General features: G+C 48.3%; 1 protein-coding gene across 1 annotated transcript; it reads left to right on the top strand.

Annotated features, from left to right (window-relative positions):
• Window positions 1–67,603: 67,603 nt before the first annotated feature.
• On the top strand, window positions 67,604–138,638 carry RXRA (retinoid X receptor alpha). Its single transcript, XM_065418718.1, has 9 exons — window positions 67,604–67,828; window positions 79,236–79,386; window positions 81,601–81,780; window positions 110,561–110,730; window positions 120,720–120,849; window positions 128,092–128,224; window positions 129,299–129,390; window positions 132,405–132,510; window positions 138,491–138,638. The coding sequence occupies exons 1-9, from the start codon at window positions 67,619–67,621 to the stop codon at window positions 138,636–138,638; spliced, it is 1,320 nt and encodes a 439-aa protein (XP_065274790.1). The 5' UTR covers window positions 67,604–67,618.
• Window positions 138,639–144,179: the final 5,541 nt, after the last annotated feature.

The following is a 144,179-nucleotide window of genomic DNA, read 5'->3' as shown; positions in this document are numbered from 1 at the left end:
ATTCTGCAATTCTGATGGAAATAATGTTCTACCATAACAGTGGAGGGGCACCAAGTTTGCACAGAGCACAGGTAACTTTTGGAATAAAATGAGTGACATCTCTCAGACCAAAGGACATTTGGAAAGGAATGTCCCTGTGCCTCAGTTTCCCTATTTGTAAAACTGGGGTAACGGTCTTGATTGATCTGACAGGGAGGGTGTACAGCTTAATTATTGAATGGGTGTAAAGTACGTCCAGGTTCTCAAATGAACCTATAAAAGCTGGGCTAACTGACCCTTCCAACCCTACATTTTTATGGTTCTATGATTCTACACATTATTAAATGTGCCCAGATTTAACATCATTAACATCTGGTCGGATATCAGAGTGTATAAGCATCCAGAAATTTTGGTTTTGTTATTAAACTGGCGCAGCCCTTCATTATGGGATTTTAAAATTGAATAAAACAAAACAAAGCCACAAAAACAGGCAGAGGTTTTATAAACCCTACGCACGCCAAATGGATCCCTGACTCCACTGTCAATAGCGTTGCACCAGCGATCCATCCGACCCATTGTTTTATGTGGACCATAAAGCGTCAGGTAATTAAAGCTAATGTTCCCAGAGCAGTACTGACATCAGATGATAACATCGGCGCACACAGACATTGTGGCTCGATGGGGCACTCTGGGGCCTGATCCTACATTCGAGAGACTCAGGCAAAGCTCTTTATTGACTTCAGAGCTCAGGTTACAGATCAATGGAAGCTGTTGTTAAATAAACATTGCCATATTAATGTCAACTCCACGGGGAGAGATCGATGATTGCTATTTTGAAAAGGGGACCAAAAAAAAAAAAAAAAACGGTGGAAACTAACTCCAAATTTTTCAGTCAAGCTGCACAGAGAGGGCAAGATAAGAAACTCAGATTTTAACTACCAAAGGCCTTTAGCATGCTCCTAATGAAGGCAGTGTCAAAATGCCCACTCTATTTATGACATTTATCTGGCCTCCAGGACTGCAGTATGTGAGCGCCTCACAGTCATCCATGTATTTCTCCTCACAATGCCCCTGTGGGGCAGGGCAGGCTGTTAGCTCCATTTTACAGATGGGAAACCGAGGCACGGAGAGAGGCACACGGGGTCCGTCTACACTTGAGCTGGGCGGTGTGATTCCCAGCTTGCGTAGTTATCCTTCGCTCGAGCTAGCGCCTAAAAATAGCAGTGGGTCCATGGCGGCGAAGGCTAGCTGCCTGAGCCAGGGGGTCACGCGGGATCGTATTCGGGGCACGGGCCCGAGCAGCTGCTGACACACTGTTATTTTTAGGCACTAGCAGGGTACAACTGTACGAGCTGGGAACCACACCTCCCGGCTCAACCATAGATGTACCCTAAGTGACACACCCAGGGTCACATAGGGGGTCTGTGTCAGAGTGTGCACTTGAAGGCATTTGTTCCAGCCCATTTCATCATCCTCATTGTCTAATATTTATAATATTATTGTATTGTTATGTTTGGGGTGGGGGAGGGAGGACGTATGCTTTTCCTTCAAGTTCAGGTAAAAATATGCACTCCCACCAGGAATCATTCCCCGGATGGGAGGAGGGAAATATCTCACCTGAACCAAGCAGGGAGGAGCGGGGAATGCCTCTCCTGCCCTGTGGACTTGGTTCTGGCCTCTTGCCGTTGGCACTGTCCAGCCAAATTCAGGAGGGTGACAAGCCAGGACGTGGCTATTGATGGCTGAGAGCTCCACGGGCTCGGAGGGGGTCAGCACCAGGCATGGCTGAGCTCTGGACTGGGAATCAGGAGATGGGGGTTTCTAATTCTGACTCTGCCACTGACTTGCTCCATGGGCTTGGGTTAGTCACTGCACCTTTCTGTCTCGGTCTTCCCATCTGTAATATGGGGATAATAGGACTCCCCTCTATGGGCTGTACAGTGCTTGGGACGGGGAAGGGCTAAGGGTTTCTTTCCAAGTGACAGTGCTCCCCCTCTCTCTGCAGAGGGCAGGGGTTCTCCCCAACCTTGGGAGTTCACAACACACTTCTTATCCTGAGGTGCTTTGGAAAGAACTCCAGTGCAGCTACCATGAAATGAATGGAGGTGGGGGGAACCCCAGGCCCTTTTCAGTGGGACGTGACAGACGGCGACAGGCTGGGGGAGAAGTTAGCACCCCCCAAGCCTTGTGCGGTTCATGTCCCTGGCGACGCATCTGGCCCGTTGCAGCAGAGCTTTAAATCTCCTTTTTGCTTTTCCTTTTCTTGTGTCCCTCCGCCGATGCTCCAGGCCTCCAGGCCTCCCAAGGCTGCGGTTTGGAAAACTTTCCATTCCCACAGTCCAACCTCCCAGGGTTGATTTTAGTTTTTTGGACTCTGTTTTCCGCCCACCTCCCTGTACATTTAACCAGTTAGGCCAGACAGTGTGGTGAGCTGCAGCGGAACCAGCCAGCGGGTCAGGGAACTCATGTAGTCGAGTCCCTTAATCACACGGAGCAGGGAGCCCTCCATTGCTGGGTGGGATTCAGCCAGGACTGTGAATGCCACTGGTTGGCTCACATGGAGGGCAGTTACCAGTATGGGGCCATGTGCAGGCGGCTGGGATGAGGAGGGGGGCAGTGCTTTTACATGTAGCTTTTGCATATTCTTTCATTGTTGCTCCAGGGTCAAATTTCCCAGCAGGCTGATTTTTTGCACCTGCAAAATTTGGTGGTAGCTTGTGTGTTACTCACCCCCCCATTTTGCCTGCAAACCAGGTAAGTGACTCAGGCTGCCCCTTGCTGGCATGGACACAGGGCCCACACATTTGTTCAGCCCCATCAGTGGCTCTTCGCATGTCTCCAGCGGCCTCTGTCTGAGGATCTCAGAGAAACAGAGGCATAGCGAGGTTAAGTGACTTGACCAAAATTGTACAGGAAACCTGTGGCAGAGCTGGGAATAGAACCCAGGAGTCCTGACTCTTAATCACAAGGGCATCCTTGGTCCTGGCACCTGCATGGCAGCCTAACGGGCATGCTCCAGACGGCTCTATTAGGCAGCGATCTATGATCCCATGAAGGAGGCCCATTGAAGAATTGGCCCTTATATGTGTTTTCCTCATCCGGTGTACTTGTGTCCCTTGGTGAATGGGGCTCTGGTGGGGCAGCCCCTAAACTGGCCAGTAGGGGAATGGGAAGAGTGTTCATCCCACGCTCACTGGCCTCTGGAGAGGGTGTGTGTCCATCACAATCTCACTGTTAGATGCTGCAACGACCGGGGCTTTATTCTTGAAGCCACCCTGGGGTGAGTTCTCTGAGTTGGCAGCTCGGCCAGCTACTGCTAGAGCTGGGAATTCTCGGCCCTTGCAACGTTTGTGGAGCTGCATTAAGGGATCAGGTATTTATCTACTGAATCTGTGCATCTCATCTGCGTCGCTAAGGGGCGATGTCTGAGTGCCAGAGGCCAGAGAGTGAAGCCAGCGAATCTTGTACTTCACGTCTCTAGGAACCTCAGAAGAACATTATGCAGCAGTTTAACAAGCCCGTGGAGCTTTGGTAGGTGGTCCACCGTTGGTAGATGGTGGAGAGGTAGTGTCCTTCCTCCTGCTAGGAGAGCAGTGTCCAGCCACCCCTGTGTGCAGCAATCAGCTGAGGCAATGTAAATTCATGCTCCATTGGCCCCTGGGCCACCGCGAGCCCCACACTGTAGTACAACTTTCCTCTGCCTGCCCAGAGAGCTGTGGCAACTGCGCCGCTTCCTCTTGCCACTCGCTCTGCAGTGTTACTGTCTCTCCCTTGTTATCTGTGGCACCTCCTTCTCACAAGCCAGTCTCCGCTGTCCCTTCCCAGTTGCGTGCACTGGTTCTCGGAAGGACTCAGCCAGAACTGCTGCCCCTCAGCCAGCCCCAGCCCACGGCTGAATCACCAGCAAGCAAAGTCCAGCAGGGTCACTGAGAAGGAAGAGGGAAATGGAGATCCGGCCATTCACGGCACATCTCTCCACCCTGCCAGTACAGCAAGTTGATAATTAAACGCTGCAGCTTTTATATAAATTCCAGTGCATTGCTCTTGGGCTGGTTCCATCCCTGGAACACACCCACTCGCTCTCACCTCTCCCTTTCGCTAGGCACAGCTCTGTTTTCTCTTGTTTAAATGTTGGGTGAACTCCATGCTCCTGGGAGCGAAGGACTCTCAGGCTCATTTCAAAAGACGCACGGGCTATGGCCAGGTCTGCACGCCAAAGTTCAGTCAACCCAGCTACCTTGCCAGGGGTGTGGAATATCCACACACCCGATAGATGGAGCTAAGCCGAATTAGCCCCCAATGTAGAGAGCATTAGGTCAAAGAAGAATTATTCTGTCAACCTAGCTACTGGCTCTCAGGGAGGTGGGTTACCTACAGCAAAGGGAAAACCCCTCCCATCGTTGAAATGAGTGTCTATACTGGAAACTCTACAGCGACACCGCTGTAGCGCTTCAGTGTAGACACTTATTACAGAGACGAGAGGGTTTCTCCCCTCGCTGTAGGTAACCCACCTCCCCCAGAGGCAGTAGCTAGGTCAGTGGAAGAATTCTTCTATCATCCTAGCACCGTCTAGTGTGTATTTACTATCTCCCTCAGGGGAGACACAGCTATGCCGATGTAACTTTCCAGTGCCGACCAAGCCACACAGCACAAGCTTCCAGCCTGATGCGGGCTGCAAGCTTCCCTATTCTCTTGGCCCTCACACAGCTCTGAAATCCTGCCCAGCAGCACCCAGCCTTCAAAGGGCTCTGCTCCTGCACCTGAATTCTGCATACCTCAGTCTGGAACTCAAGCACCTCCTCCTACTGGGCCAGTCTGGGCCTGCCCTAAGCAAACAGTGCCAGCCTTGCTGCTCTGTGCATCTTTCTCTGAGGCTAATCTCCTTTTACAAGGGCATGGAATGAGCCCATCAAACCCACTTCCCTCATGGCCTTAACCAGGACTTGAACCCAGGCCTCTGGAGGGAAAGGCTAGTGCACGTAGGTCAGCTCATCATGCGCTGCAGCTATTTTTGACCTTCCTTTGCTGATGACTGCATCGCTCCAGCAGCAGAGCCAGCCCCTGCGCTGAGCAATACATCCCCGTATTTAAAGCACAGAAACCACAGGACGCTTGTCGGTCAGTAGTTCTGATTCTAAGACTGTCTCATCTGCATCATCCTTGGTGTCCTGTCTCCCCAGTTGCGGTTTGTGTGGTGCCTGGGGGTGGTTTTATTCCCCCGGCATGTCTCACACGTAGCTAAGCTTCTTTTGCATTTCAAATCTTTGGTGTTTGCTCCCGAATCGCCTGAAATGCATTTGCTTCTTATCGCTGGCTGCAAGAGTCTCTGCTTTGGGAGAGGGGGCTTGGTCAGAGAAGCATGGAGCGCGGCTTTGGGAAGCTACGTTGAATGTAGTGGAGAGGCAGGGCGGGGAATACAGAGGGGAAGGATGGTCTTGTGGTGAAGGGCTGGAGACAAGGACTTGCAGATGTGCCACCAATCTCACTTGGGTGTCCTTGGGCAAGTCACCAGCTGGAAGGCCAAAAGTGGTTCCTCAGGTTTTGGGCACTCAAGTCAGGCACCCCAAAAATGGCAGAACTGAACATTTTGATCCCAAGCTCTTTGTCCCTCAATCTCACCATCCGTAAAATGGGAGTAAGACTGCTTTCAAGCCCAGGTGTCCGGTCCCATGGAGCTCATTGCAGGTTCAGGGCCTTGTGCGGAACCCATTCCGTGCACTGCCATTAAAGCTCAGAGCCAGGCCAGTGTTTCCTTGTACACGTGGTCTTCCCCCTGCTTTAAATGGTGCATCCGCAGTGCAAGGGGAAGGGTGGGAGAGAATACCCTGCAGAAACGGCATGGGGCCAATATCAAAACACAGCAAGTGGATCCCCTGGTAAAATTACAATTAAATCTGACACCGCCACCAGACTGGCTACTTTGCTTAACCAAGCGTTTAGTTCAGATCCTCCTTGAGGCAGGAAAGCAGTTGACCTGCTAAGCCCTTTACCATTGAAGTCGCTGGATCATTATTTGGTTAGCTCTAAGCAAAAGTGCTGGACTCTTTGACCTGAGACTTTTAAAAAATGAACAGAGCATGTGTTTTGCAGATTACCAGTGGCAAAGAAGCAAATCAAAACTTCCATTGAATTAAAGGCAAGAGAGACATGCTGTAGCTCAGAGTTTCCAGGATTCTCTTTGACGCTTTCCCAGGACAAAGAATTGATTAAAAGCATCAGGCCATAGCAAAGAAAGAGAGACCACATTTCTCAATGGGCAAACGGCATGCGCTCCGAGCAAACAAAGTCCTGGATTCCTAGAGAATGATGGATGGAATGGAGCAGGCTGGAGGCTCTTGTGTCGACAGATCTAGGGCCTGATCCCTATCTGCTGAGATTAGTTGAAAACTCCCATTGACTTCAGTTGGAGTTGGACTGGATTTTTAATGAGCAGCTAGTGGGATGAGGGGCTGGGTTTCTGTGCTCTAGCAAGCGGGTGATGTTTAAGGAAGACAAGCAAGACGCTGCCCTGGTGCATTTTGCAGAATGTGATAGGCTAGAGATGGGATCAAACCCAAGCGTAGCTCCTAGGGTTTGGGGGAAGTTTGGAGCCGAGAATAGAACCCAGGAGTCCTGTCTCCCACTCTCCTGCTCTAGCCAGTCGAAATACGTCCTCTTCTCTATCCAGATGCTATCGTCGGTGGTTGAGTCATGAGCTGCGACTCCCGTTTGCCTGGTTCATTAGGTGGAAGCAGCACGCTGATTTCTAGGCTACCCTCTTGAACTGACACAGTTCCAGACAATGCAGAGGCATAAGCGACTCAGCATCTTCGGGGCTGCACTGCCAAGTCTTCCATTGTGCTTGGAGGAGGACTGGGAACAATGGGAAGCATACAAAGCGGGTGTGTGTGCAGGAGAGTGCAGTGTTACTTGATCCGCAGAATCAATAGGGGGATAATGGTCTCCGAAAAATAAAACCCACCGAGTGACAGAAGATGGGGTTAGTAGACCCAGCAGGAGACAGAGCTTGTTTGGCCAGCAGCACTGGGGGATATCTCTGCTCTCGGGGCATGTTCAGTTTCATTCTCTATGCTGTCAAGGCAGCGTGATAGTGTTGCTCACAGCCTGGCAGGAGTCACTGGCTGTGGCAGGAGGCTCAGAGCCATTTCTTAGGCCGGTGCTGGCATTCCAGAGCCTAGAGTTTGACGGCAGGGGTTGAAATGTTGCCGGTCTTTCCCGTGGAGGAATTTCTCCTAAAGGTGTCCGAGGATTCCAGAGGATTCTAACTTGAAAGGAGAAGCTGATGTTCCTGGTCACTAGCAAGGGACTGAAACGCCCTGGGGAGGCAGTCGGGCAGGAGGAGGGCATGCTTGGGCTTACAGTTCTTAACTGCAAAGGTAGGATATAGTAGACCTTGGTTACTGGAGTGAGCTCCGCTCCGTAAGTGGTAGAGGAATCAGTTCACGGATAAGGACAGTAGCCAGGGCCCTCGTAGTTACCGTCTATGGTACTTATATGGTCCCTATGACGGCAGAATCTGAGCAACTCACAACCTTTCATGCGTTTATACTCACAACACCCCTGTTGGGTAGGGCAGTGGTATCGTCCCCATTGTACGGATGAGAAACTGGGGAGCAAAATGACTTGTCCAGGGTCACACAGGAAGCCCGGGGCACAGCAGCGACTTGAATCTAGGTCTCCCCAGTCCTAGGTTAGTGCCCTAAGCACTGGACCCTTCTTTCTCTCCAAGGGATGTACAGAAGTTCTACGTTCCATGCGGGTGGCTGGCTTTTATTAATAGCTACAAAGCACATAGAATCATAGAACTGGAAGGAACCTCGAGAGGTCGTCTAGTCCAGTCCCCTGCACTCAAGGCAGGACTAAGTATTATCTAGACCATCCTGACAGGTATTTGTCCAACCTGCTCTTAAAAATCCCCAATGATGGAGATTCCACCACCTCCCTAGGCAATTTATTCCAGTGATTAACCACCCTGACAGTTAGGAAGTTTTTCCTAATGTCCAACCTAAACCGCCCTTGCTGCAATTTAAACCCATTGCTTCTTGTCCTATCCTAAGAGGTTAAGAACAACAATTTTTCTCCCTCCTCCTTGTAACAACCTTTTATGTACTTGAAAACTGTTATCGTGTCCCCTCTGTCTTCTCTTCTCCAGACTAAACAAACCCAATTTTTTCCATCTTCCCTCATAGGTCATGTTTTCTAGACCTTTAATCATTTTTGTTGCTCTTCTCTGGACTTTCTCCAGTTTGTCCACATCTTTCCTGAAATGTGGCGCCCAGAACTGGACACAGTACTCCAGTTGAGGCCTAATCAGCGCGGAGTAGAGCGGAAGAATTTCTTCTCGTGTCTTGCTTACAACACTCCTGCTAATACATCCCAGAATGATGTTCACTTTTTTTGCAACAGCGTTACATTGTTGACTCACATTTAGCTTGTGATCCACTATGACCCCCAGATCCCTTTCCGCAGTACTCCTTCCTAGGCCGTCATTTCCCATTTTGTATGTGGGCAACCAATTGTTCCTTCCTAAGTGGAGTACTTTGCATTTGTCCTTATTGAATTTCATCCTGTTTACTTCAGGTAATACATGGGTGATACAGCACAAGGCTGGCCAGATTCTATCCACTGGAGCTATCAAGTTGGCTTGGTGCCTTGGAGTCTCATCTATTGGCCCAGGTCCTTACGACAGGGAAGGAGTTGGGGGAGGTTTACCTCCAGTTTCAGGTCTTTTGTCCCTGGCAACTGCCCTCTCTTTGCTGACTCTTATATAGCCAAATGCAGTAAGAAGCCCCGGGCTGTGAGTTCGGGGGGGGGGGGGCTGTTCGACCCCAAAACTCACAGAAACCGAAGAGATCAGAATCTTTGCCAGTCGAAGTCCCTGAGCTCTGCAGAAGACTAGAGTCAGGGCAGCTGAGACATACATGTGGCTGCAAGAGATCAGGAGGCAGGGAGCAGAGACACCTATAGTCCCGTTAATAAATATTTATTTAGAGGTGACAACTACAGCTTTTCGACTGGCCCATGCTTAGCGAGGGAGTGACAAGTTATGCGAATGTTGAAATGAACAGCTGACAAGTGAAAGTGTGTCGAAATACACATTTATTTCCCAGCTTGGAGTGTCAACAGCTCTCTCTCTTTCAGGGTATGCAGTGTGATGCAGCGCAGCAGAACTTCCCACCTACTCTAGTAGCCAGGGGCGAAGAGTCCTCTGGGACTATTTTAGATAATCATGTGGCATAAAACTAATGGGTGAGAGGAATTTTTGCATCTCGAGGACAAGATCTCTCGTCCTAAGGGGGACTAGCTAATCGCTGTCTAGCCCCTGGGTCTTAGCTGTCTCATGGGCAGGGTGCTGGCTGTGAATTTGGGGGCTGTGATCCACCAAAGGATGGATTACCACTGTGATCAAAGCTAGTCTCAAGTTTAATATTCCCCTTAGGAAAGAAGCAGAGTCTTGTGGCTAAAGCCGTGGCACTCAGGAGACCTGAGTTCATTCCTGGCTCTGCCACATACTCCATGCGTGACCTTAGAGGAGTCACTTAATTTCTCTGCGTTTCAGTTCCCAGTTGGGGATAATACTTCAGTTTCTCCCATGGCTTGTCTATTTAGGGTGTAAAATCTTTGGTGCGGGGGCTGTCCCTTACTCTTTGTGTGTACAGCCCCTAGCACAACGGGACCCGATCTGGGTTGGGACCTGTCTGCTGCCTTGGTACAAATAATAATAATGACTAATATTGGTTGGGTTGGGTTCAAGAACCGGGGAAGTTTTCTGTGCATTCCCTAGCACCACCAGCCGGATCTGGCTCATTAACTCCAGGGGTATAAGAGGTGATTCCTGTTTCCTTTTCAGTCAAGTCAGGGAGGGGTGAGGGGAAGAAAACAAAATGACAAATCAAGCCCCAGCGACGACTCAAGTGGTTTTGTGTCAGTGACTCACTGTCCCCTGGGCTCTGAGGAAGCGGTTGTTGGATGTGCTGAAATACAGAAGGAAGCGCTGGGCAGTTACTTCTCAGCTCTGTTCACCAAGCCTTGCTGCACCTCACTGGCAACCCCAGCAAGTCTCCATGGCCAGGAATAGGAACCAGAGATAAAGAGGCAGAATTAACGACTAAAGGAGGCGCCGTCTGAATCGGAGACAGGCTGCGCTGGAGGCTTCTGCCCGTTCTTATTCGGCCAAGCACAAGGTGCCAATTCAGAGCAGCCAAGCCTGTGTGTGGACAGCTGGTGCAGCGTGCACCGTAAGATTGACAGCATATGCAATGTGGCAGCGTTAACCTTGCTGCAGAAAACTTAACCTGATTCCTCCACCGGAGGGGAGGGGGGGAGTTGTTGGTGTTTCTACCAGACTGTGGCTGCTCCCTGAGCAGGGGTGCCGGGCGGTGTGTAGGTGACACGTTCACAGTCCGTGGGTCTTGCACCGCCGCTGGAGCAGGGCCACGGTACAGCAGAGCACAGGGAGAGTATTAGGCCTGGCTGACACTGGGATTGTAGTCATTGCAGGAGCGGCAGCAGGGCCAAACCCTAAGCCACAATGATCTAGTCCCTTTGGATGCCTCACATTTTGGGTGCTCAGGACACTCTGAGGAGGGGCCTGATAGTCAGAGGGTAACTGCTCAGCAGGCTCTGAAAATCAGGCCCTTTTGCAGCGTCACAGATCCCTCCCCCCCATGGAGGCATCTAGACTCACACGTGCCTTTTGAAGATCTCACTAGTGTGGACACAATTTGCACTAGGGCTTTTTTATCTGGCTTTCACGCTGACATGGAGGTTTCAAACCGGGGTCTGCAGCCCCTGGTGTAAATCACACTGCCCAGGTGTGACTCTTGGGGATTTGCAACACCGCAGCTACACGAGTGGCTGAAATCCCCATGCAGACAAGGCCCAAGCAGGAGGGGGGTTCGTATGATGAATTGCCCAGTGTGATGCATTGAAACCGTTTGGGGCTTTCACTCGCTACAGAGGTTCACTCCGTCTGAGTCCTGTGCTGTACCATCTAGCTAACTACTATTCCACGCGTAAGCCTCCTGCCATCCCAGCTAACAGCTGGCCTTCTTCACTCCTGTTTGACAGCTTGGAAAGGGGCGGTGCCCGGCCCCCCCATGACCATGTCTACCAGGATCTCATTCAGAAATGGGCTCAGCGGAGGAACAAAAACTCTGAAAACTCTTGGACTCTGGTGACCCGCTGTGCAGCGGTTAGGGGAGTTTGATGCGGATTTACAGTTGCAGGACCGCTTCTGAGCTTGCAAACAGCCCAGTCTGGGTGGCTGGGGGCATCTCCTACTGGACAGAGAAGGCCAGCCAGAGATGGAGGCACATGGTCTCCTCCTCCTCACGCACGTGCTCTCAGCCATGTTATTGCAGCTCATCAGGAGGGAGAGGGAGAGCATGTGAGGGAGACAGACCTGGGAGATTAATCATAGAAACCCCGGCATCCGTTTTAGATCAGCGAGAGAAATCTCAGTACCCATCTTACCCAGCACCTAACGAGTGCTGAGATAATGAGCAGTGATATTTATTTGTACAAGATCTCATGATATCGCGGCTCAGAAAGTAGCTGTCAGAGACTCCAGGGCTTTTCCCTATGCCTGCGGCTGGGAGCTGCAAGGGAAGAACTCTCCTCTGCGGCTGGCTCCCTTTTCCTGCTGCAGGACAGGCCAAATACGTGGCCGGAATTTGCAGGAATGAGAGTGATTTGGGGTGCTCTAAAAGAGGCCCTTGGTTTGCCAAAGGTGCTGAGTACCTGCTGTCTGAAAATGGAGCCCCTGTAAGGTCAGGCGTCCAAAGTCATTCTTAAAACTTCTGGCCTCAGCTCAGGCAAAAGCTCCCATTGATGTCACCAGGACAAGGTGAGGAAGGGCCCCTGGCGCTGATGTCTGTAAAGCTCAAGAGGCAATTGATGCATTCTCAGTCTCTCCACCTTTTAATGCAGCGAGGTAGCATCCCGTCGGGCAGATGCGGTCTCTGGATCTGGGTTCACAATTACGGTGACCCATCCCTTTCTCAGAGGCTGGAGTTTGGCTGCAAAACTCCACCAGTGAAGCGCTGTCAGGTGGGCCACGGCTGTGAAGAAGGGACAACGGGAGATGACAATGTAGAGGGATTTGTACAGCTTTTCTCTGGCGCATGGTAGAAAGCAGGTTGAGCATCTCGTTCAGCCTGGGCCTTCCCCTTCCCCACCTGTCATGTTTATTCAAGAAAGGCCATGACAGGAAGGATGTGGCAAAGGGAAGCCGCTGAGATGGGGAGAAGGTGGAAGGAAGGTGCTAGAGAAGGCCTGCAGAATGGCTCCGAGTCACTTCTGTAAGCAAACAGACCGATAAACCAGCTGAGATTTGGGGGGCTGTGTAGGAGGATTAGATGGTAAACAGCCTTTTCCGTCTGCTGCGGACACCTTTGCCTGAGACCTTTTCTGGGCTTGCCCGTATCCAACCTGGGTCTATGCCATGTAAAACTAGACCGGGACACAACACTGGAGTATTTGCGGCAGGGAATGGTTCCCCTGCTTTGGCTGCGGATGGGATGGACGGACAAAGTGACTGGTGCCAGTGGGTCTTACCCATCTCTCATATCCCTGAATCTATGAAGTCCTAAAAATCAGGAGGCATGAAGATTTTGAATTTGCTTTACTGACTCCTTCTCTGAGTTAAAGGGCAAGGAGGTAAAACTTCCATAATTGTTTCTTCACTGGGTAGCATTTTTTCACACCCTACCTCCTCAAGTAGCACGGTAAAGCCCCCCCCCCCCGGTTGTGTTGTATAACTGATGAGGAGCCAGCCTTGAGTTTTATTTGGCAGGTGAATGTCTCTTCCTTATTAAGCTCACCCCTGGGGAAATTACTGGGTTTAAGGCCCTGATGAGATAACGCTTCATTATTTTTGTGCTCTTGGAGGATTAGCAGCATTGGGATCTATCAAAGGCTTACGAAGAGGCTTTATCCACACTGAATTCATTGGAGTGAGAGGGATTCACTGATCAGAGAGATTCACTTTGCCAGTGCTTCTCCACTTCCCTTCTGGTGTTGGGCTCAGCTGTGGGACCTTCCTTCTATCTCACCAGGGGCCGAGCTAAGATCAGAACCATAGTCCTGGAGTTGGTCAGAGAAGCCCAGATCTCCAGCAGAAAGCCGCTGGAGATACAGCAGGCATAGCTGATGATGGTATAAATTGCTGTCACCTTAGGACCAAGTTCTCAGCCACTATGTGTGTGCACGCCGAAATATATTCCCAAACTGTCCTCTGCTGTAAGGGCAAAACCATTGCCATTGACCTCAGTGGAGTTTTGCCCATTGATACCAGCCGCCGATTATGGCAACAGCTTCTGCTACGGTATAAAATGCAGCTGTTGTATTTCCAGCCGCTTCCTGATTGAGAATTAGGCATCTGTGAAGGGCTAATTCAAGACTTTGTATATAGGATTAGCATGGTGCTCGGGGGTGTGTGGGGGCAGGAGGTGTGTGTAGGGGGTGAAAACAATTAGGCATTATGGGTCCTGGTTGATAAGCCAATCACGGTAATACATAGGGAGCAAGAGCGCAGACTTCATCCGACCATGTTTGGAGAAACTGCAGTTGGATGGCAAATAAAGATCCTAGCACGTTTGCCCGTCGGTGCATTGGCACAGCTTCGCAGTAAGGGATCCTTTTTACTGCTGTTATACTGCTATTAATCAATGGGTTTTCGTTTGGGCTGGGAGCCAAAGGGAGTAGAAGAGGAGACATTTACAAATAAACACAGAACTGGGTGGTGTGAGTGGAAGCAGGGAGGCTGAATGACGTTCCAGGTGGTGGTCCTGTGATTTATATCTGAGATGGTATCAACCTATTAGCACTGTCTATTGAAACGTTTACTAACAATGTCAGCGCCTGGCTATTGTGCCAAGACCATGGACTAGTATCTAACAGGGGTAGAGAAGAACATCCCCTGTGAGCAGGTTATATCCTGACTGCTCATTACAAGGTTTTGTGCACCTTTTTCTGAAAGGATCTTGGTTAGAGACAAGATACTAGCGCTAGATGGACCACTGGTCTGCTCTGGTCCGTTAGTCCTTATGTTATGTTATGTTAGACCACCTGAAGTGCTTAAGAGGGGAGTTAAGTCACTTCTGGTACACCTCTACCCCGATATAACACGACCCGATATAACACGAATTCGGATATAACGTGGTAAAGCAGCTCTCCGGGGGGGGCGGGGCTGCGCACTCCGGCGGATCAAAGCAAGTTCGATATAACGCGGTTTCACCTATAACGCGGTAAGATTTTTTGGCTCCCGAGGACAGCGTTATATCGGGGTATTAGAGGAATAGGCATGAATTTATCACACGTCTCCCCCTGCACCTCGCCACCCCTTCAGATCCAGCTAGTGGCTGGTGACTCTGAACCAAAGTGATGTAGCTGGCATTAGACCCAGGAAACAGGGTGTCTGGATGCCGGCCAGGCTGTGCACTTGATCCAAACACAGCTGGAGCTGATCGGATGAAGTGAGAGGTTAAGAAGAGAGCATCTGTTATCTAAAGGGGACACACAGCAGGAAACTGTAAGCTCTTTATTTTTTTTCTCTTTTCAGTGCATCATCTTTACTTTTTTCTTTGATGTATTAAGGGAGCATGTGCCTCCAGGGCAGTAATTAAGTGCCACCGTGTCAGCATGTGATCATGACGTTCACATGGCCCCTCTAGATCCCAAAGCACTTTGCAGACTGGATGGGCAGGACTTGCTTCACCCACCACTGAAGAGCAGCCACCTCTGGGGTGAAACGTGGTAGCTGTTTTAACAGTGAGCGGCAACATTCTACCATAGGTCATTATAGACAATGAAGAATTATGCTGATCAAATTAAAACCGCAGGGGAAGTGTAGGTCAGCCAGATGTAAATACCCAAATTCAAGTTGGGCTAATATCTAGGAAGTTAACATCCTTCCTCTTGCAAACGGTACCCTGGGGTCTTTATTGACCAGCAGATGCCAGGATGTTGAATTTAAAACTCATCTGAAAGATTCATTCTCTACTAACACCATGCCAGGACATTCGCTTGTTATTGCAGGGCAGTGCAGCTCCTGCCACCTCTGTACTAAGGATCCTCCCAGTCCAAAACCACAACAATAGTCCCCTGTTGCGTTAATCTGCCACCAGTGTATCGACTCGTCCCCCTGGGGGCGTTCATTCTGAAAGGAAGGGGGCCACCTCTTGGGAGCACTCACAAGGACTCCTGCCGAAGTCGCTGGGAGTTACAGGGGCCGTAAGGATTTAGCCTGAGATATTTCTCCTCCCCCCCGCCCCTCCCTGAATTACTATCCGCTGATCTGCCTAAGCTCCATCAGATAAGGCGCTCGCCTGCAAACCCCACGCATGGGCGAGGCGTTGATTAAGTCAGCGCACTGTTCCCAGGAGACAGCTTTACAAGGTGAGGGTCCTTTGGAACCCCGAACAGTGCTGTCCCTGCAGGTGGGGCATTGTACACTGCACAGTCCTGGGGGCAGATTCTTTTCCTCTCCACTCCGTTGACTTCGGTGGATTTACACCAACCATTGCATTTGGCCTATGACTCCCGGTGCACCTGCTGTGCCGCTTTCAGTGACCCTGACCACCCAACCTGGCGTATATAGCTATAGGGCATATATAGAATTGTGCTTATTAACAGGATTATTTTAATGGCATGGCCAGTGGTCTCATAAATAGACAGCCTGGGATTCTCAATGGCGATTCCCTCCATTTGTGCGCTCTTTCTCGCTCTCAATCAGAGCTGTGCCATTAAGCCTCCGGTTCAGCAATCGCCTGTGCATTGTTGTTCGTGTGCAAACAAGCCTGCAGCTCACCACGGTGTGGGTGGGGGGATGAGGAGGGGGAGGAAAAGCTACATGTAAATAAACTTAAAAATAAAAAGTGACAGAGATTATTTGCTGCTTAATGAACTAAAATGTCCAACCTCCCACCGAGCAGCAAGGTTGTTTATAAACTACAGAAAGGGCTTTATTTTAATGGGCAGTAAATCTCATTCATCCCAAGCTCTGGCAGTCACGAGCACGCAGGATTAATGGGCTCACACTCAACTGCGGGGTCCCTGCGTCTATGCTCTTGGATTCTCTGCCTCTGAAACATCTCATGGCTGATTCTTTCTTTTCCTCCCCTTGCTTGCATTTATTTTTCCCCTCCTTTTTTTAATCCCCTTCATGACACTGATAAACCAGAGAGGTTATCTGGTCAGGAGGAAATTAGGGTTCTGTGCCTGTGATTCAGTCTGTCATATCCGTTCTGTGCTAGGTTTTGTTTATTTGCTTGAAAGATGTTTTTCCCCCTCTGTTTTCTGTCTCTAGGTTGCAGCTGCAGACTAGCCTCAGATAATCACAGACAGTATTTTATAAGTAATCATCCTCTCTCCCCTGCCGTCAGATTTTTCTCTCTCTCTCTACCCCCAAGCTCCCGTACATTCAGAGATCTGAAAACTGACCCTGGCATGCAGTACGGCAGGACTCGCATCCAGGGGGCCAAGATGCCACAATCAGATGTTTCTGATGGATTCCTCTCGTGTTGAAAAACGCAGCATCTCAGCCCCTGAGGGAATCAGCGGAGAGAGTGTCACATTAACACATCGAAAGGGGGAAAAATTACATGGCTGATAATATCCCAATAGTTTAGTGACGGCATTGAAAAGCCAGAACAAAATATCTACCGAAACAGATAGCTAGGTAATATATATCAGACACAATAACACAAATGTATCTTCTGTATAAATGAAAATGTTTGAGCCAAATGGTGAGTGACTAAGAAAGTTTTCCTGCTTTCAATGTAAAGGGGTCATTGATGAGTAGTTTCAAGGATGCGAGCTGTTATTTCAGAGCTAACTAGGCCTGGTGTGACGTATTTGTTGTCAGGGGCTGTGACTTTAAGAGATGGAAAATGATATATTTCAAGCCTCTTAAAAGCTTTTGAAATGTGCTCATCACTACCTAACGCTGGAAGTAATTCTGACATGCAAGATGTGTGCATTAAAGATGGGTCAGAAAGGTTGGGGGGAGGGAGATTTAAGCTTGTAAAACATCATCGGTCAAGATCTCTCTCTCGCTGTCTCTTGCTATCTGTACTGCTGTCTGTCTGTCTACGGCCCACTCACTTATACTCTGCAAAACAGGGGAGTGGCTTGAATGGAGGTTGGATGTCTTTTTAAAAAAACACGCTATGCTTGAACCATAAGTTTGTGGGCTCGATGCCGGGCTCTCTGGCCAACGTTCTCTGGCTTGTGTCATGCAGGAGGTCAGACTAGATGATCCAAATGATCCCTTCTGGCTTTAAAATCTATGAATCAAGGTTCCACTTTAACCAGACGGCCAAAGTGGGAGGGCAGGGAGGGCGGTTCAGATAAAACCCACTTCCAATTTGAGCCTAATTGTAGGGTTTGCTATACAGTATATTATTCTTCTGTTGGGGCAGCACTGGTCCCAGTTTACTGTTTCAATGAGGAGACGGTGTTTCACTTTGCTCCACCCTTGTTTTCTAGCTGGTAGATAGTGTATCCTTAGTGGGCCACCGATAGGATAGCTGGACTTCCCTTTCGGCCGTTGGGGGATGGTGCGGTGATGTAGACACTCTAGTGAAAATATACTTGCAGGCCCAGATGATCAGGTAGAACTGGTAGGTGAGTCCCATGGGAAGAAAATGTAAGCGAAAAGAGCTCACAAGACCTGGCAGTTTGTCAAAGAGGCAATATTAAAGGCAACAACAGCAAACTATCCCAGTGAGAAGGAAAGGCGGAAAGAATAGTAAGAGGCCAATATGTTCCATCGGCCGCCGACAGGGGGCGCAAAAGCGGCAGTGATGTTAAAGCGCTGCGGCAGCAGCACTTTAAACAGGGTACTTTAAGCGCAGCCCCGGCAGTGCTTTAAAGTAAGGCGGCAACAGGAGCGCCGCCAGCTTTTTTGCCGCCCTAGGCGGCGGAAGGTCCCGCCCCTGAAATGCTGCCCCCGACAGAGGCGGCGGAAGGTCCCGCCCCTGAAATGCCGACGACGACCGGGGCGGCTGAAGATCTGGCCGCCGCGGTCGCCGCCCTCCAAATGTTAGCGCCCTAGGCAACCGCCTTGGTCGCCTAATGGGTTGCGCTGGCCCTGGGCGGCAGGGGCCGGTACCGGCGGCCACTTTTTACCGATACACCGTACCGGCCCGTACCGCCTTACTTTCACCCCTGCTGGGATGGACTACGTTGACTTGGTACTGCCTCAATGCAGAGAGCTGCACTTGCAGGATGACCTTGCAAGGTCCCTTCCAGCCCTACATTTCTCTGAGTTTATGATCACGCCAGAATCTCCAGAATGCACCTCTGCATGCAGAGATTCGGAGGCGTGCCACTTGGCTGGGGTTTATTTTTAGTGATCTAAACGGAGAGCCACTGAGTTACTATCGCTGGGGCACCGGCAGCAGAAGCAAATGAAAATGGACGAGCTGCTGAAGTAAGAGAGGGAATTGGGAAGGCAGGGCCAGACAGTGGAGGGAAATGAAATACTTCCAAGCTTTCCCCATTAGCCACCGTCTTGACACTGGGTCTGCCTCCTAGATCGGCATTTAATGCAAATGGTCGCGGGCTGAGCGCTGCAGAGGGTGAAGGCTGGAAGAACCAGAGACATAAGATGATCCAGGGTTTCTGAGTATCTCCCCAGTAGATCCCAACCCTGCAGGGGGAGGGCACTTTGATACCATACAGACTCCAGCCCTCCCATATGCCAGCAAATTACTGCAGAGGAGACGGAGGAGAATCCATTTGATTGAGTGCGCATCAGGCCACAGCATGGGGGTTTGGCTTCTTCTTCCACTGCAGCACTGCCAGCAGCGCCAGTACTCCACATCCCATTAGCCGTGAGCTCAACTCCTCGCTGCCTAATGTGGTCGCCCTCAGCTGCAGCACAACTGTTGCACAACAGCACCCCTTTGACAGACAGCCAGGGCTCCGAAGCCGAGAACACGCCTGGAGATTATTGTCTGAAAGACAAGCCCGTTCCTGCCGGGCTGTTGGAATCTGTGGTGGAACACGCATACCTGCTGCGTTCTACACTCTGTGCAGCTGTTAAAGCTTGCAGTGGTGTGTGCCGTGTTAATCAAAAAATCCCAGACCCAACCGGGCAGGCGGAGCAGCCGCTTTGTACAAGTATGTTTTTGTCTGCTCTGAATCCTAATATTCATTCTGGGCATTGGAAGTGTTTCCGTGTCCCTCGTCACATGAAAACATCCCTGGCAGCGCCGGGAGCAGGACCGTGTTTGACAACTCTGCTCCCCGGCACGGGTAAAGCTCATCTGTGCAGGAAACAGAGCTATCCCTGGGTACCGGGCCCAGCCTTGCAGGGACTAAGGAGCATTGCAACTCTCCCCTCCTTCCACTCCCAATGCCAAGCTCGCGTCTCCGACCGGCCCTTGCTAACAAACACAGAGCAGCGTGGACATTTAAAAAAACAAATCCAAACTCCAAACCCTACCAAAACATAGCACTCCGTTGCACACACTCAGTTCTCCCTTTGGGGTGAGGAAGAGAGAAAGAACAAACCACATGTGACAGACGTTAGTCCCATCGCTTAATGCCCGGCTGGAAGGCACTCGGGTATGATGGTGATGAGCATAGTACAAGAACATATGGAAACGGAGTAGATTCCTGGTGCAATCATTAGCCAGCTTCCTTTGCACTTCAGAATCAAAGCTACTTTTGAATTATGCTTTCCTCAGTCATACAGTGCTGGGGAAGGGAGAGTTGTACTCATAATTGATATTTATTTTATATCATACTTGTTTGAATAACATGCAATTAACCTGTGGAACTCATGGCCACAAGGTATCACTGAGGCCGAGAGCTTTCAGAGTTTTAAAAAAGGATTGGGCATTTTTATAGGTGATGAGCAGATCCACATAGTGACATAGGGTCTAAAACCAAACAAACCCGTGGTTTAGAAGCTATAAACCCTCATGTCAGAGGCTAGTTAAGGCAGAAATTACTATTACTGTTCCATAATTGCCCAATCAGGCTTTCTTGCACCTTTTTCTGCATGTGCCAACTTCTCAATCCACGGCAGCAGTTCTCCAGCCAGCCTATATAAACCCTTGATTGATGGCGTTTTCCAGTGCAACTGCCACCCAGCGCCTATGGCTTCAGCGTGGGCACTGCCAGGAGAGAAGCAAGGAGAATGTCTGAACTGCCAGGGGGTGGGGAGGAAGAGCCAGGTTGGGGATTTTTGTTTCGTTAAAATCACCTCCTTTGCGAGGCTCTTTGAGCAAAGCCGAGGCTGAGCAAACAGTGCGAGGGCTGAGATGCGGCATTTGGAACCAACGGAAGATTTAAACCAGAGCCTCTTCTGGGGTCTCGTGAAACCCGAGTGATTGTCCCTTTAAGAAGCTGGCTGTTTTCCTGAACCATCACAGTGTCAGCCCCTGAGGGACACTGCAAAGGGCATTCTGCTGGTAACTGTGACACGCTGACGCAGGAGCCTAACCTACAGAGAAGACCTCGTTCCCCCAGAGAGGTGACCCCTGAACTCACCCAGGCGAGGGCGCGGGGGCTTCTCTCTCCGCTCGTGTTCCTCCAGGAGAGGAAGTCTGTTTCCCGTCAGCTAGTCAGGCCGATTTTTCTTGCTGATGTCTCTTAACACTTCACCCTCCCTGTGGCTGGGTTAGCAGCAAAGGCAGGATTCCTCGTCGCGGGAGAAATGATTGCTGCCATCTATTATTTCTTTGAGTGGCCGCAAACGTGCCCGGAGCCTCATGCAAATGGAGCGCCTTCCGTGGGGAGCGTGTCACCTAGTGTGAGATCACTGCTAATTAAGGGTGAGGAGATTCAAATAAGGACGGGCCTTGCTGTCTCCCACAATGCAATGCAAGCCAACGCTTTTTCTTTGGATGATCAAATTAGCCTTATTTTCCTCATTCTTTTTCATTCCCATGCGTTTCCTGTATCCAGATAGGACTCAGACTACTAGCGGTCTCCTCACAGAGTTGGTTCCCAAGATGTCCCAACCCACTTTGTAAGCCCGGATGTTTAAATGGTTGCCCTTTCCACTGGGCCCGATTTCTACAGGAGTGTGTGCAGCAGTGTGGCTTGGACTTGAATACATGAATTTTATTCCCAGCTCTGCCACTGGCCTGCTGGGAGGACCTTGGATAAGTCATGTCATCGCTCAGTGCCTCAGTTTCCCCATCTGTAATAATACTTCCCTCCTTTGGAAAACACCTTGAGTCCTATAGAGGATAAGAGCAAGAGGCCATTTAAGAGAGAACTTCTAGCTGAGACACAAATTATTAGTCTGGATGCAGGAATCACGGAGTGACATTCTACGGTCTGAGTTATCCTGGATATCAGATGGGTCCTTCTGGCCTTACGACCTGTTATGAATCTTCTCCATGATGACAAGTGTGAAAATATTTCTTTCCAAAGTTTCAAAACTTTAATTGTTTTTCAAAACCTAACAGATAAAATCACACCCAAGTACAGACAGTTCGTCGGCAGGAATTCGCAATCTGAGGGAAAAGAGGCTCATTTGTTTACAAAAACAAGTATAACAAAAATCAACGGATCAAAATATTGGCTTTTTTTAAAATCCCTGCCAAAGGATCAAAATGAGGGTAAATGTACATTTAATTAAAACGGAAATGGTCAAAAATACTAAATAGCCCCAAAATATAAGCAATTTTTTAAAGGAAAAATAAAAAGAATCTAAGAAGAAAAGGAGGAGGATGAAAAAAAAGAAGGGAAAAGAAAAGCTTCAGGATGTGTTAATATTTTGGTGGCTTCATTACAGAGGTGTAGGAAGGCAAATGATGTGTATGCCTCTCTCATGACCCTGTATGGGGGAGACGCTTGGGGGGGGGGGTGTCCCAGAGCTTAGGCTCCGGCCTAAACCCAAATGTCTACACCACAGTTTTATAGCCCTGCAGCCCAAGCCTGACGAGCTTGAGTCAGCTGACCCGGACCAGCCGCAGATGTTTAATGGCTGTGGAGACATACCCTTTGAGGACATGGAGAAAGGTCCTGAGATACTATGGAGAAGTGTGATTGATAGATAGGATGGACAGACGGACGACATTGCCATGAAGGCCATGAGAAGTCCACACATAGAGGGTCCCTGCCCCTTCCACGTAGATCTGTAAAATGGGATTTGGCCCAGGTAGAGGGACTCTAAGTGTGAGACCATAGTAAGATTCTCCACCACTGTGGGTTTTTTTTTTTTGCCTGGATGAAAATGTCTTGTGTCATTTCAAAAAGTTGGCAGTTTTAACCCTGAGATGAAAGGTGCTGGAGAAGTACAAATGATTATTTGATAGCAGACTTCATGACACTCCTGATCCAAGACACTTTCCTTGCTTAATCTTCAGGGAAGCTCAGATAGGGATCTGACTTTTGGGTTTGGTTGCATCTGTAATTACGATAATAATAAACATCCCCAATTTCATCAGTGTTTATCCTATTGGGATCCAGGAAGTGGGCGGGCGAAGCCCGCCCACTGCTAAAGGATCCCTCTCCAGCCTAAGGGGGGGGTCCACAGGACCTGGAGACCAAAAAATTACGGGGGACAACTAATAAAAGAACAGGGACATGAGTGCGGTCAAAGGGTCAAACGAAGTGAACCAGACGGGGACACCGAGCAGAGAACCCCGGACAGCGCCCACTGCTCCTCGAAGGCGTCAAGGGAGTCAGTGGACGCCGCCCAGAGGAACTCTGCCCGGATACGTGAACGGACGGAGGATCGAAAATAAGCCCCACAGTCACAGGAGACTCTGTCAGCCAACCTCCTCACCCTGGTTTTATAGATGGCCACTTTCGCCAGGGCCAGGGGAAGGTTGACCAGGAGGTCCCATGACTTTGTGGGGCGACGGATAGGGAGTGCATAAATAAAAAGGTGAGGGGAAAAGTGCAACCAAAATCTTAACAAAATATTCGTGAGGAGCCGGAATAGGGGCTGCAGCCTGGCGCACGCCAGGTAAACATGCGCCAGGGTCTCCCTCACGCCGCAGAAGGGGTAGGTGTCTGGGATAGGGGTAAACCGCGCCAAGTACACACCCGTGCTCATGGCTCCGTGAAGGAGCTGCCAACTGCTGTCCCCGGTGGGCCTCGGGATCAGGGTAGAATAAAGGCTGGCCCACCGGGGCTCCTCACCCTCTAGAGGTGGCAGGAGGTCCCGCCACTTTGTGTCGGGGCGGGACGCGAGGGTGAGGACATGAAGGGCATGGAGCACGAGTGTGTATAGATGTTTCCTCGGCGCGGTCTGGAACAATAGACATCAGTGTTTATTCCAGGCAGGAATTTGTGTCTGCTGTCTCTTTAAGCAGAACCAAAGTTCCTCTCTGTCTAAGAATTCCTGCAGTTGATCTACAGCTTGTTCCAGCCCTGTTAATTTAGGCAGGTGTCTCTCTCTTTCTCCATTTTGGCAGCAGTGTGAGGAGAATGCGAGGTGAAAGGTACTAGACACGCTCCAGCAATACCGTGCTAGTGATACCAAACCCGTACGGAGATCAGCTTTCCCCTCACATGGCCTTGGAGCTGCAGCCGGACCCAGTTTCAGAAGGGAACCCAACTCTTTGAGTCTCAGGTTCTGTTATTAACTTGACACTTTGCCCCAAACTTGCCCCAAGACTTTCTGCGAACCAAACTTGGGACTGGTTTTGTGGATGGCAACGATGCATCATATAGTGATTTCATATGGGGTGCAAACACAATGCAAACCCAACTAGGGTGCACCAAGTCCTGTGCACCTTGCCTAGCTGCCCTGGCAGGGAAGTAAGAACTGCAAGGGTCCCCTTTGAAGTCCAGGGTTTGGTAATGTGCAGGCAGCAGATAGGCACCCAGCTAGGTAGATAAGTCTGCTGCCGATCTGTCAACCTAGCAGCTGCTACAATTAATGACACACACATGGGTTGTTGCTACAGAAGACTGAGGGCCTGGTCCAAATCCCATTGAATTCAATGCAAGTCTTCTCACTGATGTCAGGGATCTTCGGATCAGGCCCCCCAGGCGGTTTCTTCCCTTTGGTTAACTTCTGTGGTTTTGGCGTGGTGTGAGAGAAGAAGTGCTGAGCAAAAGCAGAACAAGAGGAGAAGGAACAGCCTCTCCCAGGCGCAGTGAGTTTCCACCACACAGCAGCGGACACCCAGATGTTCAGAACACAATTCTCCTTGTCTCTCTTCTGTATTGCCCTGTCTCAACTCCCCAGACAGGCCACCCCACCGTCCCAACTGCCTTTGGGGAGAATGGCTCCGAATTGCATCAGAATTCAGACCCGCCTCTCTACCCAGGACAGATCAGAGGGCAGGAAAAGCTTTTCAAAGAGCAGCTCACTGGGTGGGATTTGAAGAAAGCAAACAGTAATGTTATCTGCCCCAGTTTGAATTTAATATCTATAAGCTGTCATTAATCAAACTAAGGCTTGGTCTACACTTACCCCCCAATTCGAACTAAGGTACGCAACTTCAGCTACGTGAATAACGTAGCTGAAGTTCGAAGTACCTTAGTTCGAACTTATCTCGGTCCACACGCGGCAGGCAGGCTCCCCCGTCGACTCCGCGGTACTCCTCTCGTCTAGCTGGAGTACCGCAGTCGACGGCGATCACTTCCTGGTTCGACTTATCGCGTCCAGACAAGACGCGATAAGTCGAACCCAGAACTTCGATTCCCAGCCGCTGAACTAGCGGCTGGGTGTAGACATACCCTAAGACTATTAGATCCTTACCCATACCCAATCAGTGCATAATGGATTATCTGCAGGAACTAATAAAGGGTAATTATCTATGCTTTGCAAGTTCCAATTACTGCATTTATACGATCAATTATTTCTTGTAGAGTTTCACAGGTGTAATTTGTGTGACGTTATGCTGACTCCAGGCGAAGGATTAAGCAAGCTAAGGAGTTGCTTGGCTATTTAGTTACAGCACGCAGCTCCGTTGGGTTAGTGTGTGTGATCGCGTCTAGAGATCTCAGGGAATGCCCACTCACAGGGTTACTGAGATTCAGGACTGCCCCAAGGAGAGGACAGGGAGAGAGGATCCGTGGGAGATGAATGCTTGTCCAAACCTCATCTGAATGATCTGGGGATCTTGGGCCTGCAAAAATGGATTATATCTTGTGAGATGCTTTGATTCTGGGCAGGCTGGGTATATAGTGAGAACTTCCTCTTCCGTGGTGTTTAGACTCCAGAGAAACTAACGCATCAACTTTCCTGCTTCAGCATGGGGGGATGGACTAGAGGGCCTCTTGAGGTCCCTTCCAGCCCTGAATTTCTATGACCCTAACTGTTTGCATTTCCTTCCCTCCAATGTCTTCTCCATCCTCGGTCCCTCCTTGTCCTTTTTCTGCTTGAAACATCAGGCAGCAGAGCCTTCCTGGCCCGCCAGCTCCTCTCTGCCCTCGTCCATCGCCTCCTACCTTCAGGAGAGTTACCGTCCCCTGCAGCTCACCTCTGGGTATCCTGCTGCTTTCTCCTTATAGTTTACACAGCCAGCAAAGAAAATACCCCTCCCCCCCCCGCAAACCAGCTGGCTTCGGTCATCTTGCTCCCAACCCCTCACCCTTCCCTGTCTTTTACTCTTTTCTGTCTGGGTAGCAAAGTCGTCACATTGTCTTAAAGGAGGCGGAAATATTCCAGCAATGTCTGTGGAGTTTTAGGAATGGCTTAAAATTACAATAAATTTGAGACACTCGACATGTCCGCTTGGGGCCCAGCATTGTTTTGGTAATTTGAAGCAGATTCAGTCAGCGCTTGTGGCAAATGGCAGATTTCACCGCTGTAATCGAAACCAGGGCAGAGTGTGAGCGACAGGAGGAGGTGGGGGAAGGAAAAGGAAGCTGAGTTCTGGGATGCTAGTTGGAGCTGTGCAGCCAAATTTTCCAAAGCGGCCATTGATTCTGGGTGCTTTGGTTCCTGGTTCACCAACGTCAGACCCCTTGGGCCTGACTTCCAGAGGTGCTGCTCCCATTTGAGCTGGAGTTGCAGGTGCTCAGCGCATGGGAAATTAGGCCCAGTGGCCAAAAACTGAGGCACCCTACACCAGGGGCTGATTTTTTCTGTCCCAAATTTGCTACAGAAATTGTTGCCTCGCTTTGTTCTAGCGTAGGGCAGCTCCTCTTGGCACGTGTGTAGCATCAGGGTACCTTTGAAACATGAACTAATTAAGCCTCCCAGTGGCGCTGGGAGGCATGGTAAAACAGGTGAGTATTATTAGATCTGTTTAACGATAAGGAAACTGAGGCAGACGGAGAGGTTACGTGATTTGCTCAATAGCTCAGAGTTGAGTCAGGGGACAGAACCAAGCTGTGCTGATTCAGTCTCCTCTATCCACGAGGCCATGCTGCCACCCAGCAAAAGCCCCATTCCTATAGCATTCCTCAGTCCCAGTAGTTTAGCCCTTCCCATCTGGGAGCCTTTGTACTTTGTGTGTAGTCCCAGGTAGTGGCTGCTGCCAGTTGCCCAGCAGCCACCCCTTTGCTCCTTGTCTTCTGTTCTCCACCATGTCTTCCGTTTTTCCATTCTCAACCACAGAGTGACAATGTCAATTCACATGGAGGAGGAAGAGAGCTCTCGCTGTGCTGATGAGAGATCATAGAATATCAGGGTTGGAAGGGACCTCAGGAGGTCATCTAGTCCAACCCCCTGCTCAAAGCAGGACCAATCCCCAGACAGATTTTTGCCCCAGATCTCTAAGTGGCCCCCTCAAAGATTGAACTCACAACTCTGGGTTTAGCAGGCCAATGCTCAAACCCCTGAGCTATCTCACCCCTTGCTGCTCCATGCGGCTATTAAAGCTGCTGGCCACAATAGATGAGCTGCCTTAAAGAGAACTTTAAAAAGTCCCCACAGGCTCCCTTAAACCTGCCCCTAAATTTAGATCTTCCATTTGTCTGCCATGTGTTTGCAGCAGTGAAACTCCCATCTTCCCGGCTCCGAGCATTCTGTTTTTGTTGGCCCAGCCTCTGGATTGCTGGAATCAAGTCTGCACAGGTGGATCCACATTAAAGCAGACACCACGCCTTTTATTCTGCCTTTGGCAAACTGTGTACATGCGCACGTGTCCCCACACACAGAGAATGCATAAGATCTGTGCATATGCTGGACTCCTGCTGCGTGGTAGCGAATACTCGGATATATACACTCACCAACCAGAACCCTGCTAATTCACACTGCCTGGGAAACTCACTGCAATTGATCAGGGGGTAGCCGTGTTAGTCTGTATCCACAAAAACAACAAGGAGTCCGGTGGCACCTTAAAGACTAACAGATTTGTTTGGACATAAGCTTTCTTGGGTAAAAAAACATTGACTAAATTGTAAATGTTGCAAATTAGCAAGCGAGAACCAAGTCCCAAGTAGTCCCATTGATTTCAATGCGGGTCCTTGCACGCTTTAGTTAAACACAAGTTATCAGGCATATAACAGAAGAAACTGGGTGAAATTTTCTGATCTATGTTATAGCTTAGCTTAGGTTATAGCTGGATGATCTAATGGTCCCTTCTGGCCTTAAAAATCTACGAATCTTAAGGCTCAGCTGATTCGACCCCAAGAGAATGATCATAATAAAAGAGCAAGGATAATGTCAAATGTACTTGGCTCCTTTGCGGTGTTAAGTATTTAAATTCATACGTGAGTGTAGACTGGTAATGCATCATATATTTCGTAAAAGCAGTGAAACCTCAGGGTCTGATGTTCAAAAGTGCTCAGCATTGACCTGATTCTGGTCCCATTGAAATCAGCGGTAAAATTGACGCCAGAGTGCTTTTGAAAATGCCGCCCTTCGTAACACAGAATCTGCTGTTAAATATTTGCCCATCAGTGGGAAAAGACCAATAATTGTTTGCTCAGATTATAAAGTGTGTGGTTTGGCAAAGTGTGGATTAGCAAGGGCCTACTAGATACAGATATTTGTTATACAGTATTTTCATTTGTTTTGTTTGCTTTGTATTTAAACCCAAACCCATTGCTGAGGTTGATTCCATCATGAGTAAAACCTCTTTTGCAGTAAAATGGTGATCTTTAAGGAGGAGAGGTGCTGTGGGGTAATACAGGAGCAGCCTCCTCTATCGAGAGCCTTTCCCAGTACGTGCAAGCGAAGAGACATGTGGCTTTGGCCATTCTGCGTGGCTTCGCAGTGGGAGTAGCTTCTCTCCCCACAGATTTGCACATAAATTTCACTTGTTAGTGGGAAGAGAACAGAAGACATCAAATGTCACACATCTCACTTACAGCCCTTCTGTTCCAGCGCATTCAGCAGTCTTAGGTTGATTTTCTCCCCCTTCCCTCTCTGTACAATTATTTTCCAAGCCAAGGTTTCAAGTTTTATTACTCTTGCTTATTATTTAAATAGTGCCAGAGGTGTACATGGTGCTTTACAAACAGGAAGACAAGGGCCCTGCCTTGAGGAGCCTACAGCAGTAATTTAGACAGCTACAGTACAAGTAATTAAGGATCAGGCACGAGAGTAGGAGTAGACGGTATCGGAGAGAGGATCACATGTGAGATCAGCAAAGCAAAAGGAATGAGGATGAAGCAGGGATAGGTTGCTTGGAGTTCGTTCAAGTTACACAACACATGGTTTGCTAAGTAGGAATAGTGATGCTGATTTAGTGGAAGTGAAAGGAAAATCTGACCTCCCAGGAGTCACCGTACCTGATTAGATCATTGTTAGCTCAAGTCTGGTATTCTGCCTCTCACTGTGGCTTCAAAATTAGGTGCCCGCCCCCTCTCTAATTCATCTGCCCAATCATGCATTGCTTTATATGAGGAAAGAAATTCCTCTCTGACTCTCGCACTGATCAGCCCGAACCCTGAAGCATGAGATTTGAATTTCCCGTATCTCAATGTGCACAACGACAGAAGCTATAAACAATAATAAGTTTATCCAGCCCTTTTGAAAATGCAGTGTACAGCATTTCACTCAATGTGCCTTCCCCGGTGGATGGATCTCAACACGCCCTTTGCTGGGAATGCCTCTGGGCACATGGAGAGGTGTGGAGCGCATCTCCTCACTACTGGCTTCTAGGTACTCCTGGGTTTTCATCGCTTTGCACAGGGCAGCTGCCGTTAAATGGTCATTGCTGTTTCCCTTACAAGCTCCCGTTGTTTGGGTGTGTGGGGGTGTTATCTCAGACCATTGGATCGTTTTGCCGTTGCTGGAAGGCTTGACAGATGGGAAATATATCTTCTGGCCCAAAACTGGCCCCTTTAATGTCATATTAGGCTTAAAGCTGGCATAAGAGCAAGGGGGAATGGATGCAGGTATCCAGGCTTCCAGTTTGGTCTGGCGTTTGTTATTTTTGGGATTGACATGTTCAAGCTGCCATGGTTAGGGGGTCAGATCCCGATGGGGTCACTGAAGGACAGTGGGCCTGCAGTCACATGAGGGTTTTATTGAACATTCGTTTTTCAGAGTTTTGCCCATGTTGGATCTGAGCTTTGTCTTAGTAGAGGGGCCAAACCCCAAAGAGACCCCCAGGTTGCTGTCTTACCAAGAGACAAATTTCAGTCCGCCAGCATGATCTTTGTGTCAAGGGGTATGGTTCTGCTGAGGCTCACCTCACTGCTAATCAGGACCTCCACTGCAGGCCATGGACTCACACCATGGAGAGAAGTAGATCCAAATCAGGTCCATGGATTTTTCCACGTATACAGTGCCTGCCATTCCCAAATCAGTACGCTTCACAAAGCAAATATAGTACACCTCTATCCCGATATAACACGACCTGATATAACACGAATTCGGATATAAGGCGGTAAAGCAGCGCTCCGGGGGGGCGGGGCTGTGTGCTCCGGCGGATCAAAGCAAGTTCACTATAATGCGGTTTCACCTATAACGCGGTAAGATTCTTTGGCTCCCGAAGACAGCGTTATATCGGGGTAGAGGTGTACTGTAATCACTCTGCCTGCCACTGAAATGCAGCCACCTCTGGGGGAAAATGCAGCAGCAGTTATATCTAGCAACCCTGTTTAGCTTGTTGCGAGACCAGAGAGCTCAGTCTAAGGTGCGGTGGCTATGGACAGTCTCAAACCAGTTAATCTGGTGGTGGTTTTGGTTTTTTTTAAAATACCAGCAAGATCAGAAAATAATGGTGTACTGATCAGAAAATCACATTTGTAATCAGCTTTTGACTATTTAACTCATGTCTCCGAAAGGGAGGGTGGCAGAACATAACACAACTTGTTGGATCTAACTATGGCAGCAATAGTATAGTAATATTTAGGAGCACTCACTGCTCTGATTTTCCCTGTAATACCTTGGCCTAAAGAACATCACTGCAGCCTCCGCTCTACATGTTCTGGTTTTGTCAAATCAGGGTGTGGCCTTGGTTGTTATTTTCAGCACAGTTTAAAAGATATTTGATACGTGTTCTGCTCTAGACCTCGTTGATTGACTTTGCTGCAGCATTCGGGGCTCTTCAAATCCTTCTGTGCACTCGGTGCACCTCTTATGAGAGTGTGCTCCCAACAGAGGTGTTTGTCTAGCTGTAAATAGCTAATTCATGGAAAAGGTGTTAGCAGATGGCACTCAAGAATACACAGCTTTGTTGATGGGTGTTCTAGGACCAATGCAAGCTGCTCTTTTGCGCTGCAAATGGCTTCCTATGCGCAGCCCTTTCCATCCGCTCTTAACATTCCTCCAGTCAATCTGCACATTAGGAGGAGGTGCTAGCTATGGTGCTTGCTAAGCTGTGCAGAGGATTCAGTTGACATCAGGGGTTGGATTTGCAGGGGCTGGATGTCAGTTACCTCCGGGGGACTCCCTTGTAAGTTTCTAGCCTGACAAACCTGAACCTCTCAAGGGAACTTGATCCAATCTCAGGACTCCGCAAGGATGTCTCAGGTAATAAGGGAGGTCCCGGCGCTTGCTTGCGAACAGGAGTGACGTTGGTTTCCCAGCTGTGTAAACAGCCGCTGCCCCCGTTCGTGGTATTTCTATGAGCATGAGCGGAGATTTTCTGAATGCATCAAACGCAGGATTAAGTTGGACTGGTTCTGTGCGAATAGACTTCATGGCACTAGTTTTAGCTTCTAGTGTTCATGCCGATGCTCAAGTTGCTGGGCTCATTTGGGCACTTGCTGCTTGAATTCTGAAGGGGGTTCTTGAGCGGGCTAGCTTGAGTGGACCTTTGGTGGAGGTGGCTGCTTTCCCCACGATGAACGGCTCAAGTGCTGGGCAAGGCTGTGTGGGAAACAATCTGCTTCTTACCACTTGAGCCTCTTCACCATGCCTCATTGAGTCCTGTTTAGCACTCCGATGGGTATTGTTCGCACTCTTGGGGAAGCACTACACCATAAGAGATCTGTGAGCCTGACATTTGCTGAGAGATGGATGCTGTTATCAGCCCTTGTCTCACAGGGGCATCGGGTCCCCAGGTTCTGGTTTGCCAGATATTGAAGAAGGCGCAATCTGCCAGGATTGTGTTTCGTCTGGGCCAGAGATCAGGAGGCATGAGTCAGCTACAAGTTCATTAAGACTTGTCCGGCTTATCCATTATCCATTCCTGGAGACAGAGGTAATGGACACACCTGCTAGTTGGCCTGAGGACATTTGGGAGTGGCTATAAGGCTGAACATAAGAGAATCAATACTACATTAACATATTGCCCTGTGATGTAAATGTGTAGCATTACATACACTGTAGCCCTTTATTAATCCCAGATGTCTATATAAATGAGTAAACAGAATGTGCTGAACACTTATGAAAATGTCACTTTATATAAAAACTGTCTTGTTTATTTAGAATCTGATGAAAAGCCTGTTGAGCTCAATGGAAAGGCACCTGATCCAAACTCAACGGGCCTTAGGGGGTACAGTGTTGTCTACTGGTAGAGCACTGCACTGGGTCTTAAGAAACTTGGGTTTTAATTCCCGGCTTGGCCACTGGCCAGCTAGATGACCTGGGGCAAGTCACCGCCTGCTCCGTGCCTCAGTTTCCCCATCTGTAAAATGGGGATAATGCTACTGACCTCTCTTATAGAGTGCTTTGAGCTCTACCCAGGGAAAGTGGATAGATATTATAGTTAGAGTCTTAAACAAATTAGTTTCTCAACAGACTGACTCCTGTTGCTTATCATCACTTATTATTTGTATTGTGGCCCCGGTGATGGACTAGGACCCCATTGTGCTAGTGGCTTTACAAATACAGAACCAAAAGATGGTCCCTGCCTCAAAGAACTTGCAATCTAAGTGCAGAAGGTAACTGATCCCAGAAACAGGATGGGGAAATAGTTTGGTTTGGTTTGGCTTAAATTGTTGGGCAAAACACCCATACATTTCTCATCTCTCTGTGCAGCCAGGAGTCAATTTCCTCCTGCCCTATCTCTGTGGGAAGGATGGATCACAACTGCTAATGGGCTCTTCTTTTCTATTAGAGTGGCTTAGTGTTGAGAAAAAGGACCCATGTAGTACAAAACTAAGACGCCCATGACTGAGTTGCTTTGAGTGGGATCTGAATGATTCAAGGGTGCGTTATGGTAAACTACAGAGGATCAACCCTTCCTCAATACCCTCTCCTGCTGTTGGGCGAAGATGTGTTCTGGGGATCTAAAGCCCTCTGGATTGGAAGGGAAGTTCAGCATAGTCAACCCAACAGCAAGGTCTGCGTTCTCAAGGAGTTAAATGCTCTGACCTCTTCCGCATGTTGAAGTGAAATTAGTCACAGTCGTCAGTAAAAGTGCTGGCCAGGTTATAAAAATGAGTAATGAGCACAAATCAATAGCGAAACTAGTGTTTCCTGGGAATGCCAGATCCGAATGGAGAAGCACATCAGCCCAGGCGGTACGTGTTCGGTGATATATGGAAGGGATAGGTCCCAGGTGTGCAACGCTACGTGGCATTGACTTCCCGTGCTCCTGGGACAGGGCTACATTTGGAAAAGGTCCCCTTCACTTCTAGATTGCTACTTCGACCTTTAACTCTTATTTTGCTGTTTTATTGCTGAAGAACTGTAAACTCAGGGGATAGCTCTGTGTGTGCTAGCATCCCCTCCCTCACACTACATCCCGACAATGTGCCTTGGACCTGGACCCACAAGTGCCTTTGTAGGAGTGGTAGGGATGGATGTACAGCGTTCCACTGCCCCATTTACCGCTTGGTTCATCACGGAGACTGCCAGTAAAGTCACCAGTGGGAGCAGGTGGTTTTGTAACGCAGTCACCTGCCCACTGGCAGCAGGGCTGAGACCATAAACTCATTTCACATAGGCCTAGGCGCCGACTCCGTGGGTACTTCAGGTCTGGAGCACACAGGGCAAAAAAATAGTGGGTGCTCAGCACGCAGCAGCCAGAGCTGTTTGGCAGCTTGGGGTGTGTGGGGGGGGCTTGAGGGATGGCAGAGAGCAGTGAGCGGGAGGGCGGGGGCCCCAGGGAGGGGGCAGAGTGGGGGCGGGAAGAGGCGGAGTGAGGGCAGGGCCTTGGAGAGAGGGCAGAGCAGAGGCAGAGAGAGGGCGGGGCCTTGGAGGAAGGGTCGGAGTGGAGGCAGGGCCTGCGGGGTGGAGCACCTCCAGGGAAAAATAAAAGTCAGCGCCTATGCACATAGGCTCCTAAGGAGCCAACAATGGAAATAATAGAGAACATTGATTGTAGCTGGAGGCACTATAGCGTTAAGGGGCTTATTGAATATCTGTGATGGGGTAACCATTTCAAAAGCTCCTAAGTGACTTAGAACCTTGAGTGCCATTTTCAAAAGTAACGCAGGCACTTTTGAAAATGGGACTTTGACTCCTTAGTCACTTGGTGGTTTTGAAAACTTTTACTCTTGATCACTAACGAATCCAGGCGTATTGAAAAAAATTCCACAGCACAAATGGACATCCTTATTATTATTGCTCAGCTGTGAATGACTTCCAGTGACTCCCTGGCCTGGACCGTGCTCCAAAGAGTGACCCCAAGCCCTGTTACTGGTCCTCCCACTCCTGCGTTTCTAGTGATGCTAATTGTTTTCACACAATTACCGGCTGGAGAAAAGCTCCAAATAACGTTTTTGCAAAGGGAAAATTGTCCCTTTCCTCCAATCAGCTTATAAGCATCTTTATGTAATGCAGACCGCAAAACCTTAGTTTTGGCTGGGCAGCCTACGAAATGAATGTAGTGTATCGAAGAGTTGCTTCTTTTGTTTATTAAGTTGCACTTTGTGGTCTCAGCATAGACATAAAGAGGGAGAAAAAAATTGTTCCTCACCAGTAGGGATGTGCTCCCAAAGTTTGCATCATGCACTTGGAGTTTGTGCAGATCTTTTCTTTGTTTTCCCTTTGTGTGGGTTTGAATCTCTGAAGTTTTGGTTTTGAACAACCCCAAAAACTCAAGGCAAAAATTCATCCGAAACCACCAGTTTTCTCCTGGTCTTGCATTAAAGGCCACTAAATTTCAACTTGTTTGCAATGTAACCATAAATCTGTGTGAAATGGGTCCCAGATTTTCTGGTAGTGCTTAGATACTATGGCAGTGGCGTCTTTAGAAATACCCAGAGAGCGAGACAGATAGACTGAGCTGGGTGGCGCGTAGGGTACTGAATAGCAGCAGGGTGCTGCAACCGGGATTGAGCTTCGGCAGAGCTGTAATGCGGCTCCAGGAGTGGAATAAAGAGAGACCTTGCGGATGCATTAGCAGACCTGTCTGTAGGGGTGTACAAATCTGCTGATGGGCGGAAGCTGGGCTAAAAAGAGACATACTCGTTGGGTTTATATTCCAAATTCCCAGTTATCCCGCTTATTAGCACATTTCTATAATTACTATAAACTGCCTATGAATTTCCCTAATTAACTGAGTCCCAAATACCAAAGTATCACCGTTCACTGCAATGTCACTCTTCTTTGTCTTCCCCTCTTCTGTTTCGGATGAGATTTCGTTCTGATGACATGCCTGATGACTTGAGCAGCCTCAAATCGCCCAGTGCCTCAGTCTCTGCTGTCAACAGCATGTCCCTTGGATTACACCTTCACAGCTTTGTCCCTATTATGGACATAGTGCCAGAGACTGAAGTGTGGGTGTGAAAATGCAGCTATTTATCTCTTTGTTCCTTTCCACTTGCTGTTACCTGGGTAGTGCCAGTGGGTTATGAGAGCACAAGAACACCAGACTCCAGGGTTCCTTCCAGAAAGCTCTTTTGTTGTGAGATGCTTTCTCTTATGCAAATAACCCTTGAAAAGCCAAACACGGAGTGTTTTTCATGCATAAGAGCAAGGGGTTAACACAAGCCAGCAGGGTCATTGATACATGGAAAGAACTAATCAGTGAGAATCACATTCCTTCAAGGAAATCAATTACTGTGAGGCGTATGTTGGTAATTTTCAACCTTAATCATGCTTGCAAAATTTGCAAGTGCATGCATGTATTTGCATGAACAGAAACCCATGTTTCAGGTCTATTGTTTCCATTTGGAATATAAATAGGGTGACCAGATGTCCCGATTTTATAGGGACAGTCCCGATTTTTGGGTCTTTTTCCTATATAGGCTCCTATTACCCACCACCCTCTGTCCCGATTTTTCACACTTGCTGTCTGGTCACTGTAAATATAAGACCCCCTCTCATTCTGGTCAGCATATGAACCTGTAGTACAGGCAGAAATGCGACCAGAAACTTTAGGTCCAAACCACCCCTTTTAACTCTATGGAAGTGTAAAGCCAGACCGTTCTCTAAAATGGACCCAGCTCCCCAAACCCCACAGACTTGCAGGTCCATCTCTAATTCCAAGCTTGGATGAGGGATTGGCAGCAAATTTCCAATCCCATCGTCCCCCACACTGACCTCCTCTGGGCACCCTTGGCAGTCAGGGCGTGGGGTGCGATTCCTTTCTGATGCTTTCCAGAGCGGGCTGGACAGGTGCAGCACCAAACCTGTCATTTGGCATGATGGGCAATGGCTGTGCACCAGCCAGCCCTGAATGGCCAAGGGTGACGCTCCGCTGGCGAATGCGATGAAAGAAGCCTTATGGGTTGGTTTTATTAAGCGCAGCTTTCTCGAGTAAAACAGCTTCTGGGGAACTGAAGCAGGAAAACTGCAATGTACATACAAAGAATTGGCCAAATATCCCCCCCCCCCCCGTTTTTTTTTTTACACACTTTATGCTTGGAAGGAATAAAACAATACTCTGGCTTGAGGGCTTCCAAGACCCCATTCGGGGCGATTATTATCAATGGGGATTGCTCTTTAAAGTCGAAAGCTTGCGTTCTGCAAGGAGGCCAGGCTGGTGCTGGTGAGGATCTGGTCCCTGATAGTTGTGTAATTAGAATACAACGCAGAAGGGAAGAATTCTAGGTCAGGGTTTCAAAATCACGCTGCACTGACCTAACTATTCTCCTACTGACATCATTGGTGAAACTGACTCACATGGGAGCAGAATTAACCCAACCCTGAGCACTTCAGAAACCCCCCACCACTAGCATTTTACTCTTTGGTTCATGTTCCCTCTCTTTGAGGCTCCAGGGCTCATCCATTTTCTCTGTTGGCCCCCTCCCTGTCCTTTCTGGTGTGGTCTCAGGGCAGAGGTCTCAGCCTTGGAAGCTGGGCACTAAAGCTGAATGGAGTCCCCCCGACCCCCATGGGAAATTTAGATTTTTTGGCCAGAAATTGAAATCTGAAATATTTTGACTAAAAACTGAAATATAACAATTTGGAAATGCCATGGTGGTGCCTCATAAGAGTGGTAGTTTGGGCACCTCATACTCCCATTCTCCTTTATAGCCTGGGTTCCCTTGTCAGATGACATCTCCCATGATGCACCATGGATTCCCCTCTTGGTGAGGGGAGATGGTGCATCATGGGAGTCCCATGGCTGAGGTGCATTATGTGAGACTATGTGCAGCCCATACAGGAGAATGGGGACATGGAGCAAACAAACTACAAGTCTTACTAGGGACTTCCTGATCACAGAGGTTCCGTGGTCAATGGTCTCCCCATAGTGTCTGTAGTTACAACTACATTGGGCCAAAAGGAGCCAAAAGCACTGTGCAAAAGAGCTTTGCTTGCAGGGATTGTCTTCTCTGTGGTTTTCCATTTTGCTGCAAGTGTAAACACCATGGAAATATCCTTTCTTTTTATCCGAAGTGACTCTGGAATGACAGCAGTGAAGGCATCCATTCCAAGGTTTACGCAAGACCCAGTGCATTCCAAGCAGGACACTTCCAGTGTGTTAGTTCCATGCAGATCTCCAGGCTAGCTAGATGGCTTCAGATAAAAGCTACCAATTTTTCAATTTAATACTGTTCTAGCATATTAATTCCTTACTCCCAGAGACACACCATAGTGTAGTTCAGGGGTAGGTAAGCTATGGCACGCGTGCCAAAGGCGGCACGCGAGCTGATTTTCAGTGGCACTCACACTGCCCGGGTCCTGGCCACCAGTCCGGGGGTCTCTGCATTTTAATTTAATTTTAAATGAAGCTTCTTAAACATTTTAAAAACCTTATTTACTTTACATACAACAATAGTTTAGTTATATAATATAGACTTATAGAGAGAGACCTAATAAAAACGTTAAGATGTATTACTGGCATGCAAATACTTAAATTAGAGTGAATAAATGAAGACTTGGCACACCACTTCTGAAAGGTTGCCAACCCCTGGTGTAGTTCATCTTCAGCCTCTGTCTTTAGTGCTGCTACACAGAATGGTTGCAAGAAAAAACCCCAAACCACATGAAAATTGCCTGCTTTCATATTTCATTACAAACCCAAGGTTGGGTTAGTGAAAAGTGTGGGTCACTTTATGATCTTTTCCCATGAGTCTTTAGCAATACAATACAAAGTCTGTAATTTGGATGCAAAGCCAGGTGTGACTCAGCAACTTTGAAAGTCACACTTAAATTCCCCGGGGAAGGGAGAAAAATATAAATAAATAAATTAATAGAGATATTTTATCTCCTAGAACTGGAAGGGACCTTGAAAGGTCATTGAGTCCAGTCCCCTGCCTTCACTAGCAGGACCAAGTACAGATTTTTGCCCCAGATCCCTAAGTGGCCCCCTCAAGGATTGAACTCACAACCCTAGGTTTAGCAGGCCCATGCTCAAACCACTGAGCTATCCCTCCCCCCAGAGACAGATCAAAACAGAAGGAAATGTTTGGAAGAAGCCCTGGGAATGTTCTGAAATAGCCAAATTTTGCACATTGGGACCCAAGCTTCTACTTAACTTGTTCCAGATCCCAACTCCTCTGAAATATTGGAGCATTGAAATCCAACATTTTGGTTTTGCCCAGTATAGAAATGGAGTCAACTACAGAGTTTGGATCCTGACTCAACCAATGTGAACCTTCACAGAGATAGGAGCCAGGCATAAAATTTGGAGTCGGATCAAAACATTCCAACATTCAGGGGAGATCGGTTTTGGTTTGGATCTATCTATCTATCTATCTATCTATCTATCTATCTATCTATCTATCTATCTATCTATCTATCTATCTATCCCCATACACACCCATCTATCTATCTATCCCCATACACACCCATCTATCTATCTATCTATCTATCTATCTATCTATCTATCTATCTATCTATCCCCATACACACCCATCTATCTATCTATCCCCATACACACCCATCTATCTATCTATCTATCTATCTATCTATCTATCTATCTATCTATCTATCTATCTATCCCCATACACACCTATCTATCTATCTATCTATCTATCTATCTATCTATCTATCTATCTATCTATCTATTACTGGATAAAATTACAGAGATAGTGATACTTTGAGTGGGGGAGATTTGGCAACATTTAGACCCATTCCCAGACAGACACAAGCAAAACCCTCATTGCAATAAATTAATTTTTGCTACTTCTCTCTCAGAATGTTAGCAAGGGAACCTCAGGCCTGATTCTGATCACAGTTACACCCGTATCACTGATGCCAGTGGTGATATACTGGTATAAAAATGGCATGAGGCGATCAGAATCAGGCCTTGTAAATTTCGGGAGGCAGTGCTGCACCGCTGACATACTTTCTGAGTTAGCCACTCCAGTTTGCCAAGTGCAGGCTCCCTGAACAAAGTTCCACCTCTGAATTACATTTTTTAGGCCGCATATTCTTTCCTTTCTCCAGCAATTTCCTGAAATAACGTTAGGGAAATGTGAAAATCTTGAACTTTTGAACCTCCCTGCAGGATGGTGTAAAGGGGGAGGAGCGGTGGCAGCATGGGGGAGGGGAAATCTGTTTTGTGGTTTATTTTGGCCATGGGGACTGGGTGTGAGTGGGCGGGGGAAGGCTTACTGGACAACTCCAGTTCAAGAAGTAGCCAGAGCTGAGCTGCCCCTTATTAATGGGTTGCTGTTTGGTGGGTCAGTGACTTGAGTAAGTGAGAGGATGTTTTCTTAGTGTGCAGACGAAGGGGGTGCCCGGTGGCGGGGGCAGTAGCAGGGGAAATAACACATTGGGATGATGAACGGTTCCTTTGGTTTTCAGAACGGCTTTGGCCATGGGGAGCTCTGTGCTGAGGAGGAAAGGGGGGCGGGGAGGGGAAAGGACGTCTGGAAAGTACTTTTCCCTCTGATGAACTTCAGGGCCTTATAAATCACTGCCAGGCTGCAGCTGCGAAACATGTGACCCTGGCAAACTAACTGTAGACCTTCCCTCCTCACCTCTTAAAGACACAGCACAGCTATTAGGCTTTCCCTGTTACAGTAAAGGGAAGGGAAGGCTGCGGATGGATGTCCTTGGCTCCATCTCTTTCAGGAACCATTCAGCATGGCACAGCCTCATTCACACAGGCAGTAATACCTCTGAGGCGAGGCGTATTGCTGAGGCTGAAAAAAAGCGTGCGTGAGCTGCGCAAGTCCAGAGCTGCTCGTACATCATCGACAGTGCCATTACATGTTTGCCCGACGTGTGACAGGACGTTCCACGCCCGAATCGGACTGATCAGTCATCTTCGGACGCACAAAGCCCGGTCATCGAAAGAATGAGTTGTTGAGGTCTTCATCGATAACGATGGACGAACATCATCAAAGGGAAGGGAAGGCTGCGGATGGATGTCCTTGGCTCCATCTCTTTCAGGAACGCTACAGATGGGATTTCACAGAAATGTGTATCTGCTGTTTTACTTAAACAGAGGCGAGCTTAAATCGAAAGCACAGCGGAAGGATCGTCTTGCCCGGGACTTAAGAGTTCCGGGTTCTATTCGCAGCTCTGCCCCAACGACCGGGGGCAACTTGCTTAGGTGCTTTTGAAAATAGGACTTAGGCCCTTTTGGAAATGTGACCTTCATTTCCCAGTGCCTCAGTTCCCCATCTGTAAAATGGGGATAATAATATGTCCTTTGTCTAGCTCATCTATTTACAGTATAAGTGCTTCCAGATAAGGAGTATAATTTTCAAAAGGGCCCAAGTGACTTAGGAGAATAATTCTCATTTTCTAAAGTGGTTTAGGAGCATAAGTCTCATTGCAAGCCAATGGGATTTAGGATCCTATGTGCCAAAGTTATTTGAAATGAGATGCACGCTTCCAAATCACTTAGGCATCTGTGAAAAATATTACCCAAGAACTCTGTCTTAAACTATGTGTCTGAGCAGTGCTTAACGTAGCTGAGCCCCAGTTCTGACCACTGGGGTGTAGGATGGGGGGGTCAAGCAGAGAATCTGAACCCAGCTTCAGACCTGAAGCTCCCAGCTGGTCCTTTTCAGGATGAATCATGTTTCGGTGTCTCTGTCATTGTTCTAGTCCATTGGCGTTTTCCCTTAGAACGATAACGTTCAAATGAGAACTACGCGACCGGGATGATCCAGAACATACTAAAATTCCTATTGTCTCATACGATGACTGAGAGCCGAGCTAGGCAAATCGTTCCTCGTGAATCCTTCCCTGGCTCTCAGACTGCAGCAGAGCGCAAGGAAGGGCTAAGCTGATCACAGGGTGCTGTCTCCACCCTCTTTGCTGCTTATGGTTGTCAAGACTCCTCATTTAAAAGAAAAACCTGGATGCCTGTCAATGCATTATTACTGTTATCTCAGTAGTATCTGCTGGCCCCATTCTGCTTGGTGCTGTACATATGGTTAGTGAGAGACAGCCTCTGCCTTAAGGATCTTACAATCTAGACAAGACAGACAAAGGGTGGGAGGCACATCAGAGAGGTGGAATGATATGCCCAAGGTTACACATTATAGCTGCGAACAGAACCCGGATCTCTTGACTCCCAGCCCAGGACCCTAGCTACTAGACTACTGCTCCTCTCTCTATTAAAAGCAGCTGCAAAAAGGAGAAGCCAGCATAGCTGCTATCAGGGAGCCAAGCCACCCCAGCAGAACAGTTAAAAATGACTAAATACTTTCCTAATATAATTACGTCTCCATGCAAGCAATTGCCTTAATTGCCACAGGGGTGTGGCACGGATGATGGGAGGGGAATCTGCCCGGTCTTTGCTTGCTGTAATTTAGAGTCGCATTCCATAATATAAGGTCAAGCGATCCTTTCTTGAGTGCTTTGCATAGCCCTTTAGGGAGCCTTAGCCCCGGTAAAGCCCGAGTAACGATCTGGCCCATAATGACCAGGAAGTAACGTGCACATTTGGGAAGGCAGATTGAAAAATGCACACTCCTGCGGCCTGATCCAAAGTTCACTGAAGTCAGGGGGAGCTTTTCCATCGACTACGTTGGCTCAGGCCCAGCAAGAGGATTTAAAGGCTTGTGTACAAGAGGTTTCCTCTCTATAGATGAGCCCCCGGTTGCAACAGTTATCCCCTGTGATTTCCATGACTCACCCACCTGTGTTTATTTTCAAAATACAGAATAAAGAAAGAGACTTTGTGATTTACATGGCAGAATAGATAAGTGGGGATTTAAAGAGAAAGGAAAATAGACTCGAGACGACCATGTAACATGAGCACGGATCCTAGTAGTGAGATTGTAATCAGACGTGTTAGGAGAAGCCGAGGCTTATTAATGAAACGGCTCATCTCTTTGTCAGCGGAAAAGGACCAGCCTTCCTCAGAGCAGCCAGCAACAGAGGGGATGGAAGTGCCAGGGTTTCTCTTGGCATTACCACTGAGGGTGACGGGTCTGGTGCTTAACAAAGCTCTGGACTGCCATCTTGCTGACCATTTTGGCAGATTAATGACACTGACATCAGAAGGCAAAAGCAGGGCTACAGAGGAGGTGTGTGTTTGCTAGGAAGGTGGATGTTGCGTTTTCCTGGCTGTAATTTCAGTTGTAGAAAGCAAGAGTTGGCTCCTCAGCTGGTGTGAATCAACACGGCTCCATTGACTTCAATACAACTAGGCTGAGGTACACCAGCTGAGTCCTGGCCCCAGTGTTTTTATCCTCTCTCCAGTTTTGTAGGTAGGAATCCAGTTCTCTGCTCCCCCCACTGTGAATTACAGGTAACGCCACTGAAATCCCGACTGCTGGGATAAATTGGGATAACTCCATTGAAGTCAATGTCTCCTCTCAGCATGGCCATAGGGATTATTCATTTTCACTCTTGGTCCACTGAAGTTTTTGAAAGGCTGCTAATTTTTGCAGATCTATCTCATGGAGTAAACCTGGTGTGAAAGGAGGAAAAGCCCGATATTCCCTTTCTTGAGCATTTATTCCCTTTTTCATGCCCTGTAGTTGTGCTGAGATCAAAGGACAAATACTCAACGTCTGTGAAACATCTTTGACTTCAAACATAAATCCATCCATCCTTCTCTTTTAGGCTCTTCTACAGCTCCCACCATTACGGGCTCTCAGATCTGACAATACATATACCGGAACACTGCCGCATTATTATTAAGTCTCTGAACCAGACTCTTCTCTCAGTTACATTCTCATTATGCCACTGATGCATAAGTGAGATCATAATCCTGTTAATTGAGAGAAGGCTACTTTGGACACGGTGCAAGCAGAGAAGTTGGACTGGGTGGAAGCAGAGAAGTCAGCTGGCATAGATTGTAAGGTCTTTGGGGCAGAAACTGTCTATTACTCTGTATTTGTACAGCACCTAGGACAATGGGACCGTGCTATTGATTGGTTCCTAGGTACTATTGTAATAAACAAGATTGATAGTAGACTCTTGATTGTTGAAATTCAAACACATTGCAAATGAGACACTATTTCATAGATCTGAAAATGCCCTAATCAGTGTTCTACCCTGTCTCGTATCTATCTATTGACTATCTATCTACCCATCCTATTTATGTAGATTCTTATATTGATGCTCACTGCTATCCTGCTAGCTGTCTCACTGGAGGTTTTTAATATAACTAGCGCTTAACAACCACGGCATCCCACCATACATTCCTTCTGACAACAAAAACAGGTTCTAATGCCCAAGCCTGTCCATAAACGGTTGCTGAATGTATAAGAGGAGCTGCATTTTCTCACATTGGAGACTGCACTACTAGGATCATCTTGGGATATACGCTGAGTCTGTGAAAACCAAATGCTAATGATGATCCCACTTCTGTTCTAATGTTTTGCATCCTGGACGCTTGCTTATTCTTGGAACAACTGAGACCATATAATGCCCTCAAAGTGCAGTCCCACTTCCCACCGGCATGGACAGGAATGGTGCAGCATGGATGGAGGGCACTGATGGATCAAGAGCATTGCTGGTCATTGTCTGAGGATGTTCAAGACCCTCTTGGCGACTCAGTTCAGAACCTGCCCAGGGGACAGCACTCATTCCTTTCATTCAGTGGCAGCTTGCCCCTGGAGAAGGGACATCCCAAAGCTGCTTTGTCAAAGGAGGAAATGGGGAAAAAAGAGGCTAGTGGCTGTTTTCACAAGAGGTGTTACAGCGAGTGAGCGTCTGCTCCTGCTGTTCCACACTATTAATCTTGGAGGAAATCAGCTGGAAGGTGTGGATGAGATACGTGGCAATTACTGCATTGTGAACATTAGCTGCATTATTCTTAGGAGTTTACCCTGACTCTAGTGAGTTTACTCTCACTACTTAGAGTAGCAGAGTGCAGGTTGTTGCAAGATGCAGTGGCTGAGGAATGACCACAGCTGCGGATAGAGGAAGACATCATATAAACCAAGAATTATGGGGTGGTTGGCTTTAGTTTAAGTTGTTTTTAGGTATTCCCTTTGCAACTGATGTAGTCCAATTCTTCTTGCTTGTGTCATTCTATAGAAAATTACATTATTGACAAATTGTATTCCATGCAACTCACCAATGGCCTGATTCTCCTCTGAGTCAGGTTGCTGTGAAAATGGCCTTAAGAGGGGAGTCGGGTCACAGATATGGTGCCATTGCACCCCAGGTTCAAATCAGCCCTTCATCCATCTCAGGTCGATAGTTTACTGTGTGGGTCTTTCAGAGATGATCCAAAAGACTGGAGAGGTATCTTGTCTTTTCTGTATGAACATTAAAGATGGCCATGGCACGCTCCATAAGATTTGATATTTTCCCCAGCATCCTTGATTTCAAAACTTTTCCCATACTGTGTTTTATGTCAATTGCCTGATTAGTGGCGACTTTACTGGTTGCACGACTCGCTTTGGCTTTCAAGAAAGAAAAGCACCAAATGTGAATAATGGCAATAATAATTATTATCCAATCATTGGTTCCACGCTTGGGGTGGTAAAGGGGGCATCTGTTATGATTTGACATGCTGGTGTAGTGGCGACACTAAGCGGCAGGATGGTCTGATGGTTAGAGCACAGGCCTGAGAATAAAAAGCTCTGGGTTCTAAATTCCAGCTCTGTGACCTTGGGAAAGTCACTTCCCCCCTCTCTGCCTCAGTTTCCCTATTTGTAAATGGGCACAACACAGGATGTTCACCTCTTATAAGGAATGCATTCTAAAATATCTGCCATTGTGCTACTCTGTAATTAACAGCTGTAGATGAGTAACGCTGGGGATTACCTGGGCTACTAGTCAGTCTGAGATTCAGTGGTGTAGCACCTTTGGAACTTTATGGGGACTTGGTATCTGAATGCCACTTGGTGCTAGAGTGCTTTATCCTCGCAAAGATTTGCCACACTGCGTCCTGCTGTTTGCATATTCCCCCACGAGAGAACGCCCACCCTTTGTCATGACACGTTGCATCAGTATCTTCAGATTTTGTACATTACTCTGTTGCAAGTGCTGGTCTGTCAGTGCTGAAAGGAGTGGAGTGGTAGGAGGGGGAGAGGTTAGATGTGACCCCTGCTTGCTGACAAATGTGGGAGGGGATGCTAGAGACATCCAGACAACTCCCCTATCTCTTTCACTGCTGCTGCACTTTGAGCCTTGCTTCCTTGGCTGCCAAACTGGGGTCTTCATGCAGGGCTGGGTTTGGTAACTGCAGGAGGTAGGGTAACCTGAGCATAGGGTATGAGCCCATGGCACAGAAGGGGTTAACTGCTATTCCCTTGGGGAAGGGTTAGGGTGTGTGTGAACCAAGCTTTTCTATTTTGGAAGGGTCCTTTCCATTGCAGCCCCTGACCTCTTTATCTATCCAGAGACCTCCTTGTATGCCTGGAATGCTGAAGTCCACTGGCCATTGACCGGACCTTTCCGGACTGGAATCACTGAGGTTATCCGACTGGACTTGGAACATCCTAATTAGGCCTGGAACCAATCCAGACATGAAAGCCCAGAGGCCACTTCCAAACAGGCTGTCATTTGCTTCCAGGCAGCTGCAGACAGCCTGGGGCTTATGGGAGTTCCAAACCACCCCAGTTCTTAGTATTTGGTAGGGGTCAGAGCCAGTGACCAAAAGTGGCAGAGTGACTGAACAAAAACAACAGTACAGTAGTAATTAATATATTGCTGTCAGTAGCCATGTGACTCTTTTCATTAGCCACAGGCAGCTACGTCACGGATGATTTGAAGGGGAAAGCATAGCGGTCGGATCCTGCTCTCCCTGACACACAAGGTCCCTGAAGGCAGCGGGTTTGCAGGAAAGTAAAATCTGGTCCTGTCTCTTTAAAAGGAGCGCTCTGTCTAGCTTGCAGGAGGAGCGAAGGCGAATTGGATTTGGCAGCTGCCTTCCCTATCTTGTCAGGCCTCTTCCTGCAGCACGTAGGCACCCGGTTCTCAGGCTTGATGTTCCCCCGGTCCTCCAGCTGCGGTGCAGAAAGCGAGTGGGTGGGTGGCCGCAGTAGCCCTGAGGCCAGTGACTTGTCCTGGAGCATGCTCCAGTTGGTGAAAAGAGGAGCACAGTTGCGTGTTGTTATTCCTGAGTGGGTGGGACTGTGACTGTGTAATTCCAGCGCAGGAATAGAAGATCCCTTGCTTCAAATAGCTGGCGCTTCCCTGAGATTTTAGGCGTCATGCTTCTGTTATATAGGAGGTGGCTGATTCCCCAAGAAGACCAGGATCTGGGCCAAAAGAATAGTGTGCTCGGGAGTCAGTGAAATGCCTCTTCTCTTTGCGCACCTTGTATTTTATTTTAACTCAAGGCCTCCAAGTGCTTAACAGTTACAGCAGAAATGCTGCCTTCAGAGACAGAGCACATCTATTATTATTAATATTTATACGGGGCCAGATTCAACCCTGGTGCAGCTCCATTGAGTTGTGTAGAGTTGCACTCTTCTACTCCATTGGTGAATTGGGATTGTGGGACAGATCCTGGCCTCTATGTGCTATTCTGGGAGTAGGGACGGGCCACTAATATACAGTAATGGGCCAGAGGAGAATTGCCCTGATGCAGGCACAACATAGAGCCACCGTAAGAAGCGTATGCTGCCTCCTTCTCAAGCTTTGACATAGATGGGGCTGGCAAATTGGCATGCCCATAGTGTATATTGCTCCAGGGATTCTGGGCCAGGCAGCCCCAGGGAGGCTGCTGTAAGTTAGCACAACTGGGGCTGCTCTAACTTACACCAGGGGCAGTTTCAGGCCCCAGACTCTAGAGGGTGCGAAGATGGTGTAAAGCCACCTTTCCCCCATTCCTCCAGGCTGCATCTTCGGTGCTCAAGGCATAGCACCAAATTTGAGCTTGTCTCCTTTAGGGGCAAATCTGGATTCCTAGCAAGCCAGGTGTAAAGGACGTTGGACCCAATTCTGTCCTCACTCTACCTTGGGGTGGTTCCCAGTGAATTCAGTGGTGTTCCTGTCCTCATTTGACAACGGAGAGCAGCCTAGGTGCATCTGTTTAAGTGGGTTGGGGCTGCTGTGTAGCAGGACAGTCCCTATAGTCATCACCAAAAATTAGACTCGTTTCTAAACAATCAGATGTTTTTACTCTGGGGAAGAAAAGCAGCCACCCAGGAGGTGCTGCTATTATGGCTTCACTACCACAAAGTTGCAGGTGCAAATTGTAAGCTCTTTGGGGCTGGACACATCTCTTTGTTCTGAGCTTGTACAGCGCCTAGCGCCGTGGGGACCAGGACTGGTACTCAGAGGAACTACGGCAATGCAAATATTAAATAATAAACATAGTAAAATCCTCACCAATATTTTAATGACAAGCAAAGCTCACCTCCAGTAGCGTAGCCTGAGGCTGAGGAGATGGGAGACCCCACCAATGAAGAGAGGGGAGAGCCCACCTCTTTGGATCTGCCACTGTTAATCTAAATTTGGCAGTTTCCCATCAGTTTTGACTGCCTCTGGCCGATCTCTGCAATTAATAAAAATAGCTTAGATTCCTGTAGTGCCTTTCGCCCTCATGGGGCTTGGAGTGCCAATGAGATCTGTCAGCTGTTGTGGTCAACCTGACGACTTTTGGGGCCTTTTGAGTTCATACCCGCTGGAAATAGGAGCCGGCTGGCTGTTGATGTTCTGTGGTCGCCTTGAGACTTTGGTATCTGGACTCTCTGGAGTCCCTTGCGGCAGTATGTGGAGAGAATATTGACAGCATCTTTGCCCCCCTGCAATGGATGGAGTGGGATGGGTGTTCTTTCAAAGGGTTAATGCTGACTGTGATAGGGGTAATATGAGCTTTCAGCAGCTATCAGAACTCACTAGCACCAATCAACCCTGCACCGGTTGCTGCTGTAACTGATCTGTTTGCAGAAAGGGGGCCGGTGTTAAGTTGAGAGGAGAGTTGGGCAAGAGAAGGTCAGAAGGTCTGGGCCAAATTTTCCCTTGATTTGTTAAATCAACACTGCAATCTTCATGCAGCAGAGAGTAAACTTTCCTTTGCTGCCAGCCTCCTGATACCATCCCAGTCCAGGTGTGCAAGGCTTTTGTAATGCTTTCTAGTTAACAGTGCAAATTCCTCAGCACAGTTGTTCTCCTTTAGCAATTGCAACAAACACTGTGTTCCCTAAATTGGATTTAGAATATTTTTTTTTAAACGCACCTTCAGTTCTTCCTTTAGCTTCTTCCATTACTACAGATAGGAACGCAGAGAGATAGCTACTGATCTGTCTCCCTCACAGTTAAATTACTATTATTGTTATCTACTTGTATTCCACTTGTGTTTAGAAACCCCAATCAAGCTCAGGGCCCCATTGTGCCAGGAGCTGTACATACACATAGTGAGAGACAGTCCCTGTCCCTAAGAGCTTATATTCTAAATAGAAAAGATAGACACAAGGTGGGAGAAAGGAAGGATTATTGTCCCCATTTTACAGATGGGGGACTGAGGCACGGAGTGATCAGATTTTCAAAAGACCTCAGAGCTCTCATTTAGGCACCAAAAGAGGCGGCCAGATTTTCAAAGAGCTCAGTACAATGGGTAAATGGCCCCGTCTGAAAATCTGGACTTGAGTGTCAGCATGAGAGCTGCTGGGGTCTGAGCACTTGGAAAGTCTGACTTCATGTGCCTTGCCCAAGGGCACAAAGGAAGTCTGCGGCATTCTTCCTCATCGGGAACTGACCCCAGATCTCAGTCCCAGCTCATTATACCTGTACCACAAGACTCTCCTTTCCCCCTTGGCTTTCTGTTGTGTAGCAATAACCCTGAGGAAGGCTGCTACTTTCGCGCTGACGGCCAGTAGTTAAGAGTTCCTCTTAGCGTCAGCTTCAGAAATGCATCTTCTCTCCATGTCAATAGATGCCCCTTCCCACGTAGCTCAGTTGTGAGTTCTCTAGCCCAACAGATGTGAGTTTGAGTCCCGCCCAATAACTTGGGCCTGTACCTGCAGCTGACATTGGAGGAGTAGGGTATTTTGCTGTTGCGGATGCTGGACTTCAGATGAGGTGCTCAACCAAGCTCTCTTCCACCTAGGTCTAGTGGCTGCTTCAGGGGGGAACTGAAATCCCTGTATGAAAAAAGCCAGGTGTAACCCTAGTGTTGTCCAAATTTATGTGTGATCCATTGCTCAATGGCTGCTGTGTTCACCTGTGCCGTCAGCGCCCGCTCCGTGTGTGTGACTCATTATCGTCAGGCCCTTTGGGACGTTACCAGTGAAACCAAATTCTGTTCACTTCCAGCCCAACGTTTTCAGCTCCTCCTCGAAAAACCCAGCTCACTGAATCCTGATCTGCTTTGCGGCGCTCAAAGCGCAGCACCCCCTCAAGGGCAATTAGATCATTTCCAATTTGCCCGTCACCCATAAAACCAATTCAGTGTAATTAAAAGGCCATAATAGTCCTCGACAACCTGAGGGCCCATGATGCTTTTGTTCTGGGCATGCCATTTGGGATGATTGACAGAAGCGGCGCAGCAATGTAGGGACAGAGGCTCAAACTCTGCACTTCACCAGAGGGGGAAAATTACAGGCTCATCGGTTGCCCTTAAATATAACATTGGGCGTGGCGCATGGTTGTGGAATGGACTCTGTCTCGCTGGGATAGCAAGGAGTGGGGCTCAGCCATAGGTGCTGGGGGTGCAGCAGCACCCCCTGGCTTGAAGTGGCTTCCATCATATATAGGGTTTACAGTTGGGTTCAATGGCTCTCAGCACTCCAAATATACAAATTATTCCAGCAGCCTGGGCTCAGAACTCTCAACACATGTTGGATGGCACATCTGGAATGTACCACTTCCCTACCCATCGCTTCAAAAAGACATGTGACCATGGTGCAACAGCAAAATCAAGTCTGGTGCAAACAGCCCATACATACACATCATCTGGTGCAGTGTGGGCATTTCAACACACACGCAATGCCTTGTGGGATGGAGGAGGACCATAGCTCGGAGAGTGGCAAAATTCATCCCTTGAAGTAACAGCGGAGCTAGCCCGGAGAAGGGTTTGAGGAGGTTGACTCGGTGATTAAGGGGCTAGCCTAGGACTTGGAAAACTTGGGTTTCAGTCCCTGCTCCACCAGACTTCCTGTGTGACTTTGGGCAAGTCATTTAGCTGTGGTGCCTCAGTTCCCCATCTGTACAATGGGGATAATAGCAGTACCCTGCCTAGCCGGGGCGCTGGGCAGATAACTACACTAATGATGAGGAGGAGTTCAGATGCTGTGGTGGTGGGGGCCACATCAGTATCTAAGAGTGAAGGATTTGGTCTTTTGCTCTTAACTCAAGAGTCTCTGGGCCCAGAGTGCTACTGCACGGAGCCTGGCAGCTCCTCCAGAGGCTCAGGTTCAAATGTGGCCTAGGCCCCGAGCCAGAACGGATTCTGACTGGGGGAGGTTACACTTTTTCTTAGCTTATGCCGGCCAAGCTCAATGCATGCACCAGGGACTCCTTGCATCCCTCCATCCCTCCACCCTTCCAGCCCCTGCTATTTCAAGGACTCACCTGCCACTTCCCCTCCCTCATGCCTGGGGGTCGGGGTGTCCCCCATTCCCATATCCCCGGTGCAGTGCGGGACGGCTTGGGGGATGCAGTGACCGAGCTGTGGGCACTGAGCCTGGCGAGGGGACGGCAGCACTCACACCGGCCTGTAAGTGTTCCCATCAGCCCCTCGTGGGTAAGCTAGGCGCTCGTGTCTGTGAGAACGGGCACCCCTTGGCTGTGGCAAGGCCGACCTGGCAGGGAGGTTCTGGCGGGGGGAAGGGGCAGAGCAGAAAGATGTATGGGGCAGCTAGATAAGAGATGCTCTGGATTACCGGACCCCCACTAACAGCAATGGCAAGTCAGTACAGTATGGACGCGAAAGGGTCACCGTATTTACTCATTTAAAACCTGCCAGCCAACCCTCTGCTGGCCCAAGAGCTCCCAGTGGCCTGCACTACACTGTCCCTATTATTGCCTATTGCTACCATGGGTTCCCAGCCAGTAAATTAGGGGCACTTGCTGAGAGATGCTGACAGCAGAACAGAGCGCATTGTGAGAGCCAGGACAGCGCTGGCCCTTGAGGGATGAAATAGGAGCCTGTAATTTCTCAGGACTGTTGTGACATCTTTGCACAAGCGTGCGATTGAGTCACATTTGCTTTATCAGCACAATCCTTGTTTGCCTCAATGCCTTCCCTCCTCCCTGCCCCACACCAGTGCTTTGTCCCATGATGCTCCTGGGCATAGAAAGAGCCAAGTTTGGAACAGCCTGTTCTCTCTCCTTCCCCTCCCCCTGTTTCTCCTTCACATTGTGATTTCCTGTCTCTCTACGCTCCTCATGTCCCTCCGATTCCCCTGCTTGCTCACATTTCCTGCTCCTGCCTTCACCATTCACCCACTCTCTCCACCGCCACTGACCATGGGGCTAAGATCTTGTGGGCCAGATTCTCTCCTCATTTACCTAAAAGATCTGAGCAGGCAGCTCAATGGAGACCCCTGCTCAGCGCACGGCAGCAAGCCAACACCCCCACCCCCAAACCAAGTGGAACGGGGTCGAGAATCATACTGAAAACATTGTCATGGATCCATGGCATGCTGCTGCTTGGATCCATGGGGAGAAAAATAGGACACGTCTTTTAACCCCATTGAAATGTATTGGGCGTAGGAAGCTTGTTGGAGGCTAGTAGGGTAAGTGCGCTGGGCCTGTAGACTCCTGGAAGGGGCATGTGTCAGAATTTCCCAGTGACGCTCGCTGGGAGTTGCAGGAAGCGCAGTTCTGGACTGTTCGTCCTTGAAGCTTTTCCACGTAGAGGTGGGAATAGCCCTGCCGGGTTTCCTGCTGAATCAGTGATTCCAGCGCTAGGCAGCAGCTACCGGGAGATCCTGTGGGATCTGCCTGGCTTTTATAGACAGAAGCATCAAGCCCACGGCAATTAACTCTTCCGTGTCTCCTCCACAGCATCTTCTGGCAACTGTGCATTTTCAGGCGTCTCCTGACAGCTCATTTTTCGTGGCGCTTTCCTTTTTAGTGAAGCATCCTGGGCTGCAGAATTCCCATTTGATGGAACTGGGAAATGAGGCAAAGAGAGGGAGGGGATCCCCATTTTCAAGTGTCTGCTAATTTTGGGTGCCTGTCTTGGGACATCTTGGGGGGCCTGATTTTCTGAGGTGTTCTCCCACTGACCTTAACTGGGAGTTGTGGGTGGTTAGCACTTCCAAAAACCAGGCCCAGTAAGCCCCAGGCTGGGCCCCCCAAAACAGAGGCCCATAAAATCATTGGTCACTTGTGAAAATTGTGTTTAAAGTGACAGAGTGAGTTTGTGGCAGAGCTGGGAAGAGAACGCCCCCTCTCCTGAGTCCTAGCCCTGTGCATTAACCACCAGGTCATCCTTCCTCCTGGCACTGCGCTGTTCTAATTTTATCCACCCTGGTCCGCCCATCCCTAAGTTGCATCTGGAAAGCAAAGAGGAGTGAGGTAAAGAGAGAGAGAAAGCACTGAAGCTGGATGGGTTGATGTGTGAACTAGAGGTGGGCAAAAAATTTTGGGCATAACTTTTTTTGGTGAAAAATTGTAGATTCATTGACACCAAAATGTTTTGCGATTTCATGTGGATTTCTCTGAATTGTTTGTATAAAAGAAAACCAACCAACCAAAAATTCAGAAAAAAAATCAAAACATTTCAATTTTTCGGTTCAAAATTTTTCCATTTAGAAATTTCCTTCAGCTTTATCGTAAAAAAAATCAAACCTGTTAAAAACTCTTCAAAATCAAAAGGAAACATTTCAACTTGGGTGGAAGAAAACGTTATCAAAACCAAAATAATTTTTTTCCGACTTTCTGATTTGCTGAATTTTTTTTTAAAAATTCTTCTTCGGTTTGACCCAAAACACATTTTTATTTTTTTTATTTTTTTTTTCTGAATTGTCAGCAAGCCTAAACATCCATTATTTGCACAGCTCTAGTGTTGACAGCTGTACCACGTGCCATCCCAGTACTGCTATTTAGTCATTCCCTGGAAATTTGGGGGAAGGTCCTAAATAAAAGACATCCCTGCCAGCTTCCATTTCTTGATTGCAAGGATTTTTATGTAGCTCCCTCCCTTGTCCTTGTAGGAGACAAGCAGATGTTTCACTCAACCTTTATGGCTGATAGGATTGGGGCTGGAGCAGGGAGAGATTAGTGTACAGTGTTACAGTGGAAAAGCACCTAATCAGTGCTGTAATTTTATTCCACATCCCATATAACGTCGGCCCAGTAAGCTGAAACTCTGGTAGGAGGCAACATCTAACATTTATAAAGAGCGTGTGTGTGTGTGTGTGGTGCGGGGCCTCAGGTCATAGCATGTGGAGGATTAGAGTCCACAGATTAAGCCAAGGCTGATTTTTCTAGAGCTGGGCAAAACTTCCACAGTGAGGCCCAAACGTTTTGCTCCAGTCCTGAAATTCACATCAGTGTCTCGCATGTTTCTCGGAGCCCAGGGTAGAGTGCCGAATAGCCTGCGTTTCAGGGATGCCTAGGGCCAGATGTAGGAGCGTGGGGTGAGAAATGTTGTGGCCTCATCAGCGTTTGGTTTTGCGGTTGAGTTTGTTCAAAGTGAAACTCGGTGGGTGTGAACCCACCCGGATCAGAACTCTGGGGAAATAAAGATTCTCACAACCCCCGTGGAATGAAGTGGCGACGCTTACATAGCAACCACACGTTGGCGCCGTAAGAAAACCACTGCATGTCGTAAGAGTTGGCAGCCCTGCAAGGGAGCCCTGAACTTCGTGGGTTTTTGTTCAGTGGCTACTGAATGCAAATATCAATGCTGGGACAAAGTTGGGAGCAAAGCCGTTCAATGCCTCCTGGCTTCATGTGGATTTCAGGCTCCCGAGTCGCTTCCAGCACATGGATGGCTGGTGGGTAGTCGGAGACGGAACCTCATGTCGATTCCGGCAGTGGGGGTTGGGGGGCACTTCCCAGTCTCAGGTCTCCAGGACAAAGCCATACGAATGTCATCGCACCGTACTGCAGTGCAGTGTAGTTGGGCCAGAAGAGCCCTCTGATTCCTTGATCACAGAAGACGGGCTGGTCTTATGGGGAAGAGGCCAAACCAGAATATGGGAATGTGCACTGGAGGGCTCTCTCCCGAAGGGACAGTCAGGCCGGTTTGCTCATATGTTGTATGATGTCCAGTCACAAGCTCACGTGAGACCAGCTGCAGTTTCTCCCACGGAAGTTCTTCCGTGCGGCTGATGTTTGGAACCATGAGCTGGAGAGCAGAGGGGCAGATCTTGGCCTCACCCCATCCCACCACAAGTCTGTGTGTATTTAATTGAGCTTCTTTAAAAACAGAGAGAGCATTTCATTGCTCCAGGCTGCCTCTTCATATCATCCTTAGCCCTTGTCTGGCTGTCTCTCTCACAAACACACACATGGTTTGGGTAGAGATCTGAGCTTTCCGACAGGCTCACAGAAATTGGCTGTGACCTTATTGCCACAGAGAAAGCTGCTTCCGCCTTTCCTTGTAGGATGGGACGAACTCGGGAGCGGGGGGGGGGAACTGCAAGGAACCACAGTGGTTGGAGGCGGTGGGACTGATTCTGTTCTTAGCTGTGCTGGTGTAAATCAGGAGCTGCTCTGCTTAAAGACAATGGGCCAGAATCTATATAAATAAAAGACTCTAAATAAGCCCACTCTTCGATGCTTGTCTCTCATCCGGCATAAAAGTGAAGTCCTGACCCCTTGTGGTGATTAACTACCTGGAGGCAATTTTCATGTGAATGCTAGGGTCAGCTCTGATGTTCTGGCCAAATTTCAGTTTCGTCAATTGTGTTCATTCTGAGTGTGTTGAACTTTTCCTACAGCGTCACAACTCAGTACAATAGTCGTCGCTGCTTTCTCTCCTATACCATTGTGTAGTGTTGGTGTGTACAGTAGGCAGTCCACCCCAGAAATGGCTGCATTTTGGTAATCCCTGAATGTACATTGGCAAAGTTTGTCAGCCACTTTAGGTTCTTTGGATGAAAGGCATGCTAGACTATGGCAGTAGTTGTTATTGCAGGGATTTTGGGGAAATGAATGATCTTTAGTGCATGCTATGGACTAGATTTTCAAAGGAGCTGTGCTCCCATTTAGGCCCTAAAATAGGTGACCAGGTTTTCAAAAGCTCAACCCGTTGGGTGCATGATAGGTGCTGAGCTCTTTTGAGAATCTGACCGTGGGTCACAACGAGAAGCGCAGGCTGAGGGGGAAAGGAGTCTGAGCCTTTTTGAAAATCCCAGCTCTTGAAAATTGGCCTCCAAATGCTGCAGATGTTATGTGCAATGGGTTGAATAAAGGAAGGGAGTGGCAGCCCAAATGTAGAATTTCCTGCTGTTTAATACCCAGAATTCATCTGTTTTCTGACTAGAGGAAAAGAGATTGAGAAAGATAAAAAAAAGGAAGAGCTGGGGTGTGGGCTGCCTTTCAAATCTGTGTTAGTTTCCGGGTTTGGAACTCCCGGGGTTAGCTGCAATCCGCGTGTGGGACTTAGAACAGAAAGCCTGACGCATTGAGACCACAGAGAGATGTAAAACTGAAGCATCAGGCAGCCTTTCAGATTTCCCGGATGTTGTTTCTTTGCCACACCGTTCAGGTTTTGCCCCGGTGAATGCAGCCGTCGTTGGCTGCAGGAAGCCCAGGTAGAAGAATCTGTTGTGACTTGATTTTTCACATCCTCTCTTTGTCACATCAAACTGCTAACCCATGCAGCTTTTGATGAAAGTATTTGATCGAGGCCAGGTCTACACTAGAAAAGGTTTGCCAGTGTAGCTAGACTGACAAACCATGATAGCCCAGATGTAGCTTATACTGGCAAAAGAATGCTTTTGCTGGTATAGCTCATACCAGTTCAGTGAGCGAAATAAGCTAGCTGGGCAAAAGCATCTGTATGCTGGAATAACTGTGTCTATACTAGGGCTTTGGCTGGTATCGAAAGGTTATAACAAAATCACCTTCCGAACTGATGTTTTGATACTGGCAAAAATGTCTAGTTTAGACCCGGCCTCAGGGGTAATAAAGGAACCCAGTCCAGAGACACCCAATAAAGGGAATACACAACAAGAAAAGAAACACATCCAGGGCACCACATGACCAAATGATCCGTTTTGTTCAGAGGCTTTCAGTGCGTGTCACTCCAAACCAGCAGCAGACGCAAGGGGACCTGCACATTCGAACACCCCCCAACATTTGGTGAAATTTGGATTGGGATGTGACTTTGCAGCAAGACTCTAGTAACCTGTGGAAATGGGTATAAAACGCTGGTGAATCAGAATAGTGGCATTTCACGTTCGCTTTGCACCGGTGTGAATGACAATTAGAGCTGGCTCAAACGTGGAACAATACTTAGTGTAAATCTGTGCAGAAATCATGTCCCCTTTTTTCACCGAACATGTTCAAAATTTAAATCATTTCAATTGGCTCTAATAAGGACGTAATGAGCAAGGCGATAGGGAAGGTTAGGGGAAAGATGGCCCAGTGGCAAGACACTAAGCCGAGTCTTGGCTAGCAGCTCTGCCACTGATTTCTTGTATGACCTTGGGCAAGTCTGTTAGCCTTCAGTGCCTCCTCTGTACCATGGGGATAATAGTGCTGCCCTGCTCTGCCTCCCAGGGGTGTTTTGAGGATAAATACATTAAAGACTGTGAGGCGTTTAGTTATTAAAGTGATAGGAGCCCATATGAGTACCCAAGATAGAAAGAGTCAGGTCTCTTATTTCTACAATAACCAAATCTCCTGGATCTAAACATCCTTGAACTTTAGGAAAAGTCCAGTCCAGACTTTGTGGCTTATGGCTTCATGATTAGTTTAAAAAAAAAAGAGAAAAAAAGAATAGAATTTCATTGCAACTCATTTAGCTGCCTAACAGACCCAACTCTGATTTCTAACTGTCGTGGGGAGCCTTGTGAATATGTAAAGATCATCCGTGCTTAGAAAAGGAAAGCAGAGAGTGAGAGAAATAGCTGCAATTTAAGGGTAGGGAGCGGGAGGGGAAAATGCCTTGATAATGTATTTCTTTGATTTAGAAACAGGCACACATAACACAGAGTTTATTTTGGTCTCAAACTAGTCATACAAAACCGTTTCCAAATGACAGAACTGCATAAGAAAAATGAACAGTGCGCACCAGGTGAATAAATAATTCCCTTGTTTAACTTAAAATGTGCTTGGAAAATGCTCCCCCCACCCGACCCTCTTTTAGCCGCAGTCCAACTAGTGCCCATCACTTTTGTGTTTACTTCTTTTCTGACAGTTTTTTTTTAAAAATCCAGAATTGTGAATTTTTGGAATGTTTTTTCTAGCTATCTAACTTTGCACATTTATATGGCCCCCAGCACCACAGTATCTGAGCACTGCACAACACCACTGTGAGGTGGGAAATACTATGTCCCCATTTTACAGACATGCAACTGAGGCATAGAGAGACCACCTGACTTGCCCATGTCTGTAGCTGAGCAGGGGAATGAACTAGGGCTATGTACACGTTACAGCAGGGGTCGGGACCCCTCAGGGGGTCGCGAGGTTATTACATGGGGGGTCGCGAGCTGTCAGCCTCCACCCCAAACCCCGCTTTGCCTCCAGCATTTATAACGGTGTTAAATATATAAAAATGTGTTTTTTAATTTATAAGGGGGATCGCACTCAGAGGCTTGCGATGTGAAAGGGGTCACCAGTACAAAAGTTTGAGAACCACTGCACTACAGCTTAAGTCGACATAAGTTATGTCACTCAGGGGTGTGAATTAGCTGCCCCGGAGTGACATAACTTACACTGACTTAGCTACTGCCACGTGCAGGGGCTGGAATGATTAAGCTGATGGGAGAGCTTTTTCCCAGTGACTCAGAGTGGCTACATTAGAGAGCTTACAGCAGCGCAGCTGCATCGGTGTTGTAAGCTCTCTAGTGTAGCAATAGCCTGGGTCTGCCAAGTCAACACCCTAACCATTGGGCCCTCCTTCCTGAGCACCTCCAAGCGGTGCGCTCCTACATCTGCCATGTTGAAGCAGCCAGGCACAGCCTACAGTCTGGCACATGGGTGTGTACAAGACATCGAAACAAAACCTTGGTCATTAGCATCCCCACAAAATATACCCTGAAACCAAACAGGATGGGTCTGGACTGGGGCATAACACTGCCCTGCCTGGGGGGCGAGATGGCTGTTTTAAAATGTGGCTGTACAATGATCCCTCAGTGGAGCTATTTGTTTTAAGAAGGATGTGGGTCTTCTCTGTACGTACAACAGGTGGTTTCTTTTTTAATGAAATACTTACAACATGGAGAGTTCATTAACATCCTCAAGGCACCGTGTGGAGAGAAACCAACTGAGAGAGGGAAAGAGAATAAGAGAAAGGAAAAACAGCGGCTCTCCAGGGTGAAGATCAGTCAGCAAGGGAGAAGATGAGAAACAATCGCATTCAAAGGCAGACACATTCGTCAAAGCACCACATGCCCTTGTGTTGGGTCTGGCATGACTTGTTGGCCTAGTGCTGTGCTTCCTGGTAGCTAATCCTCCTCCTGCCAGGGTGCACCCTGGCCCCAGAAGGCTAGAGGATAAGAAATGCCTGTACCTGCAGCCAGTCAAGCCCACAGCCAGCTGCAGTGACTAGTGAGTTTCCTCCTGCTAGTTGCTCTGTGCCTGAGGCTCTCTGCTGCATTTTAACTGAGCATCCTCCTTGGATGGTGCTGACCCAGCTAAAGGGGAGAGAGAACGAAGAGATGGATGACAAAGAAAGGAGAGAGAAGAGAGACAGACACAGGAACCCGTCCCAGGCAGGAGCGCCCATACATTCTTTGTCATTAGGTCAGGACCTCCATGTATTTTAATTGCACGGTTCACTAATAATTACAAACCCACCCACCAAAAATAAGAAAGAGGCTTGTGCCTTGTAATTGCGTGACTGCTACTGTGCTGGTAGCGTGCCAGAGAAAGGATGGCCCTGACCTTCAAAGGTATAGTCCAGAAAGGGTGAATTTCCTGTGGAATTTGCCATCCTCTTCTTGACTTTTCATAGAGGCTGTTGTGTGCATAAGGAGTGAATGGACCTTGGCGATGCTTGTCCTTTCCCCCTATTATAATAAGGCTTTAAGTCCTTTAGAACATGTATTAAATCCCTCTTTGAGCCTATGGTTTCTAGCAACAGGTGTTGATAAAGGAGAGAGCCAGGGAAAAGCAGGGAAATCTCTTCCTCTGGTGCTAACACCCATCCCCAGTGCAAGTCACCATGTTCCTTCGTGACCGTCTGGGGTACAGAGACTCACGTTCACCGCTGAGACTATTTTCCTTGTGAGGTTGCTGCTGTAGCATCCTCACTGAGATGAGAAAAGGGCTTCTTTGGATGAGAAATGCATTTCAAAAGCTGCATAAGGGTTTTGTCAGGTCAGCTGTGGATTAAAGGTGTTACACACGCACCCAGTTCGCTACTTCAGCTTCCTTGATGCCCCAAGTCATGATTTTCCCAGGACAGAACTTTGCTGCTGGAAATGGTTATGCCAAGGGCCTGATAACATCTGTGTTAATCTAGAGTGGACTCTTGTTGGGTTTTTTGCTTTATTTAAAAAAAAAAAAAAAAGAAAGAATGAAAGAAAGAAAAAGCAAATGTGAATTCAGTGCTGATGAAACATTGCAGACTGACGTTCTTGGAGATCGCCATTTCATAGACTTTAAGGTCACAAGGGACCATCATGATCATCTAGTCTGACCTCCTGCACAACGCAGGCCACAGAACCTCATCCACCCACTCCTGTAATAGACCCATAACCTCTGGCTGAGTTACTGACGTTCTCAAATCAGGGACTGCAAGTTACAGAGAATTCACCATTGACACTAGTTTAAACTTGCAAGTGACCCGTGCCCCATCCCGCAGAGGAAGGAGAAAAGCCGCCCAAGGTCTCTGCCAATCTGACCTCAGGGAAAAATTCCTTCCCGCCCTCAAATATGGCGATCAGTTAGACCCTGAGCATGTGGGCAAGATTCACCAGCCAGACCTTGTATTTTTGCACAGAGCATGTACAGTGAAAGGCAATGACAATCCAACCTCCCTGTCAATGTACCTTAACCCAAGCGTGGAGAGAGCCCTTGCAGGGGTGAATAAGCCCAGTCTCAATGCTCTATTCAGTCCTTGGTCTTTTGGCTGAGAGTGCAAACAAAGGGGGCAATTAGTGTTGTGGTTTTTGTATGACACGGGCACTGCTCTGTTGGGGCTGGACTAAGACCCCCCCAAATCCATTTCACACGGGTCAATGAGCAGAGGTCAGTCTCTACCGACCTAGACTGGGTTCCTAACCGGTGACTTGGGGGCATAAGCCTTGTTACCGAGCCCTTGAGCTGCTCAGTTCTTATCGCACCTGTAAGAATCAAGATCCCGCAGTCTCCTATGAGATCAGAGGTTTATTGATCCTGGTGAGGGAGTGGCGATTGTGTGGTGTTAATAAACCACTGTGAAAAATACACCTGACACCTACACAAAAGCGTGTGCACGAGAGCTGGCTGGGAACTGGGAAGGGAAATTAATTGAAAGTTTCCTTTCTCTTTTTTATTGTTTTAATGAAAATTCCATTCGCGGTGACATTTTATTGATCACCCCCTATTTAAACACCTCTTTAAGACTCACAGTGAGACAGCACGAGGCAAGACAGCAATATTTGGATTGGGATTTTAAGCACCCAAAGTTCAAGGGCTGTTTGGTTTCAGGGGTTGAGTCTTTCCTGTTATGAATAGAGAGGCCTTCTGAAAAATTCAGATCTGGTTCAGATTTGAGGGAGCGTGGTTTTCTCTGCTAAACACACGTGAGCACAAATGCACAAAACACACGTGTGCACATGTCCCCAAAAGTACACAAACCCACAACACATGCACACAAGAACCAAATCTATCCACGCATAAGCAAACAACGGCCATGTATGTACACATACACAATACACTTGCACTCAAACATGCACATACAACACATGTGTGCAGAAACATACCCAAACAATGCACAGGCATGCATACATGTGCACAAACCCACACAGTCGTGCACTCGCACTTACGTTTCTTGTCCACACAAAAGATTTGTCTTCATTTTCTTTGTGTCTAGATGATTTTCTCCAGACCTGCCCCAGAAAACACGCCCAGTTCCTCACTGGATGCCTGGGAATGTGTCTGCTTGGAAAGCAATGTGTAAACAGGATGAGTAATAGAAGCCGGTTCAGGAGAGTGAGTGTGTGTGGTGGCCAGGGAGGGGGGATGTTTTGCTTTTGGTTCTAATTTTACTGAAAGGTAGCCGTGTGTTTTGGGAAAGGCGCTTGGACAGCAGGCTGGGGCCAGCAAGCTCTTTGTTTTCTGCTGTTAGAGTTTGCTGGATGTGGGCTGATCTCCAGTAACCTGCCCATGACCTTCTCCACTTTGTGCATTTGCCTTAAATATTCAGGGCCTTGTTTTAAAAGGAAAGACCCTCCCTGCCCCTCACCCAGCTTCCTTTCCTTCGCTCTCCTTTCAGTTCACCGGCCTTTTCTTTTCTGCTGCGCACTGCTTAGGAGCTGATACAGCCTGGATCCTCAGCTCCATCTCTCCAACCTAGCATTCTGGGTGGTATCAACCAAAGCGGGTCTTGTCCATTCCTGGCTCTTTTGGGGCCTGCCTGGGGGTGCTCAAACTGCTTGATCACAGTTTCTTGCCATCCTGCCCATGATGCTCCTCTGTTTATAGAATCATAGAATATCAGGGTTGGAAGGGACTTCAGGAGGTCATCTAGTCCAACCCCCTGCTCAAAGCAGGACCAATTCCCAACTAAATCATCCCAGCCAGGACTTTGTCATCCAGCTAGAGCCCAGGGAAGGGCAGAGTAAGCTTCCTCTATGCTGGCCTACCCAGGTGCCTTATAGACTCATAGACTCATAGACTTTAAGGTCAGAAGGGACCATTATGATCATCTAGTCTGACCTCCCGCATGATGCAGGCCACAAAATCTGACCCACCCACTCCTCGAATAATTCTCTCCCATGACTCAGCTGTTGAAGTCCCCAAATCATGATTTAAAGACTTTAAGTCGCAGAGAATCCTCCAGCAAGCGACCCCTGCCCCATGCTGCGGAGGAAGGCGAAAAACCTCCAGGGCCTCTGCCAATCTACCCTGGAGGAAAATTCCTTCCCGACCCCAAATATGGCGATCAGCAGAACCCCGAGCATGCGTGCAAGATTCTCCAGCCAGACCCACATTGACCATTGATACTAATTACAAGCGATGGCACGTTATTGACTTATGGACTAAAATCACATTATCCCATCAAACCATCCCCTCCATAAACTTATCAAGCTTAATCTTAAAGCCAGAGAGGTCTTTTGCCTTAGCCCTGCCCTGGCGGGAGGGATGCTCTCTAAGGCTGAGAGAGGAGCTCAGTCCGCACCCTCTGCCAAAGCATCAATCACCACAGGTTAGCCTGACTGATGGACAGATTAATCGGTGTCCAGCCAAGTTGGATCGACAGACAGAGAGCTAGCCATGGCTGTGATAAGTAGTGTCACTGCGGTAGTGTTTTTTGCCGTGTGGAGACTCGTCCACTGGGGAACAGGGCTGAGGCCCACCAAACTCATTTCACATGGGGGCTCGCAGGGGTACGGAGGGGGAAGTAGAGGGAGGGGGAGATGGGCCTCACCCTGACAGGAATCCTCTGGCTGGCTCTTTGGTGTAACCGTCAGAGTGGCTCATAAGGCTGGAAATGGGGAAACCTGTGGGATGCTTATAGGGGGCTGTCCTGGCTGGAACGTCTTGTGAGATGTGTAGGCTAGAGTGGAAGGTGGTGTGTGGAGGTGGCTGGGAAGAACACCCCAGTCAGACTCATCCCGAGTACCCACCACATAACAGAGGACCTGGGCGCCTCGTGGCAGGAAGCATCTCTGCTCCACTGCTGAGGGATTCTGTTGTTCTACCCCTGCTCCCTTTTGCATTCAAGCCGTTCATTGTGCCTCTCATCCGGTTCTTTTATTAGCTCCTTTCCCGCTATGCCCTTAGCAGTGCTCTGGAGGTATACATTACTGGACCAGTGCCTCTGGGAGTCAAGCGGGTTGAGCCCATAGGAGGAAATGGAGCAGCCTGCATTCCATCCCGGAGCGTGCCGGGAGTTAGAAGAGCGGACTAGAGCAGTAGTGTTTTTCCGTTGCTAAGTCAGTGTGAGCCTCTGTCTAGCCAAACCCCGGTGAGGTGGATTTGTATTGTTATCTCTGCTGTACAGATGGGAAAACTGAGGCCTGGTCTACACATTGACAGCGCTCAGGGGTTGTGAAAAAAAATTCACACACCGAAGTCCATAGCTGTGCCGACCTAGTCCCCGGTATAGACGCAGCTAGGCTGATGGAAGAATGCTTCCACCAAGCTAGCTACCATCGCTCGAGGAAGTGGAGTTCCTACAGCAATGAAAAAAACCATCTGTCGCTATAGGAAGCATCTACACTACAGCAACACAGCTCCAGGTCCGTAACTGTGCCATTGTAGGGTCGACAGGGCCTGGGGTTCAGAGGAGTGAAGTGATTTGCTTAAGATCGCTGTCCCCTGTGTGGAGAGCATAATACAGTGGCAGAGTCAGGAGACCTGAGTCCCAGGCCCGTGTTGTATAACACAGGACCATCTTTCCTCTGAGCTGTTTCTGAACCAAGTGGCAGAGCAAGACAGCCTTCCCTTGATCCACGTTAAATGCCTGTAACAAATTCTGACAGCATAAGAAACTTGCCTGGGTTCATGCTTTGCTGCAAACACGTCACTCCGCCCAGATTCCACAGAAGGGTTGCCAAGGTTCCCAGTCTTGGGGCCAGTTGGTGATTTTGCACCAAACCCCTGGAAAACCTACAGTGTCAAATGCAAACCTGGAACTCGGGTGGAAGTTGGGGGGCATGAGGCCCTCCATGGGCTGCATCCAAATGAAAAGAAACCCTGACACTCACCCAGTTCATCCCAAATTCGGATGGTGGAGCATGGGTGATGACAAGGAGGGGATTTTATGCCAGGAACTTCCATGCATCAGACACTCGGCGTGGTCTTGTTTTCTCCACTAGCTCAGGGCATTCAGGAATCAAGCATTAGTGTGCATCTGGGACCCGTGCTGCTGTAGGCCAGGCATGGGTGTGCAGGGTCAGATCACTTGTGCCACGTGCTGCATCCTACACGCTGCATCCTACACCTTCTCCCAGTTGAGAGGAGTCCAGGCTGGACTTTCCACAGCCACCTGTCCCACGGTGTCACAGCAACCAGCAGGAAAAGAAACCTCCACGGAAGATGTTGAAACTTCAGCTGCAGCGCAGGGTTTTGGAGCCTAATCCCTTCCCACTTTTGTGTTCGAGCCCCCTGGGAGCCAGTTTCTGCCCTTGTCTGGGAGGTTTAAGAATTATCTCCTCAGGGAGGGAGCCTCTTTCTTCACACTTGTAATCCTGTTATGTCTACAACTTCGCTGCCTGCCAGACACAATGGGAACCTGCCTACAAGGGATTACAAGATGGGATCGGAGCGCTCAGCGCTGAGAGGACACAGCAGCCCTTTGTCTGGCTTGTTGCTTGGCTTGAGAGGGCCTTGCTGCATGATGCCCCATTGTGATGCCACTTCAGGCAGAGAGATTCCCTAAGCAAGCTTCCGTGTCCTACCTTCATAGAGCCGGCCTAGAAACAGGCCCTGGTAACTGGTCAGCCAGGCAGCCAATGAGACTTCTTGTGGCAGTGTCAGCATCTGAATTTATCAGGTTGCCCAAACAGGCCTACAGGGGCCAGTTTGACTAGTGGTTAGAGCACAGGCTTGGTACTCAGGACTCCAGGGTGTCTGTTCTTGACCCTGCAGCTGACTTGACATGCGAACTTTGGGGAAAAAAGTCACCTCTCTAGCTCTGTTTCCCCCGCTGAAAACAGAGATAATATTTCCCTGCCTGCAGTGAATATCGTAAGACCGAATGAATGAATGAATGAATGAATGGGCAATGGTGAAAGATTTTCAGATGAGAGTTGCCGTAGAAACACGAAGTATATTTCTTTGTGTCTGCAAAAACTTGTATTCTATTACTCAGAAATCCCCCGGCACTATATTGACATGGCATTCTGTTTATTACGGGTCAGAGGGCTTGCTCTCTGCTCTCTGGTGTTATTGAGATCACATTCAGGCCCAGCAGATGGTCTAGTGGTCTGAGTGGGGGACTGCCTCTTTTCTTAGATGGGCGTACATCAGCAGTACCTCTGAAGCCAGTGGAGTGACAGTGCTGTGACATGGGTGGAAGAGAAGAATCCGCCTCGGGAGTCAGCTGCTGGGTTCTCCTCCAGCCCAGCTGTGCAGCTCTTGGGCAAATCACAAAAGACAGTGTTTCCAGAAGCGTCCACTAATTTGGGGGCTCCAAAAAATGGAGACACCCCAAATCAGTGGCCACTTTTGCAAATTTGAACCTTCCTGTCTCTGGGCCTCAGATTCTGCAGCGATAAAACTGGGACAACAAAGGTGGGGCCAGGCCTGGATTAACCAATGTGCACTCAGTGGACTTGCACAGGGCCCCCATCTCAGGGGGGCCCCCGACCACTGGCTGGGGGTGACCGGGCAGCCTGGCACATATGGTCACAGCACCACTCAGGTTTGGCTTGGGTCATATAACCGGGGGCAGAGGAGAGGAGAGGAGAGGGAGGCCAAATTTGAGTGAAGATGGGGGCCCCCCAATTTCCATAGTGCAGAGGGCCTCAAAATTCTTTAATCCAGCACTGGGAGACGATTGTAGATGCAATCACACATGTCTAGGCCAGAGAGATCAATCACATGGACTCAGGCTTGGGGTTTCTTCTTAACTCCTCTCCCTCACCCTCAAGCCATTCTAAATGGGGACAGTCTGAGCTGCTTCCCCGGCAGCCAAACACCCTGTCATGCGATTTCTCACCACAGCCTTTGGAAAGCACCATTAAGAGCCCTTCTCTTCCTTGGTTGGGGTTGTTTCTCAGGCAGCGTGACAGGATGAGGAGGAAATGTGCCAGGAATGGCTCCGTCTCCTCTCCATAGAGTTGGAGTCTATTTTTAAACATCCCTCCACTCCCCCGGGACTGCAGAGCTGTTGGGGGTGTGGGGACGCTGCTCACAGAAAACTCCCAAGCAAAGTTGAATTCCAGTTCAAAGTCCTGAAAGAGCATGGAGCGATCCAGGGAAATGAAAGCCATGCATAGGACCCTGGGCATCCTGTGCTCACTGGGGTACGTGAGCAAACAAACGCTCCACCCCACAAACACGTACCATGCAAACACAACTCCCCTGTCACACACACTTCCACCCCACAAACACAAACAGACAGCTCTCCTATCACACACATACACTTGCACCCCACAAACACGTACCATGCAAACACAACTCCCCTGTCACACACACTTCCACCCCACAAACACACAACTCCCCTATCACACACACACATACACACACATACATACATACACACACACTTGCACCCCACAAACACGTATCATGCAAACACACAACTCCCCTGTCACACACACTTCCGCCCCACAAACACAAACCTCTCCTATTACACACACTTCTGCCCCACAAACATACCATGCAAACACACAGATCCCTATCTCACTCACATACACACACGCACCCCTCCTCTGCATACGCTCGTGCCACACAAACCCACACTTTCCCTCTTATGAACACAAACCATACCACCATCCCATATGGACACAAACACAACCCCCCCGCCACACACGGATACATAAACACACAACCCTCCCAAAATACCACACAAATAGCCCACATATAGAGTGGCACCAAAGTACATCCCTCATTCATGGACACACAACCTGCCTTGATTAATAGTGTAATTATTGGGGTGGTGCCTAGAGGCCCCATTGAGCTATTGCCCACACACAATGGAAAGTTGATCTCAGCCCCAAAGAGCTTGTGTAACACCAATAGACCCCGGTCATCGGCGGACGGGATTGAACCTGGGATCTCTGGAGCTAAATGCATGAGCCTCTACTGCATGAGCTAAAAGCCACTTGGCTCTTAGCTAAGGCTGTGGCAGACTCATTAATCTCTAAGTGGTCTCAGTGCCACTAGAGGGGACAGAGCACCATACCCAGGAGGTGTGTGTGTTACACTTACAATTAGGAAACAGCAGGTGGATATAGGGTGACCAGACGTCCCGATAAAATCGGGACCGTCCCAATATTTAGGTGTTTGTCCTGCGTCCCGTCCGATCTTTGTCCCGATATTTCACTCCGCCAGCAGCACTTCTCCCCCCTCCCCCCCCGCTCCGCCGTGTGTCCCGATATTTGCTTCCTCTCATTGGTCACCCTAGGTGGATACAAGAAACAGCCAAGGGCAGCGCAAGGTAACAGTGAGGCAATCGGAATAGGTGTTATAAGCAGTGGCCTCCACACACCAGCTGCCTCGCCGTTGTCAAAGGTTTTGAGCCCATCACCTGTGGGAGGGGAGCTCTAAGGACAGGTTTAAGGACAATGATCTAGTGGCCGTTCAGATTTTCACGGGGATGGCCTGGAAGATAGCACAAAGGCGTCTGAGGGAAAGTTGGAGGATGGGCATCGTTAGCGGAACGCAGGTGGGGGCCGGCTCGTTAAGCATGCAGCATGATTACTCAGGAGAGATCCCCTCAGAATGCCACAGACGGGGTTTTAAACCACAACATTTCCTTTTTGTTTTACAGATTTTTCTACTCAAGTCAATTCCACGTCCCTGAACTCTCCGACTGGCCGGGGGCCTATGGCCGCACCTTCCCTCCATCCATCCCTGGGGCCAGGCATTGGTTCCTCGCTGGGCTCTCCGGGTCAGCTCCATTCGCCCATCAGCACTCTGAGCTCCCCCATCAATGGCATGGGCCCGCCTTTCTCTGTCATCAGCTCCCCCATGGGGCCTCACTCAATGTCCGTCCCTTCAACCCCCAGCCTTGGATTCGGAACCGGCAGCCCACAGGTGAGCGGGGAGGAGAGAGCTGGGAGCTGTGGGGAGGAGGAGAAGGGTTTTTCATTTCCCAAACAGTGGGAAATGAAAAGCATCTTATCCACATGGATTATGAAAAAGTAGCGATGAGCCCAAATCAAGGCCCCGGACCGGAACAGCCGGTGAGGCCTTCTGATTCCAGATCCAGTTCTGAACTACACAGATGGGATCCCTCCAGATCCAGACACCTCCAAACATGAGCAAGGTTCCCTGCATGGTGCACCCGGACTCATGGAATTCTGCGGGGCGGTGGCTCAGTACAATCAGGGTTGGGAGCTTGGCTTTATAAACCTTGTGCTTGATTCTCCTCTTGCTTACACTAGCCTCAGCCTGGTGTACCACTGTGGATCCCAGGGGCATACTCCCGGGTTGCACCTGTGTATGTGAGAAGAGAGTCAGCCTCCGTCATTAGTGAAAGATGTCACCCGAAAGGGACATTGTCAGGCTGTTTGGCTGGGCTGCGATGGGGACAGAGTCACTCGGCCATCTAAAAAAACAGTCCTGGTCAACAGCAAAAATCCACCTGAAAAGCCGAATGACAAGTACAGCCGGTGCCTCTCCTAGGAGCAGGGCTGGTGCAAGCACATTTGGTGCCCTTTGCAAAGCTAATTGATTGATGTCAGTGGAGCCGTCCCTGCTAGACACGGGTGTCGCTGAGAGCAGAATGGGACAACTGGATTCAAGGGCTTCCATCCTGGGATGAGCCAGGAACAGAATGGGAGACAGGGCCAGCTGGGGACCTGCCCTGCTCCTGGCATACATTGGAGCAGCCTTGAGGCTGTTTTACCACCTGTGCTCGTGCTGGGGCAGTCCCATCCTGTAGCTGAGAAGAGCCAGAACTATCATACGCCCCCATGCTGGGTATAGGGCCATTCTGGTGGCCCAGGGCCCCCCCAGGAGACTTTTCTGTATAGCCGCTGTATACTGCTCCCTCTTGTCTCCCAGGCTGAATGTGTTCCCCTTCTCTTCACTGGTGGAGGGAAGTGCTGGGGTTTGCTGACTGAAGATTATGTAAAAATCTCCAGCTATAAAGAGATAAGCCCCTTTTTAAAAATAGCAAGAGCTGGGAGAGCCGCCCCTAGGCCCTGCCACCTGTTGCTGGCTGACTGCATATTACGTTGAGCAAAAGGGCAGATTAAGGAGTTGGCTACCACCTGCCGCTCGCTGCTGGTTTATTTATTTCACAGCCTCTCTGGGAGTCAAACACCTGCCGGCACCTTTATTTTTATATCAGCCTGATTTATTTTCTAGGGATAACCACTTCCTTTGCTGGGAATGGGGGGAGCGGCCTTTTGTGCAGGCCTGAGATGGAGCTACAAAGACTGGGACCCTCTGCCCTCCAGCCCATTCATCACCCTCAGGATTCCATCTTTGTGCCCCAGAGGACAGCGTAGGGGTGCGGGGATAGACAAGAGTCCCTCTTTGGAGCCTGTCCTAAATCAGCCCGAGTCTGCTGGAGTTCTGTCAGCACCGACCGTCCCAATGTGAGAGGCGGTGCCAGAGGGGATGGAAACCTCGTCCATATCCATGGGTTTGGTGCCGGGTGGGTCGGTGCCACTGGTGTAAATAGCTATAGCTACGTAGTGAGAAATTCATCCCTGCCCAGGTGCGGGTGCGTGGACAGAAGGAGAACAGCATGTGTCTGTTCAGGGGCTGCCAAAACGGGCAGCCAAAACGGCTGCTCTGATTTATGGACCCTATGGGGCTTCTCAGGGTTGCAGAATTGCCAGAGCACATGCCATATCCCCTGCCCCTGCTCCGAGTCCTCCTCCACTCTGCCAACCCCAGAACCCACGTCTCCTGGCTCCCAGTCCGGTGCTCTGTCCACTAGGTGAATCCATACATATGCCTATCCCTAGCACGGTGTCAACACTGAGCACCTTGGGTAGACAGGCTGCCTTCCACCTTAAGGCCAGGAAGAGAGAACTGAAACAACACTTCACAACTATCTGTGGCATGAAGCCAGGGCAGTGGGAGACACGTAACAATGCGAGTGTGTGAGCAGCGAGCGGGAGAGAGTGAGAGGTTGGGATGGGAAGGGGCGACGTCGCCAGAGTTTCAATGACACGCCGCGGTTATTTTAGGAAGCAGAGATGCACGAGACAGAGGAACTGAAACGAGAAGCCACAGAACAGAAAAGGGGAACTGAGAGCGCATCAGATGGCGCTTAGCAGAGCCCAAGCATTTACAGTGGCTCTAGACCCTGACGGTGTACCAAGAGTGCCTGTCATTTGCTCAAGGCCTGTCTTAAATGGTTTTCCTGGAGGAGACAGTTAAGATATTTTCAGTCTAATGGCTTTTGCCATCTGTCCCCTGCCTGTGAGCATTAGATCCCCGTCATTGTTAGGGGCAGAAGACCCTACCTGAGCCTGCAGTGAGTTGGGAGGGAGGCAGTCCGCATCATCACAGCACGGAGGAGGGCAGGCAGGCAGGAGAGGAACGCGATTTCCCTTTGTCGTCGTACCAGTCCGCAAAGCGCCGGGGTTAATGAAGCGTGTCCCCCGCGTTGCAGAGTGGAGATGGCACTGATGGAAGGTGGTTTGAATCAGATGGCAGATGCCACTTGCCATCAGACTACGCCTCGTTAGAGCTGGAAACCTAGCAGAGCAGAAGGACACCAGGAGGATGAGGTGTGCCGGGCGAAGAGCCGCGAAGCCACATGCCTCCCAGCCCCGCTCGCTCTCCTTTGCAAAGTTTGTTTTGTTCTCTCTCCCATGGAACATTCTGTCCCTGATGAACATATGCTGGTGCCCATAAGCTTTGTGGATGGGGCTAAAGAAAGGCCAGGGGTTGGGCCAGCAAGGGTCTTCCCCAGACTTTCTGTAGTGCTGGACTGGGCCAGGACAAAATGTTTCAGGAGGAAGGGAAATGGCATTTAGGGCAAACAGGACTGTAGCTTCCAGCTGCATCCAGAGGCCTCTCTGATTTCTTTGGGGAACTTGAGGAGCTGGTAGCACTTGGCTTAAGAGCTAGGCATAGTGCAGGCAGGGGTCATGCTAGTTTCCCATGCAGCACAGCTTTGCCAGTACCCCTCCCTCTCCCCTTTAGCTCCCTCTGCTATTCCTGTCCTGTTGATGCACCTCACTTCTAATCTGCACTTCAGTTTCGGCCGGCTATTCCAGTTCTGGGGCCCCCTGCACAGCTCTACTGATCTGGCCTGCAACATTCCCTATTGTCCCGCTCGTGAAAGATCCAGAAATAAAAGGGAGTGAGCAAGTCAGTCCTGCTGGAGCCCCAAATGCCCTATGTGTCACTCCAGTATTCTAGTGGGTAGCAGTGCTATGCCTCATGCTGACTGGAGTCTGTCATCCAGGGATCCCAAACTGCTTTTCAGACATTCCAGCCTCGGAGAGCATCCTCCTCTGAGGTAGGTACCATCACCTCTATTTTAGCAGCGGGCAAACAGAGCACCGGGAGGCCAAGAAGTCTGCCGCAGGCCACGCAGAGCAAGATTTCAGAAGATCCCAGGGCAAGATTAGTGAAAGGGCTCTCTCTTGCACGCACACGTGTGTGCATATGACATCAAAAGGGCTCAGCATCCAGCCGTTTCCATGGTGACATCCAATGTGTTGAATTCTCATGAAAATCCGGTCCGATAGTGAGTCCCTGGCAGTGCCAGGAATTGAACCCAGGAGTCCTGATAAACAGATCAGGACTTAGCTCTTTTTAAAAAATTTATGGGATTGTCATTTTTTTATTGACAACCCCAGGAATCTCTGAAGAATATATACGAGAAAGAAAGAAAGAAAGAAAGAAAGAAAGAAAGAAAGAAAGAAAATTACATTTGAGTATATTTCATAATCCCTTCTTCTGCTCACTTCAGTGCCATTCACAGGACCCAGATGCAAAGCTGGAGAAGCAGCAGCAGCCTGTAGGACTGCGGCAGACCCCCCCCCCCCCCAGGCATTTCTTGTAGCAGCTCGGCAGATGCCTGGGGGAAACCAGGAGAGATCAGACACAGAGTTAGGCTGTGGCTACTCTCTCAAAGCTGCCTCATTCCTTCAGACACGATTGATTCTTTTCAAGGACATCTGTGGACTCTGTGGCGGTTTTTAGACCTGGCTGCTACCAGGCCCCAACAGAGAGGACCCGGATCCCCAGAGCTTAAAACAAGGTCAACAGTAGAGAGAAGAAGGGAACGCAGGAGTCCTGATGCTCAGTAACTTGTTCCAATTGCTAGGCAATGCTGCCCACTTCCACTGTGAGCTAACTCAAAGCACTTCCTTGTCGTCGGCTCTGTGGCCCTCCATTGTGCTCACTGAGCTGAGTTTGTGCTCACCAAAAGCAGAACTAGGTTCCATATGGTGATGAGGGTGAAGCTTTGGGCCAGGCTGGCTGGTTTTCTCACTACCCCAGCTTCAGGTTTTTGCTCTGCAGCCTTAAACCCAAGAGGAAGGAGCAGTAGGCGCCGGGGCAGAGTGTGGGAACCAAGAGGTGCACGTGTAGCCTGCCTGTGGTTTTGGGCAGCCGCTGAAAGAGGAAACGGAGGTGGTTCCCATTCCCATGTGCTGACTCAGCAGCTAGTTGGGGCTTCTGCTGATTCATGGGGGAACACTCCCTGTATCAGTTTTGGGTCCCAGCCCCTAGGGGACAGGCAAGCGAAGAACCAGGGACTGCTGACCCCAGCCATGTGCCAAGGGGGACAATGGTGCTTTCCACTGGATCTGCCCTTTATATCAGCCTTCCCTTCCCTGCATATATTAAGTCCCCTTGCCCTCTGCAGTCACACTGTGCCAGCCCCCCAGAAATGCTCGGTCTGATAGTGCTAGTCTCTCTCACCCATTGAAGTCAGAAGGACCTTTGGTTTCTCCATGGAGTGAGTGATTAGCTCAAAGTAGGGGAACACTGGGATCAACTGGTGACTTCTCCCCTGCTTGTCGAAGGTGCCTGCTGCCCAGCAGTCCAAGTGGGGCCTGCTGTCTGGATTTTCTTCACTGCTCCTGGAGGTCCATAGAGCCAGAAACATCTTTGATCACCTTCGACTGCACCATTCTTCTCCAGGGCAGACCTAGCAACAGCAATTCTTGCTTTGGAACCTGCAGCCTGGACCACTGCAGTGGGCTCCCATCTGGGCCTGATTCTAAAGGTCACGCCAGAAGCTGCAGCAGGAAGTGGTGTCTCTTAGACAGGATGAATGTGAATGCTGTACACCAGAGCTCCTTTGGTATGTTGGTTGCCACTCAAATTCTGGTCCATTCCTCATCTTCAAAGCCCGGTATGGGCTTGGGACTGACTATCTCAGTGAGAACTTGTTTGTCCGCTCCCCATAACACACCAGAACATTTTGACTGAGGGGCACAGGTTTGAATCTGCACTGATCAGAGCTGGGGAATTACTTCTACAGGAGACCAGCTTTCACCCATTCCCTGTAGGGAGCTCTACAAGATGCACTTGTTAAATCTGGAGTTGTGTCAGCCCCTTCCCCCCCCCAAAAAAAACAAAAAAAACCCCAACAACTGTGTTTGTTGTAGGCCACTCAACAAGCATTGGAGCAACCTGAGCACTGGAGAAAGGCAACTAACTGGGAGAGTGAAGAAAACAGGCAGCTGATGTTCTTTGACCTTATTAGGGTACCCAGATGTTGTGGTGATGGGTGCTGTCGAAAGATGTTTAATAATCATCAGCTGCATTTTGCAATCAGACCTATTTTCCTATAAGGTGCTGAAGCAAACTGTTGGGTCTGATTGTTCCTAAATCTTACGAAGATTCAAAGTGTGGATCCTTATCTAATTCATAGGTTTTAAGGCTGGAAGGGACCATTATGATCATCTAATCTCATCTTCCAAATAAACCAGGCCATGGAATTTCACCAAGTGGCTCCTTCATCAAGTCCATAACTTCTGGCTGAGCTAGAGCCAGAAAGGCATCCAGTCTTAATTTAAAAATGTCAAGCGATGGAGAACCCAACCTGTCCTCAAGTAAAATCAGCTCAAAGCCCATGGCGAGCATTTAACAGAAGGATCCAGGGAAACACATTTTTTAGTCCTGAGATCCAAGCCTGCTTTACTCCTCCTTTCCTCTCCCCCATTTTGGAATAAAAATTCAGTACTGTGTATTTTGGGGCTTAGTGTACTAGTAAGAAAGGGGAGATCACAAATATTCTGGGCACACTAAAGCCGAGACTCCCAGAAAATGAATCTTGCACTCAGTAGCATTTCTGTGTTTCAAATTTCCTCCCTCCCCCGTCTCTCAAGGACAGCTGCCAACAGGACAGTTTGAACAGAACAGAGAAGAGATTTTCAAGCACCCTTGTGTTCCTAGATTTGTACAGGAAACGTGCCAGTCAGCTGAAAGGGAACAGTGGAGTGGTTCAGCAGAAGTCTTAACGGAGACAGGATGGGGAAGAGGGGATGATCGATCAATAGAGGAGACCACATCAGCTGATTCAGGAGGAGTGTCGGAGGCGGGCAAGACGGGAAATGCAGATTTTGCCATGGGCATTTGAGGAACCAAAAGTGCAGGGTCATTCATGAGAAGGGGACTGAATATTGTAGAGCATGGCCAACATGTGAATGAGCACCATTGCCCTCCACTGGAGGTAATCAGAATAACTCGGCTGTATGTGATAGGCCCTATGCTTCTGCCAGCTAATGGAAACTCCTCTTTAGCCCCAGTGGCAAGGACCTGTGGCTTCGGAGCAGCAGGCCCTGACTTCTACCCCCGCTGAGGCTGTGACATCTGTGTGGCAAAGTGGTAGCTCTAAAGTCCTAGGCATACAGGGGTTTTACTCCATAAAAAATGTCAGCGTCTGAGTTTCGTGTGTCCATCCCAGTTAATCCCATGGAAATCTGTCTGTGTGTCCATCCCTTTGATGTCTTTCCATCTGTCTATTATCCGTTTAGGGGGTTTAGCCCGTACTCATCACCATGGTAACTGAATGCCATTCAAGATTCTCGTATATCTCAGACGAACCTGTGGATCCTCCGTACAGATGTTCATATATTCTTATGTCCTTACCTCAGAGGACGGGGCCCAGAGGCCCTAAGGACCTGTCATTTCCTCAGCAAACCAGGCAGGGCTTTTGGGTGAGGTAGGGAGGAGAATTAAAACTCTCTCTTGCGGGTGGATTTACCTTGCTCCTTTCGGTGGTTATTAATCATCTGACAGACACGCTCCCTTGGATCACAGATGTGCAGCGTTAAAGGCCAGAAGGGACCATTGTCATCATCTAGTCAGACCTCCTGCATAACACAGACCATAGGTCCTCCCTGGATTAATTCCTGCTTGAAATCCAATAGCAGTGGTTGAGCTACAGCATATCTTTTAAGAAAAACAAAACATCCCCTCTTGATTTAAGTATTTCTAGGGACAGAGAATCCATCATAACCCTTGGTACGCTCTTCCAATGGTTAATTATCCTCACTGTTAAAAATGTACATCTTACTTCTATTCTTAATTTGTCTAGCTTCAATTTCCAGCCATTGGGTCTCATTAGACATTTGTCTACTAAACTGAAGAACCTCTATTACTAAATTTCTTTTCCTCACGTAGGTACTTCTAGACGCCTCAAGTCACCCGTTAGCTTTCTATTTGGTAAGCAAAATAGATTGAGCTCCTTCAACCTATCACTAGCAGGCCTGCTTTCCAGTCCTTTCATCATTCTCATGGCTCGTCTCTGAACCCCCTCCAATTTATCGATAGCCTTCTTGAAGTGTGGACACCAGGTGTGAACACCAGTACTCCAGTGTGAATGAAACCATCCGACTTACCTTTTTAAGCCAGTGCATGTCTCTAGAGAGGGAGCGGATGGTTTTGCTTTAATGGAAGAAATGCAGAGAGGGCAGAAATATCATGAGAACCCCAGTGTTCTCCATTCTTGCATCTATTGCAAGGCTGGGAGAAGTCCTCGTGTATTAGATAACATACTAAGGGCCAAATTCTACACTCAGGGATTCTGGGGTGAGTCTGAAGTAATTCTATTGACTTTAGCAGCTTTTCCTTGGGTTGACACTCAAGAAAGTGAGAGCAGAATTTGACTGTAAGACCACATGTCTTGATCCAAAGCCCATTGAAGCTGACGGAGAGACTCCCATTGACTGGAATGGCCTTTGGATCAGGTTCATAATGCTTGAACAGAATCTGAACGGTCATCTGTGTCTTGGGGGTGGAGGGCTGTGTGGTGCTTTCCCAGCACAGTGGATGGAAAAGCCACGGGCTGTGCATCACGCCAGGCATTTGGTCAGCCTGATAAGAGCGGGAATCCGCCCTTCCTCTCTCACCACGTACTCTCTCGTCACTTTGGTCCCTTCTGAGACGATGACATATTTACATTCCCCCCTCCCCTCCGCACGCCATGCTGGTTGCTAAGATCCTCATGCGCCAGGGACTCAAGAGCAGAGCAGTTCATAGCAAGAATGAATGAATGAGAGGCCAGGCAAAATATCTGCAGCGAAAGGGATTCTGTGGTGGTGCGGCAGGGGTTGGTTTTTCAGATGTAAGTTGCCTAATTCCCGCTGGTGTTTGTGACACACACACAGCCTGGAGAGCTTTGTTTCCTTCATGATGGAATTTTGCACAAAATGTTTTTGCCACCGAGATGATTGTTAAGAACAGAAGACGACTTTGGTGCATGAGGTCCCTAGTGCTCATAACAGCAAGGATGGACCAGCGGTTAGGGTGCTAGACTGGAACTTGGAAGACTGGGGATCAGTTCCCTGTGCTGTTGTAGACTTCTTGTGTGGCCTTGGGCAAGTCACTTAGGGCAGTGGTTCTCAACCTTTTCTCACTTGTGGACCCCTACAAAATTTCAAATGGAGGTGCGGCCCCTTTTAGAAATCTTAGCCATAGTGGGCATCCGCAGACCACAGGCTGAGAACCACTGATTTAGGGTATGTCCACATCCTGGGCACCTACTTGGCAGCTAGCCTGTGGCCACACGGCTATTTTTAGGCACTAGCTCAATCAAAGCTAACATGTATACATCTACCTGAGCTGGGAATTATATCTCCCTGCTGCTGTGTAGACAGACCCTCCATCTCTCTGTGCCTCAGTTCCACATTTGGACAATGGGGATAATGGCACTGCTCCGCCTTGCAGGGCTGATGTGAGGAGAAGTACATTAAAGATTGTGAATTACTGTGGTGATGAGGCCCATATAAGTACCTATGATAGATAGATAGATGGATAGAGGGGGTGTATGGAGGTAGATAGATAGATAGATAGAATGGAGGAGGATAGGAGTGACGGTGCTTTCATCTCATTCTGTCTACTGCAAAATAATTCCAAATCACCAAAGTCACATGGTCTGCTGGATTAAATATCATACTTTACATCTCTGAGTTCTGTTCCCACCTCTGCCCCGTACTGAGACTTCATAATACTTTCCATGTAACTAACACTTCGCAAGGGATACCTACTATGATGCTAATGGTTGACGTGTTTGATGCTATACATCTGGGGAGCTACTTAAACCTCTCTAACCCTTTCTGACTGACCCTGCTGGGGATGGAGTAAGTAGAAGAAAGGGGACAAGGAAGAGAGAAGTCAAGGGGATTTGCGGAGGGAACATAAGAAAAAATTGAGGCGAGGGGCCCTACACAACCCCAGATCCTTAATTCCAGCCCTCCAGCATCTGTGACCTGTAGCCATTCCCTAAGTATCTTTCCCTTCGAGAGATAACACTAGAAGATGGTCTATAAATTCCAGGGTCTAAAGCAGCCAGACTGTGGTGTCCTGGTCTTCATCATCCATGCAGGCAATCTCAGCCGGGGTGCTCCCACATATAATCACTGCAAATCATTTTCTCTGTTCTGCGTCCTGAGGCGGCATTAGGGGGAATCTTCCTAACACATTTAGATAAGGGCTCTCCTGCGGAGGTGGGCGGAAATTTGGCAGCAGGAAAGGAATTTGCCTGCCCATTAAATCAACCGGCAACAGTGGTTTATGGGACTAGCTTATTAGACAGTGGTGTCAGCTCTTACTGCTTCCCTGGCGTTATGGAAGGATTAGTTGGACCCCCGGCCCCTTCCCCTTGTTGTAACATGAAGCCAGTGATCTGCATATTCAAGAGGCATGATTTTATCCTGCTGCAGGGGTGAGTTGCCCTTGTCAGCTGATTACGGTGGGCTTGGATGTTTGCTGCTCGCTCTTTTTCCAGGGCAGTGGATTAGTGATCTCTGGAGATCTGTGTTCAAATCTTTGTCTTGGCTCATAAGATACTGGGTATTTCAAGCTAGCATCGTGCCTACTAAGGACATTTTCAATGTCACACCCGATTTGGTGCAACCATTCGGTTTGGCACAGTTGTCAGGGTGGGATAACAGAGTCAGCTCCGAGGTTAGTGAGGCCCCATCTGGCTCCTTCCCCAGCTGTGAATGGTGCCCAGATCATCACATTGGTTGAGTGTGTAATTGCAAGAACTTTGCCTAGGTTGTGGCCCCTATGAGGAGAGCCCTGCAAATCCGTTTCATATCCGCAGATAGTAGAGCGGATGCGGATACAACCACGCAGGGCTCTACCCATAGGTCTCAGCCTCTGGGGGATGACTCCCCCCCACGGGCTCAGCCCTGCAGGGCCCCTCACCCGCTGACTCCACAGCTTGGGGGCTGCTGGGCCCTGCCTGCAGGGGTGGCGTGGCGGCTGCTGCTGGCTGCATTGCGAGCGGTGGGGTCTTGAGGCTACAGCCGGGATCCTGGCCGGCCAGGGGGCGATGCCCGAAGGGACCAGCCCACACCCTGGGCTCTTTTTTCGGGTTTCTGGATGGCTCTCTCCCACCCTCGTTCTCAGAGTAGATGGAATCATCTGCAGCAGCCAGGTGTTCTCAGCTTCCTATGGCTGTCGGTAGGGCTCTAGTATAGGGCAGCCACGTGGTCTAATGGATAGCGCCGGCGGCGCCTGGCCCATGGCGTCCGGCTCAGGCTGCCCGGGGGGCGCAGTGCGCTTGGGGCCAGCAGCCAACAGCCATGGCTGGAGTCGGGGCTGTCCAGCACCTGCTTGCCACGCCACTCCCCGTCCAGCAGCTCGGGCCCCTCGGGCAGCGCCAGCGTCCCTACCATGGCTCGCCCTGGCTGCACACCCAGCCCACCGGCCACTAGGCAGCAGAGCCTGCCCCCGGCCACGGTGATTGGAGCGGGCGCCCCACCTCTCCACTGATGCATCATGCGCTGCTGCTGCTAGCGGGTCCCTTCGCTCGCAAGGATCAGATTCATAACCCTCCCTCCACTTCCAGGAATGAATGCGGATCCCACTCTGGAGAGCATGACTTTGCCCATTCTCTGCAGATTAACTGAGGGCACCCTGAGTGGCATTTGGAGACACCTGAGCTCAGGGTGAGGGGCAAGACCCGAGTGGGAGGATGCCACATTTATGTACAGCACCCCCCTAGCTTGCCTTTATCCTGTGCTCGATGATAACCACGTCCCCTGTGTTTCCCTCCGCACAGCTCAATTCTCCGATGAACCCCATCAGCAGCACAGAAGACATTAAACCACCCTTGGGACTCAATGGAGTTCTTAAAGTGCCAGCGCACCCCTCAGGAACCATGGCCTCCTTCACCAAGCACATATGCGCCATCTGTGGGGACAGATCTTCAGGTAAAACCCCCCAGATGGCAAGTGGGGGAGGGGATCGGGGAGGTGGACCTTGATGGAAGGCGAATCCCCTTTCCTGGTCTTTATTTGTCCAGCAGGAGCATCCACATGCCTTAGCTTCCTGGGCCAAGGCAATGCAACGCCTTGGTTTTACCTGGCTTCTCTCCCCACCTGTGTCCTGCCTTCCTGCCTTGGAGAGAATATGCAGCATGTAAACCCACCCATCAGGGCACAAAGAGGGGGGAGGGATAGCTCGGTGGTTTGAGCATTGGCCTGCTAAACCCAGGGTTGTGAGTTCAATCCTTGAGGGGGCCATTTAGGGAACTGGGGTAAAAATTTGTCTGGGGATTAGTCCTGCTTTGAGTAGGGAGTTGGACTAGATGACCTCTTGAGGTCCCTTCCAACCCTGATATTCTATGAATGGTCTTGTGACCCAGCTACTGGGAGCAATCACTTTAAAGACATCCCCCAGCTTCTGAAGGTGCCAGAGGAAGAGATAAGACAAGTGCAGCCACCGGGGGAAACCTTTTGCTCTTCCATGCCAAGTGCTCGGGGCCATCCTAAACCTTAACCTCCGACCGTCTCCTTCCCCTGCACCTGGAGATTGATGGCCAAACAGCCGGGGCTGGAGCAGCAAAAACGGAACCTCGGGAAAATGCGGCGGGGGGAGGGAATGATCCCATTTATCAGCCCTACCTTCACCCCTTTTGCGGCTATGCCGGAGGGGGTTGGATTTAATTGAGTGGCAGGGCTGTGCGGAATATCCTTAACCACAGCTGAAAACAAACCAAAGCCAGCTTTGGTTTGAGGGTGCCCTTGCCCCCTCTCTGCTCAGAGCAGGTTCACTCAGAGGGAGACTCGGCTTGCAGACCACCCCTCTGCTTAGCCGCTGGCTGCATCATTATATATTGGAAATTGGCTACCACTGGAGCAGTGTAGCTCCTCCTTCGACCGTAGCCTTTTTATCCCCTATCCTTCCTTCTCCCGCATCCTTTAATGCCGTGATGACCTTCTCAGAGAGTACCAGATAAAAGAGACACTTCAGATTGATTATCCCCACTCTGTAAAATAACATGTGGTAATTCCCTTTGTTCGCATGTCATTTTAACTCTTATCACAGTGGGCTCCCTGCTTGTCTTTCTCTCCAGGCAAATTTTGCTCTCTCTTATGCCCACGTGACTATATAGGAGAAGGTGGCCTGGATGTGTAACTCAGAGCAAACTTCAGTACATAATGTCTATCAGTAAAATTTCCGTAAAACTTCTGACTCCATTCCCAAGCGATGCTCTATGGCCTACGAGTGATCCCTGCATGGGGTCTTCCCTGGGGACGTGCCCAGAATGACACCTCTCAAGAGCCACCCACTGAGGAAAGAGGGGAGCTCTCGCAAGGTTGTACACACAGTGAACATGTTGGAGAATAACCATGCCAACTCAGTCCCATCTGTGGAGGGGCTGCCGAAGGGGACGTTTGTTCTCACATAGATTACTGTGTGTGGGGGGACATCTTCTCAGCAATGAGCAGCCGTGTGGATTGTTCATTTCTTATGCGACCCCAAATGCCACGGACAAAGAGAAAAGGGGCCGTTTGTCACAAATAACACTAGCCCATTGGCTCCTGTGTCCACAATGTGAGCAGAGAGGTCAAGGGCTGAAAGAGTCTTGGAGACAGCAACTACTCTCTGGTCCCTTGTCTTCACTTGGAAATTAGGTTGTGTTAGAACAGGACTGTGGCTCATGATGTTAAACATGATTTGCAGCCCGTTTGGACAGGGACATCTTGTCATCTGGTTGTGGCAAGGCCTGTACTTCCAGTTGGGTTTGACCCACGACCAGGGGACATGATGGTAAACATGATGGTTGAGGCAGGTTGCCAGGGCAACGTGGGGGAAGCTTGCCTGGATGTTGTACCTATTCTGTGGATGAATAAAGAGTGGTCAGGACCTTGTCCAGACAGGGATGTCTAGGCTGAGCTAGCTAGCTTGATCACATTAAACAGTGTAAAACCCTAGGAGACAAAGCAATTGTATATTAGCACACACTAAGATAAAGCCTGACCCCCGCCCCCTTCAAATCCTAAGCTAGACAAGGCCTCAGGTAATTAAAAAACCCAGAGGAGAAATAGTAAGAGGGCTGGGGGGGTGGGTAGGTGACCTGTTTGTTGCTCAGTGGGTCTGCATGATTTCTGTGTTTCTTCATCCCCCTCGATCCCCTGCAGGTAAACATTACGGGGTGTACAGCTGCGAGGGCTGCAAAGGTTTCTTCAAGCGCACGGTGCGGAAGGACCTCACCTACACCTGCCGCGACAATAAGGATTGCTTGATTGACAAGCGCCAGCGGAACCGGTGCCAGTACTGCCGGTATCAGAAGTGTCTGGCTATGGGCATGAAGCGAGAAGGTAAGGCAGACAGTGCAGTGACCTCCCTTAAGCACGCAGGCATGGTGCAGTGGACCCGGCGGGTGCTCAGGTACACTCCTTCTGTAGGAGGCTCCCTCCTGTTTCGAGCCCTGCAACGTAACATGCACCAAACCTGCATTTCGCCCCTTTTGTTGCTGGGTGTGAATGCAGCCAGGAATATATGTCAATGATCTCACTATGGAATCGCTGCTCCTGGGTCCTAACCATGCTGTTTGCTGCTACGTAAAGGGTGGATTTTTCTCCCCTGTGCATGTCTCTCTTGCGTATATTCTATGCTTGCTCGACAGTGACCAGTAGCAAGGTGCAAGGCCATGGAGGAATCAGGCCAGATGTGTATCTGAGAGGAAGTTGTTGCCCTGAGTAACTCACTTAGTTCCTTCACCAGCAATAGAATGTGTCTGAACAGCTTCCATTGTCAGAGTGCTGCTTTTATTTCTCATAAGGAGCAGCATGCACATCAGATTCTTCTGGCTACCCAGGCCTAAGCAAGGTTACACTCTGTGGTATGATATTACTGGGTGGGAATCTGCCCAAGCAAAGCTCCGAAGGTGCAGGCATGGTGTTGGTTTCAAAGGGGTGACGCAAAACGAGAGCAGGAAGCAGCAGATGCTATTGGCCAGGGGCATGGAGGAAGGCAACAGGAAAGCCCATATCAAGGGGTGAATGCGGGGCTAGCATTTTAGGTACAAGGCTCTTGGATTAAATATATGCTGGGTGACAAGCACTGTAAGCTGATCTGGCCCATCCTTTTACAGATAACCTGATCTGAAATGATATTAAATCCTGGGAAATTGGTGTCGATTATTAAACGGGACACTGTCAAGATACAAATTGTGTGTTTAATAAAATGCTTTCCCTGTAGCACTTTAGATTAGTAAAACGGAAAGAATGTTATCAGCCTAATTTATTCCTCATGGTGCTGTTAATTGGTATTTTGCACTTCACTAGCCTGAACTAGACTGGTTAGTTTCATTTTCTCTTTATAGTCACTTTTACTTTTGATTCGCATGAACTTGCCCTGTGCTGTTGTGTTTGGGTTTCCAGTATTGTAGGAAAATAGTTGAAACTCTGTTTTTCCCATGAGGAAGAATAATCATGACCATTTTTTTTTTTTAGTTTTTGTAAAAATTTCCCCCCTCCTGAAATTTAATTTTGGACCTGAATGACTTGACAATGGCTCGTTAATGCTGCATTGGTCGGTGTGTGCTTATGACTTGAGAGCGACTATGTGACTAATCCTCCATTGGTATCACTCCAGTTACTGATATCTGCACTCATTACATCTTCTGAGTCACATCTGCTGTGCTGACTGGCACATAAATCCGCTTCTTTACTGCTCTCTGTTCTGCGGAGTCACAATAGTCGTGGGAGAGCAAAGCTGCAGGATGTGTCTCTTTGAAGAGCAGTTAGTCTTGTCTGGAGCGTTAACTAAATAGGGCAGCGCTGAAGCTGTCTCTAGTGTTTAACAAACCCTGACATGCTTGATTTACGGGGTCATATAAGGACCCACACATGCAGATTCTTCAAATGTCAAAGCCATCTCTGCTTGGGATGCTTTGGAGTTCCAAAGGCAACTGATTAAAAGGGCATTTGGATGGGGTTAGGGGGAAAGGGTTAGCTCTCCTGAGAGAGCAAACTGCAGAGTACTGAATTCCTAAAGGGAACCTTCCTCACCCCAGCAAACTCAACCCTGGGTGTCCGGAGTAGAGATTTCTGGAGGGGAGTGTACTATGTTTTGCACCGAGGAGGGCTGGAAACTCTGGCAGATGTTCTGGGTTTTATACAAGGACTTTTTTTTATCACGGGGTAACCATGTATAAGATATACATATATGGTCTTAATCAGACACAGACTGTACCTCCGATATGTTTCAGACATGAATCAGAGAGTGAGTGAGTGTGTGTGTGTGTGTGTGTGTGTCCCAGAGCATTTTGTTTAGGGCGCTATAGTTTTAACAGGAATGTTAGAAATCTGAGCATCCCTCTCTACGCTAGCAACAAGTCTGCATCTTCCCCATGTCGGGCAGCGGCAGAAAGGGTGCGAGTCACATTTGTTTTCTTGTTTAAGGGTCAGGGATTTTACGGCTGGCTCTGCAAACAGATGACAGCCCTCCCTCACAGTCAGACAAGAGGGCTCTACCTTTCAAAGGTAAAGCCAACTTTGAGGCTGGTTTCCTGAGCTTCCCCCAATGTCCCCTGGGGATGCTGACTTGACTGCACAGTAGGTGCGCTCCTGATAGACAACAGAGAGAAGGAGAGAGCACGCGATGTCCTGAATCAACCCTGTCTCTCCCAGGTGGAAGAGACCGAGCGCTGGGATGTGGGCAGATAGACAAAGCCACACGCTGGTGCGAAGAAAGCAAAACCGACAGGGGATATGGACAGAAAGGAGAAGAGGGTGGAAAGTCTTTGGACTTCAGGTGAAAATGCACTAGTGCTGCTGGCTGTGGGCAGTGCCAGGTATCTGGAGTGAGGCAGGGATTGGACTCAGGAGGACTGGTTGTTATTGGAGTTACATCTCAGCAGTGGCTGTAAAGAGCGTCTTAGGGTACGTCTACACAGCAAAAAAAACCAACCTGCAGCAGAATGTCCCAGAGCCTGGGTCAACTGACTTGGGCTTGCAGAGCTCACGCTGCAGGGCTAGAAACTGCAGTGTAGACATTTGGGCTCAGGCTGGAACTCTGACTCCCAACACCCTGACCCCTCCCTGGGTTTCAGAGCCCGGACAATGACAGTGCTATTTTTAGCCCCGCAGCGTGAGCCCCAGTCAGTTTGACCTGGGCTCTGAGACTCACTGCCGTGGGGTTTTTTTGGCCATGTAGACGTGCCCTCCTTAAAAGCGTGTTGTGGCTTAGACTCTACAGGCGCTGTGTGAGGTGCTCGCAAGGATGTGTGACCACTCAGTGCTCCTGCAAAACCAGCCTTTGTGTGTGAAAAGCACCGGAGGTAGCCAGGCTGGCGTCCGGCTGCAGGTGTTCGTTCTCTGCGGTGCTGCCAGCATAGGAAGACTCATCCCGAAGAACAAACCAACTCGCCTCTCCCTGTCACGCCTCCCCTCCATAGCCCCTTGCCCACCAAGATACTCACTGGTGCATATTTGCAATCTGTGCTGGCATGATCCTGGGCCTGTAAAGCTGTGAAGGAAACAGTCCTCAGAGGAAAGGCACAGCTGCCATGCCAGTGTGAACAGAGCGCTGTCAGATTGCATTAGCGGTAACTTAGGGGCGTTGCATTCTTTGCTGGATAAAAGTTGCTAGTCAGGAGGTCAACTCTATAACTTGTACTCACCGAATTGTTCCATTGCGAGAATAAAAGTGACTAACAAAGGCCAGCTCATCCACTGTATATTCAGCAATGGCACTTGCTTTTCAGCGGAGAGATGTGGGAACGTATTCATTTTTGTTTCAATTTGCAGTAAATGTAATGTCGACGGCTGGGATTGTCTATGGAGCCTGTTAAATTTCATTGGGAACTGGGCACCTAACTCCCCATGGCTCTTTAGAAAATCCAGGTTAATTTTATTTTTATTTGTCCTGAATCAAAATGGAGCCCAAAGGTTTTGGTTCTCATGCCCTTTGGGATCTGTTTTTCCCCTGGAAGTGTCCATTAATGTGAGAGGGTTACTTCCGGAATCGTCTGCTCTCCCTGAGATGGTGTCACAGGGCGAGCTGGGGCTGGAAAAGGGTTAAGGCCTCAGAGCTCTGGATGACGAGAGTGGGCACCGAGTATAAGAGGTGCTGTCCTCCGAGCAGGAAGGAGAATATACTGTGAAAGACCTGGTGCGGGGCGCTCTTGCAGTGGGCAGGTGCCTGGGTGGGGAAGGGCAGTGGCCGGGGGTCCGGATTGGGACTGGAGATGAGTGAACTGGGGCCCAGGAGGGGCTCAGTGGGTTCAGATCAGCAGGACGCCTCGCTAAGAGGAGCTTAGCACAGCCAGGGGACCTGGGCTGGGCTCCAGGAGAGTCGAGTGGAGGCAGGAACAGAAAAGGAATGGCTTGCGCCTGGGAAGGCTGAGGGACCTCTTTGTCCTGCTGTGTCTTAATAAACCTGGCCCCAAGAAGGGGAATGTTCCTTGAAATGTGGTTGTGTGGGCATCCATTAGCGAGTCAGAAGGTAAACCGAGGCAGCACCCAGTGGGGGTGGGGCATGCCGCTGTTGCAGATGGATTTAAGTGAAATGGTTTGATGCTCAAACAATGGACCCAGCTGCTTGCCCATGGTAATCTGTGGCTTTTCTCGTTTTCTTTCTGTTGGCTCTGCTGAACTGACATCCTGTAAATCAGGTGACTATTAAATTCCCACAATTATGGCAATTGCCCGGGCAGCGCCACTGTAAAATTATAGGTCCATTAATTAATTTCTAAACGGCAGTGGAATTCCCAAGGGAGTGCATACTGTATGCCAGCTGTGTGAGGACTCTATTAATTCATCTTGATTAACATTATCACAACGTATACCGAATGAATCCATAATAATCAGCCAATTATTTAAAAGTGTGACAGATGGGACCTTCATAACCCTAGAACTGAACTCACGCACTACTGGCAGACTGATCTTATAGTGCAGTGTGTATATTATGGAGGGCTAGGAGAAAGAGGAGAAAGTCTTTGTGTTTGGCATATGTGATTAGTAGACGTTCGGGGCCAGATCTTCAACTGAAGTGAATCAGCATAACAGAGTTCCATTGATTTCCATTGAACTATCCCAAGTTGCACCCAATGAGGATCTGACCCATAGTAAATAGCTATTTGGTGCCATGTTGATAACAGACCTGGATTCTGTTCTTGGCACTGCACTGTGGCTCAGTTGTCCTCTCTGTGAAATGGGAATAACAATACTCCTTTGTAAAGCATTTTGAAGTCTGTGGGTAAAAACTGTCTATAAATGAGCCATCCATCTGGCTCAGATATACAGTTCCAAGAAGCATCGTCTGCCCATTTTGGAGCGGTCTTTTCGCTTTTTTTATTCCTGAAAATAAGTTAGATACGGTTCTGGTTTTCAAAAGTTCATGGGTGCAGTTATGCATGCAAAGAGTACACATGCAATTATTGATCGAATTTGCTCATGCGGTTACTGCAATGGAGAGAGGGAATTGACCATTTGCATGTGAGATACACATCTGGCCATTTGCCCACATACGCATCAGTGACAATTTGCATATATCGGCGCAATAATTGTGCGCAAAGCAAATACATACGTATTTTCCACATGCAACTCTGAGCCTGCATCTTTGGGAATGAGGCCTTTGCTGTGACTTGGTTCCCTTCTACCCATTTCCCATCTGAGACCTCTTCCCAACTCACTTTTCCCATTGCTCATCTTACCTACCAGCACCACATTCCAACATCTGCTCTTCCTCACTGCATCTTCCTCCCTCATCTATTACCTGCTCATTGTGACTTGACATCATACTCAATATCTGATCTGTACAGTCCTGATATCTCTCTGATTACCCTCCTCTCCTCCTCAGCTCTAGTTTTGGCTGAAATTTTGGGCTGGTTTGTATGATCTAGCCCCATTTGTCCAGTCTCCTAATCTAAACAGCTACATCTTATTCACAATAAAGCCAGTGATATGGGCCTTAATTCCATTCAAAATATGTTGCTCCGGAGACCACATTTATGGCAACCGAAATAAATACTTGATTCCTGTCGCCCCAACAGTATTTATATGCCAGGGACGTGCGGTAAAACCCTCTTACCAAGATCTCTCGCTCTAACAGAAGAATAACACAATGGTAAATCATTTCCCACGTGGGGAAGGAGAATAATGTTGTGACCAGGGAATCAATATGAGGAGTGAGAGAGACGTAAGCCACACTTCAATAATGGAAATTTATGCAAGAGGAAAAACCCTCTTATATAAATAGCTGAGGAAGGAAACATGCTTATTTAAGGAGCCTAAGTGCAGGCATGCCATTAGACAGCTGGTGGAAGACACAAAAGGGGACGGGCCCTAAGAATCCCTCTGTCAAAGAGTACTCAGAGAAGGAAAACTTATGGGACTGAACTCAGAGGAAGTGCAAAGAGCAGCTCGCGATAGACAGAGATGGCAGAGCCTTGTTCATGCCCTAAGCAATGTCTGACAGCATGGGAAGGATTCAGACGCTCCACACTGGGGAACTAGCTTAGGAGAACCTGTGTTTTATATCATTGGCAACATCAAAAGGCAAGAGGGTTGAAGTTTAGAATGAAAAGGATCAAATTGTCTGTATTCTGGGCTTGGTGTTAAAATTTAAGGCTTTGCCTGTGCGGTGTTATTAGTTTAAGGGAGGAAAAGCATATAAATGGAACATTTCTTCTGGCATTTAAGTCTCTTCTCAAGGCTGCCTATTGATAAATTTAAGTAGGATATCGATGCTAATATCCATGGTGCACTTGCCTTATTGATTCCGAGACACCGAAGCTGCAATAAATGATTAACTGAAAGTGTTGTTTGCCATATAAATTACTGCCAGCGGCACAAGCCTTTGTTTTCTGTACTGTGTCTTCCGCTAAGTATCAGACATTCACCAAAACTTAGGTTACCATCCAGAAAGCTTCACCCATGCAGAGGATATTGTGGTGGGGTTAGTGATTTGCATCGAGTAGTATAGCTCTCACTCCTTGCCATCAGTTTTCGATGCTTGGAGAAACAATTCAGCCCTGAACTCTGAATTGAATCCATAATATACATGCGTGCGCACACACAGATCCCCGGTGCTGCCAGCCTGGGAGAGGAGGTGGCATTGATGGAGGAATGAGCACTCAGCTAATGACTGCTGCAGTGAGGGAAACTCTGAAGATGCATCGTTTTGTTGTGTGTCTCTTCTCTGCAAACAGCCCACGCACAAAGAGCTTCTGCCCCGGGTTTGACTATGGTGGGGAGAAGTGTAATGGAAGTCTACCAGGCTCCACTCACAAACAAGACTCCATTTAGAGGAAGGATGGTCTTGTAGCTAAAACAATGGACCGGGACTTGGGAGATCTAAGTTCAGTGCGTGTCTCTGCCACAGATTGAATGACCTTGGGCAAATCACTTCATCTCTTTCTGCCTTAGTTCCCCATCTCTAGACCACAGAGTAATAATATTACCTACCTCCCACCCTGTCTCTCTATTCTTCTTCAAGTGCAGGGGTTCTCAAACTGGGGGTCAGGACCCCTCAGGGGGTCGCGAGGTTATTACATGGGGGTTCACGAGCTGTCAACCTCCACCCCAAACCCCACTTTGCCTCCAGCATTTATAATGGTGTTAAATATATAAAAAGTGTTTTTAATTTATAAGGGGGGGGGTGTCGCACTCAGAGGCTTGCTATGTGAAAGGGGTCACCAGTAAAAAAGTTTGAGAGCCACTGTTCAAGTACCAGTCCCTATGCGTGCTCCACACCTGGATGCGCATGTGCCCCATGCACCCGAGTCCAGAAATTCTAACAAGCGGTGTCCCATACACAGTAGTTCACCTCGTGCTCCGGACTGAGGGCATAAGAGGCAGTACGGGCCAGTGCCTCTCCTGTTCCTTTTTACTGCCTCATGGTGTCCCTGCGTCCACAGATTTCTCCAGCTTTTATCCTTATACTCTGTAAATAAATCTGTGAGTAGTTGATAGTTTATATTTGCATAGTTGGAATTTTTAATATAGTTGGTAGAGTTGGTCTTTTCCCCCATACTGTGGACTTCCTCCCCATGGTCTGGGACTATGCCCCGAGTCCCAGGTTCAAGAATTGTCTCTCCTGCCTTTTCTCTTTCTCCGCGAGCAATGATCAATTTATCTATTAAAGAGAGATACCTATCTCATAGAGCTGGAAGGGACCCTGAAAGGTCATCGAGTCCAGCCCCCTGCCTTCACTAGCAGGACCAAGTACTGATTTTGCCCCAGATCCCTAAGTGGCCACCTCAAGGATTGACCTCACAATCCTGGGTTTAGCAGGCCAATGCTCAAACCACTGAGCTATCCCTCCCCCGTGATCACCAATGCTGTCTCTGTTGTTTGGGTCAGACGTACATTGCCGCAAAGTGTAGCTCCTGTTGCTCTTTTCTACCGTGAACTAGCAAAGCCTGTGAGCTCAGATTCGGAAAATACCTTCTCTGAGGCTTCACTCTGATCCAGGCCAGGGTAGACCTCTCCTGTACATCGGCCCCATCAGACGAGCAGCGTCCCTCTGAGCACAAGCTTAGGAGCGGAGTCTGCAGGTGCCTCTTCCCCCCATGCAGAAGGCGGCCAAAAGAGGCTCTTGCATCCCCCCAGAGGGGCTGAATTTCTTTTCTCCCAAAATGGCAGCCTGCAGAAAAAAAAAAAAACACTGGCGCACCCAACTGCCGTGAACTGGCCCAGATCGATTCTTGTTCCTGATGCCAGCTTTCCAGAAAACCAGGGCGTTATTCTGCTGTGTTTTCTTCCTGGCGGGGCAGTGCCTAGGAACTATGTTTCTGCTGTTCGCATGTCGTCACCATTAAACTTCATTTCAGTGGAACTGGGTGACCCAGTGTCAAAGGGGTCCTGGAAAGGAGCCCCTCACAGCCTGTGTTAATACACCTCTACCCCGATATAACGCGACCCGATATAACATGAATTCGGATATAACGCGGTAAAGCAGTGCTCCAGGGGGGTGGGGCTGTGCACTCTGGCGGATCAAAGCAAGTTCGATATAACGCGGTTTCACCTATAACACGGTAAGATTTTTTGGCTCCCGAGGACAGCGTTATATCGGGGTAGAGGTGTACTTTCCAGTGCACAGCCAGACTCTTGTAGGGGGTCTTGCTGGTAGTTGAACTAAGGGTTCCTTTTAGTTCTGAATGTCGGTCTGGCGAGAATTCACTATCAATGTGCAGTGTGAGACAGGAAGTCAGAGAGTCAGCCCCCTGGAAAGCGATGCTACCACTGTCCACAGGGACACACTCCGAGGGAGGTGAGCCTGGGGAATACCCCTCTCTCTCCAGAAGAGCTGAGCTCCCGTGTGTTGGGAATGGGGGAAGCCGAGTGATCTCAACAAGGGATGGAGCAGTTAGAATAGCCAGAAGCCAGCACTGGGTCTAAGAATGGTTTTGCTTCTCCACATTGGCCCCACAGACATTCATTTACCTAAGTCACGGCCACCATGCATTTTGCTTGCTCTTCGACAACCACATGTTCTACTGAAATGGTAGACGTGGCCTTCCCAAGCGGCCTTCAGTAGGGTGCATGGAACATGCAGGAGGGAACAGGGGTGAAGGCCCTTGAGACAAATGTGTCTCTGATGACTTAGTGGAGTTACACCAGGGATGGATTAGGCCCCTTGTGAGTTTCTCATATTCACATTGGTTGGCAGCTTTACAGCTGTTCGAAAGAAGGGCACCTTTCTTCTGAGAGGGATTTCAAGTGCTCCTGATCCCTGGAATTCATTTCACTGTTGGCTAGAACCGCCGATTCATTTCTCTTGTTTGGCTCTCTCCCTCCGTCTTGTCTGCCTGATAAATGTTGCTCTCTGAATAAGATTAACCGACGTGTTACCGGAGGTGCCACTGAAATGCTCCCAATGGATGCAGTTACTGGCCATCACATTCTATTTCATCATAGTTAGCCTGAATGTTGGCTGGTAGGTTTCTGTCCTTCTCTCTCCTAGTACAAAATCTTGACCTGTACGTTCTGTACCATTTTATATTCCTCTGCAGCAAACCGAGTAAGCTACCACTTAGCAGAGGGATATGTATCCCTCCTAGATCTGGGAAAATACAATAGAAAGTACTAGGTGTCGTTCGACCCACTGTGAGTGGACACCATCCTTCTGATTGAACTTGAAACGAGTCTGGATGCTGCTTGGCTTTCCTATCCAGGCTTTGTAGGCAGCATGGTGGAGCTGGGTGCGTGCCCAGAATTATTGCTTGCTTGCTTTGTTTTTTTAAGTATCCATTCTTTCTGTCTTTAGCCTTCTCTTTGAGGCAGTGCCTCGCCATGGCAGGACACTGTTGGTAGGAAGCACACAGCATCTTCAGTGCTTAGATTTCTCTCTTGGTGACTTTGGATTGGTTAGAGTCTGAAATAGGCAGTAAGGTGGGCAAGCAGTGAACCCTGGAGAATGGGCCTTAAGGAAGAGCAATGGCTCTTCAGTTCAGATGAGCTTGAGCATCTTCTGTTATCTTTGCATGCACAAAAGTTTCCTCTAAAATTACCTCAGTGTTTCCCAGGGATGTTAGGTCTAAACGAGAAACCCCAAATGGACAGTCCTTAGGTGCTGAGAATGAGGTTTGGGGGCTCCTTTTCCTGTGGCAGATAAACACAGGGGGGCCAGATCTTCAGCGAGTGTGAATCAGAGTGGCTGAGGATCTGGCCCAGTGCCTTTCCAGAGATGGACAGCAAGATGCCCTCTGTGTCTGAACTCTGCTTGGTACAGTGGGTAGGTGGATGGGTGGGGGAGGGCATCAAGGAACCAGTTACAGCTCCTTTATTCTGTGCTGGCCCAATCCTGGCATCAACTAGCACCACGTAGGAGCTGCTCTAACCACTATCCCTAGCTGAAGATCCCTAAGGGACCTAATACCAGGAAAGAATCAGCGTAGCAGAAAGGAACTTCCCCACAGCCATTCCCACCAACCCCGGGCCATGCCCCCATGCCAGTGTGTGGAGCGGCTGGTGAAGAAGCTGTCTCTGCCAGCTTTACCATACTGGGGAGTTCCACCAGGAAACTTCTTTGCTGACCCAGCTATGGCCTGTATGCATCTGCTTTGCTCTGCCTGAGCAGCACAGCGTCCAGAGCATAACAAGGAATCGGGCCAGGCTTCTTCCGGCAGGCTTGCCGTCCAAGCAGCACTGGAGATAGGGCAAACTCCACTCCTTTTCCTTGCTGTGCATTCCTGTCCTGTGTGATGATATCCCACGGCATCCAATCCTGGAGAATCTGCTGCGATCGCACAAACCAAGCAGGAAATACCAGTCGGGAGCCCTTTCTCATGCTCCCTCCGGCAGTCCTGGGACAGCTCACACAGTGCAGACTTTGGGAAAGCTGCAAGATGAAGCTCAGGGCCATATCCCCCCCACCCCATCCCTCCCTCCCTGTTACAGACTTACCTGTTTATTGGCATCAGTGGTTCCCGACTCTGCAAGAATTCTCTCCATTTCCCATGTCCTGAGAACCCCAACCTGTTAATTCTGGGGATCCACCATCCCAGATCATGCTATGATTTTATTGTTATACATTTATATCGCGCACCCTCAGTGCACACGGCACTTTACGTAGCGAGTGAAGAAGCCACGGCTTCAGCCCTGACATCCCGACTCCGCTACTGCTAAGCTCCAGCACCCTGCTCTGACCACACGAGCAGGGTGTTCTGTTCCCCCAGCTCGAGACCAGAAAAGTCCTCGCCCACCTCCACAATCACTGCAAGTTCCATCTGCATTGCTGCAAAAGAAACCCACGCTCGTTCCCAAAGGCATGCACCAGTGACATGCCTAGTTACCGTCTTTGTGTTTGGAATGAGATGTGTCCATTCAGGATCGGGGCCCCATTGTGCCAGCAGAGAGAGGGAGAGAGATGTGATCCATGCCCCATAGAGTCTACAATAGAGCAGCAGTGCTTTGAGGAGCAGGGGCATTCTCCCTCCTGTAAACTGTGTGATCCCTGACTCTAAACATTCAATAAGCTTCCCAGCCTAGGACTGTCTTTCCCCTTCTTCTCGCTGCATATTTCCTAAGGCTTGCAGTATGGTTTGCATATTGCTCCACACTCCCCCTTCGGTGTTAGCCCACTGAAACTGAAGGAGTTAAACCGAGGATGGATTTAGGCTGTAGTGACGCATTAAGTTACTTCCGCCTGCAGTTTCGAGACCTCTCTGTGACTCCTTTTCTCCTAGGAATTTCTCAAATAAATCACTGAGTTTATAGTGACCAAACTTTCCCCTTGTCCTATCCTAAAATGGCTTAGTCAGAGCTCAGCTTCTGCAGTAACACAGTTGCCATTGACCCACGCCTAACCTCCTTCTCCTGATGCCCCGGCTTGTGCATCAACCCCCCTGCGAATCACACACGCTCAGGAAATCCTGGGACGTCCACAGCCTGGCTGTCTCCTGTCAATTCATTTCAGTGGCAGCTGGCATGACTCGGGGTGGGGGGAGCAAAAGGAGTCCAGAGAGAAATAGGGAATTCAGCTTTCCAGCTTGTTGTTCTGCATGAATCTAAAAGCAGGCAAATGGCCATATCCTACTGCAAGAGCAAAGTTCAAGAGAGAACAATTATTTATAGCTGTAATTTTAGACTGCAAAATTCTGTCCTTTCAGTTTAATGTGTTTGTTACTTCTGTCCGTCGGATGCTTTGTTCTTCGAACCATGCCATTAAAAATTCTAATTCTAATAATAATACAACTTTAAAGGGACACTATTGTCAGGTTGAAAAATCACATCCATCCCTCCATCTCCTTAACCTGCGCTCCTGTGTTACTTTTAACTATTGATGCGGTTTGTTTACATTCTGCGCTTCACTCAACTTTGATGACAATAGATTAATAATTTTCACTTTTGTTTACCGTCAGTTTCACTTGTTGCCTCCCAGTGCTGCAGCATTTGCAGGGGGGATGTTTAAATCCATTTTTTAAAAAGCCTTTTCATTTAAAAAATCACGACCATATTTCTATTAACTTTAGATTTTGCATAACTTAAAAAAACACACACACATTTTGGGTCCAAGTTACAGGACGGAGTTACAATTTAACTTTTTATTTCTCAACTTTTTTGCATTTCCAGCAATATAAAGCCCTGTCTTTGAGAGAGGCATATTTGGTTCAAAAGCCAAAGAAAAAGGAATCTAAGGCTGAATTAGTTAACTCAGGTACCACAGTATTTTTTAGGGATACAGTCACTCCCGGGTCAAAGAGCCCCAAGATTCCTAACAATATATGGCTAACACCTAACTTCATAAAAAAGGCAACAGAACACAATACATTCCACCTGCCGTGGAACGGAAATCCCTAATAACCTGTCCCTCCCAACGCTCCATAAATAAAACAGCCACCCTCTCACAGAAGGCTAGAGAGGAAACTAAATATTCCTGAGGCTGTGCCCTGAGGATGCCAGCAAAGGACATTGACTCACAAGGAGAGGGGGAGTATTGCAAAAGGAGAGGGGATGTTGCCCCTGCCGCTGTCTATTCGTACTAATACCCTGGGATGCTGGCTTCTTCCAGTTCTGCTGGCTCTTAGTTGCTGTGAGGGGACATAAAACAAATACTGAAGTGAGCTGGATGGTCCAATGGTTGCGTTGCTAGTCTGGGACTCAGGAGAGCTGCGTTCCATTTTCTGCTTTACCACAAACTTCCTCTGTGACCTTGGGCCAGTGACTCAGTCAATCCGTGCCTCAGTTTTACCATCTGTAATATGGGGGCACTCATACCTCACAGGAATGTTGTGAGGATAGAAACGTTGCGAGGCACAGAGATCTCCTGCTGATGGGGCTATGTAAGTACCAAAGATAGGCTGGTAATAGCAATGTCCAGAAAGGATGCACTTCACCACTGGATTGTCTTCTTTTTTCATTTGCTCTCCCGGTGGATCCTTATGTCCACCAAAGAACTATAGTTGAGCGATTGGGATGGTAGCAGGAGAGGATCAGGCAGCACTAGGGAAAGAGGGAGAGACAAGAGAGAAAATGTGCATCCCATCGATCATCCACTGAGGGCCTTTTGCCCATGTGATGGAGATGAATGTAATCCCTGGCATGAACGGCTCTGGCTAATCCAACACCCCAGATTCCCCCATGATTTCTGTCCCTGCACGTCTCAGTTCCGGCAGCAGAGCACAGCCGTGCAGAATTTCTATGGAGACTATTTGTCTTCAGTGACATTTTGGTCCCGGGGGCAGCCCTGCTGAAGGAGTGAGAGAAGCTCTCTCGGACAGGAGCAGCAGGGTGGCCTCCCTGGTTGTGTGCTGTCGCTTCAGGATTCTGGGGAGAGCTGAAAGAGACAATGGATTAGACAATCGCTTGGACACCAGTCCTGGGGTGTAACCGAGGCTAGATGCTTAAGTACGGCCATCCTTGCTCACGTTTCTGGGGTTAAACTCATCACCAGATGTGAGGTCAGGGAGGGATTTTCCCCCAGCGTACGTTAGCAGGGACCTTGCATTTTATCTGTTCTTCTGGGGAATCATCTGTTAGGATCCAGTAGACGATGACCAAACCACCATGGTCAGACACGGTCGGGTCTGCACAGGGACCATCCCCACTCCACTCCCCTTCCCTTTGTATGCGGTGTTGCTAGCTTTATGCAGACATTATTGAAGGCAATGAGTGACAGGTCTTCCCCCTCCCCCTCAGCATTCTGTACTGCTCCCTAAGCCCTGCCTGGTGGATAGAGCTTGTGCCGCTTAGCTCACCATATTGACTGGGTGGGCACAGCCAATCAGCAATCAGAAACTTGTTCAGGATGTGTGCAATTCGGTTGTGTCCAGGAAACAATCTGTAGCGTAGAGGGACTTGACCACTGATACTTGGTTATCGTCTCGGGTTTGGGAGCAAGAGACCTGGAACTGTGAGATCTTACCAAAGCTGGGAAAGCTTTCTTCTGAACTTGAGTGTTTGGGTGTAGTATTAACCTCTGGGCTCTTTACCACCTGAAACTCTGCTCCAGGTCCCTTAACAATGGCTGGTACATTCTCACAAGGGTGTCTGCAAACAAACATACAGCAGCTGCCGGAAAACAGTCCCTCCACACAATGGCTGGTGGACTTCTTGGAGGTGCTTGGGCAGTTGTGTTATTTTGGTCTGTGAATACCAAAGGACAGCCTGATTGTCCTTAGTGCTGATCGGCGATAAATTGAAGTCCCCCTGGAACAGGAGGCTGTTTGTCAAGAGCTCCCAAAGCCATTTCTTAAAACATGTGGGCATCTGTGTTAAAAATAGGGACCGAGGAACAGCTTTGCTAGGCCCATCTCTTGCATCATTTAAAACTGGACTAGATCATGTATCGGTGAATATACTGCTGGGGGGGGGAAATCCCAGCAAGCCTTTTCCATCTCTGAGCGCTATGATTCTTTGATCACTAATCCACTCAATAGTCACACCTCCAAGAGGGCCACATGCTATTGCAAAATAGGGCAGATTGATGGGGTAGTGAGAAGAGACATTTTACAAACAAAGATCCAGGACACGTGTTAGCTCAACTTCGGCACCTGCAGCTATTGCATCTCCCTGGGGTATTTCCAAGCAATTGGTAATGGCTCTGATACTAATACAGCCTGAAAGTGGGAATTGGGCTAAAAAATATGAGAGCGAGATTGAGAGAGGAGGAGAAGCAATGTGGATGGAGAAGAAACGTCCCATGGAACGGAGATAGGGTTTAAGCATCAAGAAGGGTATCCCTGCTCCTGTGCCCCTGCACTGAACGGCTGGTTGGAAAGTAAGTAACTCACGTTCATACACCAGAGTGCAGCATGCGGCTTTGGTCACAGCTAGGAAAGCAACAGCAATAACGTGTTCGAGTGGGATCGGAAACTAGCTCAACGCAGTGACATGAGAGGTCAGAAGAGATGGCATGAAACAGAAGGGCTTGGTAAAAAGGAAAGGAGAGAAAGGAAAGGCTGAGGAAGGGGAGGAACCAGGTGAAAATCCCCATTGTTGATTAAACACTGAGTGTGATAATACTTTATGCAGCAACTGGACTGCTGTCCTGCACCACCAAAATCTGTTCTGAATCCAGGAATAGAATTTCTCAGAAGTACTCTATTCCCCTGTGGGCGGGGACCTTGGCCCAGGTCCTTAAGCATAATTAGGTTCCTAACTGCCACTGAAATCAGCGTGTCCTTGTGATTGTAGATATCTCTAAAGCTCCATGCACAGCTAATGGTACTATACATAAAAACATTTCCCTCTGACTGCTGTACAATAGGTCTGTTTCGTAATAGATTGCACTTCATTACCACAGAAAAATTCTCTCCATCTCTCTGTCCATCTATCTATCTATCTTTTCACATCATGCCCATCCCATAACAGGATTGAGTGCTGAATCCTATGAAAAGCTTCAATTCCATTAGATTCGTTTTCGGTGAGAGCAAAATGCACCGTGAGAAAATAGCAGCACCCCTTCCAAGTTGTTATTCCTATAAGTACACATTTTCATCTTGGAAAAAAGTGCTTATCTGTATTAGTGCGGGATAAGTGGTAATTACAAGCTGCCATAGCCTGTTGCTTTTCCTGAATAAACAAACAAATGCTGTAATATTAGCACTAATGGAGGCTCTCAAAATACTTCATTCTGGCAACTCTGCTGGTGGAAAATCCAGTCTCCTTTTGTCCCCATTGCTTCCCTCATTAAAATTCTTCTTGGACACAAAAGCCCTTTGGGACGTTGAATCTGGCTTTGCAAACGGCAGGTGGCTTTGATGCGGTGCCCAGGGACATGGATACAAAGTCCATGTGGTGGAACGGAACGGAACGCACATTGCTGTTGGATGGTGCCACATTTGTGAGAGACCTTAATGGTATGTGCAGGCAGGAGGGGACTAGATCTTCTAGCTGCTGCTTGGAAGTGGCTTTGCCTATTACATCTTCCTCCCTGCTGACCTCCTCCCCTGAAACTGAAATGGACAAAAAGGCTGTGAAGGAAAGATGAACCTAGTTGCACTGCAAAGCTTCTCATGGAGTCAGGAAAAGCAGCCAAGATCGAGCCCAATGTAGCCTGAATTCTCAAGCAAGATTGTTGGTACCAATGGGTATGTTACACAAACTGGGGAGCAGTCTGAGACCTGACCTAAGCAGATGGGTTCTTAGGGTACCCCATCCAAAGGGGTATTGAATCGGCACTGCAGTTCCCATGGAAACTTGCGGATAAGTCAGTCGTAAATCACCGCTTTCCAGCATCAGAGACCCTCCCTGTTGGGCTTCTCCATTCCAGCAGCATGTCACCTGCTGCTCAGTCATACGTCTTTGGGTCTCTCATAGACCCCCAGGACCCTATGCTCTCAGGTCCCGGGACACAACTGCAGCTGATGCAGTTGAGTGGGGAGGTGTTGGGTTCTGGGCTGCATTTTGGCTTAGAGGCACCTGTCAGACCTCACTGAGCAGAAACAGGACAGTCCTTTCAGAGGATGGGTTAATACAGATGAGAGACTGGGTGAGTTACTGAGCTGCGTGCTTAGCGTGCACCCCCATTAAAGAACACCAGGCACTGATGGGTCTGATGATGGGAACCATTAAGGTTTCATCTCAGAGTACTGACTAAGAGGGGGACTTGTCTGGGAATTGGTTATCCAGCCCCTTCCCAGATCAGAGGGCAAGGTACAGGCAGAGAGAAGGGTATAAGAGTGGAGGGACCTCACTCCACTTGCAGAGCACCTTATGTCCTAGCAGTTTAGGCATCTTCAGTCCCAACCTCAGAAGGTACGTCAGCTCTTTAGAAGACACCTCAGCTCTTTGGTGCAATATTGCCAAACAAAAGTGCTGAAAAATCATGAGTCAGGCTCCACAAATACTGAGATTGGGGTTAAAAATCATGATTATTCGTAATAATACCTTTGGAGCTCTGGTCAGTTGCCTTTCAGTTTTTGAGCCTATAGGGATCACATTTTCAAGCTTTTCTCTTCAACCACGAGGGCTAAAATCTTCCTTTTCTTTTTCACTGAGATTCTGGTGTTTTCACATGATTCCAGGAGCTGGGGCTTTCAGATAATCGTGAATGGTCATGAGATGCGTTATAAAATCACAAGAGTTGGTGACGCTGCAGGTGGTAACCAATATTTTCCCTTTCCTATTTAAAGCTCTAATTGTAACCTCTTGTTCTTTCCTAGCAGCTGGTGGATTTATTACTCAATCATACCCTCGTGGTGGTAGCTCATCTTCACATGCTCTAAAAGATAGCGTCTTGTTATTAATTTCACTCTGCAAGGAGAAAATATCTACCTATTCAAGTGGTCAGGAGAAGTATTATGGGAGGGAGTGGGGGTTATTTTTTCCTGAATCTTCCTAGAAGCCACCTTTTATTCTGTTTCCTTGCTTCTCACTGGCTGCTTAAGAACAAAACCAGACCAAATCACGTGGGCTAAAGGGATGGCTGCGAAAAATATTCTGTAAAGATCTTGGTAGACTTCGTACTTGTAGGTCAGAGGAAATCTCATAAAAAGTTCTCTCTTGTGTCTAATGACTAGCGCTGTGTGGAGGATGGAAGTTCTATTTCACAAAGGATTTTGAGATTTCCAAATCTGATATTGTTCTGAATTGGAGCAAAAACTGAATATTTCCATATTCTCTGCAAAGAAAATTCTGAGAAGAAAAATTGTTTCGGGTTGATTGAAACGTTTCATGTTGATTTTGACTTAAATTTTTTTTTTAAGTCTTTTTGAAATAAAAAATCAAAAGATTTTGTTCCAAAAATGTTGCAGTGGCCTGTTTTGACTGTGTTGGAACTTTCCCTCCCTCCCCCAGTTTTCTTCTTAAATGAAATTCTGACAAAATTAACCTGATTTTGTGAAAGATTTTGATTTAGACAGAACTGCATATTCCAATGGAATATGATTCCATTGACGTTTCTCCAGCCAGCTTTATTAATGACAGTTACTTTGTTATGTACCACTCTGGGGTAGAACTTTGATTTGGATTAAGAATCATTTAATAAATATATTTGAATCAAATCCCAGATTAACCCTAATTAGAGATGGAAAAGGCCCACTAAATCAACAAAGCCAGGATAACATAACACAAGAACTAGGGGTCACCAAATGACATTAATAGGCAGCAGGTTTAAAACAAACAAAAGGAAGTATTTTTTCACACAATGCACAGTCAACCTGTGGAACTCCTTGCCAGAGGATGTTTTGAAGGCCAAGACTATAACAGAGTTCAAAAAAGAACTAGATAAATTCATGGAGGATAGGTCCATCAATGGCTATTAGCCAGGATGGGCAGGGATGGTGTCCCTAGCCTCTGTCTGCCAGAAGCTGGGAATGGGTGACTGGATGGATCACTTGATGATTCCCTGTTCTGTTCATTCCCTCTGGGGGACCTGGCCACTGTCGGAAGACAGGATACTGGGCTAGATGGACCTTTGATCTGACCCAGTATGGCCGTTCTTATGATACAGTGTCCCCTGACGGAGGGATATTAAAACTGAAAGAATTCCCAGTTCTCAGTCACGCATCTGATTCATAGGGCATCAATGTACTCAAAAGTATGCTGCTGATGCTGTGTAATAAAAGGCTCCTTTCATGAGATGGGGTTCCTGGTCTTGAGGGATGCGAAACAGGGTATCCGCTGATTCCAGACCCAGCTTGGCTGGTTGAATCCTTCCCTGCTCTGATCAGCAGTAGCTTTGTGCAGAGTGGAAAGGGCGTGATCTGCAGCCCCTTGCTCATTATTACTATTTTTATTACAGTAAAGGCTAGAAGGGCCAACTGAGATCAGATTCCTAGTGGATAAATACACAGCACTAGATAGTCTTTGACCTTGAGAACTTACGATCTAAACAGGAAAGACAGACTAGTTGGAGGGGGAAGTCGAGGACCAGAAAGGGGAAATAACTTGGCCAACTTCACACAGCAGGTCAGAGTCCAGAACAGAACCCAGGTTTCCTGAATGCCAGGCCAAGGCCCAATGCACTGAACCACACTGTCTTATCTTTCACCTCTCACATGTAATGTAGGGGAGAGAGACAAAAAACTAGCCCCTCTGGAGCTGAGAGTTCTTTTTCCAGTTTGCCATGCGGTATTGTTGCAATTCCCCACATGATTCCCGTTCCAGTTGTGCTGCCTAATGACATGCTGCTGCGCGGAGGTGTTCCCTTGGGATGTTGGGTTGTCGCCACTGTACCCTGAAAAACCACGAAGGATCGCTCTGTGTCTTATCCAGGGTGTGAGCTGGATGTGCTGTGTACAGTAGAAGGGCCCGAAATGCAACGTCTGTATCAGAATCCAGACCCTCCCCAGGTTCAGCGGGGTTCACCTCTAAGGTTTGTTTCAGCCCCATCATAGAGACCGGACTAGCCACGAAGTCTGGAGCCGGTATCAGTGGTGTTTTGACCCAGAGTTTTGATTCCCACACTATTCCTTTATCGAGATGTACAGAAGTTGCACAGTGTGCTGGGACACGCATCCTGCAGCTGCATTGAGAAAATACTGAGAAGTGCTAGGATCCAGGCCCTTTGCCTCCTTAAGAGAGTCACATTCCAAGGAGAGAGGACAGTAGGGTTACAATCTCATGAGGCCTTCCCTACACAACTGACACACTTGGAGACAGCCCTCCCTTAACGTCATTGTGTAGTGTCCCGTGGAGGGAACACCCTCCCGCCCCTTGTAGAGAGGGACCCTTTTTTGAAATGACAAGCCAAACTTTGCAACTATGTGTAAATAAAGGAAAGACGAAACCAGCATTAAAAAAAAAAAAAGCAGCGACCACCAAACGATATAATGATTTTTGTTTCTAAATTTTATTCTGTTACAGGGATGGAGCACCATCCATCCCGGCCCACAAGACTTCTGGGAAGCCAAGAAGAACAAGGTATTCCCATTTCAATATTACCAGACAAGCTGCCATGCAGCTACCAAGTTTATATATCTATATATCTAGAGTTAAAACAGCCACCGCCAAAATCTAATTGCAAACTGCACTATGTACTCTGTCAGCAGGCAGTGCCTTTCCCCCCATGACTAGCCCCTAGACCAGATGGGAGTAGGGAATAGATTCAACAACAATGTCCCAAGTCTACATGACTTCCCTGACAGCCACTAAAGAACTTGTCCCTGGCACCCTTCTCCCAGATTGCATGATAATAAGCAGTCCATTTGCTTGAATCCCAAAACTGTATCCTCAGCTTTCCCTCCCAGCTACCTCCTAGTCCCCCCCAGCTCAATCCACCCCATTGTGTTCTCTGCACCTAAAAAAACAAATGGACCCCTCCTCTTTCCAAACACCGACATTTCATTTAGAACATCTCTCTCCTGTGGACGAGGTTCAGCTGTGGTTAGGTTTCTCCAGGCACCGGGGGGGAGGGGGAAGTGTTCTCGCCCGCGGCTGACTAGCAGCAGATAAAATACTGTAGAGATCATCGCTGGAAAGAGCTTGGGTTCCAGGATGGAGAGGGAAAAGGAGGCAAGGAAGAGCTGGTGGAGTAGAGGTGTCTGCATTAAGGAAACCTGGGACGGAAGGGTTAAACTCAGTCCCATCATCAGGTTTGCTTGCTCCTTGCAAAGTGCAAATTCTGTTTCTCCCTCTCTCTACCTCTCACCTTCTCCTTGAACTTCTGAACCACAGGCATATTACCTCACCCACTTTGTCTCTCTAATATCCTGGGACCCACCTGGCTGCAGCAACACTGCACGCTTGTGTAACTAGTAATCATTTTACAGCTTTAGTTTGTCTTCGCCAGGGCACATCTAGAGATTCAGGATCCTCTTTATTGTCAGGGATGAGCATTTTTGTCTTAAAAAACAACCACCAAACCTACAAAAAAGCGCAAATCTCTGTGGCAGGGTCTAAAAGTCGTCCTCCGTCTGGCGGCTGTTGGCGGACTGCGTGAGACGCATTTGTGGGCCTCAGCTCAGAGCCTACGCGTCACAAATATCCTGGCTGCGAGTAGCTTAGCCGTTGGCAATCTCAGCTGAGAAGCCACAGTATGGATGGGCCATGGAGACAGAGCTCATCTCCCATCCGCAGAGGTGGTCCCTGCAGGTTCAGGACTGAGGCGGTGTTGGGAGGTCTGCACTGCCCATTAGGGTGGATAAACTGAGGGCTTTGGCTGACAGGACTGTTGATCCAGCCCCTGGCAGTCCAGTCTCTTGTCCATGCATGCGTCCAAGCAGGGATCCCCTGGGAAGCATCCACTGAGTCCTTGGCCTCCTTGCAACAGCAGCCGTGGTCTGGCGGTTTTTGCTTGGTGTTGCCTTCTGGCTCCTTCCTTTGACCCTGCCTTCCATTGCTGTTTGTTCATTCTTTGCGTTGATATCTGGTTTCTGTGGCCCCTCCCTCACTTGAGGGGGCGGGCCTTTTGTTCTGGTAGACTCCGCCCACCAAGCCCAGTCATCAAATAGGCCGGCACCTTGCATCTCAGGGGCGTAGGCTCTGCTCTACTCAGAACACCACTCAAGGAGCTGCTGAGTACTTTCTGCTCTGTCATCTCCCTGCTGTGAGCTATGTGCAGCAGACACCCCAAGCATGTTCTCAACACTAGTTAAAAATGCATCGGTGAGAGGAAAACAGCAACACCCCTGGCATGTCTGCAGATAGCAGCCCATTGCCTGGTCTCCTCCGGACATTCAGAACAGTGATGGTATGAAGAGTCTCCTTTGGGTCACTGGGGCACTAGTGCCTGGGTTTAATCAGCTCCGTTCCCTTCACACGGCGGACAAATCTCTTTTGATTGGTTCTGGTTTTTTTTGCTGGCAACGCTGACCTAAAAAAAATGGACCTTGCGGCATTTCTAACAAGCGTCCTTAACTGATTTCCGTCCTTGGGGCTCGGGAGTATCACTTGCTAACACGTGCCCATACAGGCCACGTGGGTCTTTAACATCCAGTGCTGAATCAATAGGGAATAGCTCTCCAGTCGATAACACAGCCTGGGAGGATGAGCTAATTATTCCCTGCGCAGCTATGACAGAGCGGTCCGGTCGCCGCTTCGTAGCTCAGCGCACATCTGCCTTTCGCCCATGGTGGGGCACTGCAAGGTTCCAGAGCTGTGGGACTGCTCCTTAGAAGCATGCCCTGAGCCCAGCACAGAGCCTGAGGGGCCAGGCAGTGCTGCAGGATGGGGGAAAGTGAGAGGAAGTGCCCCACTCACTTGCAGGGTAAGGAGTGACTGCAGCGTCTGCTGCAGCTCTGAAGCCAACGATGTGGGGGAGAGCATGGGCAGAGTTGCACGGCAGCAGATCCCACCACCAACTATGCCCTGCCCCCTGCAACAACTGCATGCTGCCATACAAGGCAGGGGCTTGCAGGGAGCATTGTTCTGTGCCACGCACTGCTCCTCTCTGCTGGAGAACTGCACAGATTCTGCTAGAATGGGGCCTTTTGTGGCCACCGGGATGGGGCTGGAATGGTTGTTAAGGGACTGTCCAATTTGAGCTTCAGCCCTCTGCTGCGGCTGCTGCCAGTGTCTCTGTGAAGTCCTGATGGTTTGAGGCCTTACAAGAAAGTTGGTTTCCCAATCTGGGGAACAGGAGCAGCTTCTGCTGCAGAGATCCCTCCTCTGGAAGTGTGAGGCTGTGAAACTAACAGCTGCAGATGGTGCATAGAACTGGGGGGGAGGTACATGTGCTGTGATTTGATTGTCTCGTTTTTCTGAGTGCCCCGGCGATGGGCGCGAATGTGCACGTGGAGGGGAGAACCCAGGCCATGTAGCAATCTGGTTACGAGTAAAACCTTGCCTGGTGTTTAGGATAGCGCGGTTCTGGATTCATTCCATCCGCCCCTCAGGGGTGCAACGTGCAGGAGATGTGAAATCCAGCACGGACACACAATCTCAAACCTTTCCAGAGCAATCACTGCTTTCGCAGGCATCTTTGGAAACCATTCAAGCTCCAACCCCCACTTTGTGTTTGCAGATCCCATCACTTCAGCATGTGGTGTCCCCCCGTGGGACACTTGCAGGAAAACAGGGGGGTAAATTCACTGATATGTTCCATCTGCTTCACACTGCTCCGCTGACGGGACCCAACTGCAAACTCGGCTTTAGCAGCTGATGAAACCAAGTTGACAGCTGTTTTGCCTCACTTGAATATACCAGTGAAGGTGGCCTCAAATCTCCCTTTCTAAAGAGCTCACCTGCTGCCCTGGCCTAGTCCTGTACGATCTGGCCTCCCCCAGCACTAGTGCTCTGTCTAGTCTCCTGAGTGACCTCCCTTAGTGAGTTACCCCCTTCCTGAAGTGCCCCCACATCAGAATATTTTCCTGAATGTCTACGATAAGTTTTCACTTTCCTAGTTTCAGGCCCATTACTTCCTTGTTAAATCATCTCATCCCCCTATTCTTGTATGTTACTGCCTCCTCTCCCCGCATGTTCAGCATGTATCAAACCCGTGGCATCACGGTTCTGCATTCTGTGGCCCATCAGAATTCATGGTGACAATGGGGAGAGAAATCTCCTATAAATCCAAACATTTACCCAAAGACTTGTTTCTCAATTGCCTAGTAACATAGACAATGCTAATGGCTAAAAAACAACGTGAATCCAGATGCTTGTTATTCCAGCCCTGGGCTTCTCTTGAGTAGAGACTGTTAATTGGGCAGAACTTTCTGATATGGGTATGAATCCACTAAAGACTGGAATGAGACCATTGTGCTAGTTTTCCTTTGTGACTTCATCCAGATGTGCACCCACATATGTGATGCCTTTCGTCCTCGCTGGGGAGGGAGGTCGAATTCAGTGATGATGGAAAATTGTAGCTATCGCTTTTCATTCTTGTCAGACCTTTCATTTTCACATGGTTGGTAAGAGGAGCGGATGGAAGGATGAGCTTAGAAGCGGTGAGGTGTGTGTGTGTGTGAAGCTGTGGTTGGAAAGGAGAGAGGAGGATGTACCCATGTCAGAAGAGGTGGGGAGAAACCATACTCTGATATTGGGGAACTCCCCCTCTTTAAAACAGACCATGAAACAGATTATGCTACCCCGTCACGCCTTGCGACCATGGAAGCTCTGAACCGGCAAGTCAGCAAGCTTCCTCACTGGGAATTTACTGCGGGGTTTCTGTTTTCGTTTTGGACCTGGGGCATTTGATGACAACGTGCTACCTGCTTCTGCTAACCAGGTGTCATTGTCTTGACCTGCCGGGCTGGAGCAAGTCTGCCTCAAGGGTTTAGACTTGGGTTGAGCAGAATTGAGAGTTGGCTTTCCACCAGCCACAAGCACAGACTGCCTGTGGAACAAACTTTTTGGTGTACTGCTTTTCAGCAGTGATCAGTAATAATAACAATACTTATATATTCTCTCTCTCTGGCTTCTCTGTGTCTGTTCCATCTGTTGTCTATCACTTATATCATCAGCCAGATTCACTTTCGTCACTAGTGAAACCTGTTCAGGTGTCTCCCTGTCCCATCATGTTCTGTAAGATCTGCTCTCTCCATACCCACCTACAGCTTCTCATACCTGAGGGCATTTCAGTGGGTTTCCTTTGGGTCAGGATTCATAGAGCTAAGGTCAGAAGGGACCATTGTGATCATCCAGTCAGACCTCTTGAGGTCACAGAATGTCACCCTGTGACTCTTTCATTGGGTCCAATAACCTGTGGTTGAACCAGTGTGTTTATTTAGAATGACTTCCAGTCGATGTAAAAACTCCTGATGAGGGAGAATTTAGCCTGTTCCCTTGGTAATTGTTACTTTCATAGCAAGGACTTGTTGTCTGCACTCTTTCTTCGGAACTTGCTGCTATTGTATATTAGATCTTTGGAGCTTAAGTCATTGTTAAAATCCCATTTGCTCAGGGCTGCCTCTGTCGTAAGTTTTTAAATTGGGTTTTTGGCTTGCTCAGCGTCATTTGTAGCCAATTTGTCTCCCGTAACATGCCCAAAGGAGTTCCAGTGAAGGGGGCCGCATCTGTGAGATTGAATGAAAGGTTGACATTATGAGCAATAAAGTTCTAGGCTTATGACAGTTGAGAGAGAGAAAGAGAGAGAGAGAGAGAGAGAGGCACCTCCGTCCCCCAGTAACAGGGAGATTAAGGGTCTAATGTCAGCCTATAAAAGGAATCAGACCAGGGCCAGATCCTAGGCTGATGTAAGATCAATTGGATCTATGCTGCTTTACCACAGCAGAATATCAGGTTCTGACTCCCCACTTAGCAGATGTTGCATTGTGCCTTTAGAGATGTAGCAAACACAGTAAAAAACTTTAGATCAGTTTGCAAAACTAAGTACTTATTTTTACATAGCACCTTTTAGCTCAAAGGATCCCAAAGCACTTTAGAGACTATAGAGCTATGTAGTGACATATATATCTATGTACAAGAATCACTTTACCCTCCACAGAGGTGCATCCACCTCTGGGGTGGAATGTGATTGCTGTTTAACAGCAGAGTAACAACACTACACTACAGTTTAAGACAGGAGGCTAACGATAAAATTGAAAAGCATTTGCATGATCTAGACATAGAGGATGAGTTTAAGACTAACACGATTGCCATATTCTATTGTGTAATCTTTTAGCATGTGTTTGAATTTCCCATATTTTTTGTTATTTTATGTTTGCACGTGGCATGGAGCCAGTTTACCTGATAATCTGATTTAAAAGCTTTATTGTGTTACGTACTGTGCTGATTTCAATGGAACAATCTCTGTGTCCTGTTACTTCCCATTAGCTCACATAATCAGCTTCACATCCAGCAAAGAGATAATGGATTAGGATAGCTGCTAATAGTGTTTTCTCTGCATTACTGAGCTTCTTTCAATACTGAGCAAAGAACTGGGTGAAATGATGGTTGTTTTTCATGGCAAGCAATGGACGCTCCATGGCTGGAGTCGTTCTGGACTAGAATGGGCTAGAATGTACTGCAGGAAACAATTCTGTACTAGGGAGTGGATGAATGAGATGACTCATTGGCTCTTTTCCATTTCTAAAGCTTGATTTTGTATTTGGAAAGATCAGCTAATGCAATTAGCTACATAATGTGCTGCTTTCCTAGGTTATTGCCATTAAAACGGTGTGTGCTACATTTAAATGGAGACTGGCATGAATGATAATAATCAATAATAACCCACGTATACAGTGTTTTTCCTCTTCAGAGCACTTTTTTAAACTTTAGCTAAGTCATGGTCCTGACATCCTTGTGAGATAGGTAAGATTATCCTCATGGCATAGATTTGGGGAACTGAGGCAGAAAGGTTAAGTGATAAGCCCTTGGTCCCAGAGGGAATCAGTATCAGAGTAAGAACCAGAGCACAGGAGGATCCTGTCTCCCAGATCTGAATGTAGACGCCTAGGCCAAGGGAAGAAGCATCTTTCAGTAAAGTATGTGGCATCTTATGTTATCCTGGAAAATTAACATGTTATGTACCAAGAGAGGTGGGGGGGAGCCAGCTTTCTGGAGACAGAGAATATGGGACTGGCCCGATACCTCCAGGCAGCAAACTGGGAATGCGTATTGCAGTTATGTCCTCCGTCTCCACATACTGGTAGACAGTGCCACGTGGCTGGCAGTGTTACTGCCTCAGAGGGGAGGAAGGGTGGGCACGCTCTGCATTCCCTAGGAATCCTCTTGCAAAAGGCCTTTCTTTCTTGATCTGTGGGAGGTCTGGTGGCTGCTCGGGGACTTTCCTGCTGGCGTCTTGGGATGACAGCCAGGTAGGGAGGACTGGACAACAAGGGTTTTTGCAGTGGCTTTTCCCATATAATTAAAGGGTTTGCTTTCCAGATCTGTTGCGTTCCCTGGATGTGGTGTGAACAGCTCGGGAGGCATTCCCTTTCCTCAGTGTGTGTGTGTGTGACTCAAGGCTGGACAGTGCACTGTAAGGTTCTGATCAGCCAGCTTTTAATCTTCAGTTCTTGCCTGGTTTCTTTCCCCCTCCAAATGTCACAAGGGAGGGATGGGTTTTTTTTGCCCTTCTATCCTTTTTTAAATATTGGTGACACATTGTCGCTTCTAATGCCAGGTTCTAAAGGGACAAGGATGGTCAAAGTAGAGCAGACACATGACAAGATGGGGATGGAATTCAGGTGAGACTGGGCCAAGCTGGATGGGTGGGAGGGTTTCGTAGGCTGAGTGTTTTGCTTGTCTTAACACGTGACATCAAAGCCCTTGACATCATGGAAAGGACTCAGGTGCAGAAAGAAACTCCCTTTCAGTGTAGAGGGAGCGAATCTTCAAAGACACAAGTGAGGAGAAGGACTGTCTTGAGGTGAAGGCACAAGTGCTGGGATTCAGGAGACTGGGGGCTCAGTTCCTAGTTCTGCCACTGACTTCCCATGTAGCCTTGGGAAAGTCACTTTCTCTTTCCCTGACTCAGTGCCCTGGCAGTAAAATGGGAATAATAATGCTTCCTTTGTGTGTCAGTCTTGTCTATTTAGATGCTCAGCACTATGGGCAGGGGTTGTCTCTTCCTTGCTGCACATACAGCATCTAGCATGACTGGGTCCTGATCTCAGCTGAGACCTCTAGGTGGTACTGTAATAATAATAATGGCCTTTTGGCAGCCATCAAAGTCAGTGGAAATCAAGCAGCTGAAAAACCCTGCATGACCTCTTTGGAAATTCACCCTGGACAGCCTCCAGAAATGGTTGGGCTATCCGGACTCACGCTTTAAAAGAATTATTTTCTTTCTTTTCTTTGGGATTCCTCCATCCTGCCACTTAGCAGCCCCCTTTTCTCTCCCTATCCCAGCACTGATCCATTCCCTTCAGCTGCATCACCTGTGTCCGGCTCCCTCCTTAGCTCTTTACTGCAAGTTCCTTAACCTTTTAGAGTTTCTTTCCAAGAGAGGGGTTCTTTGCAGCTGCCCAAACTCTGGTCAAGGACAAATTTTTGTGGGAGGGGAAGAGGGGGCTCTGGAGAAATCTCTTTAGGTTCTGCTCCCAAACTTGTTTGCAGAGATGCACATGCCCAGTCTAGCTCTTTTCTTGGGCCAAGAGAACTGTACGGCGACTCGTCTCACAACTAATGCTTGCTTTGTTCCTCAGTTGGGTTCCAGAGGCCTGAGTCCCCACTGGCCATGCCAGTGAAAGGGTTAAGTCAAAGAGAACCCGGGCTTCCTACATGACAGCAGATGCTGATGCTACCATAGGTCAATATTCCTTTCGATTTTGAAGCCTAGTGATCCTCACAGCTCCCCAAATCTCAGTGTTTTAATTCCCCATCCCAGCGCTGAGAACCATAGACTTACGGTGCCTCCCTTCTTCCCTGTTTGTGTCTGCAGCTGTGCAGGAGGAGAGGCAGCGAGGGAAGGACCGAAACGAGAACGAGGTGGAGTCGACAAGTAGCGCCAATGAGGACATGCCCGTGGAGAAGATCCTGGAAGCCGAACTCGCAGTGGAGCCAAAGACAGAGACGTACATCGAGGCAAATATGGGCTTGACTCCTAGCTCGGTAAGGATGCCTGCCCCTTTCCCATGTGCGCTAACACCATCCCGTTTGTGGGAATGCAATGGAGTGAATAGGTGGTAAGGCCTTGAATGCTGTCACTCCATGACTATGCAGACAAGCATGGTTAAGGGGAAGGGGGGCCCTTGGGATCTCAGGAAAGCTGAGTTCTAGTCCCATCTCTGCCACACCCCGTGTGACCTTGGATAAAATGTTTGATTGCCCTGTGCCTCAGTTTCCCCATCTATAAAATGGGAATAACACTTCCCTTCCTCCTAGAGGTGTAGTGAAGATAAAACAATTGCACGTCTGGGAGGTGCTCAGGTGCTAGTGATGAGGTGCAGTTGGGAGGGTGCATAGAAATTATCTGTATTGTGGGAACACAGCCTGTTATGCTGGACACTATATAAACAGTGGAGTAAAAGCCTTGCCTTGAAAAACTTGCAATCAACTTAAGCCATTATCACTAAAATGCAAAAGTATTACAGCGGGAAAACTGAGCTGTAGGTTTTTAAATACCACAAATTTGAGAATTGTTTGGATCCATTATAAAATATATATATCTGGATGAGGGTTTGGACTTCAAACCCACTCAGTGTTCTGAAGTGTTTGGATCCAGAGTTGTGGTTCAGCCCCTTTTAAGGGTTTGGACTCTAGTAGAATCCTTTTTAAACAGCAGATGCTGCATAAATAACCCACAGGTGGCCCCACCACTCCCATTAAAGAGCCCTGTTTTGTAAAGAGCATTTTTTTTTCCATTTAGGTGGCTGTTCTCAGCTATAACAACTCTGGCCTTATAGTCTATGAACTCCTGCTCCTCTGAGAATAGCTGCCACATTAGGGGAGGTCACTACCCAGTTTGAGCAAATTTATAATGCATGAGGCTCAGTGGGTGCGGCTAGTGACTCCACCCCAAAACCCTCCCCTTGGTTCTAACCAGCGGAACACTGGGATGCTGGAGGACTGGGAAGTCTCTTAAGTAGAAACAACTGGTTGGGGGGGGAGGGGAGAAATAATTGTTGTCATTTAAAATGGGAGCACCTAGCCTGAATGGGTTTTTCCTTGGGGGAGGGGATAAGGGCCTTATAAAGTCCAAAGTCCAATTCACAGTCTTGCTGGTAGTGGGGTGGGATGTATAGATTTCTTATGTCTCGATGCAGCAAAGCTCACAGGGTGATTTCTGATTATTAGTATTTAACCTGAGTGACAAATTAGAGATATTTGCTATAATACATTGTAGTTATGTTACTCCCAATGCCAAACATTCAAAAGTTATATATCAGGCCCCCAAAATCATATGATTTTTTTAAAGTAAACTAATAAATGTGGGTTTTTTTATTTCTTGAGCCTTTGAAGTAAACTTGGGTCACACATTTCCAGCTTTTCTCTGTAATTATCAGGGCTACAAACTTGTGTGCTGTTTTAAATGAAAGCTGAGCTTTTCATGTACTAACATGACTCCAGCATCTGGAGCATTAAGAACCACATCAAGTATTGTGAGGCTTGTGGTGAAATCATGAGAGCTGGCAACACTGAGAGTTATGTTTATGTACTGTGTGGTGTTAATCATTTTGCCTAATCTTGTTAAGGATTTGAGAGTTTGATTCTGACTCCAGTGACACTGGGCTCATGCACCACTTAAGAGAATAAAATACTGCAGGATCAAATAGGGTAGAGGGTGAAAGCTCAGAAAGCAGCTAAGAGTGGGGGCGGGGGAGAAGGGCAGAGATTATAAGAAAAAATATAGTAATATATGCATACATTGTATATAAACCATCTACTTGAGCCAGTCTAGCAATGTTCTTCTGTTTCCTAATAGAGAACACAGGCTGCCCTTTAGCTGGGGAAACATGTTTAGTTTTTTGATTTTTAATTAATTTCTCCTCTTGGGGAAGAGAGTCCAAGTTTAAACTGTCAAAAAAACAAAGATTCATGACCTCCTGCTAGTGGTGCACACCCAGACTAAGTGGGGTAGGTTTGGAAAACTTCACACTCACTGAGCTTGGCCTGCCGCCGATCCTGGCACAGCTGAATGCAGTAAAGAGCCACCAGCTCTCAGCGTTGAAATGAATACCTTCTGCGCCACTGGTGGTTTGAGGCTCACTATGCTCAGATCGAATAGATGGCGAGATACAGAGTCTTCTAATCAACTTGCACCATGTCTGCTATACTGCTACAAACTAGCTGAGAATTCCTTCAGGTCTTGTAAGGCAGAGCCAAGCATAGTAAGGGAGACGTTTGCAGAATGTGTATGATCTTCCACTAAGAAAGTCTTTTGTCATTGCACATGTTCTCCCCCATGCCTTCCTCATTGTCTTCTGTAACCGGAAATCCACACTGATGAAGTAGATTTTTACCCCAGATTTAATTGCACCATTTCTCCCAGATCCTTTTCCATTCCTAAAGCCTCTTCCTTCAAGAGGTGGTGCTGGGTGGTGGCAAAAATCTCTGCTCATCTCTCGGCCCAGAGGTACCTCTGCTTTTAATTGTAAGAAGCGCGGGGAGCATGTCCTAAGTCAAAGTTATTTTGGTTCACTCCAAGCCATGCTAATCTGTCTAGAGCACTCAGCAAGATGCCATCTCTCCGCTCTAAACTTTGAGTTGCCCTCATAGTTTATTGTTCCTAGCTCTTCTAGACAAGGAACTGTGCCCGTTTTATTTGTGTGAGAAGCCCCAAGCACTCCTATGATGTTTCGTGACATTCAGTAGTGCCTGAGCTCTTTGCACCAGCACTACAATGGGACGGCGATAATATGTTGTAGTAGCTTATTGTTCTGTAGCATTTTCCCAGTGACCCCGATACTCTTTACTGGATATCTATGAGAATCCTGAAAAAATGCAGCCACTTCTGGGGTGGGGTATGGCGGCTCTTTCACAGCGCACAGTAACACTACAAAACGACAAGAACTGAGCATAGGATTGGGAAGAGGGAATGCCCTGTCTGGTGGCACCTCAGAAAATCACAAATGAAGCTACCAGCATATGAGCTGCTGTGTGCGCTGCTGACTTGTATCGGATAGCTCAGTGATGCACCAAACACGGAGATCAGTTGTACCCACCCAGGTGCTGGATGCCAGGCTTCCGTTCCTGTTCTAAATAAACAGCAGAGCATCTCCATCCCCATCAAGCAGTCGGGGCTTCCCCGCAGGGAGGAGCTGGTGATCTGTGCCTCAGTTAATGACGGTGCCTCTGATACTAGACGGCTGTGTTGGCGATCAGGATTAGAAATACCTCAGGGGGAGTTGTCGCCGGAGTTGCGCCGACTTGAAAACAAACCCCAGAGAGGGAGCTAAAATAAATGGCTTCATCTGGCACTGTCTCTCTCCTAGCCTCTTGTAGCAAATTGAAAGCTGGTTCCTGCATAATTCAGCACACATTACAGTGAACAAGGATGTGTGCTGCATCTCAATAGAGGCGGGAGGCTTGTTGAAATGTCCTGTTATTGTCAAGCGGCTTCTGTCAATGATGTGACATTTGTAGCAGGTTTAGCAGATGTATGAGATCAGTGGCTAAGCAGTGAGGAGGCTACAGGGTGGATAGAGAGGAGAGTCTGTTTTCCCCCGGGAGAGCTGTTGTGATGGAAAGGCAGACAAATTCAGTACCTAATAGATACAGCGTAAAATACAAGCTGGTTCCCGTTAGCCCAGTGCGTTGGGTCCTTGTGTTGAAGCCCCCACACCTTGGTGCATCTGCTCCCAGCACTGCCGCATGGAATTCTCTGGGAGGATGGAACCAGCTGTGATTCCAGGGACTTTCTTTCAGGCCTTGTATGAACTAACCCCCTCCTACAGCCTCCCTGCCTATAACCAGATCCTTCCCACCGTAGACCCATTGGGCTACAGTGGCGTGCCTGCAATCCTTGCTCAGGCTGTGGCAATCCTCTCCCCGGGTCTGTGAGGTTCTGTAATCTCCGGGAAATGCCCAATCCTATGTAGACCAGGAAATCTAGGAGGGGGGGGACCTCAGCATCGCTCTCCAAGCAGACAGCAGGGGAGGAGAATAAGGGAATTAGCTCCATGCATGACCCACCAGCACCAGAGCCCAAACGATCCATTCTGAGGCAACTGTGAGTGGCTCAGACTGAATGTGGGCACACAAGTGAGACCCATGGTAGAGCAGGGCTCTGTGTAGGCTGTGAAGAGGTCTAAGGCCTCAACTGGCAGAGGCATGTTGGGGAGAGGCCACCCTGGGTTTCCCAGGGATTGAGAGGGAAATCAGAACAGGTGTGGCCTGTCTCCGCTGAGCTGGCCCAGACCATTGTTGGAGCTGAACGTTGGTTGCAGGGGAGATACTGCAGCAGTTCTGAGCCCGCTGGGTGGCAGGAGACAGTGGGATGGAGGAGGGGAATACTAGCTGTAACAAACACTACCTTGATCTGAGCCACCTGTCCCATGTTCCTCTTGCCTCTCCCGAGTGGAAGGGCTCTAACGCTGCAGTGACCGAGAAGAGACCTGCCCACGAAAATGCTCAGACCTGTCCGTTGCACACAAGCTCTGAGAGTTGGGGTTTAAACGGCCGCCCTTAAAACACCTGCTCGGAGAGCGATCGCACCCAAGGGCGGTTATTTAGTGATGGTGGGTAGCTGCTAATCGTGACGCTGAGCAGTTTTTGTCATTTCACACGGCTCCCGGTTTTAAACGGTCTCGGTTTCCCGTGGCACGAATTGCAAAACCCTCCCGTGACACTGAGCAGCATGGGGATACGTTCATCATGGGGCTTCTCTTGAGGTCTGCACCCAGAGCACCTTCATGCCGGGTGTTCTTGTGAGCAGCGCTCTGTCCCAGCTGTAGGGAGCTGATCACCTCCTGCAGCTTGGCGATTCAAGGTCTCTCTACTGACTCCTATAACTCAGCAGCACGAAAAGGAGGAATTCTATCTCTCCACTGCTATCCCCTTGTGTCACTGCCCTTCCATGCCTATCAGCTGACAACCCTGTGCCTAGGGCTTCTGCAGTCTAAGTCTCTCCTCGGACGGCCCCCGGGCACTGAAGGGGAAAGCTTGTAACTGTGATGGGCCTTATCCCCAGTAGCTCTTATTTGGCATTTGAAGGGAAGGTTTTGAGTGATCGTTTTCTGGAAGATGCTTCCAAGTTCCTCTTTCTCCAGCAGGATCAGGAAAGGTCCTTTAATTCTGTCATGCGCTGGTGCTTTGCCCTTACCGTTTACTGCAAGGCCTGGGAATTGCTTGCCAGGAACGAGGAAGATTTCCAAAGACTCTAAGTGGCTTGCTTTTTGGAGGCGGGCCGGGCTGCTATAACCGTAGCTGCTTCTCATGCTGCAGTGATTAAAATGAGGCCAGTAAATGCCATAGATGTTCCCGGAACAGCGATCGGAGGTATAATTAAAGCACGTTGGATGGATTATCAGTCTGTGACAGGCCTATGTCTTCTCTCTGCCGCCTGTAGCATGCGCTGGGCAGAATCTTGGCCTTGCTGACACTTGCTGTTGTCTCCCAGGGCCTGATCCCTCCAGCAGTGGCCCCCTCTGAGGAATTTTAAGCAGAGCCCTGAACTCTGAGTGCAAACCGCACTGCTTTTAAAGAATCACCAACGCCATGTCAAGGCAGCGAGGCCTCGCCGGTAACTCAGTCGCTACTCTGTTTGGGAGGCCTTTTACTTATGGATCCCGGTAACCTACTCAAAAGCAAAGCAAAATGCAATGGCCTTTGCTGTGGTATGGAATTCTGGTAGAATACCAGTTTTAATGCATGCCCCAGTGTAGGCAAACTAATGCCCAGTGGTCCCCCATCAGGCCATGGCTGGTGCCTTTTTAGAGCAGATACAGAGTCTCCTATCAGAGTGTGCCCCTGTTAACTCTACCAGGCTCTACTCCTCCTGCAGTAGTTAACTCTACTCCTGGGTTCTATTCCTAATTCCGCTCCTGTCTCGCTGAGTGAGCAAGTCCCCAAGGTCCAGATTTTCATTCTGGGGATGCTTCAATTTTTGGGTGCCCAGCTTGAAACATCTTTTTTTTTTTTTAATTATTCTCAAACGGAACACCCCAAATCTGTGGCCATTTTTGAAAATTGTAGCCGCTGGCCTCTCCTCTGAGTCTCCCACCAGTGAAACAAGGGTGGGTTGTAAGGCTGGAAGTCGTTGATGTGAGTATAACACTTGGGGACCTCAGGCGAATTGCTCGTATCACTGTCCCTGCTCGCCTCAGTCTGCAGACGGTTCTGAATGCGGCAGACCCTGAATTCAGCATTACCAAGGGAGAAGGAATCAGAAGGTGCCAGCTCCTGCACCAGGCTTGGCATAACCATGTCGGGGCTGTAGAGGGTAATCTGAATGTCTCCTGACCTCCCCTCCCAATCCTTGTAAGACCCAGCAGTCCCTCTTTTCAGACTGGCATCTCCAAGGCAGAGTGACAACCCTGCAGGATCCTTCGCAGGACAGCACTTCTAGCCTAGGAAATAGTGCCCTGATAGCTGGGTTCTCTCACGTCCTTTGCCTCGAGAGGAGCAAGAAGGGGGAAAACTCCTAAGCAGAGATTTCCAGCATCTTAGAGAGGGCATTATAACCAACTCCGCGCCCCCAGCCCTCTCTGCAGGCAGCCGGTGAAGACACTTTGGAGCCTGATCTTGGAGCACTTGCCACGTGCTTGTTATTTTTAAGTACTGAGGATTTGAGCTCTTGGCTACCTAGGCAAAAAGTTAATGTTTCCTTTTATGTGGCTGGAGAATAACCTAGGCAGGCACTTTGAGTAGCAGCACAGAGGTATCTTTAAAGAGGTTAAGAACAAGGAGTCTAGGTGGCAGAGAACGGGGGCTTTCTCAGAGCCATATTATGGAATGGGGAGGGGAAGGGGGGATATTTTTCAACATTTCAATCTTAGCTCCTTCAAAAATAGGATTTTCTCTGCTTTTCATCCAGCATTTGAATGTTTAATGTGGTTTCTGGGTAAAATACAGTCAATGTGAAAACAAAAGGGAAGTATTTGGGTTAGTAACCTCAGAACCTCATTTTTATTTTATTTATTTTTACAACACTTTCCTTCCCCTGGTTTCCCTTGCAGTGTCTTTACTTTCCCTTTCCAGACTCGTTCACTGGTCTCTGGAGTAGCCACTTGTCTCCCACACTGCCCACCGTTCCACCTCCTTGAGCGCCCTGTTTTAGGTCAACAATTCCCGTCTTATCCACTGTGTGGTCTTTAAAACACCATCGTTCCCTTCTTAACAATCGTTCCCTTCCTGTCCCTGTCTGCCAGAATGTCCAGGGAAATACCACAGTGACGACAGGATATGTTACATCCTCCCTCACCGGTCTTTGGTCCCCTTACAATCATGGGCCAGGTCCTTCACTCCCCAGACGAAGCTTCTCGTGGACATTCAGGATTGCTGTCCACGTGTGATCACTGTTACTCCCTCTGTCAGTGGTAAAAACAGGGCACCAGTTGTCGGATATCCAGTGTGAGCTGTATATTCGTATAGTGAAATCGGTGCAAGAGACTAACTACACCTGTGTTACATTTCTGCTCTACCTTCATTAATAGGCCTTCTCTATTATTCAGCTACATCACCGTGTGTACAACTATGTCAGTCATACACACAGCTTACATACACTTCTGTCCATTGACAGTGCCCTTGGTGCCGGGTACAAGCCCCAGAGGAAGACATCCCTGCTCCAAGGAGCTTATAGTTGAAGGGCTACATCTGGCCACCGTCACTCGTACTGGTCTGGATGCAATCCCCTTGCTCACATTGAGTAGAACCTTGCTCCATAAATAACCCCATTGATTTTGGTGGGACTAATCGTGGTAGAAGTTACTTGTCAGCATGAATAAATGGATCTACCGAGTAGTGCCACCGAGTAGTGGTTTAATTTTCAAACAGGACTTGTTTCATAGTTTTAGAGAGTTTAAGGCCAGAAGGGACCATTAGATCCTCTAATCTGGCCTCCTGTGTAGCACCCAGTTACCCCTCTATTGAGCCCAAAGACTTTAGTTAGACCAATGCAATGCATCCTCAGGAGACTGAACTGTGCGCCACAGGCAGAGAACAGGAGACACCAAGGTGCCCCCAAGCCCTGAGGAATTAAGTGAGACATGCCCAGATGACCAGCAGGCAATTCACACCGCACGCTGCAGAGGAAGGTGAAACGCCCCACAGTCCCAGCCCATCTGAACTAGGGAGGGAATTTTTCCCTGATCCCAAATCTGGCCATTAGCATGACGGTGAGCATGTGAGCAAGACACGGCAGCCAGGCACCTAGAAAGAGGATTTTCTGTACCGTCTCAGAGCACTGGGCCACCTAGCTGGGGTCCCACCTCCAGCTGTGGCCAATCTCTGATGCTTCAGAGAAAGGTGGGAAAAAAACATCACCAGCAAACGTCTGGCCAGATGTGAATCAGGGGGAAATTTTCCTTCCTGATCCCTGCATGCGGTTAGTAAGGGTGGCAGAATCTGTCACTAAACAGAAAGCCAGCACCATAGTATGTCCTATTTATAGGCTTCACCAGAATAGTACGATTTTCCCATGAGATCCAAAGGTAATATAATTACCCATTCTCTGGTTTTGTACACGCTGTTTTAAGGACATCGAGGGACACAGTTATGCTTAATAAAAGGTGCGGCCTCTAAATGGAGCCGTACGGTGCAGTGTATGTATAGACAGACTTATAGATATAAATTTATAGAGGTATGGTAGTGTGCGGGTGTATATAGATAGACATATACGTTCAGAGATGTAAAATAAATAGTCGATGACTTATTTTTTTTTCTTACTTTTTCCAGAGGGTTGGATAGTCTCATCCGATTTGTAATCACAATCCCACTTGAGCTGTTAGCAGTTCCTCTAAACAGGGATTTGGTCTGTTTAGGCTGCCTGTCCAACTAACGAGCAGATGGTTTTTGTTATTGGGTAGTATTTCAAAGGGAAGGGGGTTTCTCTTGCTTTAGTGCCCCTATTGTTGTGTTTTATTGAATTATGACATTCTGACACTTGGAGAACACATGAACTGTTCCACCCCCTGCAGGAGGAATCTGGGAGAGGGGTTTTTTCTTTCCTCTTTTTGTCAGCTTGGATTGCAATGATTACGAAACCCAAGAAGCACTGGCTAGAGTCGGGTATTGAGAGGTAGCATGATCTCTCTAGTGGATAGGGCACGGTGCTGGACATCAAGACACCTACGTTCTGCTCCCGACTATGCCGCTGGCTTGCTTTGCACAAGTCACTGCGCCTTTCTCTTCCTCATCTTTCCCTCCCACCCTTTGTCTGCCTCGTCTGTGTAGACTGAGATCTCTTCAGGTCAATGCCTGTCTCTCACTCGGTATAGGTACGGCGCCTGAGATACTGGGGCCGTGATCTCCGTTGGCGCCTTGTGGTGTTACTGTAATACAGATAATACGTACGAAGATGTGAGAGGCTTTGTGAGCATCCTCCACACAGCCAACCTGAGCTTTCAGAATTTGATAGATTGCTGTAAAGGGTTCTCTTAGGCCAGCTAGCTCAGCCCCCTTTACATGACAGAGCCAGTTTGGCTGGTCTTTAGAGGCTCTGGCAATATTTGTATAGGTAAGATCTTGCCAGGTTAGCCACTCCTCCTCCTAACTTCCAGGTCTCTGTGCAATGGGATATCAGTAGTGCAGATGGAATCCACATCACTAGTGGCCAGAGATTAATCCATTAACCCTCAGTGTCAGAAGGCCTGACATTTTGTGTGTGCGCGTGGTCACCTTCCATTTTTCAACTGGCCAAAATTGTGCATTGACTGAAATTTCCTCCTTTAAAGGCAAACGCTACACTTCAACCGTTGCTACCCCCACAGGCTGGCACTGTACTGTTGTAGTGAAATCCCTAGCCGGGGCTGATACTTAGCCAGACCCACGGGCCTTAACCTTGAGTCGTTCTACTTCAGTGTAGTGATTGTGTGAGAGAGCTGATCTTGCTTCTTGGGTCCCTCAGACCGAAAGGATCCATCCCAGCTGCTTGTCTGATCCCTCCTCTTTGTCCTGCGCTACATTGTTGTGCCTCATTTTAAGTCTTCTTTTCTTTGCAGCCCAATGACCCGGTAACCAACATATGCCAAGCGGCAGATAAACAGCTCTTCACCTTGGTGGAATGGGCAAAGCGAATTCCCCATTTTTCAGAACTGCCGTTGGATGACCAGGTCATCTTACTCAGAGCAGGTAAGAGGGATATCTTAGTGAGGGGACATAGGAGGAAGATCTCAACAGGGCTGGTTGGTGTAGGTGGGATGCTCTGCCGAGGACGAATGTTATATTTATAGTTAGTACACTACAACCTGAAGGCTACTAGTCACGTCTGCCTTTTAGTCGCTGATAATTTATTTGCCAAGAAGGATTTTAAAAGCCCTAAGAAACACGTCACTGGACCTGCTCCAAAGTGTAGAGCCCGCTTCCAGTCAGCCCGAGAATCACTCCGGTTCATCTTTTCTGAGAGGCAAGCGTATCAGAAGTTGGATGGGTTGCTGAAATCTGAAGGAATCATGTAATATCTTCCTCTCACACAGAGACTTGAAAGAGAACTGGATTTGGGGCTTTGCCAGATTTCGCAAAAATAAAATGTGTGATCAAAATTAAAAACAGAAATGCGGGGGAGAATCACCCGTCCTTTCCCACCCACAAAGATAAAAATACAATTCTCCAGGCTCATTCTGAAGTGCCTGTCTCTGCAGAGGAACTACTGGGGGCGGGCTAAAAGCAGTGAGCTGTTAAAAAATACCTTCTCCTCCTGTGCAGATTTCAGACCAAATGCTGGAAGGTATGCACAGAAAATAGAAGGGGTGAGAATCCAAAGCTAAAACTTGACAGGCGCGGGTTTGGGCATGAAACTGTTTGCATAGCTCTGATTGTCAGATAAGGTAAATATAGCCGATTAAAAAGGTTTTGGCTTGTCATCACAGAATATTTTGCCTGCATATTCAAAGTGGATGGATACATTATCTTATTAAAATTGCCTCCAGCAAATGGCAAAGTTGATATTAAGGAAGAAATGGGGGGAAAAAATTACCCTGAAACCCAATCATAACTCATAGCTCTGTACTTCACAATGAAAAAGTGTTACTATGTAGAAAGTCAGAAATCAAGGCTCTGTTTGGTGCACGGGTGAGTTAGAGCACTGCATGAGCTGTTGTTAATGGTTAAGGCACTGGAGATCTGGGTTCAGTTTCTGGCTCTGTTGCAAACTTCCTGTGTGACCTTAGGCGAGTCACGTAGGCTCAGATCGTCAAAGGTATTTAGGTGCCAAATTCCCATTGAAATCAGTCTCTGTGACTCGGTTGCCCGTCTGTAAAATGGAGATAATAATACTTCCTTTATCAAAGGGGTAGCCGTGTTAGTCTGGATCTGTAAAAGCAGCAAAGAGTCTTGTGGCACCTTATAGACTAACAAACGTATAGGAGCATGAGCTTTCGTGGGTGAATACCCACATCCAAAGAAGTGGGTATTCACCCACGAAAGCTCATGCTCCTATACGTCTGTTAGTCTATAAGGTGCCACAGGACTCTTTGCTGCTAATACTTCCTTTGTTTGCCTTGCCTACTTACATTGTAAATTGCCTAAGGCAAGGCCTGTCTTACTTTGCGTATGTACAGCGCCAAGCACAATGGGTCCCCCATCTCGACTGGGGTTTCTAGGTGCTACTGGGTACATATTATAATAATACTAATAGCATCCAGGAGATGCCAATTCCTCATTCTGCACAGAAAGTGCAGCAGACGAAAAAAAGAAGCAGAATGCAATGCATTAGGTCTTTCACCTCTAAAGAGTGCTTTACACCTTGGTCAGATACGATAAGGGTCAGGATTAAGAACTTGAGAGCTGGGGACAAAAGCATTCTCAGCCAGGGGGATCCACCTAAGCACCAGACTATCAGAGAAGATTATGTGAATCCAGAGTCTGCCCGTCGTTAGGAAATGCTTCTTCAAAACTCCTTTCCACAACAGTGAGAATGACTCGCAACAAATCAGTCAACCAAAAGCAACAAGAGAGAACCCCAAGCAATTTTTACCTCCAAAAGGGAGAAGATCCAGAGACACCACAAAGTCCACGAGGAGACTTCTGTTGTTGCTATTGATTTTTACATGGCAGGTGGTTAGATGCTCTGGTGATGGATGGCAGGATAAAATCCTGAGATAAGGACCAGTGGGATGGTTTACAGAGGGGGATTTCCAGAGTTATCAGATCCCCTAATTTCCCCCCTTCCCCTTCCACTCCCCAGTTTTCTTCTTTGCAAAGCACGTTTTTCTGGAGGGAAAAGCCCACAGCATTTGCACCCCCTTCCCATTCCTGCACTGGAACAACCATAGTCTAACAAGCCAAAGTTGTGTTAGAAACAACACTGCCCAGGTTAGCGACATCTAAATATTGCTCCGTCTCAGTTATCGCATTTCGGATTTCTTACTCCTTAGGTGAAGGCCTGTTTCAAAAAATGAACAGCTATGAAATACACAGTAAAGCCAATCCATTGCACCTGTCCTAGAGGAGGTGCCCATGTACACACATCCATTTGGTGTCATTACATACATAGGAATTGCCAGATCCAAGGTACGAGTGGTCCAGCATCCTATCTCGGACAGTGGCCAGTACCAGATGTGTCAGGGGAAGCTGTAAGAACTGTGTGATAGGCAGGCGTGGAATAATCTGCTCCCGACATAGATCCTCCTCCTGCCCTCTAATAGTTAGAAATAGGCGTAAACCCAAAGCATGGGGGTTAATATCCCTTCCAAAATTTTTGTCATCATTAACTATTGTAATTCTTCATATTCTCATTATTCATATAAATAATATTACCTAGCTCTTATATAGCAGTTCTCATCCGTAGGTCTCTGAGTGATGGTCTCAGAGGGATCTCCAATCTCCTGCTAAATTCTTGGTCCAAATAATGTCTTGTGGCAATGAGTTCCACAATTTAATGACATGCCTGAAAAAATATTTCCTTTTGTCAGTTTTGAATTTCTCACCTTTTAATTTCATTGGAATTTAATTGGATTGCCACAGTAAGTCATCGGTTTCATCTGTTGGTTACAGCAGTGGTCTGGGACTCAGGACTCCTGGGTTCTATTCCCAGGTCTGCCACTCGCTATGACCTAATTATATGACCTCTGCAAGTCATATAATCTCCAGCTGACCCATCAGTAATAATACTTCCCCTAATTTTCAGGAGTGTTGTGAGGATCGGTAAATCAGTGTTTGTAAAGCGCTCGCAGGGCCTTCTATGAAAAATGCCAAAAGGTTTATTTTAAAAAAGCATCTCTAAAGCTTCCTGGTAGAAAAGTATTTGGAAAAACAATCTCTACAGAAATGGGATCTTCAAAGTGAGAACTGTATGCAAAAACCATAGAGGGAGAATGATTGAATCCAAACAAAAATCAATATTCCAAGTATTTTTAAAAAATCATGACAACAGTTCTCAGTTTTGTAAAAAATAAAATAAAATGAACAAAACCCAAATTTGAGGCCTAAATTACTTGATGTTGTCCCTGTAATTTTGTTCGTATTGCCTTTTAAGCACGAGCATGGGAATGAGCGACAGGGAGTGGATCACTTGATGATCACCTATTCATTCCCTCTGGGGCACCTGACATTGGCCACTGTCGGAAGACAGGATACTGGGCTAGATGGACCTTTGGTCTGACCCAGTATGGCTGTTCTTATGTTCAAACACTTGCATGATTCTCATTTCAGCTATAGACTGGTGTAAATCTGGAGTGACTCCTTCAAAGTTAATGGCTTGTAAGTGTGATCAGCGTCAGGTCCATTTTCTGTGAATGTTCTTAACCTACCGCCACATTTTTTTGCTGTCAATCTGTATTGACTTTCCCGGTGCAAACTCTTAATTCTCAAAGGCTGCCTTGTAAAATTTACCAGCTTCAGTGAGTCGAATTTTACAAGGGCTACTCCAACTTTATAGCACCTCAGCAATGTAGGTTCCGTCATTGCTCTGCCCTTTAGCGTTGTTTTAATGTCTCCTAACCATGTGCCCAAGAGGCTGATTCTACCGAGGAGGGCAAAGCGCCAGGACCTGGAAAAGCAGTGCCAGGAACAACTCCGACAGAGAATCAAAATCCAAGTGTCTCTATCAAGTGGGGCCTCATATAACCTCCCTAAAGTCTTTTAACTAGTGGCTTTATCTATTATTGAGTGCAGAGAGAGGCCTGCTGAGAACAGCTGCCTATGAAATATTTAAGTATTAAAATTTAGCTAAGAGCGTCGGTTGGATTCATCCATGCATCCTCTGTGGCAAAATAAATGGAACTCGCATCTTCTGAGGAGCGGGAGCTAGATGGGCCCTCAATCAGCCGTGCCATGTAATCTTTAATCATTTAAAATCCGCCCTCTTAGAACTTTCTCAAGGGGAAGAAAAACCCCAAGTTTTTAAACCTGTTTTCATGTTGTTGATTTTTCCTTTCCAAGTCTGAATTACAATTGAGATGATTGAGGTAATCTGAGGTGGTCCTGCAGCTTAGACAGTGGGCTGGCCAAAGGTCTGACAGGTTCTCTGTTTAGTATGTGTGGCACGAGGGTTTTTTAATGGGACTGAATGGCTTACTGAAACTTTTGGTGGTGCAGGTTGTTAACACACTGGCCTCTTCGCTGTCAGGTGCCTAGGTTCGCGTTACAAGTGAAATCAGCCTGGCCAGTCTTGGGTTTACTTACGGTGAGAAGAAAGCTAGTCTTGAGGAGAAGGGATGGTCTTGGGATAAAGCCACTGGGATCCAGGAGATCTGGGTTCAGATGTGATCCTAGGATATATCTGGAGAGAGATTTCCATTAGAGCTAGGGAAGTAGTAATGCCATTGTCCAAGGCACTGGTCAGACCTCATCTGGAATATGGTGTAAGTTCTGGTCGCCCGTGTTCAAGAAAGTTGAATTCAAACAGGAACAGGTTCAGAGAAGGGCCACTAGCACGATCAGGGGAATGGAGGGCTCATCTCATGAGAGGAGACTGAAAGAGCTTGGCTTGTTTAGCCTAGCAAAAAGAAGGCTGAGACGGGATCTGATTGCTTTCTATAAATACATGGTGGAAGAAGAGCTATGTAATATAAACAACAGTGTTGGCACAAGAACAAATGGGGATAAACTAGCCATGAATAAATTTACGCTGGAAATCAGAAGGTTTCAAACCATCAGAGGAGTGGGGTACTAGAGCAGCCTACAACCAAGGATAGGGAGGACAAGGACCCCAACTCACCCAAGTTTGATAAATTCATGAACAGGGTTATAACCAGCGATTGCCTGCAATAGTATGGCATTGGACTTGATGACCCAGCAGGTCCTTTCCAATCTCATGTTCCTAATTCGCAGCTCTTCCACAGACTTCTTGTCTGATGTTGGGTAAACCACATAATCTTTGTGCCTCAGTTCCCCATCTGCAAAATGGGGATAATACTACTTTATTTTCCCCCCCTTCTTTGTCTTGTCTGTTTAGATTGTAAGCTCTTTGGGGGCAGGGACTGTGTCTTAATATGTGTGTGTACAGTAGTCCGCATAAATGGATACCTCATCTGGGTTGGATCCTCTAGGTGCTAAAGACAAAGAAGTTGTAAAGTGTGGCTAATGCATATTCCCTGTTCTGGCCCCCATGTCTTGCCCTTGTTCCCTCTTGTGGTATGCAGTGTTGCAAACTCCTCTGTAGCTGCCAGATCCCTCCCTGTAGATAGTCATAGAATGTTCTCTTAATTGGGATGGAAACATTCTATGGCCATTCAGAAACAGTGGACTTTATCCCTTGTATGCCATTCTAATGGCATACCTTGCGCATAGCCCGTGATTGCAAAAGTGTGTAAATATGACAATCCCTAAACAAGCTACTCACCAGCATACCGGGGCCTAATGCTTATTGCTGATATAAGTATCAGCCACCAGCAGAAGTTGTTTTCTTCATGACGTCTCCCAGAGATGCCTTCTACGGAATCGGGGGGGGGAAGGATTGGTAGAGAAGAATTTCTTCTGTGGCTGTCTTGCTTTTCCAGCTTATTGACATGTTGCTGCAGTTCATCCGGGCGCCAACAGAGGGCAGTACACGCCTCTCTTTGAAAACGGGCTTGTCTACTGATTAGCGTGTATATTACAGTGACTGGAGGTGGAACTAGAATTTGAGTCTCCAGCTTTCACCAATAGGCGGCTCTGTCAGATGAAGGAATCAGATACTTTGGACTTCTCTAGCTCCTTTCACCTGAGATTCTCAAAGCAATGTACACACATCAAGTAAGCCTCTCCCTCCTTTGTGAGGTAGGTCGGGGTTGTTAGCCCGGTTTTACGGATGAGAAAACCGAGGCACACAAGATGAAGTGACTTATCCAAGGTCACATAGCAAGTCAATGGCAGAGCCAAGCAATTGCATCATGGAGTCCTAGCTCCCAGTTCTACTAGCAGACCCATCTTTTCTTATCCAGCTTGAATGTTTCCAACGCACATGTCAGTAGAGCATGTCAAGAGATGCCGGAATTTTGATATTTCGATGAAAATTTGAATGTGGACATTTGGGGATTTTTTTTTTTTTTTATGAAATTCCTCCTCTACACACACACACACACACACACACACACACACACACACACACACACACACACACACACACACACACACACACACACACTTTTTAACCAGCTTTAGCTATCCCCATAGTATCTAAGCACAGAAGGTATAATATATATACCTTCACAGATGCCTGACTTCCAGTGACAACTTCTAATAAGACAACCACCTATGCTTTAAAGAAATAAAACAACATGGAATACATTATTTATTTGTGTTGGAATAATGTCCGGTGGCCCCAGTTATGGACCTGGGCCCCATTGCTCTGTACAAACACAGAGCAAAGAGATGGTACCTGCCCTGGAGAGCTTTGCAGGCTAAGCAGAGGACCAAAACAGACAATATCCCCAACAGTTTTCAGAAGCACGCATTTGAATCGCAGGCTCTTAGCTTCTTTGCATGCTTATTGCTTGGAAACAACGTTAGTAGTAGCTCCTTATTGGACACATGTCATGGGTATTAGGCCACATTAGGTATGTGTAGTTACACACACATACACAGGTCAATTGCCGTCTGTACAGAGAGACTTGGGGGAGGGGAATGATTTGCTCTAATGCTAGCATTTTGACTGTAAAGAAGATGGCCTCTATTACCTAATGTTGGCAATAGATTTTTTTTAATCTATTTACTGCTTCTTCCCATATTTTCCCCTCCGACAACCAGGAAAGGGATCATTCCATAGAATATTTGCATCTAACTCAGGATTCCTGCAAGAGGGGTGGATACCAAAGAAAAATAGGCAGGGCGGGGCCAAGACCCATTCTGCAATGACTCCTCCTCAACTCTTGGTGGAGGTGGCATTCCTGATTCCTAAAGCCATAGGGGAGCCATTGGTATTAACCGTCATCCTTCGTTGTTTCTTCTCTCCAGGCTGGAATGAGCTTCTAATCGCCTCCTTCTCCCACCGTTCCATAGCTGTGAAAGATGGGATCCTCCTGGCCACTGGCCTCCATGTGCATCGGAACAGCGCTCACAGCGCAGGAGTCGGCGCCATCTTTGATAGGTGGGGGGCTGATGCCAGATATTTTGGAAGGGGTCTAGGCTGAGGTGCATTGGCAGAGCTGTGGGTGGGGAAGACTGGAATAGCAGTGAGAGTCGCAGGTCAGGGCTAAGGTTTGTTGGCAGAGCTGTGATGTGGGGGTTTGGTTTGAGGGGATGGGACCGATGGCCAGGATTGAGATGTATTGGCCATGCTATGCATATGGAAACTTGCCATCCATGTCAGTCCAGGCTGCAACCTCAAGTCTCTCCTTTTAAACGCACAGAAACGTCCAACCCAGAATAATTTGTGAGCTGCTCACCCAAAGCAAATTAATACATCTTTCATGGGGGCCAGCTGGCTCTAATGCCATGAAGAGGATGCTTGTTTATTGTGCTTTTCATCTTTAATTGGACCAAAATATTTGATTTTCACTCTGAACAACATAAAAGCACCAAAAATACCCAGCTGGCGCCACGCTCCTGCTCTTAGGGCGCATTTAATCCACTGCTTTGGCAAAGTGTTTTAACGTGAGACTTCCCTACTGTCTGACCCAGTTATTACTCAGAGCACCACTCACATTGTGACTGCATCATCTGCCCTTGATAATTCTCAGAGATAGCTGGGTTGCGACCAAGGGACTGCTCATTATCAGTCCCTCTTCTGAGCTGGGTGACAATATTCATTTCCTGTGAGGTCACAGGAGTGGAATCCTGACTTCACTGCAGGATCTCACAGGAAAAGCTGGGCAAATATGCCTGCAAGAAGAGCAAAGGGAATAATAAAAATTGCCAGCAGAGGAAATTGCTTTTGGATACCTGGCTTTTTACTTTTTAGCCTTTCTCCAGTGTCAGGGCCCCTTACTAAACTCGCTCCGAAGCTAGTCTTTCTGGTCCTCGCTATGTTTCTCAGGAACCATAGGCACCCAGCTTGGATTATGTTTGTGCAACAGCAGGGGGCGGGAAGTCTTCAGCTGGTACATATTGGCACTGTTCCACTGACTTAAACAAACCCTGAGCCAGCCCCTCAACTGATGTCATCTGGAGTAGGTCTGTTGGTTTTTCATGCTGATCCCATGGAATTTTTGTCTCCCTGCAGAGTACTGACAGAACTCGTGTCAAAAATGCGAGACATGCAGATGGACAAGACGGAGCTGGGCTGCCTGCGAGCCATTGTCCTCTTCAACCCTGGTACATGCAGATGCTCTGTCTTAATGTCCCAATTCGGGCTTGGCTGGGCCGCTGTTCCTTTGGCTCTTTCTTTTATTGACTGTAAAATGCTACTGTAAATTACTCTAGGCACCAGATACAGTGAGAGCCAGGTGAAAGAGAGGAGAAAGAAAATCAAAGGGGAGCTCCAGGGATGGGAGTGTGTGATGCTATAAATATGCCTGTTTGCCCTATCAGTGTATTGTGTGCAGTTCCCCCTTCCATCTAGGGCTGGTGTATGTAATGCCTAGAGAAATAGCCATAATCACATCTTAAAGCTCCCCATTCTAAAGTGAATATAATATTTTATTGTCAGACTAAGGGGCATTTCCTCCCGGGGAGAGGGAAACATTACAGATACTAGGATTCTCTTGTAGGCGCAGGCTAACTAGGAATTGAGCTTAGCACAGCGCAAAAGCCAGCTGATACCACTTCTTTGGAAGATTGCTTGGACCATATTTAGTCACAAGGGTTTTCCTAGTTGCGACCAACAGGCCAGATTCTCAGGTGGTGTTACTGGGCACTGCTGAACTGATCTTCATGGAGTCCTGCACCGTTTTATGCCTGCAGCCCGACAAAAGCAAAATTATCGGAGATTTCAGAAGTCAAAGCTGTTCTGTTATCTCCCAACAGGTTCAAAAGTGGATCGAAGCTAGAGAACTACTTTGTAGCTGCCTTCTAAAAAGGGATGTCTCCAAGGCAAAACCAAAATGGTGGCCAGTATTAATTACTCTTGATTCCGTATAGTGCCCAACACTCTAGCAAACTTAGTAACTGGATCCATGTGAAACGCTCGTCTAGCAGCTGGATAGGGAGTATGATACAACCCCGCACTAGGCCATAATTGTTGGATTTTGTGAGAACCAGCACCACACACACACACACACACACACACACACACACACACACACACACGTAGCTCATCAGATTAAGATGACTTATCCCTAACAAAACAACTCTGAGGATGGCATTTCTCCATGTAACTAACACTCCACTAGCATTTAGCCATTGCTTCACTCAGCATTGCCACGTGAGACTGAGTTAGGGGCCTTAGTCTCGTTGAAAGTCAATAGGATGTAGGCTCCTAAATACCTAAGTCACGTTTGAAACGGAGATGAAGGCTTCTAAGTCACTTAGGCCTTGCTGTGCAGAAGGCGTGGGGTTGTCCGAGGGATCAGCTGGGGAATGTAAATACTGACCAAGTCCCATAGGGAGCTGTCAAAAAAAGGGCTTTCTTTTGGCCCTGCTGCCGTGGTTTGAGTTTGGGCAAAACCACAAGTCAGCGGCTTGAGAGGAGCTTAAAGCTTTTTGATGAGGGCTTGTAATCGCTGGAGTGAACCAAAGTGCTGGATTTGGAGTGGGGAGGATAGAACCTTAGTCAGGCAAAGCCAATCCGACAGCTGATTATCTGTCCAGCAGCCATCGTCAGACACACAATCACTTGAGCTCTCCCAGAACCCACTGAACTGATGCACAAAGTGGCTGGGATTCAGACCGCAGGCTCTAGGGATGAATACGGCAGCGCAGCACAGCAGATAAATTGAAGGAGATAAACCCAAATCTGAGATTAGTCAGCATAACTGGATTTGTCCGAGTAAGAAATATTTGAGTGTAACTCTGCCATGTTATTTTTTTTAAACCCTTTCAAGATATTTTAATTTACCTTTGTAATCCAGATTGGTAGCCACCAGAAGTTGCCACCCACCGATGGCAGTTCAGTGGCCTGCATGACTTGAGATCGGTGGTCTCAGACCAGTTCCCTTGTGTCCACGGTGCAAAAACCACTAGCACCATAGTTGGTGCTAACTGTCCCCCTTGTGGGCAGCCTCTGCCAGGAGGCCAAGGCTTAAAATGGCCCCGCTCCTCTCTTGTCCCCTAACTACAGGGTTCATGTCACGTTAGGGTTGAGGCCCATGGCTCACGGGATTGACGGATGAAGCGGAGAATCTGTTGCTTGCTGCTTCCCATCCAGGCCAGCTCAGGAGCAGCTGAACCTTATTGCTGTTTAGTTAGGGCAATCGAAATCCAATTCCCAGTGGGCAAAATCCACCAGCAGTTGTACAGCCGGCCCCTTTAATGGCAGTCTCAGCAAAGAGGCCAGGGATTAAATCAACGTGGAGACCAAACTCCCCCTCTGGCTTGTAGAGAGGTGGCAGGGTTGACACGAGTGCTGTATCTGTCCTGAGGATGCAACGAGCACGCTAGCTCCAGAGCTGTTCTTTGTAGCTCTTTCTTACAGGGGATTCATTGGGCTGCGGTAGAAACAATAGATGGCCTTGTAACTCCCCTCCCCACTCCTCCCTCGCAGCATAAAAGCAGGCATAGTTGGCTGATGAAGGCCATCAGTTCCTGTTTCCATCCCTTGTCTAGTTCCCTGGCTCTCTCTCTTCATCCAGCTAGCTGGTTTCCTGGGCCGGAAGGGGACGCTGATTTCCCAAACAGGGAGAGACGCTCGACAATTGCCTGACTTGAGTTCTGTTGCTTGTGAAAGAAGCTGGGGAATGAAAGCACTATCAAGCCAGGTCCCCATCCCCGTCCCCTGCAGCACACTGCTCCTCGGTGCTGTACCACAACCCTGCCCTGGAGGTGGTGGTGGGGGCTGGCGGACGCCATTCTAGGGTTGACAGAGAAATTCGGTCTCCATTTCCATTCTGCTCTCGGCCTTTGTGCTGAGCCAGCCAACAACCCAACTGCTGGGAACTAAACTGAGATAAACACCCTCCCCCATCAGTCCTGACTCATTTCACAGAGGGCACCAAACAGTCCTCTCCAATTAGGTGCCCCTAAAGTGCTGTTCAGTCACCACCAAACTGGGCCAGAATCAAACCAGTGACCGGAGACATCCACTCCCCTTAGCTGGCCATTAGGGGATGGCTCTGGATGTACATGGCCCACCAGTCAATACTCCTCACTCGCCTCTTGTCTCCATCCTGGAAATGTCCAACATGCTCCAAAATGTGCCTTAGTCTCGGCTAAGGGTCCTTGTTGTGTTTCAGACTCGAAAGGACTCTCCAACCCCGCTGAGGTGGAGGCTTTGCGTGAGAAGGTGTATGCGTCACTAGAGGCATACTGCAAACACAAATACCCCGACCAGCCTGGAAGGTGAGTGTCTGAGCGTGGATGCCCCATGGGCAGGGTTGGCACCAAGCTCCTGTTCTTTGCTACTAGACGAGACTTGTCCACAGTGCCATCCAAAAGCTGCTCCTGGGGAAGGGTTCCAAGAAGCGCCTCCTCCCCATTCCAAGTAATAACAACACTATCCCCTGACTATAGGCCAGGGTAGGCAACCTATGGCACGTGTGCCGAAGGCGGCACGCGAGCTGATTTTCAGTGGCACTCACACTGCCCGGGTCCTGGCCACCGGTCTGGGGGGCTCTGCATTTTAATTTAATTTTAAATGAAACTTCTTAAACATTTTAGAAGCCTTATTTACTTTACATACAACAATAGTTTAGTTATCTATTATAGACTTATAGAAAGAGACCTTCTAAAAACGTTAACATGTATGACTGGCACGCGAAACCTTAAATCAGAGTGAATAAATGAAGACTCGGCACAGCACTTCTGAAAAGTTGCCGACCCCTGCTGTAAGCAGTGCGTTTTGTCTGGGGAGCGCAGACCCTTTACACGCCTTAAGATTTGCAATAATCGTATAGGTAGGTAATGTTAACCTTTTATAGATGAGTAAATGGAGACCGAGAGCTACATTTCCCTGCTGGTATAGGTGGAGGCAACACGGTTGAAGCAAAACCATTAATTTTTGCCCTGCCCGATCAATGGAGCCTCACAAGCCCCCCACTATGAAGTGCAGAAGTGTCACCACCCCCATTTTACTGAATGGCCAATGGAGGCAGAGAGAAGTGATCCAACTTGCACAAGGTCACGCAGCAAGTCAGTGCCGGGAATAGAACCGTTGGGTTCCTCCTGGTCCCCTGTTCTAGCCACTAGAAACATAGCAATGGGATGAGTGCACCCCGGGGGAAACCATCAAGAATCAACCACAGAAAAACAAGACATACACGGAGTTAATTTTCTCGGAAAAACACGTGAGCATCACTGATGGGAAGCAAAAGCCCCAGTTGAAGCTCCTCCTTTCTCTCTCTCTCTCTCTCTCTCTCTCTCTCCATCCCCCATTCAGCTGGGAACAGGAGGAGAAATTCACAATGCTTTCCTGGATCATTCCAGAATTGAGTGGGTGCATTTTCCCAGTCACAGCTTGGAGTTGGCAACTTTCAGCTATGCAACCGTCAGGAACAAAATGAAGGAACGCACTGTGAATTGCCTGTTGGTACAAGTCAGTTAAGGAATGTGTATATCCGTAAAAACAGCAAAATAGTTTAGAAATTTGGATTCACATCTCATCTGGCTTTATGGGCTTCCTTTCTGGACAGTCAAAAAAATGGATCCTCTTACAACAGTAATTGATTCATGCAACAATTGAGAGCCATTGTGCCAACCCAAAATTGCTTTGAGGTTGCAATGTTCTGGACTTCAATTTCAAAAGTCAAAGCCAGCCCTGTGCCAGAGATGGCTCATCAGGCTGATGTGGTTTAAGATGCCTCAGTTTCCATAGCCAGTAGTACACAAGTGAGCAATGTAGCAAGCATTATGTCTGTCCACCTTTGAGTACCCTAACCTTATGGATCACATACCCATTCTGCAGCTGGGTAAACAGGAGGGACCCTTTCAGGGTGAGATCAAGCAAAGCTCAAACCATGACTGCTGGGACTGCAATCAAGCAGTGTTTGTAAGATTGTCAGAATGGGCTAAAAAACAGTGTGAATATTATTGCCGGCCTTGTTTGGTTTGGAGGATGGTAAGAGGCAGGTTGGCGACCTTGGAGAACAGGACAAGAAAGGTTGGTTGAAGCCCAGAAAACCACATGCAACTCATCTAAGTTTTGGATCCTCTCGCCAGCTCTGAAGCCAACTCAGGTTCATGTAAATTTCACCTTTTAAGCAAACCTATTCCCAATTTTGACTGAACTTTGTAGTAATTTTCAAAAGATCTCAACTCCCATTTGGGCTTGAAATAAGTGGCCAGCCATAATTGCTACAATGGGAGCTGGCTTTGGAAATCAGGCCCTCTTCCTCAGCAATGGACTGACCCAAACCCCCAGATGCAAACGTCCCTGTCTTTGGAGGGGTGTGTAAAATCCACATTGAACTTTCAAGCCTGTGCTCATCACTACTCCTTTGTTTGCACCTCAGATCTGGGCAGACTTCATGGAAGCGGGGTGGGATTCAGAGTTGCGACCAAGTTTTGCTCTGAGTTTCTGGATTCATTGGAACCGGAGGCTTGGGAGGTGTGAACCTACCTGGATCGAAACCAAAGCAAATGTTCTCAGAAAATCCTGCAAAGCAAGGTCACCCCATTTCACTTCGTTCCTTTCCAAAACCCGTGAAGATCTGAATGGCTTTGACACAGCTCGACTAAGGTGTGAGGACTCCACTCGAGATCTCTCTACTCTGAGGACTATGCTAGTGATCACCGTGAAATGGAAGGAAATATTCAGTGCATCATATGACCGATACCATAGTCCAGTGGACGGGAGTCCTGGGTTCTATTCCTGGCAACGTCACTGACTTGTGTGACACTGAACAAGTCACCTAACCTCTTTGTGCCTCCCTTTCTCCATCAGTAATGGGGGCAGGGATATCGTCCTTTGCAAAGAGCCGTGAAAGCAACAAACATAGAGCTCTAACTAAGTGCGGGGTATAAGTATCATTAAGTTGTGACATGCCTTGCTGCCAAGTGGTATAATTGAAAGTAGGGAGCTGAATAGGTTTTCCAAAATGGATTAGACAGTTACAGGAATTAAGACTTCGCAGTTACACAAAAGCTAGGTTCAAACATACAAGGGGTCTCCATCTCCATGCTCCATGCTTGGAGGATTGGGCTAAAAGAAATCTGATGAGGTTCAACAAGGACAAGTGCAGAGTCCTGCACTTAGGACGGAAGAATCCCATGCACTGCTACAGGCTGGGGACTGACTGGCTAAGCAGCAGTTCTGCAGAAAAGGACCTGGGGATTACAGTGGACGAGAAGCTGGATATGAGTCAGCAGTGTGCCCTTGTTGCCAAGAAGGCTAACGGCATAGTGGGCTGCATTAGTAGGAGTGTTGCCAGCAGATCGAGGGAAGTGATTATTCCCCTCTATTCGGCACTGGTGAGGCCACATCTGGAGTATTGCATCCAGTGTTGGACCCCCAACCACAGAAAGGATGTGGACAAATTGGAGTGAGTCCAGCGGAGGGCAACGAAAATGATTAGGGGGCTGGGGCACATGACTTATGAGGAGAGGTTGAGGGAACTGGGCTTATTTAGTCTACAGAAGAGAAGAGTGAGGGGGGATTTGAAAGCAGCCTTCAACTACCTGAAGGGGGGTTCCAAAGAGGATGGAGCTTGGTTGTTCTCAGTGGTACCAGATGACAGAACAAGGAGCAGTGGTCTCAAGTTGCAGTGGGGGAGGTCTAGGTTGGATATTAGGAAACACTATTTCACCAGAAGGATGGTGAAGCACTGGAATGGGTTACCTAGGGAAGTAGTGGGATCTCATCCTTAGAGGTTTTTAAGGCCCAGCTTGACAAAGCCCTGGCTGGGATGATTTAGTTGGGCTTGGTCCTGCTTTGAGCAGGGGGTTAGACTAGATGACCTCCTGAGGAACCTTCCAACCCTAAAAATAAAATAAAATAAAATAAATAAATAAAATGACACAACATGAACCCCATTTGGGGTCAGGAAGAAATTCCTCCCCTGGTAGAACAATGGACAGTTGAGTTCTCTGTGGGCAATTTACTGAATCATCCCGCAGTAGGCACTGCCAGAGACTAGACGGTCCACTGGTGAGTTTCAGATGTGCCTTCCTGCAAGACTATGAATAAATATTGTACCCTAGGAACTGGGCTCACAAGAATAGTGTAAATGCTCGTGCACCAAATGAGCTACTCCTGCACAACAGCCAGGCTAAGGGAAACATTCCCAGGCCAAACATAACTGAGTCCCAGCCTCCCTGTGCTGCTCTAGCAGGGAGGGCTTGGTGTGTACGTGACATGAAGCAGCCTCATGCGATCAGCTCCCTTCTCTCCTGGCCCAGCCCCAGCCCTGGTGCATTGCGCTGTGGGCTGGTTATCTCACGGTTAAATGTATCCGAAGGCTGCAACCATCATCTGGTTTGGTTTAGAGTGAAACTTCCTGGATGGGATGGCAGGACTGATTTGTTTTTTCTGGCCCTTGTCCCACTGCTCTTTCCAGCTCAGCAAATATACACACACACACATATATATACATATATATAAGAGCACACAGTCGTCGTCCCCCCCCACATACTTCTTTTCGCTGGCCCAGCTCCAGCCTTGAAACTCCGTTGCTTATTTTGAAGCCCCTGCTTGCATGGGGACACTAAAAATAAATAAAGACGTTCTCTATTATTAATGGGAATTTTTTAAAAACATTCATCCAAAGCGCTGCGGTGTGTAGTGGGGTGGGGGGAGGGGGAGCCAAACGAGCTGGGCAGAGATCTCCTGGAGCTGCTCTGGGGGTGGAGGTGGGGAAGGGTCTCTGGAGAGACAGTTCTGCATCTGAGCCCTATGCAATTCCTAACTCATTTGGCCCGAGCCCATTATCCCAAACGAACAGAAATTGCGAGTATGTCCCATAGTTTGCCCTGAGGTCCAAATCCACATTGTATTGAAGAGCCACATTGCAGCTACCCCCGCTAAAGGGAGCTCCTCGCCTCCTCTCTTCAGTGGCGCCTGGAATGTATTCCCCACTGGCTGGCTCCTCTCCACTGGACTCTAGATTCAGGGCAGACAGAGCACAGCCTTCCCCAGAGCTGCTGGCCAGCCTTGGGGGGTCTCTCCCATCCAGGGTTTTGCCGAAAATCACTGTCTGTCCCCCACTGCTGGGGAGCTTTTGAGGCCACAGAGCCAGCTCCTTAAACCCGTGATCCTGCTCCGGTTTTGCATAGTGCCAAACGCTGTTTCTCCCGTGTTTTGAAAGACTTTCCCATGAAGCATCAAAGCCCTCGTATGTGAATGCAGCACGCGTTGCTTGTCAGCAAGTTTTTGAAAGCATTGTGGGTGCAACAGGAAAAGCCCCTCTGCTGGGCTGAGCTGAGGGAGAGATGGATAAAGTAGATGGGCAGCTCCCAAAACACCAGCCAAAGAGAAGTGGGAGCTGCTGACCCAACCCAGCAAGAGGAGGAGGGGCTGTGTTTTAACACCTGCCCTGGCACATGCAGTGGAGTCTTTGCCTGGGGTGGGGGGGCAAGTCTGATCTCCAACTCCAACCCCCTGCTTGAGAAGATGCTGCCGTCTTCCATTTGATTCACCCCGGGTATAGTGCCCCTCAGCCCACATTTCTGCTTTGCCAGAGAGTCCCAAAGGCTTAGAGCAGTGGAAGCAGGGTACCTGCCTGGGGGTATCCGTGAAGAGCGACTTGTGGCACTGCTGTCTGTTGTCAGTTACTGTATTAAAGGGATGCAATCAGGCTGCAGTCTAGTCAGTTTCATGAAATGAGTAAAAAGTCACTCCAGCCCCCCGGCTGGTTTTTGTGGTTTTACAGTCACATTTTCCTATTTCCAAAGAGAAAAAAGAAGGCGGGGGGGCAGATGCTGAGCTGTTGTCTTCACTGAACTGGTGCCCCGGCCCAATGTGTTTCTTCTCTCCTCTGCTATTGTGTAAGACTCACACAACCGATACAGGAAAACGACTTCAATGGCTTTACACAAAGTGCTGCCAAATGCAAACCCAACAACCCAGAGGGCGAGATTCCCTCTACCCTCTTTCACTTCTGGTAACCGCAGGCTGTTGTCATTGTTTACCTTGATTGCATGTCCCGCAAGAGAGAGAGACGGTTGGTAACATTTTGGTGTAATGAGTGTATGGGGGATTTAGCCCCGTGATTTCCAGTAACTAGAGAGAAGTCCAGCCCAAAGGGCGAGCTGTGCTCGGACTAGACCCATCTCTACCAGGAACGTTCACAGGAGCCATGTGAGCTCTCCCTTCCTTGCTGCACCGCACCTCTGACAAAACCAGCTGAGTGTGAGGTGTCTAACCATGTTCTCTTCTTCACTCTTGCAGGTTTGCAAAACTCTTGCTTCGCCTCCCCGCCCTCCGATCCATTGGCCTGAAATGCCTGGAGCACTTGTTCTTCTTCAAGCTAATAGGAGACACGCCCATCGACACCTTCTTGATGGAGATGCTGGAAGCGCCCCACCAAATGACTTAGAGAATCTCGGCTGGGTCAGTCCCGTCACCCAGCAGGGGCCTCAGCAGCCTCCTCCCACCTCCACTCTTCCTCTTCCTCCTCCCTCTCCCCAGTGCCGGAGACCCCATCCGCTCTTCTCCGTCTGACCCAGGGGGACACCCCGCCGCCCCTTGCCTCCTCGTCACGCTGACCTCTGCTCATTTTGTCACCGCCGCATCGAAGGAGCTGATGATTGTTTTACTATTTTAGATGTAGAGAAGTGGGACGTAGCATTTCAAAAGCAAACAACCCCCCCTGCTCCGCCTCCTGGCACACCTGAGTTTGAAGCCAAACTGAAGGCCAGGCTTCTCGGCTCCCTGCCTGCCCCTGCCGTAGTTGGGTTTGGATTTCTGCATGCGGCTGAGATGGTTGGTTGGAAGCAGGCGGCGGGGTGGATCCCACCTATAGGAACCCTGAGCGGCTGGGGTTTGGATGGGCTGGGGGAGTGGTTTAATCCTGCTTACCCACAGCTGGATATTTTCAGAGGATGGAGTTTTTGAAAGAGGAAAGAATATATATTTTTGGTTTCTAACGATTAGTATTTACTTCTCTCAAGGAAAGCCGCTCTGGAATGGCCCCTGCCATGTCGCGAATGAGGATCTTTTGCAGAGCCTTCTCTTTCAAATGAAAAGCAGGGGATTGTGGGATTGTTCACTTATCCCCTTCCCCCTCCCCAAACTAATGACCTGAACGGAGAAATGACCGGTCACACCGAGAGACTGAGCCCCCCTCTGTGTGTGGAGGGCAGTGTGGACGGCGGTGACTTCAGTGCCCTGCTTTCCTTCTGGAAAAGCAACAGCGTGTCATGATTTTTCCAAAGATGACTGTTCTCTCAGTTGTGGAGCTAGCCAATCAAAACACAAACCATCTGGATTGCACAAGTCTGTAGCGGTTGCTTTAAGGCTGCAGTGATTCCAATTCCCACTCCCCTCGTAAGAGTCTTACTGGAATCCCTACCTCTCCCTTAACACACAGCCATTCGTCATGACCCATAACACTACGTGCATTTCACATTATGGTGTCCACGCACACTTGCTCAGGCAGGCCAAGCAAACTAGTTGATGTTAGTCAGATTGTCAGGGGTTCTGGGAGAGTTTGCCTGGCAGTAGGACTGATGGCCACTAGGAGATCGTAATGGGCGGAGTGGAGCGAATAACCGATTTTTCAGCTCACGGTCACGTTGATAGGGCCTAATTCATCACCGTTTTGCACAATCATTGACATCAGTGCAAAATGTTATCACCCTCATTTGACAATTTGGCAGCACGGGTGTAAATGACTGCACAGGATGCCAGGCAATGATAAATTGGGCCCTAGGGCAGCACTTAATTGGTGAGATTGATTGGTGAAGCGAGGGCTGGGCCTTCCCCAAAACTCTTCCCCATCTGCTCTAGGTATTGATTTTGGTGGGTGATTTGGTGCTCCCCACAGGGATCAGGAAATGGGGGTGCAGCCTCTGTCCTAGTGTCCAAAAAGGTGATTTTCCATTTACTGGTTAAATATTAAATTTACCATCTCAGAATAGAGATTTCAAAGCAATCCCCCCATCCCCCTCCAAAAAAATCCCCTTTGCTTTCTCCATTGGACTCTCACACCATTTTCTTAGAGCAACATGTGATGAGAATTCAGGGACACCTCCGTTTTGGAAGGACCCGGGCGGGAAACCTTTGCCACGCCTGGGGAGATATCCGAGAACAGCAGGAAGCACTGAAGGGACCACTTCCCTTTGCAGTACCTTTGGCTGATAGGCCATGTTTCTGTGGTAATTCTGAGGGAAGCTATATTATAAAAATTCGGCTCTAGCCAGGAAACAAAAGTGCAGTAATTTTAGCTTGCTCACTCAACAATCTCTGATCTCTTGGACAACGAGGTGGCTGGTGGGTTTTTAGGTACTTCCCTAAATGCTTCGATCCTAGAAACACCACCACTGAGGAGCAATTACGTGCTGATCAGAGATACTAATAAGATCTTATCCATTAGAAAGCAGGATTGTTCCCTACAGTCTATTCTGTCCAGTCCAGTTTGAAATGACCCGAGCAACCAGGACTCCACCACTTCTCTTAGAAGGGAGGTTATTTCACAGTCTGCTGGATCTCACTTTTACGACGTTTTTTCCAGCTCTTCAGCCTGTTGGCTGATTGTCCCAGGCAGCAGGAGCCGCTTTAAAAAATGTGTGGGGAAGGGGGATCAATTGTTTTGCTTTTACAGACTGCTGGCTTCTCACTTAATCCCTGTGCATTTGCCAAAACACAGCACTCCACAAACTCCAGAGAACGTCTTCAGGTTTCTTAGGGGGCAGCGAATCAGCCAGAGAGCAGGTGTCGCCTGAGGCCAAGCTAGAAAACAAATGAAAAGGAAAAGCAGAAGAAACAATGAAGTATCTTGCTGATTTTTTCAGAGGAAAGTAGTTATTCTTAACACATAAAAGGAGCATTTGGGCCAAGCCAAGAACGAGATGCCTGCGGTTGGCTCCCTACCAGGGACTTCCCATCTACTTTTATTTGGTTTGTGCTTTAAAATGACAAATTATTAGAGTCCAAAACTATTTCTTCCCCTCTCCTCCTCCCCTGCCACCCCATTGGTTGCAGCTGGCTCTTTAAATAGCTGCTTTGTGTCTCAGTCAAGTGTGATCAAGCAAATTCAACCCTGGGCTATTACCTATGTTCATTCAGAGGCAGGGTTGATATTCAATCTTACAGCTGCTGCCCACTTTCCAAGCACGCTGGCAGTTCAAGTTCCGTCAGCGAATAAGGCCACCTTGTAGCTCAACAAGGATTTCACGTCAAAACTGCCCCCCAGGCCAGCCAGAAGTGTCAAATCCACAGAGGCAGGGAACGTGTTTTGGCTGCGTTTCTTTGGCAGTCTGGGCGCCGCTGAAAATATTATTAAACAGCTTCACCCTGGAAGAATTTGCCAAGAAAACAAGGCAAGAGAACGTAGTCATCTAGCGGATGCCAACGTGGACCATCATGGTCTATGCATTTCCATCAGAAGAGTGAGAGAGCGGTCAGCAGGGGATTGCGGGTACCTGTAAACTTCCCACCAGGCTGGCACATGGGATCTGAGCCCAAGAGCGCCATGGTTATTTTTTAACCCGCATTTTGGATCCCGATCCCTGTTATTGCTACTGAATCTCAGGTGTTTAAACATTTTAGAAGGAGTCTCAGAAGCCTGGATTATGTGTTTTGTCTGCCTAGAGCCTGCTTGCCAGAGAATATCAGGGTGCTTTATTAAAAAGCCCATTGAACATAGCACTGTAATAAACCTTTACTCTTGTTTATCTCCATTGGGCAGACCTCCTTTATTTTTTTAATTGGATGCTTGAAAGGAGCTGTGTTAGGGGCTGGAAGTCTGAGTTGCTATTTGTTTTTCTAGGCTGCAAATGTGAGCTCTTAGCCAGCTCGTCATCAGCCGTCAGAAGGAGCTAGGGAACAGGGGCTGGTCTAGGCCAAAGACAGACTTGTGGGGGGGTTTTCTGAGCCCCCGGGGGAAAGGTGGGCAGAGCTGCGATCTAATGAGCATGCAGCACGTCTCGCCCACATTAATGTAGAACCATGTCTGAGTCTAAACGGCTTCCCCGGCTCTTCAATAAATAAATAGTTCAGTATCCTAGAGCAGTGGTTCTCAAACTAGGGGCGCTGCTTGTTCAGGGAAAGCCCCTGGCAGGCCGGGCTGGTTTGTTTACCTGCCGCGTCCGCAGGTTCGGCCGATCGCAGCTCTCACTGGCCGTGGTCCGCCACTCCAGGCCAATGGGGGCTGCAGTAAGGGCGGCCAGCACATCGCTCGGCCCGCGCCGCTTCCTGCAGCCCCCATTGGCTTGGAGCAGTGAACCACGGCCAGTGAGAGCTGCGATCAGCCGAACCTGCGGACACGGCAGGTAAACAAACTGGCCCGGCCCCTAGAGCAATAGTGTCAAACACTGCAGTACCAGTATTAGAAACTTGAGCATCCCTGCAGAATACTGTAGGTTAAGGATGAAGTATCATCCAGCAGTTACAGCAGGCGGTCTGGCAGTCAGGACTCCGGCCAGTGACTTGCTGTGTAACCCTGCGCACGTTTCTGTGCCTTGGTTTCCCTTTCTTTAAAATGGGAAAAATAATAATGCCTCCCAAGCATGGAGCGTGAGGCTCGAGTAATGTTTCTAAGCCTCCCATTGTTCTGTTGGAATGCATAGTGCTTTTTAATTTCTAGGGGTGTTTCCGCAGAGGTAGAGACAGATCTTCAACTGGTGCAGATCGGCAGAGCTGCATTGACGTTAGTGGGGGCTATGGTGCTTTGTACCAGTTAAAGATCTGGCCGGCAGGGAGTCAATGCAGCCTTTGTAGGAGCATATTTTACCCTGAACAAACATGAACGGCCCATTTCAGGACCTGCAAGTGACAGTTACCAAAATCATATCCCAACCCAAATGTTCCCAGCCCTGCTTGTTCCCCAGCTGGAGTGACATGGAAGCCCACGTGGGCTCTGTGACCCGCTTTTACATGAATTTAATTGACTCCTTCATTTGTAGCTTCCTTCATGTCGGGTTTTTTCCCCCCTCCTCATCATTATGATTATTATAACTATAATACATGCTTGTTTGAAGAGGTGATACATGGGTAAAAAAGAAAAGGCACATTATTCACTAGAGAGCTAGGACTTTTACTTAACCAGACGTTAGTATTCTCGCAAAATCTGGTTTGATTAAGGTGATTTATTTTTTAATTCTTGGTTGGTTTTTATTATTATTATTATTATTTTTTGGTGGGACAATCTTTAATTTTCTAAAGATAGCACAAACATCAGCTTTTCAGCCACCCACCTGCCACACTGGATGTTCCTCGCTGCCTTGTGTGTGTGTTTCCACTGGATCCTGGAACAAACTGAGTTTAAATCAATGTGCATTTTAAGATGTTTCCTCAAGAAGCCTTTGCACCTTCCCCCCACTCCTGTCTCCCCCAACCCCTAACTCCCAAACATCCACTTCATGTAAAACCTTTGCCGCGGAGCTATTTGAGTGAAAGGCCTTGAAAACGTACAAGTACTGTATACTTAGGCAACATACAATGTAACTGGCCTCATGGTTCCTGGCAGCCTAGCTAATCTCTGCACTTTCAACCTTTAGACAGCAGTTTCAAGTCAAATCTGCGTCACATCCGTTGAAGGGGAACGTTCCAGCCTAAACCCAGAGAAGTCTGCAGCGGGGAAAAAGTAATACATCAGATTGGTTTTGTCTCAAAGGTCCAGGACTGGAAAAGCAAATTGGCTACACCCCCAGTCCCTGGAGTTCTCCAGTGAACTGTAAGATCCGGTCTCTCTGAATCGTATATTTCTTTGGAACAGACTGCAGCCCACTTGCGTAACTGAAGAATATATTCACCCACCCGTCCTTTGACTCTTTGCCTGCTCATCCCTTCCCTCGCTGCCACCACCCATCAGCCCGTTGAAACCAGTCGGGGTGTAAGTGGCGCACATCCAGCGGCAAAGCTGACGCAACATTCTACCTGGACTGTTCAGCAGCCCTGAAGTGATTTGCTCTTTTCC

Source organism: Emys orbicularis, chromosome 18 (assembly GCF_028017835.1).
Source record: "Emys orbicularis isolate rEmyOrb1 chromosome 18, rEmyOrb1.hap1, whole genome shotgun sequence".
NCBI classification, from domain to species: domain Eukaryota; kingdom Metazoa; phylum Chordata; order Testudines; family Emydidae; genus Emys; species Emys orbicularis.
Note: the sequence above shows the minus strand (reverse complement) of the source record. Positions and strands in the feature narration are given on the sequence as shown.

Coding starts and splice junctions, on each gene's coding strand:
- RXRA (XM_065418718.1), top strand. CDS start 67,619: ATGGCCGCACCTTCCCTCCATCCATCCCTGGGGCCAGGCATTGGTTCC. Junction 79,387..81,600: donor CTGTGGGGACAGATCTTCAG/GTAAAACCCCCC, acceptor GATCCCCTGCAG/GTAAACATTACGGGGTGTAC. Junction 132,511..138,490: donor TACCCCGACCAGCCTGGAAG/GTGAGTGTCTGA, acceptor TCACTCTTGCAG/GTTTGCAAAACTCTTGCTTC.